The sequence below is a fragment of the Megascapheus bottae genome, chromosome 19 (genome assembly GCF_031878675.1).
Source record: "Megascapheus bottae isolate mThoBot1 chromosome 19, mThoBot2.hap1, whole genome shotgun sequence".
NCBI classification, from domain to species: domain Eukaryota; kingdom Metazoa; phylum Chordata; class Mammalia; order Rodentia; family Geomyidae; genus Megascapheus; species Megascapheus bottae.
The window spans coordinates 28,618,661-28,743,638 of record NC_143527.1 but is presented as its reverse complement, the minus strand read 5'-3'; the positions used below and the strand labels follow the sequence as shown (position 1 = coordinate 28,743,638).

The following is a 124,978-nucleotide window of genomic DNA, read 5'->3' as shown; positions in this document are numbered from 1 at the left end:
AGGGGACGACTTGTTGGACAGTGAAAATACAGGAGGCTCTGGTGTGATTTCTAATTTCTCTGACTTTCAGTCTGTGCAATCTGTGGCCATATTTGAACTGTAAATTTAATAAAAAACAATTATAATATCAAATAGAACTATTTGATTTTTCCTTTCTGGTATCCAATCAGAGCCTTCTTTCCTGTGAACATTGACTGCTTTTCCATGATCTTTGTGAGGAAGTTGTAGTCTGCGTGTTCACCTAATTCTCCTGGGGCCAGGGGTGTCTTTGAATTAAAGTAGCCTTACTACATTAATGAATATCCTCGAAGCGGTTGGCTAATTTCCTTCAGTGGTTGTTTTGTCTGATCTATACTGAAAGCACTTCATTGTTCTGACTCTGTTTTACCGAGAATCAAATTGGGTTGAACTTTTAATACATTTGGCGGTATCAGTGCCTTTTTCTTCAAACTGCTCAAGCATTTTAAGACTTTATAGGGAATATGCTAGAGTTTCTTGAGTTATTTGGTGGTGCTTCTTAGTTGTTACTATGTACAATACGATTTTCCTTATCCTTCGTTAGAATAAAGAAGCATTTACTGAGTGCTGAACTAAGGGCAAATTTATTGAGCGCAAGACTAGAATACAGGTAAAGAAAGAAATACACATGTATGTGTATAAATATCAGAACGGTCTCCTGGATGTCATTTTGGCAAAAGGGCAAGAAACTAACATTTATGCACAGTGATCAGGGTCAGGAAGTGAGTCCAAATGTTTCCTATTTTTCAGTTCATTTAATCCGCATAGTAACATTAAGGAGTAGGTGCTCTTGTTTTTTTTTTCCTTCCCATTATGGATGAGTCGATTGAAGCTGAGATCATTTGGCAGTTACCTAACTTCATGCAATGATAATGAAAGATGGGATATTTGCTGATTCCAAACTCCCGTTGCAAGAGACCACTCTTAAACTGGCACGTTTTAGATATGGAAGTGGGGTTCTCAGAGAGAAATACTAAGTAGATAAGTAAATAAATAAAAAAAGAATGAAAAGCAGATGAAGGAAGGAGAACAGGTTTTAAATGTAAATTCTTTATCTTTTTTGATACTTTTCTCACTATTCGTGCTATAACTGAAGTAATGATACACTATTATTTGTTCTATATTGAAAGGACATTGTGTCCTGGGAAACTGCCCTAAGGGTCAATGCATGAAATGAAGTTGGTCAGTAATTATTTGAAGAAAAGAAGCAAGCACATAGAAGATTTTTTTAAATGTATAAACAGAATTATTATGTGTAGACTCTGCTTATCACAACTTTCACATATAAACATGGTGCATATACTTTATATTTCAGTAAATGATTGTCCTCTTTTTGAATGAAGTTTGGATATGTTTTCCAGTTTATTTTTATGACTACCTATTTCACCTCATCATGAGGATGCATTTACTTCAGGGTTAAGCAGTATAAATACAGTTTTGTATTTATAAGATGACATTTGGCAATAGGAAAAGCTACATAACATATTAAAGCTGATACTTTCCTCCTATTAAAAGCTGATAATAATAATTATGTTAACTGGCACTTTAGACAGTGGAAAGCTCTTTTAGGGTACTGTGTTCAGTGTGGATGCCATCTTATCAATTCTTGAAGTAGCATTCATAGTTTAATGCAGCACTTTGAAATTTTTCTGACTTAGCTTAAGTGAAATATTGATTTCTTAGAATTTAATGTCAGGAATATCAAAGAACTATTTTCTGAAAGCATTATAAAGCCTTTGGAGTATTAACTGAAGTTAAATAGGTGGAATGGAGTTGTGCTTACTCAAATAAGATGTTTGATAAATGGCCAGAAGCTGTGATAATCCAAATTGTGTTTTGGGAAAGAATAAAGAATGAAAGGAAAAGGGGAGAACATTTCTCCTATTGTTAAGTAATCCTAGACAGATTTATATAAATGTAAGACTCGGCTGCTCTTTGATTAGTGACTAAGATCACTTGTTCAAAGTAATTTTTCTTGAACTATTACCTTACTTCACCAATTATTTTCTTATCCACCCAATTTTATTTTCATATTATTCTCCTTTTTCATTACTAGAGTTGTTCTCTGGGGATTCTCTGGGAACCTGGTTGGAACATTGATATTGCTGTCAAATAATGTATGGGAAATTCTGTTTTGCTTGCAATGCATTGCTCCTCTTGGGTCATCAAAATGCGCATTTTTCCTAGGGTAAATATTCATTATTTTAAAATAGAGGAATACATATAAAAACTATTAGTAGCTTTCCTGTGTGTTTACTAATATGTATATAATTTTGCAGTTTTAAAAACTAATAGCTGGAAAACTTAGTTTATCCTCTTTAAACATTGGTCTTGATCCTATCCATCTTGACCTTTATTTTAGTTTTCTTTCCTATATGAAAGAGTATTGCTTCTAACAAACCCAAGTATTTCTGCAGTTCCTGCTTCTAATTTATGCCTTTCATGAATCATATTTCTTTGAGATCAAAATTAAAACAAGAACTAGGTATATTATACTTCTTTTATACCTACTGTTTAATCTTCATACTAAATTTGGGAAAGGGAAGAATTCTTCAGTTCATACACCTTTGTGTTTATACTTTCTTTCTAAAGCATCTTGTTTTTATATGAGGTCTTATTTTGAAAGTAGTCTTTGATAAAAATGCTTTTATTGTATAATTCTATCTAAAATTGACAACATGTTCTACCATCTTCAATACCTATGGTGTTTGTATTTCACAAAACACTTTGTAGCTGAAATCTATATTTTATTTTGGAAAGGTGTTTTTACCAGATGAATTTGTATGTTAATGTTTGTAATCAAGGTGGAATATATCACTAAACAAAGTACCTTAAGAGCATAAGTAGACAAAGAGGAAATCAAAATTAAATTGACATGTGTCTTGTGATATGAATAATAGTGATAAATGTAGTTATTTTTAGACATTTCCTTTATCAGACATTTAAAGGTAAACTTTTTTCCTACAGCCAGCAAAATTCTGAGCTGAATTTTCTTGACATTCTGCTGATCAAAGAATTTAGATGAGCAGTGCCAGAGTCTTTCGCAGAGAAGCAGGAAGAGGAACCAGAAATGAAGTAGTAGACAAGGGAAATCCTTTCTTTTTCTTTCTGAACTATAGAAAGCCATTTCAAATGCAGTGCTCCAATTTTTTTTTATACAATACATAATGTGATAGTTGTGTTTTATGTTGAGGAAGATACAGATGGGAGAGAAAATTCAAATATAAAACTTCTATACCATTGGGAAAAATAGAAAAATATCCATAAAATTTAATCCATCTTTAGAGGGAAATGATTTTTTCATAGTTATAAAATAAAGCATGAAAGAAAAAATCATATTTGGCTTACATTATACCTGTATCTCAGGAAAAAAATTAAGTGGAAGAAAAAACATGAAGAAAATATTTTGAGTGAATGCTACAGGTAATCTATAAGGGAAAATTTAAAGTGAAATATAATGTCCAAGAGTGTCATGATCCAAGGACATAAATAGAGCCTTCCAAAGCAAATAAAAGACCTGTGTATAGATATGCATTCAATCTTAGTGATAGGCATGTAAAGCAAACAAAAGACTTGTGTATAGATATGCATTCTATTTTAGTGATAAGCATTTAAAGTTCTTTAGTTAGTTTAATATAGTTATCACTTAATATATTTGATTGCAACTGCAAATGATGCTTCCTATTCATAAGCTATGGAAGAGAATGTGTACCAACACTGCACAGAGAAAAGTCAGCATTTTTCACCAAAGGTCATTAAGCAACCAGTGTCTAGTGAGTTAGTAAACCCACCTCTGCAAATTTATCTTTAGAAAGTTTTGCTAAGTACAACAAAACAGCATTATAAGCTCTAACAGATCATAGGGCTGCATTTCAAGTATAATTGGAGGTGTAATTTAAATGGTCATTGGTGATTTTCATGATTTCTTCACATTAGTATCATGTCAAAAGGTATAAGAAAATGATATTGCTTTGCACTTACTATTCCAAGGAGATTTGTGTATTATGTATGGAGTTGTTCTTGAAAGTGGCTTTTTAGAAAATGCCCCCAAATTGGAATATATAGCCAGACTGCAGACCATAGGCATGAAACTAGTTGGTAGAATATTTTTTAACAATTCACTATTTATATTCATGATGGCTAAAGACTAAATTATTAAGTGCAGTATTATTGTGTAAAATTTAAGTGATTCATAAACTAAAATAGAAAAAAAAAGCCAGAAAAGCAGTCAAGGAAAAAATTTAGTGAATGCTCAAAATATTTGAAATGTTGATAGTTTGAATGATTTTTTTTCTCATTTTTACTTGGCAGATGTTTCATTTTCTTCTTAAATTATTTGTTCAAATAAAATTATATTGAAGGAAGGGTTTATGCTGATGAGATTTCCCAGATACTTCTTGTTTGTAGGTTATTTCCCCTGACAAATACAGAGATTTCATATTCTGCCTTCTACAATAATCCTGTGCTGACATGAGTGTATATTCAACCTTATGCTGTTGTAATGAAATCATGACAGGTTGTTTTTCCTTTTCTTGATCTCAGGCATACTTTCTTATGTATTTTTCTGAAGTTTGAAATATAATAAACTCAAGTGAGTAACTTGAGTTACTCTGACTACCTGACTAGTTGTCAACTTTTTGAATACCATTTATGTGTTGGTAGTACCCAAAGCTTATATCCAGCCCCCATATTGACTTCATGACGCATGTATGTATGCACCTGATGTTTGGATTAGTAAAGCCAGAACTAAATTTACCAAATGATTTCTAAACCTCTTCTGTCACTGCTCATCTTACTATGACTTCCATTTACTTCTAATCCTTAACTTTTTCCTCCTTATCTCACAAATCCAGTGAGTCACTATCTTAGTCCTACTGATTTCCTCCCTATGCCTACCTCTCTGCCTTTCTTTCCCGTTTCCTGTTCTTTCCATTCTTGACAGCTGAATCCCATTTGTCCACCCTCCATGTGCATCCTAGATGTTTCTCTGCTTCTCTGCCACCATTGTTCTACTGAAGCTCATGCCATTTTGCTCGAAGGCCAGTGTGATAAGGTCCTTATTGTTTTATCTTATTCTAGTTATGTTGCAGCTTAAATATGTTCTCATGCTGGCAGACAGAGAGGAGAACATTCTGGTTAAAAATTCTCTGGGAGTTTACCTTCTCATCCGTGAAGGGTAAACTGCTTGTAGTAGCAGTTAAAAAGTGGTATTAAATATCTATCATGACATGCTGTATCCCTTCCCATATTCACTGTTGCAGTAATAACAAGCAATTATGTTATTGCACGGGGCATTCTGTCCTATCTACTTCTGCCTTCTTCATGCTCTTTCCTCTACCTGGAATGACTTCTTCACTCATATACTTGATTGGTTTACTGAAAGTACAAATATATATATATATGCGTATAAATATTATTTTAATTTACACTCCATCATTAACTAGGTACTCTTATTAGAAGAACTCTATCAATGCTGTCGAAACACCTTTCAAACTAAAAACTTAACTTTCCCAGAGAGAGATACACACGTAATGAAAGTATATTCAAGTATATGCAAAGTGTAATTAATAAGTCCTGATTCAATATATCTGTTATACAAACTGTTCATAGTATTTTGTGACTATTAAAAACATCTGAAAGTTTACAGAAAATTAAGAACAAAAATTATTCTGAGGGGAAAAAAATCTCATGTTTAATACCAAGGCATATTACATAATAATGTAGTAAATTATCTCATTGATATTAAAAATAAAGCAATCAAACCACAGTGTTGAATTTATGCATCTATATAGGATGGCAGTACCAAATCTCTGAATGAGCAGCATGGCAGACCTTCCCTATATGTTGCCTCTGAAGCAGTGAGTGGGCCTACATGGAGCTGAGAGGAACTTGTATTTTTATTGGATGGACTTTTGTACTTTTTATGTACATAAATATTTAGGCACACACATAAAATAGTTAACCATTAACAAAAACTGAATCAGGACAAAATATGGAATTCAAATTGTGGGCCAAATAACAACAATCAGTTCTGTCTATTTTGAAAAATTTTGAAAATAGAGCAGAGGACCCATCCATCTACCAACAGAAACCAGCTGGAATTAACAGCTGTGGACATGTTGTCATAGTTGCTTCAGATTTATTTTAAATAAACTGTCAGAAGAGCTGAAGTTACTTTAATTTCTCTTTCTTTCTACTTAGAGACAAGCAGCATCTTAAATTGGCTGTTTATTATTTTAAATTAGTTTGGCATTTTGACTATGGCTAGGTAAAAGTTTATTGATACCCATATTTACCACCTATTAAACATAGAGGGTTTTTTTTTGTAGTTTTTCCTTTATGATGAATGTTTCTATGTAAGAGTGTGAGTTTTCTCTAGAATTTATATCCTAGAATTGCCAGATCATAAAGTGTATTTTTTTCCACTAGATATTGCTGAATGTCTTTCCTAATTTGTTATTCCAGTTTTATTTTCATAGGAGTATTTCTTCATTCCTATGTTTGGACATCTTCAGCCAATACTTGGAGTTGTCAGGCTTCAAATTTTATTTTACGCTACAAATTGTGAAATGTTAGCTTAACAGTAGGCCCTTGAACATTTTGCTGAGGCTTTCTGCACCCTGTGAAGGGAACAGGAACACACAAGTAGTGTGGAGTTAGGTTGGCCCAACTATAGGCTAATTCAGCAGCATAGATAATAACATCTGTAGTGGTACAGAGGGAGCCTATGGATTAGAGAGGCAGTTGGCAGTCTGCAGGACTAAAGTGTACTGAAGATATGGAAGTATATATAGTCAAAGTAACTCAACCTCAATGAACTTTAGAATTCTCATAACTACACTATTACTACCCTGAAAACCACATCCAGAAAGGCATTAGCAGACTAAAAACATACCTCTTGTAAATTCATTTCGCAGATGAAGAAATTGACATTAAGAAAAATGAAAGTCGAGGGCCTGGGAGTTTGGCCTAGTGGTACAGTGCTTGCCTACCACGCAGGAAGACCTGGGTTTGATTCCTTGATACCACATATGTAGAAAAAAGAAAAGAAAAAGAAAAATGAAAGTCGACTTACCAAAGTCTGTTAAATCTCTCTTATGCAGTCAGATAGATGTCAAAAGCAACATCAGCAGGCATTTTATTGGCTAACTTAACATAGACATCTTCATCTTCAGCATGACAGTAATATAATAAGAAATTCAAGGGATATCTTCATTTTTCTCTTGTTGGGTTCTGCTTTCCTCTTCTAAGCTTGCTCCCTCTGTCTTTGTGGATTCAGAGGTGTGCACTAGCTAATCTTTCCTTTTGTCTTCACAGATAATGCCCCTACTGAAAAATAGCTTATACAGTTTCTCTTTGTTTCTGTATTACTGTTGCAAACATACTCAAATTCCTGCCAGTTGGCCAATCACTATGATTAAAGGTAGTTTAATCTGTTCAGACTTTCTGATGGGGAAATCATGACCTTTTCAGGATTGTTGCAGTGGAATACCATTCACAAGGAGGGAGACTTGCTCCAAGAATGGCTATGGTACATGAAAATAGTAGGTGCACATTTCCTGGCATGAAGACTCTGCAAATAAAAATGTACCCATTAGTGTACAAGAATATTCGTGGTATCCATTGAAATGTGATGACATTCATTGTGCTTTATATATACACATCTATGCTGACAGCAGGAATTAATCATATTTTTTTCGTATGTTGGGATGGGTCATCAGGCCACATAAAATATAAATATATATATATATATATTTTTTTTTTTCCCTAAGGAGTTTCTAGACACAGTAAGGCAGGTAAAGGTAGAGGTGGAAACAGTTTTTGAAGACAAAATTAAGAGAGATGCATTGTGTTATAAGATTGTTCCAAAGGCAGGGAGATACCCATGGATTACAAATGGCTTGACCAGACTGATGATAGCAAAAGTCCCTCTTTCACAGTGATTTTTTTTTTTATAACAAAAACAATGCATGCTTAGAATTGGGATCAAGATTTCTGTGTGGCAGGACTTAGACAGACCAAAGCAGAAATAGAGACTATAGAGGCTCAGGGAGTTACTGAATTGGGTCAGACTGCAAAACAGTGGTAGAAAGAGCAGGGGCCCGTACTGTCAGCATGAGGAGTTTGTATTTCTTTTTGTTAGCCACAAATGTCACAAATTTATGAAATTATAAGTCCAGCCAGCCTCATAAACAGTGTCATTTGTGTTGTTTTCAAATAGGGATTTGTTTAGCACCAGGGTGTAGAACATGTGAGAGCAGGGAGATAATGAAGTGAGAAGAGCAGATAGGAACTACAGATTTGTTCTCTTGTGAGTGAGGCCAGGGTTTAATTAAGATGGAAAGTAAGCATATCACTGTCAGATGAACGTTGTGCAGCCTTTATGGGGGCAGAGTAATTTCAGCAGTCTGAAAAATGCTTGAGTCATGGGTAAAGAAGAAGATAGTACCTACCAATATGGAAGCAATCAAAAATCACAAGGGGGAGATCTGCATTGAGAGACATGATACTCTTCTTGTTTACTGCCCGGTATTGTAAAAATATAATTTAAAATATATACAGCATTGTCAATTATCTGTGACTACTGTTTATACATTTTCTTTGAGATTTTAAAGTTCATGACTATTTTTCAATTTTATAAGTTTAAACAAGAAAAACAAAAACTTTACATTGTGGCATTTTTTTACCCAAGACAAAATAGATAATCTTGCATACTTTGGATAATATGAGTCAATATTTCTGGGAATAATTGCTACTAGGTAACTTTTTCTTAGTGATCCTAGCCAGACTGAGAAATTGTGTTATTTCTTCATGCATGTTATTAGCCCATCATAATAGGAAAAATTGCTGAATAGGAAGATATATATGGTAGTTTTATTATTGTGGCTAGGAGACAGAGTTCAGAAGTAAGAAGGACTTCTTAGAGATTTTTAATACATATTGCTAGTGAATTTCATGGATTTGGAGTACAAGTATGTAGCATGTTTATTTTCCAAACTAATTTGACAATACTTTTGCACATCATTTAAGGCTAATATCCATATACAAGAGATTTGGATACTGGCAATTATTAACCTTTGCTGATAATATGGGACAAGATGAAGAGCCGAATAGGAATATAGTTGAAGTTTACATTTTAATAGACACTAAACTGTCATACTAAATAGATTTATAGCAATATTCTCTTCCTTGTCTGTTACATGCATTGTCTTCTTTGGGAAGCAGTTCTCTTTGGGATTTGCAAATGTGTCAAAATAGCAGAAAGTCTTGCAGAGTCACCAGTGGCTGTGGATTCGGTTTTGCTTCATTTGAAGATGATGACATGAAAAAGGCACACATGATCACATCTCACTCATTCCTTTGGAAGTAACTCAGGACAGCATTTAAATTCCAAATAATTTCCCTCCTGTTTTTTAACATGCCTCAAGGCTGTCTGCCCGTTGAATCCACTGTCCTCTCATATATATTCAGAAAATTCAGTTCAGCTCAGCATATTTTTCTATTATGTGCAAAGTACTGTCACTGTGCAAATTTATTTCATGATTAGCTTGACATATATAGTGCTTGAATAAATGTTTGCTCACTGAATGGATTGTTTTAATGATTTATTTCTACAGAGGCATCTCAATTATAAGTCTAAATTTTCTGCTATATTTTCTCTTTAATTCTTTCTTCTTTGGTTTTCACTGGTAATATTTCTTGAGGAAGATAACCAACAAAATCTTCTTTTGCAGCCTAGGTCATTATAATATTTCAAACCTGCCTTGGGGAAGTCATTGCCTCATGCAGTGTTGAGTGGCATAGAAGCCAACCATCTTACCATGTGGCAGCACCCATCATTTTTTGTGTATTGCCTTATAAGTGCTAAATATTATTTTAATATCTAAAGATGAGTAAATGGAGGAGGAAGCTCTTTGCAGAGACAGTGTAGGACACTGAAAAGAGGATGAGATTTGGAATCAGATTAGAGCTTAGATTTTAGCTCTGCCACTAATTTGTCAATGGACTTCAGTGACCTCCCTAGTGTCTAAATCTCAGTGACATCCTGAGAGTGAGGCTTAGATATTATGTTGACAGAAAGGAATAGATAACAATTGTGAAATCTCAGGCATGCATTATAGATGCTCTTAATAAATGCTAACTGTAGTAATATTTATTGTTGTATTTCCTATTATTTTCAATACTATCCACATGCAAAAGACTACAGGCCGTGTCTTCCAATTCTTTCCCACCATCCTTTCCTTTTTCCTTCCTTCCTTCCTCCCTTTTCTCCTTTCCTCTATTGCTAGTACTGGGGCCTTTTCAGGCTCAGAGCCTCATGATTTCTAGGCAAGTGTTCTGCCACTTGAGCAAATTGCTCTTTTTGATTTAATTACACTTGAGGTAGGATCTTGCTTTTTTTTTTTTTTTGCTTTGGCCAGCCCTAGACCTTTTCTATGTCACTGGGATTATAGCTATAGTCCACCACACTTAGCCTGCTTTTGAGATAATACCTTGCATCATAGTCATCTCCACCATCCAAGCAGTTGTGATTAATTACAGGGATGTGTGGCTGCACTGGGGTTTCACTTATTTTTAATAAGTTAATGAAAAGGAAATTCAAAGCTACAATGGTACTTCTACCAATTTTATAAACAAGACATGAGATGCAAATTTCTCCACCAACTTTATAAACAAGACATGAAATGCAGATTTATTTCTATTTGCCATTCTTCAGCCCTCTCGATGTTGCTTACTTTGAGTAGCAGCAGCAGTATTTATAAGAACAGCTCACACTTTGAACCTGTTTAGAATGCCCTGTATCCCTCTCAGTGGGTTTTTTTTTTTGGTATTTAACTCCTTTGGTTTTAAGAATAGTCCTTTGTCACAGAATGACTTTTATTTTTCAGATTTGGTATTTGAGGGAACTAAGGGCTAGAAGGTTTTAGTTGAATAGGATACAACCCCTAGATGGTCAGCCACAGTTGAACTCAGATTGACTAGCTCCAGAGGCCACATTCTTGCACAAGGTACATCTGTAGCAAGGACACAAAATGGCATGCCATAGTATGTGTAGTTGTAGGGGAACAAATGCTAATGCTAAGTTGTGCACATGATATGTATTCTACTGGATATCTGCAGCCCAAAGAGAACTACCTAACCTGCTGTTTTTGTAGAAAAACCTTGAAATACTATAGAGACAGTATATTTTGTTTATATTTATCTGGGGCTATTTTTTTAAAATAATCTCTTTATAGGTCTTACAGTTCTTACTTTAATAACAGTGCCTTCTAATAATATCTTGGAGCTTTTGCTTTCCAACACAAATGGTCAGTTCAGTGAACGTGTCTCTGGTAATGACATGCAGCTCTTCATACAGTGAACACCCATTGATGTTTGAATACCTGCTTATATTCTAAGACTATCCCCTTATAAAATCCACATCCATCGGAGACATGTGTATGTTATGAAATGTGAAAATAATCTCTGGATTTAAGAGTAAAATTGCACAATACACTATTTAATGATATGTTAGAACTTAACATGACTTCCTGATGCACAGAATACTAACACTGTGTTTTGAATGTTGCCATAGTGATAGTGGATATTGAAGACCAGGTAGCATTGACATAGCAATTTGTAAAATAGTTTCTTTTAAAATATGACCCTAAAATATCCTTTATTTAAGCCAATGATTTGTTCATACTTATCTTTGTAGCTTTTCTAAACTATGAGTATTGTTATTTCTTACAAATCCTTGATCCCTAAAGACTCTTATTTAGTAATCTTAGAGGAACTATCAGATTTGATACTTCTTCAAAAATAAACTTGATGGTTACTGTAGTTCACTTTTTGTGTGCACATTTTTGCCAGGATTATTTTGATATTACATAATTATGTACATACCTTACAGATAAATTATATTTATACTAAACTATATACAATATAAAACCTTTTAAAAAGGCTTCAGTTTTAGTCATGTTAGACAGTTTCTTACAAAGAATAATAACTCTTGAGAGTAGGAATAGTTTGTTATGCAACAATTTTAGGATGATTTTTAAATTTCTGGGCTTACTGCCATATCAGCAGGTGTACATTATGTTAACATGTGTGTTTTAACATGTGTATTCAGTATTTTAAAATACTTTCATTTATTATTATATAGAGTTATATGTACAAATCTTGAGGACAAATGATTGAATTTTCACAAACTGAGCTCAATGGTTCTATGTCACTAGTTAAAATATCAACACCTCAGGGATTATGTGGATAATTTACTTTAAAAATTGATCTGTTAAATTTTGTTGAGTTAACAGTAAGAATACTTAAAACAAGGTACTATTGTTTTCTGAAAGAAGTGAGTATGTAGTTGTTTATTATTAGTAGCACTTACCACAGAATTCGTCTAATAATGGTACTTCATAATTGCTTATTGAATTTGTTGAGGTTTTAGAATTCCCTTGGTTATTATTAACCTTTATATTTCTATATTTAAAAATGAGATTTAAGCATATTTACAAGTACTAGATTTCTTGTTAAGTTTTATTAAATGCTACAATAATATAATGAAATAGTTCAAGATTTAGTTTACTTAAATGTTTTCTTATACAGCATTATTGTTTTCCTATGTAAAATAATGAAAGCCTGTGTTTTGTCATGTCTGCTTTTGCAATCAGAATTCTCAGTATACTTCCTAGTTTTGAAGTTTTTATTTAAAGACAATAACTATCAATTCCCTGCACTAAGTGTTCACTATTAGTAAAATTTGGTGATTCCCATCACAAATTTAATGACAAAAAACAATGTTTTTTTTTTCTTTCTTTCTATTTCATATGGTAGTGAGCTATGCACAGTGTCTCTAGGGGTTCCTTGATGTCTAGACATTTTAAATTATGCCTGCTCCCCTGCCTACGAATTCCACTCCTGTTCTGCTTCAGGGGTTGTGTGAAATAGAAACAACTCAGAAGGGTTCCACAACCCTGCAATCTGGAGGGAAAATCAAATAAATAGAATAAACTGTATATCTACTTTGGCAGGTGTGTAAGAAATAGCAAAATTATAGGGGATGGAAGAAAAAATAATTGGTGGCAAATATTGTCCTGTTTATTTCTTGTTATATTTATAATATGGCAGTCCATGTACAGAGTGAACAAATTGACAGCATTGTAGAAGTATTGATGCAGAAAGTCAAAGTCACCTTGAGGCCTAGTACCCAATGACCGTCCCAACCTCCCCACAGGTGGCCCTTGTTAGGTGTTAGTGTAGTTCTTGTTCATTATTTTGTTTGTTGAAATGATAACATGCAGAATTGAAATTTTATGTTCGAAAACTAACTTTCTTTTCTTTCTTCCTTTCTGTTCGGTTTCCTTTTGTAAACTGGAATGTCATCGTTCCTCTGATTCATCTTATTAGAAAGTAAGTAACCCGTGAAATTTCAGAGATACTTCATTAAAATCTATCTTTTATTGCACCATACACACACACACACACACACACACACACACACACACACACACACACACACCACTTGCACACACATACACACACATTTCGTTATGGAAAATTTCACTTAGTTTGACTATACTGATTAGCTTTAGAATTAACTGCAGACAGTGGTTTGGTGAATGAACTAAAATTAACAAATGCTACATAATCGTAAGAATGTTTGAAATCATATTTCCTTCATCTTTTTCAGACCCACAGTTTATCTTTGTGGTTGCTGAATAAAGATAGAGTACACTGACTAATTCTACTTTTTCTGAATATAAAATAATAAAATTATGTGAATATAGCTTTCATTTATTCCTGTTTAGTAACATTCAATGAAGACCATTCTTTTTAAAAATGTAATGTTATACTGAAATGGTGGGATAAATGCTGAAGCAATTCAGCAGTGATACTAGAAATTGTTGGAAATGAACTATACAACTTGTGGGAGAAGAAAGAGAGGGGGAAAATCTGGCAGAAAATGATGGAGGGGGTAACACTGTTTGAAGAGAAATGTACTCATTACCTGACTTACGTAGCTGTAACACCCCTTACATCACCTTTATAATGAAATAAAAGAAAGAAAAATAAATAGTATGATCATGTGAAAGAAAAAAGGCATGATAGAATAAATAAAAGAGAAATTTTAATTATTTATTAAATATATACTTTTATGAGGAGGATTCAAGTTCTGTGTCAATTTATGAGTACAATGTACATTTTTAAGGGAAAGTATTCCATCTTCTTGATTTTATGTAATTGAAAAGAATGATATTAATAACTGAAATGATATGGATTTTGAAATATACTTTGTATTAAATGAACTGATTACCTTTTTTAAAAATGGTAAATTCTTTATAATGTATTTTTACTATTTTGAAGTAGAATGTTTTATTTATAATGAAATGAAATTAATGTACTTCAATCCAAGTGAGCTCATCAGTGAGTTATTTGAATTGTAAAATACTTTCTAATTCTTCTAAAATGCAAATAGATATTTTGTACAAAATTTACATTTGTTTTGGGAGATATTTGCAATCTTACCAGTCATTGAGATTTCTGAAGATTTATTGTAATAGTAATTACATATTTACAATTTTTCCATAGCAAATTTTCAGTTTATTGAGGTAATAAACAATGTAATTTAATAAGGTATTAATACTCAGTAGAGCTTACTATTTGTCTGCCTGGGTAGAGGGCACACAGGATGACAACAATCACAGCATTAGCTACTATTTAATAAACAATGTAACTTATAAAATTACCTTTATCTTGAAAGAAAAGGTAAATGATGGTTACATTTGTTCACTCTTTCTTAGTCATGTTTAAATCTGTATACTACTTACTGTTCTAAACATGAGTTCATGAGCTGTGTAAATGAATAATCAAGAGCAAAAAAAGTGTTATGAGGTTTCAAGTAAGGTAGGTTGTTTTTACCAAGTTACATTTAAAACAATCTACATTGTGTCATTTTTCTGTGTTGAGCAGTATATCTCCTTGCCAATTCTTTACAGAAAGTCCATATTGCTGACAGCTCCACTAAATTAAAACTCCCCAAAACTGGCATACTCATTCCCAGCTTCAAATTTTCTGTGCTTTAGTTTGCAGAGTATAATATAAAAAATATATCTTGCAGTGTACTGTTACAACATGTGTTGCATTATTTATCTAGATTTCAGTTGCAGACATTTCTGGAGAGATGAATATGTTTTATTTGTAAGTATGCCTTGGCTCATAAGCTCTAGTTAAGTAGGATCTTCAAGAGGAAAGGTTTTTCCATAGCACAAATCATTATTACTATGTGTACTTTGGTGTTACCATTACATTGTTTTATGGCCAGATTTATATTATGATTCTTGTTTCCTGACAAATCCAATGGATTTTTATTTATGTGTTGGCACAGAGAAGCTGCTTCCTAAAATAATGAAGAGTACTCATAATATTATAATACTTGTAAACCTTTATGAGCAGGATACATATATATGCTGACTTTTGCTTAAGTAGCTTCTGGCATCTCAGCAAATTTAGCTTTTCATTGTACTGGTGAGTTTTCATAGTGTTTAATAGCTTTGATAATCTTTCTTTTTTAGACAGTTCTTTAATTTATAGAAAGTTGGTTTTCATGAAGAAATTCACTGTTTGAAAGTCCAATATTTAAAGGCTCTTTTGTCCCAGAATATTTTTGGATTAAATACTCATAACTTCTAAGGGATTGTAGACTAGAGACAGAATTTCTAATCAGAATTAGTATGTATAAATATTGATATTAAGCTAAATGAATACAGAAAGATAATTAAATGGAAGCAATAATTGTAGGTTTATTTTACCGGTTAAAACATACACTCACAAAAGCTCAAGATTTTATTCCAGTAAATGAATATTAAACACTTCATGTACCTTTTAACAAGCATATAAATTTACCACAATAATATTTTCAGATAGGTACTTGGAAATATTAATCACTAGTTTAATATTAATCAAACAACATTAATTTCATATTTAAGACACTTTTACTTTGCAGCAAAAGATGACCAGCTAAGCAGAATTTTGAAGTTACTTCTTATTTTACGTATGTAAGGAAAAGCTGTCATTGCTGAAACTACATCACAGCTATGAATACAGAGTACATTCCTTATTTTGCCCTGTGAGAAATGCAGCTCTAAATGCTTATAATTTCAAATCAGTTCTTCCCTGGTTGTTATTATTCTTTTGTTGCTTTTCAACCTACAAGATGAAGCTGCCCTTGAACTTGATTTTTTTTTTTCCCTGATCATTCAAGTGCAGCCATCAAGTTGTCTGGAATATTTTAAAACCTGAGGCGTCACAGTGTTATTTTACATTTTATAGTGTTTATTTTAATCCCATATAAAAGTTTGGGATTTGACTTCTTTAAGGTGGAGTGTTCGTTGCTCTATGAATAAAAGTATAATTTCAGTTCAGGAAACTTTTGCCTGAAGGCTGTACAACAGATGCATCTGATTAACTTTGGCAAAACTGGACTGGCCCGTTATTGTAATGTAGATGTTTTTTTGAGGATTGGAGGACATTTTAAAAAGGCATGGGAGGTCTTTTTTTATTTTTTATTTTTTTTAAAGAAACTCAGAGAACAGTCTTCCTGAACTGTTGCATCTCACACATTTCATTTTTGCGCATTTTTATTTTCTAGTGGAACCTCTCCATTAGCCTGTTTGAATGCAATGCTTCACACAAACACCCGAATAGGGGATGGAACCTTCTTCAAGATCCCTGGCAAGTCAGGCCTCTACGCTCTCAAAGTAAGTCAGATTTCCTACGTATTATGGGCATTATTATGATGTGTCATGCATTTGTTCACACATCCAAGGAAGAATAAAGTTATATTTAATTGAAGAGTAGAAGAAGCCCTGTGCCTTTTAAAATATTTTCAGATGTCATAAAATGATTTCATATGAAACAGAAACAATGACGTTTTTCTTTAAGGACAAGCATATCTGTGGTTTCAGTCTGTAACATATGGTAATGGAAAATAGTTGTGGTTCCTTGAAGTTCTTGATTCTTCAAAATTTATGGGGAAGAGAACCATGGGTCATCAGTCAGGAATTTAAGATGATCATAGTCACTCATAACTCTTTGACATAATATCTGTCAGTAGGTATACAGTCTTCACACCTGTAGCTTTTTTGTAAAAATGAGAAACTTATTCTCTGTACCGAATATTCAATTTGATAACCATGTTCTCAAAGTTTACTAACAATGCATACTGGTCATATGATAAATAAAAATAGAGGAAATAAAATTAAACCATACAAATGACTGAGGCTTATTTAATTTTGTGTACTCCTTTTGTTGGAATTTTCATTTCCCTAAGATGGGAAATCCTGTATGATGTGTATACTTCCAAAGGACAAATACTATGGTCTATCAAGGACTATATAAACTGAAATAAATTTGCTGTTTTAGTTCTTAGAAATGAAATACAATTTATAGTTTTTATTAATGAGGGATCATATCTTAATTTTTTTTGAATTTTTTTAAATTTTTAATTCCCAAAGTTAAGTTATCTCTGGCAAAAAATTTAAGGCCTGCTTCAGCCTCAAGTTCTTGTTATGGTAGGTGTGTCAGTTGTTCAAAATGATTGTGGTTTTTAGTTATTTAATTACATCTAGTTTGTTATGCATGTTAATATTTGCAAATTTAAATATACTTTTTATATCAGGAAAGCATTGAAACTTGAAATCATATAACTATGGTGATACTTTATGATTCTAAAAATATTTTAAGTAGTTTCCTACTTAAAAATCTACATAGCATTCAAGAGCATGACATAATTTATAAATATTTTAAATGTTTTCTATTGATAATAAGTTTTTTTTACTGCTACTACATTAAAAAATAATACAGAAAGAAGAGTCATCATGCCCAACAGACGGGGCATTGGATATAGTTTGTGAGTCTGAATTGGAAGGCACAGAGATGGCGGAGGCCAGTGCCAATGGAGAGGAGAATGGAGGTAAGTTGAACTTCTGATAGAAACTTGATCTTTGTAAAAGTTACATTGAATCTCAATAGTTCACTAATTGAATTATCTACCATAGGGGCTCCTCCTCCTGTCCTCCTCATCCTCTCTCTTTTCACCCTCACCCCCTGATAAAACTTAAAATCAGTTTTGATTTAATAAGATTAGTTCTTATTGTTCTTTATGTTTTGATTTTTTTTCTTTCTAATGGTGCATATTTCTTTAAAATTACCTGGAATATTACAAATACCAGTATTTTTTCCTCCTGCAAACAGGGTTCTGAGATATATCCAGTGACTTCATTTTTATAGATGTACTGAGAATGGCTATGTTTTTAAAAAATATATTTTAATTATAATTAATAGAGGGTTTACAGTTATATTCGCCAGATAGAAGGAGCATTACTTCACATACATTGATACCCCTTCTTATAATTTATGTCCCCATTTCTCTTCCCCCACATGTTTTATTATGGATTCTGCCAATTCTTTTCTGCGATCACAAGTAGTTTTATAATTGTTTTGTCCCTTGGCTTTTCCTTTGTTGATTAAATTTTGTGTACTACTACTCATAGAAATGGGCCAAGTTAAGGTATTTTCTTGTTAAACATATTTGACAAATGAAGGACTTCTATGAAATTCTAAGGGAACATTTTTTTCACCTTTGAATCCCATCTCTGTTATGTCATTAAAAAACATCTCTTAATGCAATTATATTACAGTTCTGTGGGATTATGTGACTCTGTATTGCAGGGTTTTTCTTGTACTGGACCCACAAGTAGTCAGATCATGGTTTAGGAGAAAGACTGTGTAATTAATGTCTCTGCTATAAGAGACTAGACCTAGGCTTCATAGGAACCAGTAAATTCTTTATAAGCAAACAAATCTGAAAGGATCCTTGCAGAAATATCATATTTCAATGGCAATGCCAAGTCATTCATTTTGTTAATAACTATAGAGGAACCTTGCAATCTTTCTGCAGGAACACTCCTGCCTTTTAGATTGCTGTGCTTTCTGATTGGCCCCACAAGACCAGTGCTGCTTCATTCTTATCTGATCTGCAGCCAAGGTTATGAATTTAACATAGGAACTAGCCTTTTCTACTAAAATGGGGACAAGACTGCTTCATGTATTACATTTACCAAATTGTACTTGATGTGAAGTTAAAACTCCTAACTCTTTGAACCCAGCTCCCCATACTGAGGAAAGTGCATGCTTTGTACCTGGCATTTGAGACCCAAGAAAGGATAGGCACAATTGCTGGCATTCTAGAGGGGCTAGTGAATGAGGCATACTCTTTGAGGAACATGGAGAATCTTACTACCATTAATCCCAATGTTACACTGCATAATATGCTGTAAATAGATGTGTGCTTTAAATAGATCTATAGAAATAGATACCTATAGCTATCAGTAGACACTGAGCTTCTGCCATGTACCATATACTGTTCTTATGATTGCAATTCCAGAAGGAGAGAGCAAAAATAAAACTCTACTAAACAAGGTCTTTTGACAGATAGGCCATAAGGAAATTAAATCTTAACATTTGTGGTTTAATGAATAGAGACAAGTGATGCCAGGAAAAGTAAATGAAAAAGTAAAAGTAGAGGAAGGGATGTTTGCAAAAAGCTCTTGGTGGAGTGATGGAGAAAGGTTTAATAGAGCAACAATTCTAAAGGTCTTGAAACATTAGCATGAGTAGAATACTCCAGAACAGCAAGGGATTGGTGTGTTTAGGAGGACAAAGTAAGGAAAGGAGAGAAAGTTTAGCTAAAAAAACAAAAAAAAAATTAGGTTCAAGACTGGGTCTTGAATTTGGTACCTGTTGTGTTTGCTTACTGGCTAACATTCTACCAGCCAAACCACGATTCCAACCCCTAAAACTGTAGAATTTTTTGGGCGTTAAATTATTTTCCTCTTGGTTTTTACTTTAACTGAGATATTAATATGTTGTCAGGTTTTGAGCTAGGAATCTTATGGTTTCACGAGAGCAGAAAGAATTAGAAAAGTTTGTGAACAAGGACACAGTGAGGGAGGCCAGTTAGACAGTGATTGCTGTATCATTGAGTAGAGAGAAGTGAGGCTGTAAGAAGGAACAGTAGTGGGTGATGAAAAGTGTCTGGATTCTGGATAGATTTGTAGGTCGATGCAGTGAGAGATGCTGACAAACAAATAGCTGTGAGATAGAAGAGTTTAATTGTGAGCATAGTCTTTAGCCAAGATGAAGGATTTCCAAGAAAACTGGGTTGTGCAGGACAGTTGTTGATCAGGACCTCAGTTTTGGTTGCAAGTTATAGAGTTTGATTTCTACTGCCAGGTGGATGTGTTAAATAACTGCACTTTACTCTCAGAAATTCAAGGGAAACACTTTTCTAGGGAGATACACAGTTGAAAGTGGTCTTGTTATTGATGATATTTATAGACACGAAACTGAATGAGATCACCAAAGAACTAAGGTAAATTGCAAAGAGAGGCTCAAAGACTTAGCTCTAAAATTCAAGGGGCACTTGAATTTCAAGAGGCTAGAAGAGACTGCAGGAAATGGCAAATGAGACTGAGGATAAAGGGACATGAAAATATTTCTGTCCTGGAAACCAAGTGAAGAAAATGCTTCTTGAAAGTGATTGAGTCAACTCTTAGTGCTTTTGATAAGCCTAGTTAGGATGATGATTATGAAATTTCCATTGAATTTTGCCCTGTGCGATTTATGGATGAGGGTGGCAGTAGCTGCTTTTGAGGAATTTATTAGGCTACAAGCCTGAGTGGAAAGGGCTCAAAAGACTAGAGACCAAATGTGCTTTTGAGAAAAAGAGACATGAGATGGGAAAATGGCTACAAGATATTAGATATAGGTTGTGTCTTTAAAACAGGAAATAACTGTTAGAATAATCGCACACTTCTTAAAAAACCAAAGCTGGTTGAGAAAGAAAAAGATATAATGTGGGAAGAATGTTTTAATGTCGTATGCTTCAAAAGAGCAGATGAAGAGGTATGGAGACAGATGCTGGATTTATTTTATTAGATATGGAAGTAAGTGAATACCTGTGAAAGAGGCTGATAAAAATGTGCTCATCATTGGTTCATACTTGTCTGTGCAATGGGAGATTAGGCTGATCAGTTTAGGGTAAGGTTTGGGGAAGTTTTTGGTAGATTTAAGTAGAAGATACTAAATATTTTTTTACAGGAGTTTGAAAGCACGAAGGGAACTCTCAATGCTTTTAGTCTGAAATTTAATATGCAACAGTTTTTTTAAATTTTTCTCCAGTTACATTCAGATACTGAACTAATAGAATAAAAACAGATTTGAGTATAATTCATCAACTCTAGTTGTGATTGATAAAGGAAGAGGAATTGAATGCATATGGAAAAGCGTGTGTGTGTGTGTGTGTGTGTGTGTGTGTGTGTGTGTGTGTGTGTGTGTGTGTGTGTGTGTGTGTGTGTGTGTGTATTGACTGAAAATGCACCTGAGAAGGAGGCTCTGATGTTGGAGGCAACACAGAAACAAAAAGATTACTTGGTTTGCCATTTTAGAGTGCAAAAGAGTCCATGGATATGTAAGTGGATGGCATTAGAGTTTTGGATATGAGAAAGTTGGTATATTAATATGAAGTGTGTGACAGAGACAAGTCAAAAGAAGGGAGTAGGTTTAAAGCTATCAAGAATAATTAAACAGTGAACTCTTTATAGAATTTAATTGTGTGGATGACAGGACCAATAAGCAATCAAAGTTTAATCTCTATCTAGTGCCATGACTTGTGGTGGGTCTCCCTGGAGTTTTCCTTCCTTTGCTTCTGATGAACTGTGTTATACAAACTGATGGTAAGCCTAGCATGTGATAGTAGAGGTTCGTCTGCATAGATATTGAGACAGACAATTATAATGGAAATAATACTAAGTGTGACATTGAAGATCTAAAGGTTTCAAATGATGAAGAAGAATGAGCCAGTAGTTGACAGTTCAGCAAAAGGGGGCTTCACTGGTATAGTATACTCTGATGACATGTGAGGCAGTGCTGGAAGCAGCTAATGAGCAGGGAGATAGAAGATGAATGAAAAGGGAAAAAAATATGGGTCACCCATATTTCTGGGCCCAGATATTCAAGACATGTGGAAAAGAAAGGCTACAAGCTGAGAGTGTTCTGGGGGAACTGGTTTGTATAGAAAAGATCCAGAATTTACATGCAGGGAGTTTTCAGAGAAAATATAAGGCTTCAGGAGATTTTGCTAATGACTAACCCAAAATTCCAGAGGAGACAGAGAGGATTTTAATAATTGGGCAGGAGTAGGAACTAGGGTGAGAGCACTCAGCCAATAATTAAACCAAATCAGAAATAAGTACACTCCCCTAATTTGACACGTGAATAGGTACATACAGAAAAACTCATGGCCACACATATCCTGTGAATGTGACCCAAATTATATTTCCTGGCCTCTTCTTTGAAGTTGTATTAGAGAAATTGCTTTGGGGAAATCACTGACAGGGTAGTAAATAGCTTATTTCCTTGAGTATTCCTTGACGTTCCCACCTTTGTATCTTATTGCAAACCACAATTGCATCTTTCAGGATAAGCATATTTCCTATCTGCATGCTTTTGAGTACAGCCCATTAATCTAGCCTCAGGATACACTTTCAAACACAGATAGTGAAAAATCTACCTAGTACTAATAACATTCAGCTCTTATAAGCTGTTTACATGTACATCCTTTAATCTTTTCCAATATTTCTGTTATTTTATTACAAGTGGAAAAACAATCTGAGAAAGATGAAAGGTCTTATCCAAGTTGCAGGTACAGGTGTGTGTGTGTGTGTGTGTGTGTGTGTGTGTGTGTGTGTGTGTCAGTCAGTGTCAGAGAGAGAGAGAGAGAGAGGGAGAGGGAGAGGGAGAGGGAGAGGGAGAGAGAGCGAGCGCCAAAGCCTGCTTAGGTCCATAGGGAACAGTTATCAGCTAGTGGTCCCAGATACAATTTGTGTTTAATCAATCTAAATTTATTCTGATTCTGAATGTTGTATTTTGACAAAAAGAACCCCCAGCTTAACCAAAATAAAGGTTTATAATAGAACGGATAGAGCATGACTGCCTACAAATTAGTAATAAATTCTAGGAAATTCAACTGCTTTACGTGATCTCCTTGTATATTTTCTTTTATTCAGAAGTGAGAATCAACCCATTTCCTATACTTCTTACTGCTGTACAAATACATTTAGGAATTTTTTAATATCTCTTCAGAAATAGAAGATATGATTTACATGTGGATATAGATGTGAGGAAACAGTAGGAGAGAGGGAGAAGGAATAGGAGAAGATGATTCAAGTCTGTCTTTTTATCTGTTCTCTAGTTTTCATCTCTTAATCTTTGTGATAAAAAGGGGATTCTGGGGGTACTCTTAGTAAAATGCCTTGATACAGTGAAAGAATAACTTCTATTACCATAGAGTTATTTCCAATCAAGATCAAATTTGCTGCACCATTAATGAAATGCGTAGAGAAGTAGCAGAGAATAAAAGTTTTTGCCAAAACAGGAAAGAGAAATTTTAATGACTTAATTATTAATATTGGAGTCCTTAAGTAGAGTTAATACAATGGCAGTGTTTTATTGCTTTAAAAAAATAAAAAACAAAACAGGTAGCCAGGGCACCAGTTGGCTGTGGAAATGTCTTTTGACAATGAAAGACTTCTTGTCAGGATACTTCTTAAAAGTTTTGTTGAAAAAAATTTGTGATGTGGTACATTATTGATTGTAGGATTTATGAGACTGAACCATGGTTATGTGTATTCCTTGACTCTGAGCAATCTCTTCAGTTAATAAGCATTGGACATATGGACTTGAGCAAGTTAACTGTTCAAATTTTATAAGCTAAGCTCTGGAGATCAAAGAGTGATTTAGGTGAATCACTTGATATATCTGTGTTGACAACCCATGACCAGTTATGACTGTAGTATAGATCTATGTCAGCCAAAGAAAATATTATGAATTTTATGGTCTATTTTAGTTCAGAGATTTATGGATGTGTTTGTGTCTGAGTTGTTTTCTGAGCATAATACATTGGTATATACTCAGTTTCCTCACACATATTAAATCAACTCACCATCCATTTCTACTTTTGCAATACCTATTCCTATTTTATATGCAGTGATACCATCAGCAGACAATATTCAGCCTCTACTTACAAATTGTTATTAAAAAAGTGCTTCCCCTTTTGTGGCTGTAGTACATTTCATGTTCAAAATAAACAGTAACCATGACATTTATTTTTTATATAAATAAGGAAACTGGAGAATGTACAATTTTTATCCACAAAGATCAAAAAGGTCTGCTTGCTATTAACCCGAATGGCTTTTAGGGAGGAAGCAGCGCTCAAACAAAGGAATTAGTGTTGTAAAAGGTTCCACTTAGGGAAAAAAATACGAGGAGAGGAGAAGAGAGGAAGGGAGAGGAGAGACAGAGACAGAAACAGAGACAGAGAGAGCAGGGAGTGGGAGGGGGATATCTTATGTTTTACATCTTGGATCCCAGGGGAAATAATGACTCCAACATTTCTAGAATTTTATATGGTTCCTTTCCATTATTCTTTATGTCCAGTTATGTAAGTGGGTTTCTGATTGTGTAATTCTTGGCAGAGTTGTGTTAACTTAATGAAACATTATTCAGCTCAGTCTTTGTTTTCATTGGCTCAGAGGCTGGTCCTGAGAGGTCTTTTATCAAATGTGAAAAATGTTTTAAGGTGACTTGAGGTGTGTGGATAAGATCTCTGTTGAGAATCAATTCTGCACAGATGAAGCGCTTCCTGGAGGAAGTGAGGTATGCTCTGACAAGGCTCAGGTCTCCTAGGGGATTAGTCAAATAAGAACTCACAGAGTGCTTTCACATATGAGGAAAGGAAAGGAAAGGGAGAGTGACCTCCTAATTGTGAAGGGATTGTGCTGAATAACTAGCTGTGGCCTATCTGTGTGGTATCTCCTCCTGGTCCTGTTTTATTGCTTACCTGCACATGCTCCCTAGTATTTCTGAATGATACTGTGTGTCTGCCTCTGTATTTGGTGCTGTGGGAGCAATACAGAGTTGTTATCCAACTTTAGCGCATTTCTAAAGGGTGTATAGATAGCAGTATTTTCAGTTTCTACCTGGAAAACTTTCCTAAATGCCATGAAGGCATAGGGAAGAAATCTTCCATTTCTATACCAGGTTTTATCATTTTTCTTGGGTTAAGCCTTTTTTGTCTGTTATACAAAGTCCGTGATTTTCAGCCACCATCTTTGTTTGCTTGTGGAAATACCCATTCTACATTGGTGGCCTAAGGAAACTTGAGTATGTAACAAGTTGAGTTGTTTTAGCTACACATGGAACAAAGTGCGGAGGCAGAATAAACTTCAGAGAAATGACCAGTGGCAGGATGTAAAACTTCCTCTGCCCACTCCTCGTTCTCCCTTCTTTCATCCTGCCCACAGACTTTGTGATTCACAAAAAGTACAGGAGATTTCAAAAGTTTGTGCAGCCATGGGTTATTTTCTCTCTCTCATGCTAGTGTTTTCTTACAGCAGTTAGTTCAATTAGACATTATTTACATAACAGATGTCCAGAGGGATAGAAATCTCAGTTTCCTTGTATTTATTCCTGTTTTTTTTTAATAGCCTCTGCAATGAAGAATTTTTCCCCTGTGTTGAAATGTTTTGTGCTTTTAATTAATGTAATCCTCCCCGCCCCCAGTCCCCAGCACAAAGAACAGCTGGTCACTCTCTAGCTGCCACCCCTTTTAACTTTTCCAAATCACCTACTCCAACTCTTTCAAACATTAGCCATACATACTGTTTTCCATTTCTTTTATCCATTAGAGGCCTCTTTTACTTACATTTTTTTTTCCTCTTGACCTGTGAACTTCGTTCTTGTATAAATGGATTGTAGTCAGTTTTAACAGTCCAGAGTCAAGAGGAAAAGACAATTTTCCTTTTAAGTGCAGATAAAGTGACCCATTTAAGTATACTTTCCCATCTTGCTTTGTGTTACAGGAGAAATATTTCACAATGTAGAGATAAAGATGGAAAAGAGTATGATCTCATAATAAAAACAAACTGCCTCTTGAATAAAAGCAAATTAAAGGGATTTTCCTCAATTACTCATCTTCACTAGCCAATGTTCTAGTTGATTTATATCAAATCTTTGATTTGTATATAGGAACAAATCACTCAAGCTCTTAAAAAGAAGCACTTTTTCATTGAGGCCAAATGATCCCTTTTCTGTGCTTACAATGACCATATATAACCATTTCTCAGATGCTATGGAGACTGTACATACCTTGTCTGTAATTCACTGCACTTGATTATCACTGTTAAAACATGAAACAAAATTAGTAATGATGCCTAACAGTGAAGCACTTACCTTGACCTATGCTAGCCTCTTGCTTATATGCTTTCTGTCTACTTTTTCCTAGTTCCCATTTTCTAAATCAATTTATTTTCCTGCAGCTGCTTCAAGGAACTTACATAGCATGAAATATCATAGGTGTTGTGCCAGTATAAAAGAGCCCCTAGTATTTTATATCCCTCATAAATAGTATATGGTGTTATTACTTTCCATTGTTTTCAGAGAGAAAAATCTTTATTAGTTTTATGATAGGTGGAATACAGCATATGTAGATAAAAACTGGAACTTATGTGATGTACTTTGTTTATAAATATATTTGTTTGGGGTTTGACTTTCCTCTTTTTCACTGTACATAGGTATTATGATATTAGGGCTAGATATTACCATAATTAAATAGACTCAGCTGGTAAGCTGAATGTTTGTGGAAGTACTTCACTGCAGTTCCATCTCCCCTGTGTAAAACATTCTTCCTCATGGAGTTCAGTGTTTGATGTCATGCCCATGAATGTGTTTGTGAGTTATTTGTGCAAGTAAAGGTTGTTACACTGAGAGGTACCTCAGAGTCCCCCAGAATCATTAAGGCATCCACTAAGATTACATCTTACAAGAGCATGTTTTCCCTGGTACAGATTAATGATAGAGTTAGCTTTCTATGCCCCATTTATTTGCCTCCCCCACCCCTGCCAAGAAATGCTCTCCTTAATACAGGGCTTCTAGAGCATCCATAGTTAGAATATTCAGACTCTTTACCTTTTGGAAGTTTCTTAGGGATGTATCCATTATTTTATTACTAGTATTAGCTCTAAGGCTAGTTTTTCTTGGCATTTCTTTCTTTCAGATTAATTTTTTCCTATAGCGCAAGAAAAATTGTTTAAGCCCAAGTGCCTATACCTATCTTAAAACAGGATTTTTTTTTAAAGAGAAGACTTCTCTGCATAGACTGAATCCAAAAAAGGATTAAGGAATTATCTTTCTCTGAAAGAAATGGAGTCCTGGAAAATTTAATTGGGGTCAAATGCTTTTCCTGTTCTTATAAAGTCAATTTTTATCATTTTTGGCATGCATTTTATTGCTGTATCTAGCTAGAATATCTGATGTATACAATTTTAAATGTAAGTACTATATGAAATCACATTATAATCTAAACAGTACTTTAGAGTATTTGCCATTAGTAGATACTTTCGAATAATCAGCTTTTTGATCTCTCAAAACAAATTGTAACCATCTGTACAGTTCTTAAAGATAATAAAAAGGAACAAATTATAGTTATCACTACTGTGTTTTATATGGAAAGTTTACCTTAGATAAAATTAATGCTCTACATCATTGTACTTTGAAAATACAGTTTTTAGAACCTATGGTTTCAAAGTTACATCTTGGTTCTTTCATTCCTGAATTTTTTTTTTTCTTATGGTCCTTGACTTGAAGGAAAGTACTCTGCCTGGCCTAGTGGTAGAGTGCTTGCCTAGCATGAATGAAGCCCTGGGTTTAATTACTCAGTATCATATACACAGAAAAAGCCTTAAGTGGCACTGTGGCTTAAGTGGTAGAGCACTAGCTTGGAGAAAGTCTATGGACAGTACTCAGGCACTGAATTCAAGTCCCAGGACTGGCAAAAAAAAAGTTCATTCTGCAAATGTTCTGCAAGTGAATTAATAATAAATGAATAAAGCTTTAAATTCCAGCTCTCCTTTTAGATGTTGTTGAATTCTAACTAGGGGTTCTAGTGTTATCCTATCGTGTAAATGTTTATATACATGTGTATATGTGTGTATATGTATATACACATATTTTGTATATTATGAATATATAGTTATATATGTGTTATATTTGTAAATGTTTGTTTTTTTTTTGCCAGTCCTGGGCTTGAGCTCAGGGCCTGAGCACTGTCCTTGGACTTTCTCAAGGCTAGAGCTCTACCACTTGAGCCTCAGCACCACTTCTGGCTTTTTTCTATGTATGTGGTACCGAGGAATCGAACCCGGGTCTTCATGCATACTAGGCAAGCACTTTAACCACTAGGCCAAACTCCCGGCCCTGTAAATGTTTTATATATAAATGATTATGCATGTTATACATGTCCCCAATGTTTATACATGTTATATATAAATTTGTATATAAATATATTTAATATTGGGAATAACAACATATACTAAATATTGCAATACATAAAACTATATAAAATATTTCTAGTAGCCTATTTTATTATTGTATTATTTAACTAGTTATACCAAGTTGTTCAGAGTTGCCATTCAAACAATCAGTTCATGAATACAATTTGTCTTGATTAATGTCATACCTTTCACCATGCTCACTCATTCCTTCCAATCCATCCCTTCCCTTACTTTCTTATTGTTCGTGGGACTTGAACTCTGAGCCTGGGCACTATCCTTGAGCTCTTCAGCTCAAGGCTACCACCCTATCCCTGAAGCCACAGCCCCACTTCCTGTTTTCTAGTCATTAAATGAAGATAAGATCTTAGGGTTTTTAGTGCCTGGACTGGCTTTGAACCACGAGCCTCAGATCTCAGCCTCCTGAGTAGCTAGAATTACATGTGTCAGCCACTGCACCTGGCTAATCTCTTGGTTTTGTAGGAAATATCTTGAAGGTTTAATGCATTTTGTCACCCGTGCTACTATTTTGTTTATTCAATTATTTTTATTCATCAAAACTTTACTAAGTGTAATTTATCTCAGCATCATTGCTGTAGAAAGCCATTAGGTCTTGAGAGTACCTAGCTTCATTGTTGAAAAACTTGAATTGTGGGGCAACAAAAAAGAAATGGTAATGGTCAAAGGATGGGCCCACATTGCCTTTAGTAGATGATTGAACACCAGAGTTGTCAAGTAATATGAGAAGTCCTGGCAACTTACCACTGATAAGATAGCTACGTGAGACCTATAGCAAACTACAGTGCACAGTGCCTTGGTCTCAGGACTTTTGGGGTATCCATATTCTGGTATGTGCCATACTTCTCTTCCCACAGAGTTCCTGCATCATAATTTCCAATTTTGGCTTTCAAATTTATTTATGTTTCCCTTTGCAAAACCACAAACTGTGACTTTCCTCTTAAAATAATGGAGAAGGACAGCAGACGGAAATATAGCCATAAATAGTAGCAAGTCATGCAACTTCGCAACAACTTACAGAGAAAGCTCCAAGACAGGCTTTCTATCGTTTCCCAGAAGGACATCGCCCCATTTGTAAGGAAATGGAAAGACTTAGAAAAAAATCATATTAAGTGAAGTAAGCCAGACTCAAAGGAGTATAGGCTCACTGGCTTCTCTCATTTGTCATAATCAGTAGAAATCTTGGGCTTTCCTAGCAGAGATTTACAATAGAACTTTAGAGTAAGTTTTAAAAGTTTTTCAGAAAGGTTTCTATTTTCAATATCTCTGAATGGACTCTTTGCATATATTCCTATCAAAACCCCCCATACTTTACTGTCTACCCTTTCTCTGAATTCTTGTTAAAACTAGAATTTTCAATTTACCTTCAACAATAGATGCTTTCAATAAATGTAAAGAAAATCAGTTTTCAGGCTTTAGTTTGTATTTGGTGGATTATCCACAGTAAGTCCATCTTTGCACAGAGGTAAATGCTTGAGTTGTGAGTCAATGGTTGCTGTATTGCAGAGGATATCATGAATTCATCCAGAAAGTTCCAAGGAAGCAGGGATAGAGGAAATAGTGAAACTTTTGGGGAAGCTGTTTAAGGGTGATCTGCCAAGAGGAGTTGGTAGAAGGATGTAGAAGAAAGCTTGGAGGAGTGATACTCAGAGCCAGTGGGTGGACACAGAAGTTTGATGTGTCTTCTTTGGTTGAATCCCAGGTAGGCTGGCAAGATGTAGGTCTAGAAAGACAGTCTGATCAAAATAAAGTTCTGATTTCTTTATTTGTTGTGTCTTGAGTAAAAGGTCAAAGTTAGAACTGGGGGGATCTCTTATATCTGTCAGTGAAGTAATCAGTAAATAAGGAAAAATACAGCAGATGCACCTTCACTCTGGTACTCAGCTTAATAAATTTGAGTGCTAATGGACATTCTCTAGTTCAATCTGAATGGTAAATGAAAAAGAGGAGGCAAGGTAATGTCGAAGACTCCAAGGAGACAATCAAATTGATGATTTTGCTGGAACACAAAATTTTGGTTACTTAGGATCTTCTGCCAGCCTTTGCTTCAGTCCTCAACATAAGACTTTTTTAGGGAAGGATTTGGGAGATTGAGAAGCAGGTCTAAAACTGGAAGGTTAGCTTTTGGCTGGTACATTTTGTTTTTTGTTTCTTGTTTTTTGAGTTTTGGGTTTTTTTTATAGGCAAGTAAAACTTCGACAGAAATCTTACTTCTGTACCTTTCTAAAGATGTTGAGTTATAGTGGTTCTAGGGAAAACCTGTCCTCTAATTTCCTCATCTTATCTTTGTTCACTTACAGAGAAGACAGCTTCGTTGTGGGGATTGAAGTATTACAGTTGCTGTACTCAGTTCTGTGATCTTTCCAATGCACAAGTGAAAAAAAAATAGCTTTTATTCTGTCCTAAGTGCCAAAAAAGATATCCATTTCTAAGCTGCATGTCAGGGTTTGGTATTTATTGGATAAAGTATCTGTCCTAATTCTTCACTATTCTGGCTACCGTTGTAATTTTGCTGATGAAGGATATCCACTGATCCTTCCTTTAACATTCATTTTTCTTTGGCTTGTATTTCAGAGGCGAGATTCAGTCCTCTAGATAAGTATCTAGGCACCTGTTTAAAATATGTACTTAATTGCTTAGTGATCATGTCTATTATTAAGAAACTTGAAAGTGGGGCATTGTGGTTTACCCCTGTAATCCAGCCTATTCAGTAGACTGAGATCTGAGGATTATAGTTCAAAGCCAGCTGGAGCAGAAAAGTCCATGGGACTCTTATCTTCAGTAAACTACTCAGAAAAAGCTAGAATTGGCACCATGGCATTGAGTACAAAGAGACTCAGGGAGAGACCTGATTTCAAACCCCAGGACTGGCAATAAATAAATAAATAGATAAAGTTGAAATAGTATGTTAAAAAAGAGATCTTGTTGCTTTTCAGAAAATGAATCTGCTGAGTCAGCACAAACTAATGATTGAGATGAATGAGTATTTATTTTTTGACTCAGTCATTCTCATGTCATATATTTGGCAAAAAAATGAATAAATCAGATCCTGGTGACTCATGCCTGTATTCCCAGCTACTCAGGAGACTGAAATCTGAGTACTACAATTCCAAGTCAGTCCCTGCAGGAAAGTCTATGGGACTCTTATCTCCAATTAACTACCAGAAAACCAGAAGTGGTGCTGTGACTCAAAGTGGTAGAACACTAGCCTTGAGCAAAATTGCTCAGGACAGCACCCATGCCCAAGGTCAAGCCCTATGACTAGGAAAATTTTAAAAGAACAAATTCATACAAACATGCGTACACACATATATGTGTATATATATCTGTATGTGCATGTCTGTATGTGTACAATTTTAAACCATCTGTTTTGTTTTCCTTAAATATAGATTTTATTTTAAGAAATAGCATTTTATTTTAGAATACATTTCACTTTTCTTCATAATAGTTACATATAATATTTGTTTATAATAATTATACATACATTAAAGTTTTTTAGGAGCAAATTAAAATGGAAAATTAGTTTGGGGTAAGGAAGAAAGGTTTCCTTTGAGATTCAGCTTCATAGTATCCCATATAGTTATCTTGGTCTTTTTGGCCTGCCTTCCTTCTGAATTTCTAAGTTATAAACTGAACAGGATCTTTTTAAGAAACAACACATATAAACGTTTGTGAATCACTCCGAACACAGAGCAGTGATCACTTAAACAATGTGTGTCAATGCTAAAATAGATCTCCTTAGTATATCAGATGACCTCCTGGGTCAGAGAGAAATGACACAAATTGGTGAGCAAGAAGGCTGTTGTCCTCAGAAAACACAGCTGATGATGCAGTGCTTCTGATCTTAGTCAAAAAATAAAAGGACACAGAGTCTTAATTATGAACCATCAAAATTGGTTGGTATTCGATACTGCTAGATTAAAGTTTTCCTTTGACACTTATGAATAAAAGAATTTCCTAACCAATTTGGTAGTTTATCTGAACTTAGTTGTTCTGCAGTTTCCTATTTTCCTTCACATTCTTAATGCTCATTGGTGGTCCTTTTTTCAAACCAGTTTTTCCATTTTCTGGATTTGAAATGCTACATGAATGAAAGTAGAAACTGCTTGTGAATGCACACTTAACGTTTGGCTAGACTTAAATCATATCCATTTCAATCTGTTCATTTCGGATTGTGTATCCTGTCTGCCACCTTTCTGTCACCTCCCTGGCTAGTCACACTTTATAGACACTTCAAAGCATTGAAAAGGCCATCTGCATGATTGGTACACGAAATAGATTTGGCTTTTCTTGCTAAGTAAGCTTTTGGTGAAGTGTTATCCCAGTAAGTAGTGAACATTTCAAGGAGATGCTGAGAAACCACAGTTTATATAGCAGTGTTATAAAATGTTTCTTCACCAAAGTATTTAGATATTCCAATGAAAATTGCCATATAATTTCAAGTAGAAAAATCTAAGCCATTTTTAAATTCAAGGATGAATCACTAAATGTGCAAATCCTTCTAACCATTGTATGTTTCTAGTCCTGTCACTCACCTACTTGCCTTAATTTTTTTCATGTCAAGGGATGAATAACTTGTCCACTTGACTATACTAATTTTCTATTTCAGTACCTCTAATGCCATGAAACTATATTATACTTCTTCAGACATGGAATTTTCTACATCAGATCTTGATTTTTGAGGCCAAATATTTTAGGTGGAAAATTGTGGGTTCCAGAATTACACTTGGCTGCAGTTGGATCCCATTTCTGCTGTTTCATTGCCTGTGTGACCACTAGTGACTGATTTTAAGCTCTAGTTTCGTCTATTCTGCCCAGTGTGAAGACAGTACCTTTTTGTCTTGTAAGAAAGCTTCAAGAAAATAATTAGTACACTTATATAAAACAGCTAGATGAATAGTTAGCAGTTATTTTGTACTCGTACTTGGCTAGGGGTAAGGGTAGCGAAATTGAAAACTATAGTAATTTTAAAAAATTGCTTTGTAAATTGCTTTAAAAATCTGTTCAGAATTCCCCTGAGTTACTGTTAGTTGGATATTTTTCCAGACTTGGCTTTTACCTTAGTATCCATAAGAAGTCACATTTTAAACTCATATAATATCTTTGCCAGTTATTTTTTTCCCTCTGACTTCATCTTGCCTCTTGCCTTTGACATATGCTTCCTTTCTGACACTAATCTCAGTGTTTTCTCACTTAGAATTTTCAGATAACTCCCTCTCCCCTAGTACACAGCAAGAAGGTTCCTCCTTGATGTTTCTGTTCAGATAGCTGCCATCTTTAACATAGGACAGAAGGAAGAGCTGCATTGCTAACATGGATTTTGTAGGGCAGAAAAATATCTGAAAATTCCTGTCAACAAGATATCTGTATTTCTAAAAGGTGTCTGATAGTAATTATCTTCTGTGAGATGGGTCAAAGGAATCCCTGCCTGTACTACAAATAGTTTCATAACAATCTTCAGAGGTTTCTTGAATTTAACAGTCCTGAATTGACAAATATCTTAGATGTCATTGTAACTTCTGTTCACTACATGTCATCCTATGAAAAGAGGAACAGCTAAGTAGCTCATAGAAAGGGAGGCTTTCAAATAGAAGAATCCTAATGTCAGTAAATTTGTTTTTTTTAAAGCTTATTCCATCATTAAGTGGTTTATTTAGAATATTATGCATCACCAAGTCTTTGTATTCATATTGTGGTTACTAATCCAAACTCTTGAGGCAGATATTGTGATAGGTTTTATTTTTATACAACAGCTTTATGACAAGAAATGCTCATCTGTTAGCAAGAAAGGAAACACAGAGGTCTATTGAGGCTAAATGGCAGTGTAGCCACACAGTTATTAAATGATTCCTTCTTCTAATCTAGACACTCATCTTTGTACTATGCAATTTTGCTTTATTTTAAGTATCCATTTTCAACTGGAGAAAAGCTCCAAGTGAGTTAATTACAGTGGATGTAAAAAAAAAGGAATTCAAATTAGTAATATCATTATCTTTCTGTGTTTCTAGTTTGTACGAAGCAGGTAACTGATGAAGCGTCCTCTACTAGAGATTCTAGCCTTACCAACCCAGCTGTGCAAAGCAAGTTAGTGTCTTCCTTTCAGCAGCACACCAAAAAGGCTCTAAAGCAGGTAAGAGAAACGCTGTTCAGTCTTTATCCTTTAGCCCTACCTACATTCATTTTCCTTGGTTCTACAAACCAAGGAAAATGAATGAGAACCTAGCAACCAGAAAAGGATACAGGTAGCTCCAGTTCAGCTATTTATGTACTAGTTAATATAATTTTAACCTATCATAAAATGTATAAGAGGTCTGACTGAGAAGTTTATCATTTTTTATCTTGTGGGTGATGCAGTTATGATTTCACATTACTGAAATATATTGTTATACCTAGGGAAAATGGTAAGTATAGCTTACTTTTATCTAGAATATCCACCACTGGGTTTGCTCAGTATACAGTGAAGTTATATAATAACATACTGTTGTAAAATGTGCTGAGACAGTAGTGAAAAGTGATGGTTATAAGATTGGGATTTGGTCTGGCATGGTGAGGTTTGAATAATTGTTATTCTATGAATCTAAGCAAACTAGGCTTCCTTTGCAACTCTCAAATCCTTCTCTGAGGGAACTATGAGAAATTTTAAGACCTTGCATGGTGACTGATGTAAGAACTGACTGATGAAATACATTGGAAGTATAGGGTAGCCTGAGTCTGGACCATAACAGTTACTCAGAGTGTACTAACTACTTCTAACACAGCAGCAAAATATGTAAAGTAAAGGAAAAGATGTTGGTGGTGTTATTACGAGGTTGATTTATCTGTTTTATTCTTTCTTTTCTTTCCCCCTTTTTTAAACCTAAAAATAGTGTTAGTAACTGCAAGACACTCAGCCTTTATCCTGAATTTCTGGTGTGCTCATGTTTATGTCCATTCCTTTTATAGTTTTTATTCTCCTGTTCCAAACTCTCCCCACTAATCTATTGACTCTTTCATAGATATATCATTCTCATGTAAGATGAAATACATCATTTTCTAACTCGGAAAAGAGAGACCATGTTTTCTAAATGAAAATTAATATTTTCTTTTAAAAGCATCTTAATATTCCTATCACTCTTCTCGACTCAGAGCCTTTCCATTTACCTTCTCATCTATTACAAACAAGAAAATGTCAGAAAGAAGCTGAATGATTATATTAGCTTTCTGTTCTATATTAATTACTGAAATTGTAGCATTTCAACTCATTGGTCTTACAGTTAAGGTAATAAAATTGTTTCATCTTGCATAGGTCAAATAATCTTCAGGGAGCTTCCAATTTATTTATTTTTATTATTTCAATGTATAGAGGGGTTACAGTTATATTTGCCAGATAGAGGGTGCATTACTTCGCATACATTGATATCCCTTATGTTTTTTCCCCATTTCCCTCTCCCCACTACCTCTATGTTTCCCCTCCTATTTAAAATAAACAAGTAAAAATCTATATAATATACCAGGTAACAAAGTGGGAGCTTCCAAATTATATCATGACTTTTATGAAACATTTTTGATGCTGGAGAACAGAACTACAATCAATATTGAGATAGCTTTTTAATTGGTGAAATAAAGGCTGGAGGTAGGGAAGCCTGGGAAGAGGTTCATTCAGGCAGCAAATAGGATGCAGTTATAAAATACCAACTGGAACCAAACAAAGGATACAAAACTTGGCACTTACATCAGTGGCATTTAAGAAGCAGAATGGGATCATAAATAAAATGCATTCTTCTAAAGTACAATGATTTGGAAAATGTGCCAGCTGTGAAACCTGTATGAGTGTGAAATAAAAGATTCAAGTCTCTCTATTGTTGTCTTTATGTTTTCCTATTTTGGTTTTGATTTTAGGTCATCTGAACCTTTTCTTTTTAAGAGTTACTAAATTGTTCCACACTTCCACAGCTCACTAGGGATATTTTGTTTTGTGGTCGAACACATATTTATTATATGTGCTATTCTTCCGCTTATGATTTCAATCTGGTTTTAAGACTCTTGTCTCCTAATTCAAGTGTCCAGAAAGATTTTGTTTATTGATTTCTTCAAACTTCTGTTTTACTACAAAATAGCAAATAAGTCACCAAGAAAACATATGTAGATAGACTAAAGTTTGATTAACCAAACTCATGTTAACCAATATTAAACAAATCTCATCTTGGAAATCTACTGAGAAATGATAAGCTATCCTTGCAGAATTTTGCCCAGATTTCCTGTAATTGCTGAATGTCTTAAGACAGCGTTTCAAGAATTGGCTGAATTTACAACCTTTAAATTGTAGCAACCTCAGCAAATTACAGCCTTCTTTCTTGAAAGACTATAACAAGGTAGAAATTTTTGTTATTATATATGTGTATATATATATATATTTCTACATCTGTTTTCCAAGTTTGTAAGTATGTGTTTGTGTCTATCTATGGAAGTTACAGTCATGTAAACCAAGGGTAAACTGAATGAACTTAATAATTATGTAAGCTGATGTGTACAATATGCATTCATTTTTATGTGCATTTAATCTTCCTACTCCTATCCCAGTTTTTCAAATGCAGAAACTAAGGCTCAAATACACTAGCTAACTTGTTCACAATTACTCAACATATAAATGGTGGAGATGACTTTTAAAGCTGAGCTCATGGTTTCTGATTTTACCTTCTAGTCTAATACTGCCTCTCTGAATATGCATCAGTACTACATATCAGTTATTGACATTGGTTGTGCAAATTTACATACCTAACATTTTCTATGACATGAGGAAAACAGTCTAACACAGTAATTAAGAACGCCATTTCCAAATGCATAAGCACATATTAATGGCTCACATCCAAATATGATTAGCCACTTTTGTTTTATTCAAGCATATAGGAATTTGGTAGGGCTGTAATACTTCAACTATACACAGTGGCCCAAACAAATACTTAGAAGTAGGTAAAACACAAATTCCCAACAACCTTTCATGATCACAAGTACTGTGAAAATAATGAGGTAAAACAAACCCCTTTGCAAAAAGTGCCAGATGTAATTTTCCAGAAAGCAGCTCCTCATTGATCAACCCCATACAAAGCATGCTGCTATAATAAGTAGGTTCAGTTGATTTCCCAGCACTGCGGATTGCATCTAACTATAGATTGGACTGTGGAAGCTTGAATGCTCTTTAGCAGTTGACATGAAATATGCCCATTGCTTTCGGTGCTAGCTCATGTGCCTAGTATGCACAAGATCCTGGGTTCCTTCTTCAGCAACAAAAAATAACCCGCAACCTGAAGAGCATTTTTATTCTGCTCAAATACTTCAGTCCCTTTTATTCTTTAATCATCAAAACATTGTCCGCCATATATTAAGCATAATTGCATGAATAGTGTATTGTTTATTTCCGTTGATTTCTTTTTACTGTGGATAAATATGTTCTGAGGTCTCTCTCTGGAAAACACAAAGTTCCTGATTATTGCCTTATTTCTTCCCTTTTCCTTCCCTTCTTTCTGGGTTGGTGTTTCATATCCTGAAAAAGTGTGAAATGATTACATTTGGAATTTAAAGAAGGATAATTAAGAAAAATTATACCCCAGAAGTGTTAAAGCATCCAAAGAAAATTAAGGATTGCAGAACAATGAGTTCTTTTCTTTTCTTTTTTTCTTTTCTTCTCTTTTCTTTTTGACAAATAACCAGGTAGTGGACATAATCTTTCTGTGTTGTCTCTACTGGTTTATTTGACTTTCATTATTAATTTACAATGATAGGATTTATTTATAAAGTTGCAAATGCTTTTCTCTCTTGACATTGCAAAGCAGATTTTATTCTTGGTGCTTCACTTTATGTGGTTGGCCAGTACTGTGAAATTCCAAAGGTTATGGTGCATGATACTGCATGATAGTGTCTTCTGTACATGGGCATTCATATTTAGCAAACTAGCAACAATACTGTTTGTTGATGTCTCACACAGCCAGCAATTTCCTATGTGTGTATTTCTAGTGATTTAAGTTTTAGCCTTCCCAGCAGGTGATGTTTTCAGAATTCTACTGAAGGGATTATTTATTACATAGTGCATCCTTTAATGCCAGAGTTGGTGTTGTTTCTCTATTAAAATGATCATTTGTTGTTTCAAGCTCCTAGCTCACACCAAGGTTTCTGATTTTCCAGTTTTGTTTTATTTTGGTCTGTATCAGGGCAGACATGGGCACCATTCCACATTTTTAACAATTATCTGACAAGTTTTCAGTCTAAAAAAAATGTGTATCTAGAGGTTTTTCCTGTTCTTTTTTTTAAGCAGGAAATATTGTACTTTATCTCCCAGTAGGAGCATGTTCACTCAGCATCTTTTGATTTCTTCCTTTTCACTTAAAGCCAGAATAAAATTGATGTGAGAGTGATAGGATCTTTCCTTTGCCTCAAGTGATTTAGCTCTAATGTTTATTTCCATTAAAAAAAAAGTCCGTTTACTTTTAGGTTTAAAGCCTATAAATTTCTTTCACATTGAATAGAAACCAGACCCATGAACTTAGTATGTCTTAAACATCATGGATGGGGACCAGGAGTTTGTCCTAGGTGTAGAGTGCTTGCCTAGCATACACAAAGACCCAGGTTCGATTCCTCAGTACCACATGCATATAAAAAGCAGGAAAGTGATGCTGTGGCTCAAGTGGTAGAGTTGTAGCCTTGAGAAAACCCAAGGATGGGGCTTATACCCTGAGTTCAAGCCCAGAACTGGAAAAAATACCTTGTATTAAGCATCATGGATGTTGACATTTTAAGTTTGAGCAAGATATTACACATACATCTAGTTTATAGGTGCATCTCTTCATAACTGACTGCTATATGCTTTTTTTAAGGTTCTGCTTCTCTCTGGATATAAAAATGACAGTATTTAAAGTTGCTCAATATCATTAGTGGCCATTATCATTCAACTAAGGCTGAAATTGTACATGAATACTGGGGGGTCTTAATTGCTCTCATATTCCAAAATATACCTCAAATGCAAAAGTAACAGTTTATATCACAAAAGTGACTATTTTTTATAGGCTAATCAGTAAAGACAACCACTAGCTTGCTGTGGAATAGAAAAAGCTGCCCCCTCACCCAAGGCAATCCCAACAAAACTATAATTTTTTAAAAAATATCCTTATATAGGGCTTACCCTCCTCTATCATTGAAAATAGCTCCCATAGTATTATTTTATCTATTACACAGTCTTACTTAATTTTTTTCATGGGGCTTGTATGTATGGCCTGGTCACTATCCCTGAACACTTTTGCTTAAGGCTAGTGCTCTGCTACTTGGAACCACAATACCACTCTGGTTTTCTGGTGATTAATGGAGATAAGCATCTTATTGACTTTCCTGCCAAGGCTGGCTTTGAACCATGATATGATCCTCAGATCTCAGCTCCCTGAATAGCTAGGATTATGGGTGTAAGCCACCAGATCCCAGCCAAACTTACATTTTTTAGGCTATAAGATATTCATCTATTGACAAGTATAAGTTAGACAGAAGGTGACTTTGATTTATAGCATAATAGAATTTTCTTCTTTTTCTTGGAATTTTAGCAAAAGCTGAGAGCTGAAATAATGTGATACACGTATTCCCTGTTCTGAAGAGAGGTGCTAGACAGAGCCCTGAAGGACTTACTGAGGGGAGGCCAGATGGTCCACTGATCATCCCCTAGTAGCTATTTAAAAACTCATGCAAATTCATTATACACACTACACAGTCATAGTACAATGTATGCTGTGTTTTGAAGTATTAGGAAGCCTAGAGAATTCTGTAGCCTAATCATAATAAAGCAGAAGAGAGAAAACAGCAAGCAATACTGTGTACATTGACTTGTACTGTGCATTGAGTAGGTACTAAACACTTAGCCAGGCATGGCCCATACGAGTTTTCCCAGGAAGATCTGGAAGTTTTTCGATGCAGAAGAAGGTGGAAGTATGGAATCTATGCTTAGGGGCATCCTTGAGAGTGAGAATAGAATATGGTTTCAAATAATTTATAGGAAGGCCTCAGTTCCTTATTTCTTAGTATCATTTGACCACCATCAGGGGAAGGATTTTGCCATCTGTAAACTTCCTAGTCTTTCTATGTGGCTATGTAGTTTCCACTCTATTTCCAGAATCCCTAAACATCCTTCCTGATTTACAAGTTCTGATACAAATTCTGTCACTGAGCTAAGACCAAACAATGTTCTCATTGCTGGCAGTGTCAGGTTGCCTTTGTCACCTGCAGCCCCTTTGGGACTTCCCGTTTTCTAGATCCTCTGCCTGAGTTTCTCTTCATTAAAATATGCAGTAATTACATAATTAACCATTTTCTTTTTACTGCTATGGATTTTCAGTACAAAGGAGTTTGGCATCAAAAATGGTATATTTGTTATGGTGTGGATAGAATGTATGAATACTTATTAAGTATTTACTTTGTGGTATATCTGTTTCATATATATATTTTTTTATTTTTCACATCTTGCCCACCCCATTGTCTCTGATTAACAAGGACATTTGCCTAGATGACTTAACCAGCACTGCACAGTTGATTCAATCTTCTGCTCACTCAACAGCCTTCTTACCATTGCCCATGCAGCTTCTAAAGAGTTCTGCCTTGGCCCTGCTTCCTCCAGAGTGTCTTAGAGGAGAAGGATTTTTAAAACTCATTTTGGTGGCAGACTTCTTTCTTTGGGTGGTGAGAAATGACAGTTAATTGATACTAAACATTGCTGCCCACTGGCTGAAATTCCCCCAGAGATATGTGCACTTGTTCTGATACATTATTTAAGGTATAGCCATTTGTTCAGATGCATTATGTAAGACAAGAAAACTCATCTAAAAATTAAGACTGGAACCTGGCATGTTTGGTAACACATACCTTCAATCCCAACACTCAGGAAGATTGGAGAATTTAAGCCCCATAAGTTAAAGAACAGCTTCAGGTGCCAATGCCTGGCTTCAGTCTGGTGTATTTCTCCATTACTCAATGAATCAGTCACTACTTCAATCTAGATTTGCTATTTCTCTTAAGTACTAGATGCCCTTCCAATTCAGAATATGTATTTCTTCTCGCTTTATTCTTACTCTACAGCCCTCAGACACCCCGGCACAAAAGGCCTTTCGTGGTTCATTTTTATTTTTAGAAGATTATGAAAAGACTTTCAGTGAAACCTTAGATGGTTGATATGCTCATCAATAGAGAAACAGAGTCATATGACTGTTTGGCTTATATAAGCCAAATCCAAAACAGCTAAGCTTCTTTCCTGGTTCACTACCAGAGCCCAGGAGCCTCGCTGACATGAACATTGTCCAGGTGCTCTTGTTTATAGTGTCACCAAGTACTTTGTACAGAAAGCCTTGCTGTCCTGAGCCTCTCCATGGAGAATGCTTGGTTGGTTTTTCTCCTCCCATCAATGTTCTGACCTTCATGGAGTATATTCTAGTATCCAGTGTCAAGTGAATTCTGCTTCCTGGAAGGCAAACTAAACTCTTCAAGACGCTCAGTCTGAAGTGACTGGATCCAGATGAGGAAATTGAGATCAAACCCTAGCACACTGAGTTTGCCTGAAATTTATTCTTTTACTGATATTATTAATGTCAGACTAAACAGGTACTTCCCAATTTTTCTTACACATGGACTTAGTCCCCAAAGAGAATTAATATGCTTATTTTTTATTTTTTTACATTTTTTTCATATATTTTTATTGTAATTAATAGAAGGGTTACATTATATTTGCCAGATAGAAGGTACATTAATTCACATACATTGATACCCTTTCTCATGTCTTGGTCCCCATTTCCCTCCCCTCCTCGCCCAACCTTTATCTTGTTTTCCCCCTTCCCTATCCAATTTCAAATAACCAAATACAAATATATCTAATATGTCAGATAAAAAAGTGAGATACTGTAACAATATGAGATAACCAAGGGACAGCAAAAGAGATGAGAGATAACATAGTACATTAAGGACAACAATCACTCATTATATGGCTTTTGTTTCTATATCCTAGAGGTCCTTTCATTTAGCGTGATACTATATGGCCTTATGTATCTAGGTTTTGCTCTATTGCAAATCTCTGCTAGGAGAGCCCAAGGTTTCTACTGATTATGACAAATGAGGGAAACCATTGAGCCTATGTAATATGCTTATTTTTTTAAGGAAAATAGAGTTTTAAAATACAGTTATTTCTCTTATGTTGCTGAGTGTTTAATTTTAGCCACTTGCAAGCACACAGTGATTGCAAATAATAATATTATTGAAATAATAAAATATTAAAATGATATTTATGAAAATGAACTCCAAAAATTGGAAACAATGGGTTTTTTTGTTACTTTGTTTTATTTTTTCCTCTTTTTTTTCTGTAGCATTTGTCTTGTATGTAAGTTTATCTGTTTTTTTAGGAAACAAGGGGGAAATGCAGGAATGATAAGACAAAGAGTGACACTATGTTGAAAATGAACTATATACCTGGTGAGGGAACACTGTTTAACTCTTCACTGTTCAAAAAAGAAATGTACTCATTACCTGGCTTATGTACTGCAACCCCTCTGCACATGAGTTTTCCAATAACAATAAAAATATATACTGTATAGAGAACTGTTGCTTGGATTTTCTGAGTAGAAATGCCTATTTATAAAAATTATTTCTGTTGGTATTTTCCTTCTGAGTGCTAACTTTGTAACAGTAGCGTTTTCTCTACTCTAGAAATCTAGTACAACATTTTGTTGCTTTAATTTACCCATCATTGGTTACCACTAAGACTGCCAAAAGGAAAATCTTTGACTTTTGATTCTAGGCCACTGGTTATAGCATATTTTTTCTTAACCAGCATTTGTAAAATAAATATTTATGAAATAAATCCTTGAAGTTCACATGTGTACACACTCTTAAAAAACTGACTGCAATAGGCATAGCTTTTATTCTCTCATGAAGTTTTACACAGTGAACAAAGAAGGCCTTAATAGTAATTTAAAGCCCTGTGTTGTTTCATTCTGTTGTATTATTGGATTGTTAGATTAAAGTCTTCAAAGGGCTCTGCCTTCTTACCCAAGACTAGAGAGATTTATGCAAGCACACGCACATTTATGTGCAATTATGTCTATGCCTTGAGGAAAGAATAAATGTCTTAAATATTTTATAGCACATATGCTCTCATTAAATTTATTATTGACAAAAGGCTAAAGGTGGGAAAAATAGATCATGTTAATCTTTGTATCTTTGGTCCCCTCCTAGTATTTTCAGGTACTTTATAAAATGCTATAAAGTAATAATCAAAGGAAAGATGTCGTGTTATCATGAGAAGACATCACTTATGATAAGTAGTTCCAACCCTTTCATTTCTCATCTGGCTTTAATTCTCATCTTAATTTCCTTTTCTCATTTAAGTAGTGTTTTTTTTAATATTTCACTTCTGTAATTATTTGATTGGTAAATCTTATGATCAACAAGTTGAACATTTAGGTAGTACCTTGTGCAAAAAATATAGTATTGTTTGTGAGAGCAAGGGAATGTATATCCCATATAATATAAAAGACATGTTGACAACTCTTAGTCAGAGGACATTAATCAAGTAACTGAAATGTTGTAAAATTGGTAGGAATTACACAGAAACCAGGAATTAAAAGGTTTTTGGCTGTCTGAGGCCAGCCTTTTAACCTCTTAAGGGACTTTTAGCATTTCTGTGACTGTGAATTTAGTGGTTCTTCTGTTGTTTGTAGTGCTTAAGACATTTCCTTTTTATTATAGGTAATTTTCTGCATTAAGCAATCAGCTAGATAAACCCATATTTCAAAACTTTTAAATATCTTTTTATTACATTATCATTACCACAGTCGGTTCATTTATTTAATGCAAAACACTCCCATTTAGAGAGATTTATATATTTTTTCTTTTTTAAAAAATTCTTGGATTTGCTCAAACTGTCATGTTCGTGTTCTGAAGGTTAATGCCCAAAGTCAAGCAGACAGAAGCCAAGTGCTGCCAGGTTTCCAAGATTAGGACTGATTCCCTTCACAGAAATAAATGATTCCTGCCATGTTCAGTGATTTTGTGCAGCGCTCCCCACGGCTGAGCGAATGCATCAATACAGTAGTTCTTACATGCTGTACATACTGATGACACTTGGTGTTAACTGATTGACGGAGCTGCGCACAGGAGACGGTGCACCTGCAAGAGAAGTGCAGACACATGTATTTTCATTCTGGTTTCGAAACATTTCTTTTACATTTCTTTTCCCGGGGTGGGGGGTGTGTTCATACTTTCAGATTCCGTGGAATCTCAAGCCACACCGCTAAGGTAGAATAAACCAGGAAGTGATGCATTGCTGTCAGAATTTTACTGCAAATGGTCTCAGACTTACGCCCTTTTGCCAAAGCACGATTTAATGCTTTGGAAAAGGGAGAGAAAAAAAAGTGGTATGAGGGTGAATCCTGACAAATTAAGAGCTCTGTAAAATTTAAGTTCATTTAAGAGGTTTTAGGTAATGATGGGCCAATGAATCATTTAATACAATGATGAGAAATTATTGTGGCTACATTTTTATATTATATTTTATTATCATTTTCCTAGGCTTTGAGGCAGCAGCAGAAAAGAAGAAATGGAGTCTCAATGATGGTAAACAAGACTGTCCCTCGTGTTGTTCTGACCCCATTAAAGGTGTCTGATGAGCAGTCAGATTCACCATCAGGTAAAGAGTAAAAATTTTGTATGCTTACCCAGTTTCTTTCCAGAGGAGCCTTCTTCCTGGAGAGAAATGTTGTATTTTTTTTCTTTTTCCTGAAATTGAATAATACTTCCACTTGAGTTCTGCTCTGATTTTTTAAAAATGTCTTCTACTCTTTCAGTGACTCAAAAAAAAAATAGAATGTTTTACAGTGTGTGTGTTTTTTAATATAAAAGACAACAGCTTGCTCATCATCAAATGACTTCATTTGCTACTGTCAGGAGGTGTGAGAACATGTATGGTGATGCTGGGTGGATTTAGTTGTTGCTGCTTTAAGTTTGGTTTGAATGTTCAACTCTGAACATTAGACTACATGCTGTTGTGTAAGTCCATCAAAGAGAGCCCTTCCACAAGTGCAAATGTGTTTGTCAGTCCTGTGCTGCAAGATCCTGAATCCTTTATTAGTTTGTGTGTTCTAGCAACATTCTTCTCACCTTAGTGCAGCCCTGACCTTTTCTTGTAATTCATCTCCTGTCACATTATCAGCTAGGTACCATCCTATTTACTGTAGATTAATGCTTGCATTTTCTGTCCCCTTCTTCAACATAAAGTTATTTATAAAGGTCTAATCTCTCTCTTTCTTCACAACCCTCTTCCTTCATCTTTATGTTTCTGACTAGCAACATCTCTGAATGTCATTGAATTGTTCAAGCTTATTCATGATTTTTTTAAACAAAAGATCTGACTATTTTTTTTAAAGCTATCACATTGCTGAATGTGTTTTTGACTCTGCTACTAGACCATCTGTTCTTGCTTTTTGTCCTGTTTGATTGATTTATTGGGCTGTTCGCTTTATATCCAGTAGGGGAATCAGATTGTAGCCAAAGGTAGTATATTAACTGTTAGAGGAAAAAAGATTATATCTACAGTTCTTAAAACAATTTTAGATTTTTCTTTTCAAGGACAGTGAGAAGAAGATAATGGCATAATAACTATTTCCTTTTTTTAAGGATCTGAATCTAAAAATGGTGAAGCAGACAGTTCAGATAAAGAAATGAAACATGGGCAAAAATCTCCCACTGGAAGACAAACAAGTCAGCACTTAAAACGATTAAAAAAGTCTGGTTTAGGTAAGTGTTCAGAAGGCCCTAAGAATTCACATTTTAGAGAGATATTGGGTTTTTCTTCCCTTTTTTAAAAAAAGGGAAATGTTTGCATAATTTTTTTTAGTCGTTGAACAAAGAAATGAAAATATCTATCCATTTATCTCACCCCAAAAGGATGCTGATTAAGTGAAACCTTGTAGAGAAAATTGAGTCGATTTAAGGTAAAGTAGAAGGTAAAGATAACAGACTTCAAATGAAATATGTACTCAAATTATGACCTGCCTGTTTATGATTCTCTTTAGTGTTAAGTGTTTTGTCTGTTCAACTCCGCTCCATTTCTTCGCAGTATATTCTATGGGGAAGGTACAGGGAGGCTGTGAGCATCCCTCTTATGATAGTTTCCTCACTGGGGTCTGCTGAAATGAGGTTGCCCTGCCTTGATTTTTATCTGTGCTGCTTGAGATATTTATTAGTACCTGCCTAAAAAAAAGGTGGGAACCTGCTGGGACACATGGGAGGCACAATCCATGGGCCTTGCCAACAGATCCAAGTCTTCTAAATATTTCCTTCCTGTTAATTTCAATAGACACATATTTGAGAATATGTGAATTAAAAAGACAAAATGCTTCGTAGGCCATACATTATAAATTGGCAACGTTTTTGCCTTATTGAATAAGTTAGACGTAGTGGCTTCATTTCTTCTGTCTTTTAGTTTTTACACCTATGAACCAGAGTAATGATAATGAGCAGATCTAGTATAGTATTTTGTAAGGTGATCAGTAAAACTAAGAATTTATTGATATGCACTAGGTTACTGATTCTGCTGCATAGGTTCTAATCAGTTTTTATTTCTGGAGTTCATTTTGTTATAAAATTGGAATTACATTTTAATGGATTTATTACTTTTTTGGTAAAATGTTATCAGTTGCTTATTATACGCCCACTGTGTTGCTAAATTTCAGAAAGAAAATTTCAACTAGCCTTCAAATGTGATTAGTGAAAGGATTCAGGGAAAAATAGAAGTTACTTTTTACTCAAATTCTTTAATATATATATATATATCAATTACCTATTTTACATGAATTCTAGACTAGGCAGCTTTATAAGTTGTCTAACTCGAAGTGTATCTCTAGCGTTATATGTAGCCATCTGTGCATGAGTATTGATTTGTACTTCCTAGTCTTCGGGGTGTAATAACTCTCAAAGCAGAAAGCTACAATGGGAGAATGACACGTAAATAATTTACTGAATGTCTATGTGTATGCTTGTGTGTGCTTACACTTGTGATTCTAGAACAATGCTGTGTTGCAAATCACTTTGTGATTTGCAGGTTAATGACCCTTAGTCATCAGCAGTGTGTTATGTCTGGTGAGGTAATGTTTGCTTAGTTGTCAGTACTCTGGAAGCTGAGGTAGGAGGATCATTTAGTTCCAGGCAATGTAGACTATCAAGTAAGATTAAGGTCACTGTGGGCTAGATAAAGAGACACTACCTCAAAAACAAAGAATCAGAAAGCTCTGTCTGCTACCCACCTCAGCACTATACAGTGAGCAAAGCCTTGCCCACTTCCTCACCCTGCTAGCTTGAGAATTAGCTATTAGGAACATTTAGTGTTATCAGATTCCTGTAGTGATAATCTACATCTTTTTCTTGTTTTATATAATGAAAGATACCTGAACAATGTAAAGGCTGATTTTATGATTCTACCCTTAGGAAACCCTGCATGCCTAGTGCTGCCAGAGTATTTTGGCTGACTGCTTTGTGTTAAAGTCATGTTGCTTCTTTAATGGAGAGAATGGTAGTCACTTTTCGTATTTAATATAGGCATTTTGACATGTTATGTCACTCAATTCTTTCTTTAGTTTTATATAACATAGGTTTTCATTTAGCCAAGCGTGTTTGCACATGCTTATAATCCTAGATCTCTAGGGGCTGAGGCAGGACAATTGAGAGTTTGAGACCAGGCTTAACTATGTAGCCAGACACTGTCTTTAAAAGAATATCTTTTATTTTATAGCAAAAGAACCAGAGGGCCAGAAAGAATAAAGGATTGCTAATAAGTGATACAGCTTAGAAACAAATCATGTCATATCAAATTCCATAGCCTGGATCATTCATATTTAATAGACTGTAAAAGCCAACTCTTCTAAACTATATTCCACGCTGAGGGCCAGCCTGGCCTTATATGACATGATGGTCACCTGCCATGTGTGCTAAAGTGTAAGTTCACTAGTGGCACAGGGAAGGAGAGCTAGCAGCTGAAAAATCTTCCTTTCCTAAGCAAGCAGTCAGAAGGAGGGAAATGGTGGGATTCAAAACAAGTCAATTAAGGTAGAAACCTGTCAAGAATAAAATACCAATGATTATTGGGAAGAAACTTAACTTTCTAACCTAGCCAACAGCAGAATGAGATGGCTTATTTTGTGCAAATGAAGTCAGCAGTACTTATTAAGGTTCCAATATATGCTCAGCAGTATAAATGAAAAATGCAAACAAACACAAAATGAAAGGATCTGAAATGTAATCATCCTCAAACAACTCTTTTAGACCATGACAACCCATCTATGCAGTGACCCTTTTTTTTCCATTCTATTGGAGTCAAGGTAGTTAGTGCTCTAAAAGGCACGTTTATGTACAATGTGTTTTTCTTCCTTGCCGCCTTTTAAGTTGTTAACTGCTAGTGAACAGTGACCTGTCTGTCTTTTGACTCTTCACTGCACGCATTAATTATATGCCTCTTGTCTATTGTTTTCTAAGTAATTGTTGAATGAATGAATGATTGTAAGTCAGACTGGGTAAACAACTTTCTGTAGTTTCAGATACTTATCTCTTTGGATTAAAATGACCCTGTGGTTTAGAGAAAGCCATCCTAAATGGAGCTGTGTAGCTCCAGTGCTAATACAAAGAAATATCCATACATCCCAGCCTCAGCCATCCAGGTGGGAGAATTTTCTCTCCCCCCTTCTCTTTCTCCCACCTGAGTCTCATGATGAGTTTACAAAGTTTTGTGCCTTCCCTTGGTAGGATAGCCTCTGAAACTGTTTTGAACTTAAACAGATGCCATGGTCTGTTCTAGTTTAGACTGATAATTTGGAAGCAGTGTATACATAAAATTACTTTAGAGTGCACATCTAAATTTGCATTCTCATGAGATTTCTCTGGTAGAATGAAAATAACTTCTAATTACAACCCCCCTCCCTCACCACTGCCTCCTCTTGATCTCTAGCAATTACTTAATTTGTCGAATTGCAGGATAGTCATCTTATTCTAGGTGTAAGTTGCACTTGAATCTTGGAACTTAAGACAACCAGGCCTGTGTGTTTTTCTGAGAGTTCTATAGTGAAAGACTCACCATATTACTCTGCTGCCCATTCACATACCCACCTTGTCTACAGACGATTTGGAGCACACAATCAAATAATAGGGATAAAAAGAAAAAAAATAAGATTAAGCAGTGATCCTTAGTCTTCCTTAGCCATTCTAGTACTGATAGTAATCTTGACATTCTTCTGAGAAGTAAATATTCGACTCAGAAGAACCCACTATGGTTGATGCAGCCATTCCATTCCTTTGCTGTTGACCAAAATTAGTTATGAAAAATATATGAACATCTCCGGATTCGTTTTCTGATTAAGTATGGATAACAAAAATGTGAGTGAATGCAGCTGAAAAACATAATGTTTCTAACCTAAGCGAAGTCTTTCTCTGATGGTGTTACAGTTAAACAACCAACGAAAAGACAATTCTGAACTAGTCCCTTATCCTGTTTCTACACCAAGCAGGGAAGAGAGCACGAACTGGATATGTGTAAAAAGCCCAGTGCTAATGAGTGTCTCTTATTATCACTGGCCTTGACAATTAGTATAACACTAATTGTTAGATTACTAAATAACTAGGCAGCGAAGGCCTCATCAGGTACTCTGAACAGTAAGTGTGTTGTCTGTCAGTGGAGCTGGGAATATGTGTTTTTCCTGCCTCAGTAGTGATTTTGTGGTATCTTTCTGTTTTAGCAGTGGACCAAACTCATTCAAAAAAAAAAAAAAACTCCCCTGTGGGGTTCTTTGAGACAACCCTCAATTATCTCATTGTCCTTGCACTTACAATGTGCATTTGTGATGAACTCTCTTTAAAAGTTCTTTGATCTTTTTTCTCTTTTTAAATTACCAAACTTTAGTTTGGAAGGTGCCTTTTGGTTTACAATCAAATGAAGAAACAGAATTTCCTTGTATCTTCTTTTTTCCATTTAAGGCCAATTTTCTCTACTAGTAACATCCTGAACCACAGTTATACACTGTTATTACAACTGGAGAACTTACACCCACACAGTGTTACCACACAGATGGTTGACTTAAGATTCACTCTTGGAGTTGTTTATTTACTGGGTTCTCACAAGTATAGAATCACATGTATCTAACACTGGACTCTCAAACAGAACTATTTCCCTGTCATCAATACCCTCTGCTTATTCATTCCTTTCTTTCTTGTTTTATGTTTTTAATATTTCACATTTTTTCTCATAAACTTTCAAGTCCCTTGAGTTCAAGGTCATTCATCTAAACCAGCTTTTAAATAGACTTTTATACCCAATCACACAGTAGGAGTTGAAAAAAAAATGCTTGCTAAACAAATCTAGGCTCCAATGGTTGTCTCAGAGGGAGTTTTAATAATGTCCTCATTGAGCCCAACTTCTGGGATTCATTCCAACTTTTTTCTTTTAGTTTAATCTTTTCGTAGTAAAGAATTACAACTTTGCTCATTTTAAAAATTGTTCCAGACTTTAAATAAATCCAGGCAGAAAAGTAAAAATGAAATTTGAATAACCTACATCCTCTCATCCAAAATAATTATCTCAGTGTTTTATAAATATTTCTTAATATACATCTATCTCAGAGAGTATCTTATACCATCATGCTATTTTAATACTATCATGCTATTTTAATACTAAACTTAATTAATTTTAGACTAAATAAGAACCAAAAGTAAAACCTAAGTTGTTAAACATTACCTCAAGATCTATTCATATCTCTCCAATAATATTAAAAATAAGAAAAGATGAAATAGAACACTCAATATATTTTTAGCTATTCGTTCAGTTCTGGGAAGTATATTGTAAATGATAAGGAAATAATCAACTTTGCAGTCTCATGTATCTCCATGTTTCATATCTTAGTTTTTAAACATTAATATTAATAATATTTATATTGCTTATTTAGCCATAATGTTTTAAGTTATTTAACCATTGCCTGTGAGCTCCGTTTCATTATTACTTCTTTTCATTTTCTCTGAGACAATACAGGACTCTGGTTTTGAAGTCTGTGTTTGAACTGATACCCTTGTCTGCTTGGTCTGACTGACCTGTTCACTTCTTTCCCTGTGTGTCTGGATCTCTTTACATATTTCATGCATAATTTCTGAGCTGGCTTCCTTCAGGAGCTGGCAGTCTTGAAGCCAACAGACTACCCTGGATGAAGTGTTCCATAATCCAGAATCCAGAACTTCCTCTGTCCAAATCAATAAAGAATTAGCCTGACCTTTGTTGAATACATTTCCCTCAGTTTAAATCATGAAATGGGTTTTCTTGTAGACCACTGGCTCTTACTATGTCAGTTTGGCAGTTGTTGCTTCTCCTGGCTCCTTGCCCTACCTAAACTAAGCTACCAGAGATCCTCTAGGTTAAGTGTCTGGGAATTAGACTCTAAAATGACTACATCTTTTTCCTTCTCTGGGTACTGTGGGGAAATAAGAAGTACTAGCTTTAATGAGATAAAACAATCATACATAATTGGATTATTCTTAAGCCAATTAAGAGTACTTGTGTAAGGATAATTAAAATGGAATTAAACATTCTCTGTAGCAACAAATTTAGTTCATCTGCTCTTTGTTCCGAAATTATAAAACACATTTTTGCCTAGGTGGACATGTTAGAAATATATCGTCATTTGGCTTTATCATGGGCTTCTCTAATGCTTCTATTTCTTTTTTCCTGTGATTATTCTTAACGATTTGTTTTGCTATACTAAATAGTAACAGCTTAAGACTTGATTTTTTCGTAAAGCACATATTTTCAATAATTTCAGTATATTGGTACAAGTATTTCTGTAGGGTTGACATTGCATCTCTTGCTTCCTCATTCTTCCCCTATCAAGGGAAGTGCACATTTTGTGTGTGTGTGTTTATATGTATTTATGAAGTACTTCTATGTACAGAAAAATACTGATTGAATAAATTAACTCAGGTTGATTTATCTTTGTGCTTATAAATGAAATTATATAAATGAAATGAACAATACATTTTCTAATACTTTCCTTACAAGGCATAAGAGTTATTTGCTTCCTTCTTAATAACTGCTCTGGAATGTGTATAAAATCAAATATTGGGAGACTTCCAGGTTAAAGATAAAGAAAGGCCTTCGATAACATTAAGTTCATCATTAGAACTACTTATAACTTAAACTTTGTTTGTAGTAGAAAGAATTACCCACTGATTCATTTCTGTGTGTGTGTGTGTGTGTGTGTGTGTGTTCTTTTGTGTGTTTGTTTCTCTTTTGTTTTTGTTTGTCAGTCATGGGGCTTGAATTTAGGGTCTGGGCAGTGTTCCTGAGCTATTTTGCTCAAAGCCAGCACTCAACCACTTTGAGTCACAGCAGTGCTTCTGGTTTTTTGATGATTAATTGGAGATAGGACTTTCATGAACTGTCCTGCCTCAGGATGCTTTTAAACGAGATCTTCACATCTTAGCCTTCTGAGTAGCTAGGATTACAGGTATGAGCTACCAGCAACTGGCTGATTTCTTTTATAAAAGTTTGCACAAATTTGCTTTGTCTGGGTTGCAGTCTCCCAAATAAATAGCAGTAAAGCAAAAGCCATGGACAACTGTCCGATGTTCTCAAATTTTAAGTTAAATTTGGAAAATTACAAACTTTTCAAATTCAGAGATATTGGTAAAAGGCAATAATCCATTTTCTTTATAATCTTGTTGTAGATGACAAGAGTGTAAATATTTAAAATTGATTATACATTTGTTTACTATTTACTCCATCTCTTACAAAGATTGTCTACTTTTTACTTTAATTTTTCAAAATAAAATTGAACTCTATAAGTTCAGTTTTCGAAAATCAGTCTTTTATCATTAATAAACTTAATTCTTTTCTTTTGGATATATATATATAATTCTTATAATTTCCCTCTCTTTCTTCGATTTATGCTTTGACTAGTTGATTAACTTCACAACCTGAAGAGTTAACACTTGAATTACATTTTTTTAAAAAAAATCACTGTTTCCATTCTCACCTGTACAATAGCACATTAAAAGCTGGTTGAATAATGCTAGTTTGGTCACAATTTTTTACCATTCCCAACTTACGAAGTAATTGCAAGTGTGATTTTTTTCTGATGGTGATTTTTTTCTTTTCATGGTGATCATTTGATAGGCAGGTGGTCTACAGCTGAGTACCACCTTCGGCCCTTTTCTTCACATGGTACCCTAGGCACACACCTGGCATGTCCGCCTATGTGCAGCATCTGTCATAGGTAGAGTAAAAGGTATGCATCACCCCATACTGTTGTCTGTTCTGAAGGACTCTCATGAAATTTTCAGCCCAGCCTGGATTTGAACCAAGATCCTATCCATCTCAGCCACCCACCACTCACCCCCCTCTACTAGTGCGGGCAAATGAGTCACCAGCAACCAGCTCACAAGTATGATTGTGAATTTCTAAATATATTGTAGATGTGTGAGGAATTGAAGAATTACTATCTCTGTGTTACGATACCGAATTTTTCTCTTGTCAAGAGAGGTGAATTCTTCAATATTTGTGTAGACACACTAGTCACTTCTGAAATTTTCCTTGGTATTCCTCAGGTGCTAACCAATATAAATTGTTTCTGTCTCATGTCACAGAACAGTTCACTGTATTAAATTCAGTTGAATGAAGAATGATTACTTCCAGGCACTGACAGCTGACACTTGTAAACCCAGTTGCACAAGATACTGAGATACTGAGTATTGCCCTTCAAAGGAAGCCTAGGCAGAAAAGTATACTAGACTCCAAAATAACCAACAAAGCAGGGCTGGAGGCATGGCTCAGGTGGTAGAGTGCCCGTCAGTCAATCAAGCTGAGTAAGCAGGGGTCCCTGAGTTCAAATCACCTCACTGCAAAACAATGAGCTCTTCAAGTCTTGTATCCCTAGGACAATCCTAAAATCTCATCAGTTAGTTTTTAGTAATGCATGTTAAGGCTTTCACCTAGCATTATGATGCCAGTTTCTTTTTGTGGTTTTCTCTATTTTATACTTTGAGATTGTACTGTTTACATGATGCAGGTTGTACTCTCAGTGATTGTTTCTCATACATATATGGAATGCTCATTATTATAAAAAGATCTCATTGTTATATTTTCACATGTTTATAATGTATTCTGCTTAAGCTTACACTTTCTTTCCTTTATTTTGTCTTAGTATCTCATAATTGCTTTCTGTTGTTTCTAGTCCCTGGTTAATGTTTCTTAGTTTCCTTTTATTTCCATGTATTTTTAAGTATATCTCTTGAAAGCACCATGTATATATACTAATTCTATTATAAAACTCTATCTGCATTGTGATTATGTTCGGCTTTATTTTATTTTTTTTCTTTTATTTATGTCATTTGTATAACTGGATTTTCCTTCAGTCCATTTATCTGGATATTATAATTTCTTTTCTATTTTTCCAAGGTTAACTATAGAATCTTAACAAAGTAGGAAGAATACTAATGCATTTTAAATATCAGAATTATATATTTGTCTCATTTTAATAAAATTTTTCTACTTTGTGATTGTTAAGTATTTTGTTTTCACTTTAACTTCTCATTATTTTTACAGTTAAGGTTTGTTTAGACTGACTCATGTCTATTCATCTTTTAGGTTTTCTTAACTCTGTAACTCTAATTCCCTCTCTGAGGCGACTTTTCCATTAGTTAGAGAAGATCTGCTAGTATTTATTTTAGCAGGATTCTCAGTTATAGACTTTCATTTTGGGATACTGAAATGATTTTAGATGCTTATATCATTGACATTGTGAGAGACACAGTTCTCGATCAAATTGTAAATTTATATTCATTGATTTTCTCTTGGCTCTTGATGGAACATTCTACTGTAACATCTTGGTTGAAAAGGTTTCTATCCTTAATGGAATTTCTGAAGATATTTTGTGCAAAAATTCTAGGATATTCTTTTGATTTTTGATGTTTAGATACTACTGAATCAGAGTAGAGGAATGGGCTTTTCTCTTCCTTAAGATTTAGTGTAGTCTATTATTTGAGAACACATAAGAAGGATCAAAGAGTAAAGGGGTAGGATGCTGGCAAGAATTTGTTGATATACCACAGAGTTGAGAAAAGTAGAATTCTGTGTATGCCACAGAATTCAGAAAAGCAGGGAAAGTAGTAGCTGAAGTAGGGTGACGATATTGAAGAGCTGTCACAAATTAAGATGCACACTGTTAAATCGCTAAAAATTCAGTACATAACCTAATAATTAGAAAAGTGAGGGAAGGGTGAGTTGGGAGGGGTGGGTGAGAATGTTCAAAGGGATAAAATTGATCAAAATAAACTGTATTCATAAGCTGCCCATTGAATGGCTACTCCTTTGTACAACCAATCGAAGATAATAACATTCATATTTTTAAATGTCAGCCATTAAATATTCAAGTATTGCCTCTCTTCCATCTTTCTCAAACTCCTGTAGACATTCAGACTTTCATTTCAGCCCCTGCATTCCTATACTATTCTTTATTTGATATTGTATTCTAGATATTTTATCAACTATTTGTCATAATTATATCATAATTTCTCCCATTCTTGTTTCTCTTCACTGCTTTTTTAAGTTAAAACAGAAACTTTCATTTCTAGCTATCCTATCTGGTACTGTTTAAATTTAACAATTCTTTTCTCATAATGCTCTGTTGTTGCTGTTGTTGTTTCCTTCAATTTTTCTTTTAAGTTTAGGTACTTAAAAAAAAGTTCACAGGCCAGGAGTGTGGCCTAGCATGCGTGAAGCCATGGGTTTAATTCTTTGGTACCATATACACAGAAAAAGTCAGAAGTGATGCTGTGGCTCAAGTGGTAGAGTGCTAGCCTTGAGAAAGCCCAAGAACTGTGCCCAGGCCAGGAGTCCAAGCCCCATGACTGGCAAAAAAACAAACAAAAAAAACCCCAATGTTCGACAGATGTTATCTGTATAGGACTGGGATTTTGCTATACATATATATAATGTCTTTGTTCTATTCAATTTCTTTCACAATTCCTTGATTATGCATTGTCTGTGAAAAAGCTAGACAGTATAAATAACTGGTCACACCTGAGGTCTACCAAAACCATCTTTAGCAATAAATAGGCAATGGAATAGACATAGCTTATAGGCCATGATTTTCTAACCTCTGATTTGCAACACTGTCAAGCAGTTCTCTTGAGTCAAGTAACAGAGAGTAGTCACCCTTTGCTTGTATGTATCAGCAGTCTTTGATGCTGGGTTCTTTTCTTTCTTTCTTTCTTTCTTTTTAATTTGGACCTGTGAACTCTACAAGTGACTTTCTATTGAGTATCAGCATGCTTTGAATTCTAGAAATATCTTGAAAGCATATGTGTATTTGATTCAAAAATACTCTGAATAGAAAACATCTGAATGACTTGGTATTTAGTGATATCATGAAAATGGGAAAAATTGAACTTCTGTTGGTAGCAGCATGACTATTAAAATTAAACACCACTGTGCTGGGAATGGAGCTGAGTGTTAAGGAACATGCCTGGCCTGTGAGGCCTTTAAGGCCTTCGATCCTAGCTCTAGAAAAGGTAAAAATGAACATAACATAAAATCAACAGGACCTTGTGGTCATAAAATCTAAAATTTCATGTAAGGTGTAGTTATTACTACTTATAGTTCTGAAGTGTTTTTTTGTTTTGTTTTGTTTTTGCCAGTCCTGGGCTTGAGGTCAGGGCCTGAGCATTGTCCTTGGACTTTCTCAAGGCTAGAGTTCTACCACTTGAGCCTCAGCACCACTTCTGGCTTTTTTCTATGTGTATGGTACCAAGGAATTGAACCTGGTTCTTTGTGCATTCTAGGCAAGCACTCTACCAATAGGCCAAACTCCTGGCCCTGAAGTGTTTTTGTTTTTTTTAAACTCCTAGTCAAGTAAGAATTCATAATTAATATGATTCCTTATTGAAACCTGTGGCTAGTTTAAATTAAAAAATTAGAAGATAACTAATGTCTAATAACTAAGACCAGATACAATCCTCACTAAAGGACACCTCATGGGTTTCTTTTCTGAAAATCAAAGGGAGAGAATTACATATTATTGAATGTGTGTGTTCAATATAAACATATACAAGTGTGTGCATGTACTTTTGCCTCCATCTATAGTAAATTCGTACCTCTTGCTTGTTCATCACAGGACACTTGAAATGGACCAAAGCTGAGGACATTGACATAGAAACCCCAGGATCTATTCTTGTCAACACTAACCTGAGGGCATTAATAAATAAACACACATTTGCTTCCTTACCTCAGCATTTTCAGCAATACCTCCTGCTTTTGCTTCCTGAAGTGGATAGGCAGGTAAGTAGAAGCTTTAGACATTTGGTGTCAGTTACTAGTTATGCTGTATCAGGTCTGTTATTGAAGACAACCAATATCTAAATGGACTATTTTGTAATAGAGTAATTTACATAACTTACATATCTCTAAATAGTTATTGACATCATTAGTATGTTTAGCTTGCCAACATAGAACCAATTTAAAATTTCAATGAAAGCTACCTCAAAATTTAAAATAGGGTACAGGATGGTAGAATTGAAAAATATAAACCTTTCTGCTTTGGGAATGGAAAACAAAGACATCATACAGTCTACTATCAAATAAATCTTTGAAGTAGCTGCTCCCTCGCCCAGAGGGACGATATAAATTCAGTAATAAAAACGCAAAGTTTCTAGGAAATTATGTAAATGTTTTTATTCTCAAATCTTTCCAAAGGCATTTAAAATTTATGTTGGCATTTCCTTTCTGAGCATCTATCATCACAAATATGATTGTCTATAAATAATCACCTTTTATCTTTTCTCTTAGAATAACTGGAAATGCTTTAAGTATGTTTTTGAAAAGCTTCTAAAATAAGGAACTGTAAATATAGACCCATAATAGCAGGCATCAATCATCTTCTAAAACTGTTTCCTTAGGAAAGAAAGAGGGACAAAAACATCAGACAAATTTCATTAATTAAAAATGTATGTTCTGTGATGTCTAAGAATCAGTCTCTTATTATCCTTCTATCAGCAAACTTTAACATTGTGTATTGTTTCCAGTTGATGAAATTAATATGTTAGACTTTGGAACTTATGGCTTGAAATAATAGAAACAACTAGGTACATTGAAACAGTCAAGTCTGAATCAATATTTATATAGTACTTTAAGTTTTCTTACCTTCTTAATTCTGTTTTCTACAAACTTACCAGTCTCCTGTCATACATATTTCATATTACCAGTAGTAGTCTGTTATTCCCATGTAGGGCTTTGAGTAGTGATTATTGGACACATTTTTTAAGTTTATTTTGACTTCAAATATGTTTTTATTTAGAAATTTTATTCAGTAAAAGTTTTGACAAAAATTATGTGAATATGACATGTTTTAGATACTCTAGGATAATACAATGACAGGAATTGCATAGCAAATCCTTATGGAATGAAGTTATCTAGAATTTAGTTGGATACTTATAGATTTGTTAAATAATTAAAAATAGGGAATAAAAACAGGTCAGCCCAGAGGGAAAAAACATAAAAAAATTTTACTTTTATTTCATGCAAAGGGAATGTTAGAGACAAATATAACCTTCTTAAGTTAAGCTTGAGATACAGGTTATATTTCAATAACATGGAAAAGTAGCAGGATATGAAAACTGATTTAGTGGAAGTTTGGGTTTCAGGCACAATAGTGCCATCAATTCTGTTGGAAATAGATTTTCAAAGATTCATTGGGTGTGAAGTCTAAGACAGAACAGTATTCTTTCTTGTCTGCAACACAGAGCCCTAAGGGCTTTTCAACAGAGCTATAATATAGCAAGACTGATGCTTTTCAAGGAAAGTTTTTGGAAAGGAAAGGTTAAAGACTGGAAACAAGAAAGTGAAAAGAATACTTAGTGAGCTTATTCCCACAGGAGAGAGAAGAGGACTTTGGGATTGCAATGAAATGAAAGAAGGGGTTGAGGGAGACAAAATTGCAGGCGTCATTGTAAACATTACTTTTCTTTCTCCTTATTTTTTCTCCTCCAGTGGTAGTAATTTTACAATATGTCATATAACCTTTGAATCAAGAGATAGAAAAATGTAATGGTTACCTAACAATAAGCTTGTTTGATTAGAGTTCAGCTGTTAAGAAAATATTTGGAACAGACTTGAATTATTAGCTTCAACAGTCTGTTCTCCCACTTGAACATATGTGCAATTTATCTTTATAATTCTGTATCTAATTTGTGTATCAGTAAGTTTTGGGACATAAAAACCACTCCAATATTTTTGGCATTAAAAAGATGATAAATTTGCCTCAGCTTAAGCAGAGACATTATCTCAGGAGACCAGATTCTAAGCCGAATATTATATTCACACAGTTTTTCTAGCCACTGTGAGGAACATAAATCAATAAAGCACAATACCCATCCTCAAACACTTAATCCCTTGGGAAATTATTTATTTATTCAAGAAATATTTACAAGGCATGTATTAAGTGCTATTTGCTTTGCTAACTACCAAGAATGAAAGGATGAATTTTGGAGTAAGAACTTCACTGTGAAGTATAATTTACTTTGCCTACTACTGGGAAAGTTTAATAACTGGTTAGGTCTACACCAAATCACGTATGTGACAGATTCACATAGATGTCAAAATGGAAGTATAAGTAAAGTAATAAGAAAGTATAGAAAATAAAGAACTGTAACCTGAATTTAGTATTAGGGCAGGTTTTCTAAAGCAGAGGTTGTTTGAGTTGAACCTGGAAAGAAAGAGGTCAAGACATTTACAAAGACCGCTTATGTAGAGTGACTGATAATATCCTGCAGAAGAGTGCTTGGATATTATTAGTCTACATTGCTGGCAGGCTAAGCTTTTCTACCTTTTCCTAAAACCAGGAGACACCAGCAAAGATTTTTCAAATGGAGAGTGGCATGTACAATAATTTATACAAACTGTATATTGTCTGAAGATAGGAGGGGGAAATTCAACCCAAGAATAAAGAAAAAAATTTTTATTTTCTTTGAGAAGCCAGTAACCAGTAACCCTGTGAATGATGGATGGGACAGGTAGGAAGATAACCACAGGGGGAAAGTGGTTGAGAGACAATTGCAGTAGTTGAGATAAGAGATAATGGTCTGACCTTGGGCCTTGGCCTTGGAAATGAAAAAAAAAGAATGAATTCCAGGCATATTTTCAACTCAGACTGAGTAGTAATAAATGATAGATTGCTTATGGGATGTGATTGTTAAATGTGGAGAAGGCAAGTGGAGATTATATCTAGGGTAATTTGGAAGGACAAAGAGGATCTGTGGGTCTGGGCATTTTGAGCATTTGAAAGGGAGAAACTTGGAGATCATTCTTTCTTCCTTTTCTCCCTGTACCTAAGCCACCCTGGGAACTTTTCCCTGCTTCCAAGCCAGAAAGGGATGGATTACTTAATGCAACAAATGCTGCTGTATCAATCTGGCTTATAAATATCTGAATTGCAATGAACATTAAAACAGGGCAAGCTGGATTTCCCATTTATCTTGCCTGTGCTAACTCCTATTAAGTTAGCCTTTATAGTTATTTCACTTACCTATCACTGTGTATTTTTTATTCTACCATTTTTAAGAAGCAGTTTATTTTTAATTCTTCTTTTCTTAAAAAATAACATTATTTATCTATGCATTTTACAAATATGTATTTTACAAATAACTGAAAATCCAGCTGAAACCAACAAATGTTAAGGGAACTTACTGGTTCAGGTGAGTAGAAGAAAGAAGTAAAGAAAGAATTTGGTTATTAATCCTAAGATTTACTTTTACTATCGGTCTTGCAAAATTACAAATAATCTTAATGAAATAAACAAATGTTTTCCCCTTGATAATACTTTACTAATCCTGGGTTTTTGTCTAACAATCCGGTTCTTGCTTCTTGGTTTACGTGCATGGGAAAAACATTTCTGTGCCGATATTTTGAACATAAGGTCTAAATCCACAGGAATGATAGTACAGAGACAGCACGACTATCTCTTAAAGTAATTACTACTACCAAAGAGTGGAATATGCAGATAAACAAACTACTGGAACCTCAAAGCTCAGGGTGTACATTACTCTTGGGGAAAAAGAGCATGTTTTACATTAACATTCAAAGCTACTTCAAAAACACTGATTTCTAAGGAATTTTATTAGAGCATACATAATGTGAGATGGTGATTTTCTTCTTGTTGGGTAATGAACTTTGAGTGTGTGAATGAAGTCTGTTTTAACCTGGTGAGTGAAAATGTTTCCACTGTGTGCGATGTCTGGAAAATGATGCTCAGATTTTAAGAATGAAAAAAATAAACGATGAGGTTAGTAGTAACTTTAGTTGGATTACAGTGTCAGCTATGAGATGTCTCCTGGAGAGACATATTAAGATTAAGAATATAGATAAAAATGAATATGTTAAGGATCCAGATGAATATGTTAAGGATCCAAGGAATATGTAGAAAAATATAAAATTCATGAGGGATAATGTGGAAATATCAAGGCAGTGGTAGAGGTCATTATAGATTTTGTAGGCTTGCTTCTCCACACATCATCCTCCATTTTCCCTGTGCATCAGAAGCAAATCTGTGGCCTGCGACCCCTGTGTTGTATTCCCCTGCCTCTGCCTCCTCCTCCTCCACTTTTTTTTTTAATTTTTGAAATAGTGTGCCATTGAGAAGAATGCAAATACATGATAGAGTGCTCTTGTCAGATGGCGTGCATATTTTTCCTTTCCATACTTATATGGTTCACTTGACCATTAGGCCACAGTGCATACCAGCCTCTTCTAGTGTACACTTGTTCCTTCCCTACTTACAAAGAAATACTGTAGCGTGAAGATGCTGCTTTTAACCATATAAATATCCTCTTTTGGCCTTAAACTTTCTGTTATATTATTTACATCTGTATGGCTTCTTGTTTCCTATTTTTAATAGGATATTACGTGTTCATTATTCCACATTGGATCAGAGGGAACCCATGAGAGCTGGCCTCTGGGTCCCCTCAACAGGTTCGCATCATTCTTTGCACACTTCCTTCTTTTAAATCAGATCATGGTGTTCTCATTTCATTTTATGACTTCTTGGCACTGGCCTAAGAAAGGAATCTTTTCTCCAGGATGCCACAGTTCCCTTTCATGTGTGATGGAATGCAGATATCTAAACTTCATAAAAGGTGCTCTTTGCTATTGGCATGCTGCTGATTTTGGATTTAGGACAGATTTTGGAGTTTGTGTGTGCGTGTGTACTATGTGTATGTGCATATGAGAATGTCCTTCTTCACTCTTGTCTTAGAGACATAAATCATGCAGAAAAGTGTGAGCCTAATTTGTAATCATTGAGCAATTGATTTCTGTATGCAATTTTACATTTTATAAACTCTAAGTTTACACCATGCCTTCAATTCTGATTGAATACTTTATGGTTCATTCTAGTGTTGTCTTTTCATCGGTGTCTTTCACTTCATTGACAGAAAGGAACTGTTTTATATTATTATTAATATTTCTGAATATTTGGTGAACTCCTTTCTTTCAGCCAGTGATCCATCTTGCCCACCATTCTTCTCCAGTGGAAATGGTCTCATTTCACGCAGTTTTTAACTCTTTTTCTTTTTTGGTGATACTGGAGTTTGAACTCAGAGCCTTTGCACTTACTTAGGCATTCAATCACTTAGCCATATTCCTAGCCCTTTTTCATTATTGCTATTTTTGGAGGCATTAGGGTTTGCTGTTTGCTTTTTGTTTACTTGTATTATCCTTGCACCATCATCCTATTAACATAATCTCCTGAGTGACTGGGATTCCAGTTGTGAGATAGTTTCTGACCAGGCTCTGAGTCTTGATCTGACCCAACTGGCCTCACTGAAACATCTTTTCACCGTTGGTATCAGGCTACTCTACATGTAGTGACTTCCTCATCTATCTAGTAACATGAAACTTTTCTCCGGGCTTCAACCCCCGCACCCCAACCAGAGACATCTACTTCATACCATATGTGTGTATATATATATGTATATTATAGTATATACTACATATAGACACACTTATATCACACATATATACATGCATGCATACACATACATACATACAGAGGCCTACATCAAGTTTGAGGTTTAATTATTCAAAAGAGGAGAGTAAGGGTCTCCGCTCTCTGACTGGATTCAGCAATGTGAGAATAGACAGAGTAAGAAGAAATAGATGGAGCTCCGTGCCTTTCCTGGGTAGGCAACACAGCAATGATCATTGATAGAACTACTGTGAGAGATACTCTCCATTCAACCCTGTACTGAGTTTTGGAAACTTTCTCCTCTAGACTTGATGCCAAACTTATCTTCTGGTGTTAGCTCTAGTTTACTACAGTGTCTTCTGTGATTTGGGGACATCTTGATCATGCCATGAAAATATTTAATCTCAAATGATTCTAATTTGAATGTCCTATATATGTGGGCTAGGAATCCTGACACATTTTGAGAGAGAGAGAGAGAGAGAGAGAGAGAGAGAGAGAGAGAGAGAGAGAGAGAGAGAGAGAGAGAGAGAGAGAGAGAGAGAGTGTGAGATTGTGTGTGTGTATTTGTATGTTGCTGTGGAATAACCCCCAAGACTTACACATACTAAGAAATACTCTACTACTGAGCCACATTCCCAATAGCTGAACGACCTTTTAAGAAAATTAGATAATATGGATATAAGCAAATTCTAGTTTGGAGTAGAAATAAGGTACATAATTCACTCGGTGTTATTATTCAGTTAGTGTTTAGTTAACATTTATTATGTGTCAAATTCCGCTTAGCACTGATCTTCCAGACATATTAGATCACAGTTTCTGACCTGAGAGAGATAGCAGAGCCTCCCGTTGCAGATATATCATGATAGTAATGTATGCCTAGTATAGGAATATAAATAAGGTAACTATATTCTGTCCTGAAAGTTTTAAAAGAAGCAGTGTCCTTTGGGCTCAGTTTGGAATTTCAATAGGCAAGAAAGCATGAGTGTATTCGAAATAAAGGAAAGAACAGGTATTAGTAATGTTGATTGCTCAGAATGCTAGGCTTCTAAATACATTATCACTGATCCTTAAAATGATGCTTCAAAGTGTAACTAATCCTGTTTTCTTTGTATGGCCACTGAAGATCAATGACAAATAAAACATATTAATCAAAAAATCAAATGCTACTTTGTCTAGCGCTTAAACACTTGTTTGTTTGCCATGTGATAGATCTTATCCTGAATACACAAAAGTGTAAAGTGAGGCCAGCAACACCTAATTGGAGGTAGCTGTTATTTAAAGGAAACGGGGTTAGAGAGATGAAGGCAGCATTTCAAAAAGGCCCCCAAATGTCAGATGGAGATTTTTACATTGTCACAGAAAATGTTTATATTTATACCTTAGAAATAGATCCTCGGGGGAGGTGGAGGGATACATAGAGTAGAGAAGTAAGGTCCTCTCATCACATATCTTGCGATGTTTTGATGTTTTTCACAATATCTTAGCTTTTGTGGTGTGTGTGTGTGTGTGTGTGTGTGTGTGTGTGTGTTTGTGTCTGTCCATGTGTGTCCATTTCTCCCTCCTCCCACTGCTCTCCTACCAGTAGCAGGGATTGAACTCAGGGTCTCATGTTCACTTAGTTTGCTTGTGAAGCTGGTACTCTACCCATTGAGCTACATCTCTAGTCTAGTTATTTTGGAAATAGAGTCTCAGACAGTAATGCCCAGACTAGCTTTGGACTGCAGTAGTATGGATCTATCCTCCTTAGTAGCTGGGATTACAGGCACATAGCACCAGCTTCTGGCTTGTATTTGTTCTTTAATTTTTATGTGTGCTGACAGCTCTGTGGTCATAACTTTGATAGAATATCTAGAAAGACCAGCTCTTCATCCAACCTCTGTGTTATTTCTTTGCTTCCTCATCCTTTGGTACCTTCTCTTATTTCACTTTTCTATTTCATTTTCAGCACTTATAGCTAATCTGCGATATGTATTTGTTTATTGGTTTTCATTTGAATAAACACTCATAACAGTGACTCTGCTTCTTCTTGATGTGACTGGCACACAGTAAATGCATAGTGGATACTGAAATAATGAGTGCATAAACTATGTATGAGTGAATGAATGAATGAAGGAATGACTGTAGGCTGGGAAATCATTTAGAAGGTAGTTTAAGTAGAGAGACTTTGGCCAAAGAGAACGAGAAAGGCATTGTAACAGTGATATTGTGACAAACACTATAGCTCAAATAGTCAAGCAACAAAACTTTTATTCTTTTACAGTTCCACAAGCTGAAAATCCAAGATCAAGAAGCTAGCCTGGTCAAATTTTCCCCAGGCTTGCCTCTTTTTCAGGCGGACAGGTGACAGCCTTCTTAATGCTTTCCCTAATTAATGTCTTCAAAGAGAGGCCACGCTTGGTCCCCTGTCAACCTCCCAATACACCAGTCAGCCCTCTTACACTAGGACCCTGCTATTTTAACTTAAGTTATTCTTCATTAATTCTTTATACACTTTATCTCAGTGGTCACTTTGTGACTAGGGCATTAACTTGTGAACACAAGTCCATATTAAACATTTTGGAAATAAGAAATACCAAATGTATGTTAGACATCAGTTATTACACATTTTCCAGTAGGAATAACTCTGGTATGTTTTTTTTGTAGCTTAGAATATAGTTAAACATAACTCAGCCTAAACAGAAAGATAGTAAGTAGATGGAACAAATGAAATAGAGTAGACAGATGATTTATGAACCCAGATTTTAGAACTTTAAAAAAAGAAGGTATTTAAGGGAAAAAAATGTGTATATGGAGACTGATTCCTAAAATTGAAGGCAGCTGAGAAGGAGCAAGGAGGTAATTCCATAAATATGAGGAATCTGCTTTACAGTTTGAATGGAGTTGTAATGGTGTGTTTGTTCTATACAAGAGGTTGGTGTCTCAGCAGGATAAAAGAGCTGGGAAAGGAACATAGGCTCTGTGGTTTCCCTCATTTGTCATAATCAGTAGAAACCTTGGGCTCTCCTCGCAGAGATTTACAATAGAACAAAACCTAGATACATAAGGCCATATAGAATAATGCTAAGTGATGCTAAATGAAAGGACCTCTGGGATATAGAAACAAAAGCTATATGAGTGATGGTTGTCCTTAATGTACTATGTTATCTCTCATCTCTTTTGTTGTTCCTTGGTTATCTCATATTTTTACAGTATTTCACCTGGTTATCTGATATGCGTATTTGGTTATTTGAAGTTGGATAGCGAAGGGGGAAAAAGAAAATGAGGGGTGAGTGTGGGGGAGGGAAATGGAGATCATGAGAAAGGGTATCAGTGTACGTTCTATTTGGTGAATATAATGTAACCCTTCTATTAATTACAATAAAAATATATGAAAGAAAAGAGCTGGGAAAGGCAGTGTGAGTGGTTTTCATAGGGTATCACTCCCAGGAAGTAGCGGTGGTTGAGCAAGCACTAAGGGTCTAATTGAGGTTAGATAGTCATGGTTTCAACAGGTTTTGTTGTGTGCTCTTCATCCCCGGAATGCTAAACATTTGCCCATTTAATTTGGGCACAAATGTAACCTAAGTTCGATGTTGTGGGGGTCCTCCGTTTGCAAAAGCTGTCATTGAAAGAGTTGGCAAGTTTTGGGAGAAAGAGTTGGGCAGATCTTACAGAACTTGTGAGATGATGATTGGAAGATTTGTGAATGAGATATAGGAAGGAAAGTAAGGTTGGAGAAGCTTGACCAAGTAAGATTTGGGGAAAATGAAATGTGAGCTTGAAGAAAGAAAAATATATTGTTGATTGAAGTGTTGAGGTCTCAGAATCATATATTTGGTATATTTAAGGCCCATACAGAATGAAAAATTCTCCTCGGCTATAGTATGTTGATTCAGAGAGAAAAATACAAAGAAACAGTGAGTCAGAGACAGTCACAAGGTAGAATGACCCTGATCTTTCATTCAGTCTTTGAATACTGTCTTAATAAATTCAGTGCCAGCGGTGCCTTTGTTCAGTTTTCTGCAAGAAGCACTAGGAAAATTTCTGGAACTGCCTATGATTATGCATCATACATCCTCCATTCTTTAAGAATTTGTACTTTATAAACTGGGGCTACATAAAACAATCATGTGACCTTTTAAAAATATATGACAGTTGGTGGAATAAATGTCCACTGAAGTGGAATCATATTTAAGTTTTTATTACACTTTCAATTTGAACTTCACTGATGAAGAGGTGGCTGTCATTCTTGTCATTGGTATCATTTTTTTAAGTGATGTTCTTCACTATATCTATGTGGTGAGATCATTGCTGCATATAAATACAAGACCACCTTCCAACGACATGTAAATAAATTATACTAATATGGTTTTAAGTCGCAGTGGTAATTGAAGCATCTCAGTCTATTTCTTAGTAATCTCACAATTTTCTTTTACATTCATATCTGTGGGTGTGTTCATACTGGTTACAGACTAGGTACTGAAGGATATATACAGAGCAGGCTCTTTAAATGCCTATCTGCCTTTGTGTTGCACAGGTTCTGCACTCACTGGCAATAATGCACATAATTTTAACTGTGAAGAATGCCATTAAACTAAAATGGAACATTTACACAGTCCTTTTTATAGAGAATTTCGGATGAGGAAAATAAATGTGTGTGTCAGACATTCTCAGCACCTGAGAAAGTGATTTATTGATTTCTGATGGCTCTGTTGGCATCAGTGTATATATTTAAAGAAGCCTTTATAAATGCAAATGGGAAAGGGCTTTCCATCTTTTTTCCTGCTTGGAAATAGCTCATACATTTTCAATAACTCAGGCTCCTCTCCGAGATTGCTTTACGTACTGTATGTATTGATTTAAAAATTATACCGTTATTTTATTCTACAAATAATGTATGTAATGAAATGTCAATTTACCTAAAAGATTGCAAAATTTAAATGTATTAGGGATATGAAAAATATTAGTACCTTAAGTCTTTAGGTAAAAGTAAGTGCGTACTTGAAATGTAATTATTTTAATGGAACTGACACCTTGGCTCCTTCTCTGCTTCTGAAAGCATATCTTAAAGTACTTAGGAAATTCGTTACTCCTTTGCCTGAGTTACTTTCTAGTGATAGTAAATCATATGTAACCAAAGATTCTTGCAGACCATGCCTAGATATTTTCATTTTTACCGTCTTTGGGCTGTAAGAGGAAGTAGAGATATAGATATGTGTACTTAATTTAACAATATAGAAACCATTTATAGAGAAAATATTTCTTCTGTATATTGTTCATTTCTTCTCTAACTGGTGGTTAACATAGAGTACTATTTATTGGTGCCTGGCTTCAACATACATTTAATAATACATAGTTTCAGTTGGTTTACAGATACTTGTATTGTTGGCAGTCCAACAAAGAGAGCATATTTTAGTCCCATGTTTACAGTGACTAACAGAGTAGCAAAAACTCCTTCAGTGTGCAAAACACCCCTTCATATGAATTGAACCTTTGCTACTTCTTTCATATAGGATATATGTAGCAACCTCATAGCCTAGAAGAGTATTTTTGGCTATGTACTATTCAAGTGGTAGACTCACATTAGGAAGTATCATTTTATTTATTTATTTATTTTACTTATCTTTAGTTGTACAGAGGAGTTTCCATTTAACAAAGCAGTTTATGAATGCAATTGATCTTGATTAACATCACCCCTTTCAACATTATCACCCAGCCTTCTCCTTCCCACCCTTTCCTTCATCTTACTCTTCTTAGTTTAGTAGGTTATATGTTGGCTTTTTAACTGCATGTTTCCTCCTCTTCTTTACATTTGTCTACCACTCTCTTCTTCACCCTACTCCACTCTTTCCTGTTTTTTTTTTTTAATTTTGCTGGATTTTTGACTTTGCCTTTCTCAGGAATTAAATGATTTGAACACTCCCATTTTAAGAAGATTTTTCATGCTCATGTCATCCAAGACCAGTACAAGCAGGTATCAGTCAGTTACTCCCATATCAGAGTTGAAGGTACAAGGAAGAAAACGGACTTTTTGTATGAAACTACATTAGAATGCATCTACCAAAATTATGTTTATCTGAAAAATACTTTGATTCTATTTGTAAAATTTGTATAAAGACTGAGTAAGAGAATGAAGACCCAGTGATAAGCAGGAAGTCAACACACAATAATTCTTGATCAACTGTGAAGTTGGCAGGATAACTATGCATACTTAATTCCTCTTATTGATTTTAATTTTTCATTGAAGTAACACTGAATTTGCCCTGTAGTATATTCCTTTATGAGATTTGGAAACTTGAAAAAGATTAATTCAAGAGATGATTAATGAGTAAGACTGTGAGAATGAGGATGCTTTTTGTTCTTTTACTGGAAGTGACTCTAGATTTTTCCCAGTTCTAAACCAGTGCTGAGAGGTCAAAGAAAAGGGTAGAACAATCATGAGGAGCAGATATCCATACTACTACTGCTTCCTGGGAAAGTATACCATCACTTAATCTCTGCAAGAATCGAATCACACTGCAGGAAATCTTTCCAGTGATGCTTGCTTTGGAATTTCCTTGTGTTCTACATCCCAAGGCTATTTTATTCTTTGAGTTGAAGATAAACCTAACCTTATTCATGTATTATTAACTCTATAGTTAAGATGTTCTTTGTTAAAGAAGCAATCCTTAGGATTTCCAAATGCCCAGCCTCTGTTGGGTATCAACCCAATAAATAACCCTTTGTCCTGATCCTTTATCTGAGACTATATTATTCACATAAATTCCAAAAGACTCCTTAACCAAAACCATTTCAGTACCTATTTCTCATCCAAAAACCTACTGGCCTCATGTTCTTAAGACTGAAATGACAGAAGTCAATAACTACACATAGAAAATACTTGGCAGTTCATAAAGGAAACATAGTGTGACATTTCAGAGAATAAAGACTCTCTATGTGTTCTAACCTAGGATGGAAATAGTCTATTCATAAACTGAAGATGATTCAAGAGAATCCATTCATTTTACAAGTATCCATTGAAAGTTTTATGTTGGTCTATTTGACATTCTAGACCTAGTGGACAGTATGTTTATGAGGCCATCAGAAGTACTTCTCTCATTGATCTAACAGTCTATCATGAGAATTGGTGTGGCAATTAGTGAATATGCATGAAGTTTTCTGGGAATATAGATTTAGAAAAGTTACCAGAGTATCTGAACTGCAGTAAATGAGCTCGAGACAGCATGCAGTATTTTTAAGCAGTTTTTTGTTTTTTGTTTTTGTTTTAGAATCTTAGAATCTTATCACTCATAGGCAGAAGTTGTAGAATGCCCTCTACAATGAGCCCTGTTTTTTTTGTTGTTGTTTTGTTATTGTTGTTTGTTTTGTCTTGTTTTCTTCCTGGCTTAGGGAAATGAACCCTACTTTGGCTCTTGTATAGACATGAGGCATTGCCAGGGGAGTTTAGCCTAGTAGTAGAGTGCTTCCCTAGCATGCATGAAGACCCAGGTTCAATTCCTCAGTACCACATACATAGAAAAAAATCTGGAAGTGGTGCTGAGGCTCAAGTGGTAGATCTCTAGCCTTGAGAAACCCCAAGGACTTTCTCAAATGCCTAGGCCCTGAGCTTAAGCCCAGGACTGGTGTGGGGGGGGGGAAACTAGATACAAGGCACTGTTGTAAATCCTATCTGGCCTCTTGTTCTATTTGCAATAAATGTGCCAGTCAACAATCACTAAGGAACTCAGAATTTTCTATGATGCAGTCTTCTCTGCTTCTCTTTCTAAAACCCTCCTCATTTCTTATGATTGACCCTGAGCTTCAGTATTTAGTCAACCCAATAGATGGACAGTGATGCTAATTATTGAGATAGGCAATAGTGGGACGAGAGCATGTGTTAAGGGATTGAATGGGTGCCCATTCACAATTCATGCATTGGGACGTGAACTCTGAAGTGATCGTATTAGGAGAAAGAGCCTCTTTTGCAATAATGAAGTCATGAGGACCCCTGCTCTTATAAATGGGATCAATGTCCTTATTAAAGAGCCCTTCCATCATTCTGTCATGTGAGGCTTTCAACAAGTGAGATACAGCCATCTTTAAAGAAGAGAGCAGCACTTACCTTGCATCGCATACCTGAAAGCAAATCGATAGAAGCCAAACAAAATAAATGCAAGTCTTCAAAAATGCTGTACTCGCTTTTAGATATTTAGTGCATATTTTCAGTTCCTTCATGTAGCATTTATGTATAGTATCTTTTTGCAGCAGCAGCATGGTGGGGCTCTCATGACCTCATCACTCAATGAAGGGTCTACCCCTGAATATCACCGTAACAATTAAATTTTAACATGAATTTTCTCATTCAAATGATTGAAAATTCAGCTCTCCCCTTCCACTCCTCTTGCTGTCCCATGCCTCTCCCGCTAAGGCTCAAACCCAGGGCCCTAGGCTGGGACTCGTCACAAAAGTATACTGAAATTTTTACTTAATTTATTTTACATTTTAGTCTTGGATTTCTAGTTGGTACTCATTTATCTCACCATCTCATTTTTGAAAGAGGTATTGTCATTTTTACCATCTTAAATTTAGGCATTTTTGTTGGTTATTTGAAGATATGAAACTAAAATGGCTGCTTCAGAGAATTTTTCTGTTAAACCTCACATTGGGACCTCTCAGACAGTTTCCTTGACTGATTGTTTTTCTTTCGTCTGGGTAATTCTTTCCTATTTCACTCCACTGCCCTCTTTACCTTCTTACTCTCATCTTCCACTTCTTCCCTTCTTTTAGAAACTTGGCATTTTATATTACTTCTTGTAACATCTCTGTATACTTTATCATATCTTTGTGTGGTCTTTGCTGCATTCTTACTACTTTGTCTAGAGATTTGGATGGTCTGAATGCCACTGATTTCCCCACGGTGTGAAGCCTCTGTGTTGCTGCTCCAAACTCATGGGCCAATCTATGGGTTCAGCCACCCTTGAGTGTACTTTGTCCCTTCTAGTCTCTGTTAAACCAATATAAATGCCTATATGAAAAGTAGTAATGAATTAAAATGTTTGTTCCTCAAAATGAGTATTTCTTTTCATTGCACATTATTTACCATAATCGTAGGAGTTTGTTTATATTGGCTTTGGAAAGTGGGACAATTAATTTATATTAAGTTTTGTATAAATTTATATTGGGTTTTCAAATGGCCACAATATAATTATATTTGCCCTTCATAAACATTTCAGTCCTGCTATTAAGCATTCTATTTCCTTGGCAAGCAAGGGGGATAAAATTACTGGGTTGAAAGAACTGTGCTCAAGATTTTTACAATCTTCTTTGGTATTATATCATGCCCTTAGGTTCCATTAATTGCTGCCTGATAACTTTATTACTTTCAACAGTGCCGTGGTTCACAAACTGATTGCATTAAATTAGGGCTCCTTTGGAGTATGATTTTGAGGCCATTTTGGAGGTGTTTCAGATCCCAGGAGGGCTCCATTTGGTTAAATCTTTCCCGGTTCTCTCTAGTAATTCTATACACTTATAGTTTAGCTCTTTTCTCTCATGGAACTACTAGTCTTCTCTTAATTCCCTGGCAGCAGAGCTTCCATCAGCATACAGAGCACCCCTAGGCTCTAACTTCTCTGTTTTAGATAATTTTCTGATGGACTTTCTATCTGGCCCAGGACAGGAGTCAGGAGTAAAACTCCTGGAAGCAGAGTGTGTTAGCCCTTGGCAGAGTGTTAGCCTCAGCTTGCCTTGGCTTTAATGGATGCTCCATCCAATGAGTAAGGCCCTAGATTTTGTTGTTATTGCTGTTGTTATTATTAGTTACTTACTGCCTGTGAGGTGGAGTCACCACCATAGATCTCTTGACTGATTGATCTGGCCAGGAATTTGTCTTCTGTCTCCAGCTGGGTGGGGAGACAGGGCGGGGTGGGGGAGGAGAAATACTGCTGACACGTAGTATTGATCAAGTCACTGGGTCACTTGAACAGAGTAGGCCTGAGATGGAGCTCCCTTCCGCACAGGAGCATGTTGTTTAGGGAGTGTGGTCAGAGACAGAGAGGGAGAGAAAGAGGGAGAGGGAGAGAGAGGGAGAGAGAGGGAGAGAGAGAGAGAGAGATACTTTTGGGTTTACCAAAACCAGCAGATTCTATGAAAAAGCATTTTTTTCATTTGTTTTCTTCCAATAGGACACAGTCTAGATGGTTATTAATCAACATAATTTTCATTAACATGATTGTTACATTGAAAAGGCTCCCAGAGCTCCTCATATTATCAGTTTAACAATGCATTGCTGCTGCCTTTGAATTTTAGTGTTGCTTGCTTTTAGGATAACGAAGTATTCGTTTCTAGCTTTTTTTTTTCCCTAAAATATCTGAAAGCCATTTGTGTTCAATAAAAAAGGTTCTCAAAAGTAATGTATTAATAATATGTAGATATTTCCACATCTGTGAAATGTGATCAGTATTCAATAAGCATTCCGAATATTTTAAGAATGAAAACACCTAAGGAAACTGCCGTTCATGCAGTTTCTCTATCATCTTAGATTATATTTGACACCCATTCTAAAAAGTTCAATTTTTCTCAGCAGCCTTTAAAGAAAGGATTGTGAGGTAAAGAATAGATTAATTGCATTTTGCTACTCACAACTATTTGTTTTTGGTTCTAAGTGTCCTATGGTCTCTACTGGGCAGTGGAGTGAAATTAACACTTAGATACAATATTTGTCCTCAGAGATTCTACAATCCACAAGGATAGTTAGATATGCAATCTTAGGAAGTGGCACGATAAATTACAGAACAGTCATGGGCAGTTGAGAAGGAGGCAGGTCAGAAATGGTAATGATTCCCAGAACATATTTTTTTCACAGAGTAATTTTGCATCAAGCTTTTACAGATTTTTAAAACATTGATTTAGATTTTTAACACCAGCATTTTTGCTGTTTAAATCGGATATGGTGTACATTAGAGGCATTATTAAATAAAGATAAGTAAAAGAAAGAGAGGATGCCTTGATGGAAGGTGGAAGAAACACTTCAAGTTGTTCCATTTCCTACACTTTCTTTTAATCACCTCTTGGGACAGTTTCCAGTACGTTACTTGTTGTATTCTGTGTTCTCATTTAAATTCTTCTAATGTTTCATGCATTTAAATGTGGCATCAAAAGGAAAGAGAATAAAACAGGAAAAAAATCTATCAAATAGATGGCTAAATTATTACTGATAATAAGACATTATTTGATATTTTTAATAATTTTCATTGGCATTATTATATTAACATTTCTGTATTTCAGAATATAATTGATAAGGAATATTTTGTTAATGAATTAGGGAGACTTGATTACATGATAAGGAGTCTTGATTATGAGATAATTTTTAAATAGGCCTGTAAAACTTATAAATTTCTGATAAAATAAATTTATGGCAACAATGAAGCTAGCCTTTGTTGTGTTTTTAATTTCAGATATGTGTAAAGTTACTTGGGGAAAGAAACTATTGAAATATCATTCTACCAGATTTAGATAAACCCATTAGGGAAACTTAAGTATCTGTTTCTAATATTTTATGTCATTTAAAATAATTTTATACCCAATATGTGATCTTTTTTTAGATTTTGAAAATATGGTCAATTAAATATTTTAATCTTTTATATAAAATATGTCATTTTTAGCCACAAAATCAACTATGAATGCTAGATATTTTTTGACACATGCAAAACTGTAAGGAAATGGAGAAAGATGTGAGACAACATTACTACATAAAATATAATACTATATTATATTGCGGAAGCCACCAAACTGATATTCTGTTTAGCAAAACGTATTGTAATAAAAAGGTTAACCCTAACCCTCACTCATCTGCAATGGAATTTCATCTTTGTCATTATGAAGCACACACACAGTCACCTCTGTTTATAGATGCTATTTTTCTGATGTTGATTCTTTTGTCTATCCTTACACCAGAACCATATTTTCATTATTACTGAGAATGTTTTATCTAGAAGTTGCAACCAGACACCTCTGCTCTGTTTCCCTAACTATTTATATTTTCCCTAGACACTTACGTTTTCATAGACATTTTAGAATGGTATCAGCTTGGTTCATGTCAAGGTTTTAGTAGGTGTGATCTAAAAGCTGCCTCACGGTCAATGATGAAGACATGGAATTTTCACCCTGCAGTATCTCATCTCATTAGCACCTTAACAGTCAGCTAGAAAACTGTAAGAAGTAAAAGTTCAACTTAAGAAATGTGATCATAGAATGTCTCAACTGGGAAGAGTAGCTCATAATTAGCTTTTATTAAATTTGTGCATTCTCTTTTCCATGATCATAGTTCATGTTGAGAATGCTGTAAGCTACTATTTTTAGGAACATAAATAGATCTTTCATCTTTGTCTCCCTAAAATGTCTATGGGCATATTTGAAAATAGGATTGATGAAAATAAAAATTATCTTGAATTTTTGTTCTTGATTTGCTTGTGTTTTATATTTTTTTAGATTTAGTTGTCTTGGCAAAGGTTTAACAGATTTCACTTTCACTTATATTTCTTTCAAAAGTATAAAATGTATGTACATTGTCTTTCTTTTTAAATTTATAGCTGAAATATGTGAATTTTCACTTTACCTAAGCCTATTAAATTTTTATTTCTTTACTAGCTATTTTTACTATGTTTTATTCATTTCATGGATCTGGGAAAAATTATTTAACAAAACTTTCATTTTATAAAATGTTTCAGTTTTCATGACTTAATTTGCACAAAATACAGCTAAGTCTTATATTATTGTTGTACTTTGTCCCTGTAAGTTTATTGGTAAAATTTTATTTTTATAACTTATTATTCCATTAGATTTGCCATTAGTTGTCTCTGTTTTAGCCCAATTAAACAACTATGTCATCTTAGAATGAATGTAGATATAAAACATTTTTCTCAAATTGATTTCTAAAGTGCATATTATTTTGTAACCACATGTTTAGATTTGCTTTATTTTCATAATTTCTCTGTTCCTTTCAGGGACATATTATATTTTATTTCTAATATCCATGCTATTTATATTTGCTTTCTCTGTTTTCCTTTATATGCAAATTTAATGAATTCTCTCTCATTTTAATTTTTAATTTGATTTGATTTTGTGCCATGTGCCAAAAACCTGCTTTCAAAAAATACATGATCTTCATCCAAAAGTTGGTTTGAATTTCCTTTCCAGTTTGTTTTATAATATTCATATTTACTACATTTTATTCCTGTTTTTTTGAGATAAATATAATATTGGATAAGCAGAGTTCCCAAATGACAAGTTGTTCACTTGTCAGTAGATGGTTATTATTTAATTAAATGGAAATATTTTTCAGTTATTATGATAATGAATTGTGTCACTGGTAACTGATTTTTAAACAGCTTGGATTTTAAAAGCTATTCCTTCCCTTTATCATTGGAATAAAATTAGATGGCTGACTTGATTGTTCGCACCGTAGATCATATGTGTCCTGTGGGTAGGAACATATGGTGCGATTAGATCACTCCAGTCATTCAGCTGGGAAAGGAGTTTGCGCATGCTTTGTCAACGAGGGCTCATTGTTACACCAGTGGCTCCAGTGAATTTCTTTCAGGCTCACACCATTACAGTTTGGAGCCAGACTCCTATAAATAGACAGCAATACAAAGCTTCTGTGAAAAAGCTTAAAATTGTACACATTTCCCCACAAGAAAAAAAAAGTGACAATACAATAAATAAATATGTGATCATTACTTTCATACACTTCCATCTCATGTGAAATCGATTAATTCCACACAACTCCTCTAATTTCTTGTTTATAAACAATAGATTATTCTTTAGGTATTTATTTTCATAGTGTCAAATCATAATGTGTGGTTTTGTCTCTGTTTCTCACATCCTATAATTATTGTCAGAAATGTTAGCTTTGGAGATTCATTTTTATGAGTGTCAGAAAGAGGGTATTGTGTTTAATGATTTCTTTCATGTAAAGGAGAATTATATTCGAGTCTGAGAGTAAGTGATCGTTGCCCCTGGTATTTACAGCGGCATACTCAAATAAGCCTTGACATTCATTAAGATTACTTGCCAGCAGGCTTGTGAATAGAGATGAGATATGAAGGAATTGAGGTTACTGGGGAAGGCGCCAATCATTTAATGGTGTTCATGCCTTAGAATATTCTTCTGTTTCACCTGAATATTATAATCCTAGCTGGCAAGGCAAACCTGGTTTCCAATAACTGCTAAAAAAAAATGTCTTTTTTTTTAGGCTAATTTTTCCTAACAGATGTTTTAACTACCTTTTTATTGTTGTTGTTTTTGTTGTTGTTGTTATGTAATAGTATTATTATACACATATAATCTTAAAATACATAATATTGAATTTAATATTTTTGTCTGAGAAATGATGAAAAATGATTAATAATTATACCAGTGTGTTCTCAGACATAAGTTCTCAGGCATAAGCTGTCATGAATGACAGCAGGAAGCCCCACCATACATCATGTAATTGTGATTGCCAGCTTGATACACATATAGCAGACTGTTGATAGAAATGTCACAGATGCTATTAACTTCAATGACATAGTTACCCATGAACAACTTTGGTAACTATGTCCAACATAACTATATAGTATTTTTCCCAAAATACAGGTTAGGTATATTCTTAAGAAAAAAAATTAGATGTGCATAAAAATCTTTGCAAACTCTGGTGTTGAATTGTAATTCCTGGTCATCATGGCAGAGATTTTATGTGCATGCATATCCTCTGAGTCATTTGTAAATCACATGAAGTGTGAGTGCATCATGTGATTAACATATCAGAAAAGGACTTAGTAGAGACACACGTCTACTGTTATCTCTTTGATCTTTAACTAATTTTTTTAAAAAGGCCACTTATACATTTGGTTTGGCATCTTTAGCCTTCTGTGTCCCCTCAAGCCATCAATATGACTAATGTTTCAATGTGCTCAATGGCAATACCTAAAGGAAACTTATAGGTTTTATGCTTTAATATTATTGTTGTTATTATTATTATTATTATTATTATTATTATAGTGTCTTCACATTTGACTAGTATTTGGACATCTATTTTAAAGTGGACCTTTGGGGATATAAGGAAACTAAGCAGTTAATGAAGAGGATGGGGCTAGAATATGGTTAGTAGATTGAATGAGGGGCGAGCAAATATCACATATCTTATTCAGGGACTCCAGAGAGAAAAGATAACAAAGCTATACACACAGAAATGTCATCTTATTTTATATAATTGTCCAGGACCCTTTTTATAAGGACCATTTCTTATTCTGTTCTTTAATAATAAGTTGAGATCATTAATTGAAGTTTATAAGGATGTGTCAATTTGGGGCTAGAATGTTAAGATATGTTCCTAATACTCTAGAGCTCTGCCCTGCTATAGTTCAGGTAATGGAAGGCAGTGTTTCATACAGTGAACATATCATTCCTACCAAATATTCTATGGAGACCAATGTTCTGAGCTTTCAGGCATTTTGGAAATAGCTGTTTTTAAGAGCTTTACAATGAAGAATAGAATTAAATGCTGTGTAAACAATATTTCTCAAACTAAATATTCTTAAACTTCTTTAGGAATATCATGGATTGCTTCATAGAGTATACTGGGGGAATTGAGAAAGTAAAAGAACAGAGGTTTGACATGTTGTTGGTGTGCTGATTGTCATATAGATATTTGAAAAAGCAGATGGAGCTGGGAGTTTGACCTAATGAGAAAGTGCTTGCCTAGCACACACAAAGACCAGGGTTTGATTCCACTTACATAGAAAAACCTGGAAGTGTTGCTGTACCTCAAGTAGTAGAACTATAGATATGAGAAAGCCCAAGGACAGTGCTCAAGCCCCAAAATTGGCAAAAAAAAAAAAACAGATGACATTCTCTATTACTAATAATTGAGTGATTTCTTTCCTTAAAAATGATAAAATAATATTCTTTGTGATGAAAGCATAGAATTCCATTGTGTATATATACCACATTTTCTTAATTCATTTGTCCATTGAGGGGTTGGTTCTATATCTTAGCTAAGATCAACAGTGCTGCAGTGTACATAGTTGTACTGGTAGCTTTAGTGTGGCCTTGTTTGTGATCTATTAGATAAATGCCCAGGAGTAGAATTGCTGGATCATAGGGAAGCTCTATGTTTAATTTTTTGAAGACCCTCCATACTCATTTCCAAAGTGGTTGATCAAGCTTGCATTCCCACCAACAGTATGATAACTTTCCCACAAACATCTGTTATTGCTAGTTTTCTAACTGAAGTGAATTATATTTAAGCAAAGTAAGCTACACTCAAAGATATGTATGATGGATGGTTTTCCTCATTTGTTGTAACTAGAATCTACCTTTATCTACACGTGAACGTACTGGATGGTAAAAGGTAACAAAATACTCTTGGATATGATAAATCAGAGGATTGTAGACATTCATACAGTGAAACCAGAGGAGGATATTCTTAGCACAGGATCACAAAAGCTCAGTAGTTATCTGCATGTGATTATATAAAATGATGTTTAGCAAAATGAACTCTGAGAAATGGAAACAAGAATTTTTTTCCACGCTATTTTTGAAGCTGTTTTTTTTTCTCCTTTGTTGTTTTTGTATTCTGAACCTTTTGACTTACAGGTAAGTTTATCTGTTTAAGGGAGAATAAGAAGTAGTGGAACAAAGCATGAACAAATGCTGCAGGGATATTCACTAGACAGTATGTTGAAAATGAACTATACAACTTGTAGGGAAGGGGCAGGTGGGAAAACCTGGGAGAAAGAAGTGATCATATTGGAAAAGAAATTTACTGCTCTTTTCCTGACTTACCTCATTACCTGACATGTTCATCATTTTATTATAAAAAATTAAGTTAATTTTGTGATATGAATATTTATCCTTATAGCAGACTTTAAAATAGAACTGTTGGCTTGTTATTAGTTTGCAGCTCAACTTTTTTCCCTCCTTATGCCTTTTGGCTTCTGTTGCAAATGAAATTTCATTTTCTATTGAACTGTATACTGTCTTTAGGGTGTAAAGTGTTTATAGATGATACATAGTACTTTCTGGTTGTGATAGTGTGGCCTTGCTCAGATTTGCGAGGAGAATTGTTGGCAAAGGGGAGACTTTATGTAACACTGTAGGAATTGACAGTGTTAAGTGTTGAACAGGTTTATGCATGTTCTTTTGTTATAAAACTCTTAAAACAACATTGTTCTCCTGACATCTCTTTTGATATTTAGATAGTCTCTCTTACCCCTATATATAGAAAAGGTGATTAACTAGTTAATGTAAGTTATGACCTCTCTAGGAAAGCTTTGTCTCTGGCACTGATCCCTAGGCTTATCAGCTATAGGCCAGAGTGGTAGTGCTTATTTACTCAAGGCTAAGAAACTGATTTTTCATAACATGACAGTAGTGGTCATGCAACCAGCCAGCACCAACTCCACAAAACTCCAGATTCTCCACTTATGATATGAAACTCTACAATAGTCTGCACCTTTTAACTGTTGCTTTCTTAGGTAGCATGCTATGTTCAAATTCTAAGACCTACTTGAAAATTCTGAGATTGGAAAGGTCACAAACTAAACAGTAAATGATGTTTACTGTTATAAAATCTTTAAATGCTACCCTTCATGTGTTATTTCTTAGGTTCATTAGATTCATTAAACTCATTCCAATGAGTTTACATTAAGTATGCTTTGCTTTTATTTTTACTTTTTCTTTGTGACTAATGAGACAAATGGAATCCAAAAGCTATTAAGAAACTGGATCATCTTCAGCTGTGAAAACATAAGATTTGGTTTAGTAGACCAATTGTCTAACTTTAAATCTGCTTTCTACTGTAACATGCTGAGTTACTTAATTGTAGAGAATAAAGGAGAATGTCTTAAATATTTTAAAATCTGTTTTTTTTTCTTCCTCAGAGGATGTTAAAAGAACAAGGGTGTACACAAAGTTTAAATGGTTCCACATTTAATAGAAGGAATGATACTTTCCATTTTCTGGATTGCCTATAGCTAATTGATGTAATTTGAATAGATATTTTGTCCACGCATTGGTATGTTGTGTTAGAATAATGTAACTCTGGTTTTTCTAACCCATAAGCAAAAGCTAAAATCCTAAATTTTCTATTTTCCATTGTTATATAGAAGGCAGTGACTGAAAGTAGCTCTTATTCTCTGTAGTCCCTTATGAAATCACTTGTTTATATACCCTAGACAAAGTGATCTCTAGGGTACCCTTATCAAACCTGAATAGAGTTGCACAGATATATCAGCATAGTAACACTACTAACCTTTAACAATATTAGACCATTCAACAATGTATATTAAGCTTCTGTACTATCATAGTATACTGATCCTAAACCTCTCCACCCTGAGAGGTTATAATCCCTTTCTGATCCTGTGACCACACAGCCTAAAGATTTGCATTGTTTCCAAAGACACAGGCACATATATATTCAAACACATCAGATTGTCAGGAGATAGTATTGTGTTTCAACTGCTAATGGAAGAAGAAGCAATCAAATGAATGTTCACTTCCCTCCTATTTGTTTTCTATGGTTTAAGCTGCCACAAATGTAGCAGCTTAAAGTAACACATATTTAGTATTTCGATGGTTGTGGAGTTAGGTTCATTCCCATGAGTGAGGAGTCTCAACTTAGCTGAGCTGATTACCTTTTCCAGGCTCTTTAGTGACAGAAATGAAGATGGTAGAATTGCAGCATGGTCTTCCAGGTTCGCTGAAGCTGCTGGTAGGATTCAGTTCCTCATAGAAGAGAGCTGAACCCTTTTACTCTCGAAGAGCACATCTATTCTCAGATAGTTTGCAATTTGATTCTTGGATCGCATTTTCAGTAATAATATAATCAAAAGAGGACAGCCTATCAGCGTTCCATTTTCACTGGCTAGCAGCCAATCACAGATTCTTCTCAAGATCATTTGGTGTGTATTATATAAGCTTTTGATTCATTGAGGTCATCCTAGAATGGGCCTGTCACACCTCTTGCCAAATAGGTTTATTTTGTTTAGTTTCTTGAGACAGGGACTCACTACATAGGCCAGGCTATCCTTGAAAGCAATGGTTCTGTTGTAGCCTTTCCACCAAAAAGTTGTTACTATTATTGTTATATATAAACTTCTTCAGAACTTTCTTTAAGTGAGTATCATGTAGTGCATGCTACTATGTTCTCTCAATTCTCACTAAAACTGGGTGAATAAATAATTTGTAATGCTTACTTTACAAACGTTGACACGGAATCACAGAAGGATGAACCTTTGCCACTTAAGACTGTCCCAGTAAAAAGAATTACAGAGACAAGAGGGCCAGTGGCCCTCAGTGGCCTCAGAGGACCTCTGAGACTCCTTTCTGTATGTATGGGCACTCAGAATGTTCCCTTATATTTTTTATGTTAAAAATGTTTTTGTAAAGGGATGAACAGAGGAGTTACAGTTATATAAATAATGAGTACATTTCTTTGCAAACATATTCTCCTCTTCCTCTTTTTCTCTTAATTTCCGTCTTTTCTGATTTCCTACCCCACAAGTTGTAAGGTTCATTTCCAAAGTAGTATCTAGTGGGTATCATTGTTATATCAGTTCACCTTTTGTCCCACATTTCTGGGGTTCCTCATCCTTTAACCAAATCAGATAGATAAAACAAAGGGTACAGACATCCAACAGTGTCAACAGGGAATAAACCAAAGGGAGGAAAAAGAAAAAGGGAAATAACTGCAAATAGTATACTTTAAAAAAAAAGCCTCCTTTTTCCATCTCTTGGAGTTCATGTCAATAAGCATTGTTTTATATGGTCATATGTACATAGGTGATCTGCAAAGAATATTGTACACATTTTCTAGTTATTACAAATGAGGGAAACCATTCACCCTGTATTTCTTACTTTATTAATAGAAAACCCACAGATTGTGAAAAGATCTCTAGAACCTATGTACCAGACAAGGACATCATATTAAAATATATTTAGAACTCAAAAAATAACCATCCTCTAAAAAACAAATCCTCAGACAAACAGCATCCTCCTTAATGAGTGGGATAAAAACTTAAAGATTTCTCTGAGGACAAAATAAGAATGGCTAATAGACACGTGAAGAAATGGACAACATCTCTGGCCATAAAAGAAATGCAAATCAAAATAGTGATATTCTATCCAATCTCAGTTAGAATGGCCATAATCAAGAAAACTAATAATAACAGATGCTGGCAAGGGTATGGCCAAAAGGGAACACTACTTCATTGTTGGTGTGTGTATAAACTTGTTAAACCACTCTGGAAAGCAGTATGGAGATTCCTCAAAAGACTAAATATAGAGCTCCACTATGTCCCAGCAATTCCACTCTTGGACATTTACCCAAATGATCACAAATAAGGCCACACTAAAGCTGCCAGCACAACCATGTTCATTGCAGCACTATTTGCCATAAGTAAGATATGGAATCAACCCAGATGCACCTCAGTAGATAAATAAATCAAGAAAATGTGGTATATATGCTCAATGGAATTCTATGTTTCCATCAGAGAGAGTGACATTGCCCAATTTGTAAGGAAATATATTTTTTCTATATGAACTTCGACATAACTAACTATTGTAACTTTGTAGAACACAGTTATATCTTCTGCAATTATTGTTTTGTACCTAGCACATAAACCTTTGAACACAATAAAGAATCCCTGCATTAATTAGAGGAAACCACTTAAAATAATGTTATCATTTCTAAGAGGTCAAACTCTGCTTTACTGTTTACTTACCACAATATCTGAATGTTTATGGCTTATCTCCAGCATTTATATTTTGACATCTTAATGTCCATAGTGATGACATTAGAGAATGGAACCTGAGGGGAGTAGTTAAATGACAGACTAAATACCCATAGAAAATATCCCAAGAACTAACAAGCTCCTTCTACTATGTGAAGATGTCCCTGTGAGAAGGGTCCTTTAGGGAACAAAGAAATGGGCCTTTTGTGATACAAAGAATCTACTTTCACCTTGACCTTGGACTTTCTAGCATTGGAAACAGAAAAGTTTTTGTTGTAGCTACCCAGACAGACAAAACAAAAAAACACCTACCTTCAGGCTTAATGTAAGCAATAAATTGCTATTATTTTTGTTGGTTAGTTTTTACTAAAGTCTGAGGAGATTGGAACTATTGCTCAGCTGAGAAGGGGCAGAAATAAGTGCTCTAGAGACAGATATTTAAAAGGCTACTAAAGAGGAAGTAGATACACACCACACTGAAATTTGATGATATCCATTCCTTCTGTGGGCATTACTCATGTGATTATTGCAGACATTTCGTCCTTTCTCTCTCACTCTTGCATGAGGCTCTTGTGGCAGAAGCTGTCCATTACATTGCTCCTGGCACCTAGTAAAAAAGCTTACCAAATGTTTGTTAAAGACATGAGTGACTAATAGACAGTGACTTAAACACAGCTGTTCCATGGATTATGAATGGAAACAGTGACTCATTGAATCCCACTACATGATAACATAACCTTATTTTATCTACACAAGAACATGAGCTTGGAATTTCACTAAATAAAACATTACTCTTCCATTTCATAGCTGAACATTGAAAGCCTGTTTTTGTTCTCCCCACCCATACATGGAACACAGATAAAAATGCAACTAGAAGAGATAATTCCTTTTAAGACATTTAAAAAATATATGTACAGTTTAATATTTGCTTAACTTTTCATAATACCTTATTTCTGTTTTGATATCAGATTGCTTCAGGGTGTGGCCAAGTATTGTCTACAAATTTGTCATAAAGAAGATACACTATGAACATCAAAACATAGTTTTCTAGTGTCAGATTAAAGCTTGATTTTGCCAAAGGCTTTATTTGCACCTTCAGACATATTTAATTCATCTATTTTACTGATTTTTCCACAGGCTACATTTCTTTTGAGCAGGCTGCTGAGGCATTGCAGAAATTATCACATTTTGAATAGTAATCCTCTTTTTGAAATTGGAAAGCACAATGATTCTTACAAAAAATGACAGACTGTTAAAGTATAGAATAATGTCATTGGAAAATAATTATTGCTTCTAATAATGTTGTAGGCAAGCATCACTGAACTCCTGTGTAACTACCCTAGTTTCAACCCACTAATTGAACCCTCATAAGAATCAGTATTGAGGTTCTTCTTTTTCATTTGTTTCTGTCTTTCTTCACATACTTCAAACATGATTTTCTCAATTATATGTACTGAAATTCAGAACGTAGAATTATGAGAGAAACATTTTCCCTATTTGTTAGTAAAACCCCTTTGCCTATTAATTGGTGGCTGAGTAAATGCTTGCCACTATGTTTTACTCTATTGTATTATATCCCCAAAATCTGATTAATTATCATCTCTGTCCATCTGAGGTTTTACAGGTCATCTGATCAAAGGAATGAGCATTTCATTTTATTCCATTCCAAAGATTATAATATTAGCCAGGTTTGGATTGCTTATAAATTGTATTTTCAGACCCTTTTGAAGGTTGTACACCATTAGGAAGAGTATATACTGTAAAAAGTGAATATAGATATATATTAACATATATAAACAAACATATGTGTGTTTTAATGTATGGTTGTACATACAATGTATGTGTGTCTACACACCTTCATGCTATGTATACACACATATGGATGTGGTTATATGTATGTATATGTATGCATTTGTAGATGTTATATACTTGTGTCTGTTATTTTTTATGACTAGCAGATAACCATTTCCCATGAGACCAGTCACTTATGCCATCTTAGAATCTTCTTAATTTCCAAAACCCTTTATAAAACTTCCTGTGTTCCTAAATCTCATTTAATATTGAAATGTTGTCTACTTCGGCCCACTTCTCTGCCTGAAGACCTTCATTGTAATTAAGAATTACAGCTCGTATCATCGTAAGGAAGGCAGGACTTCCATCTCCTAGTCCATCCAGGCTGAACATTTATGCCTTGTGATTTCTTTCTCATGCTCAACCGTGATCACAAAAGCAGCATGTAGTAAGAAGAAAGGAAATCAGCTCAGCTCAGAAGAAGAAAGGCTTTTATTATGAAAATCAGCTTTAAAACTCTGTCATAACAATTATGACACAAAAAGCCTTCTACTTTTCCATCTAAATGTTGAGTTTTTCATAATATTTGCTTTCTGAAATTTCCCTTTTGTTCATGTTAGTACAATTCTGTGAATATTTATTTCAAACTAGATGGAAGGATGAATGCCACATAATGTTAGTTTTACTTTATTTTTTTGATGACTGAAAGCCTTGATTACATCTTTATAATGAAAATTCCTAATTATTTTCAAGTTTCTTTGCACATATTGATTAAATGAGGAATAGCAAAGACATTTCTTACAGTGGAATGCTGACTTGAGATAATTCAGGCTTATAGGTTAAAGAGTTTTTGTTTTTGTTTCACTACTTCATTTACTTAGTGTGAATGCTAAATTCTTACATTGTGAAAATTATTCTGTATCCAGATTGCAAAACTTCCAGTTGATTCATTAAAGGGACTTTTTAATATATAATATACAAATTTAGTGTGCTAGGTTTATTTCATTTAACTGCTTCTGTCCTCTCTCTCTCAAATCTTAATGCATCATTTCCTAAACTACCTTCTTGGAAATCATTTTTTGGGAGGCATTACTAATTTCTCTATGAGAGGATTACAAGCTAAAAAATTGCAATGTACTATACAGTCCTGTTTTAAACATTTTAAAAGAAAGTCTAGCATACTAGAGTATGCTTATGGGAAAATATGAAGACTGTTCAATAGACATCAGTTATATTTATTGCTAAAATGAATAAATTTCATGTACATGAAATTACCTATTAAAACTGCCTGTTAAAGTACCTGTTTAGCCAAGCTCAGTTTGGGGAATATTGTTTTACTATAATTTGGAAAATAGTTCTCAAAAAGTATTAGCAAAGTAGTTTTTAGCATATTGTTAACTGTCTCCTTTAGTGATGCTCTTTCTCTCAGTTGCCTTTCTTCATTAAAAAAATATTTTTGGACTCTTCTGAAATCTAATAATTTTCTCTTATGGATGAAATGGATAGATATATAGTCTCTTGAAACATCTCAAATCATCAGAATCCGGTTAAAAATGAAACTGCTCTTTATAGAGAACAAGCACTCTAGCTTTAGTTCTTGACTGTGGTGTGAACTAGGCTTAGAGACTCAGTGATAACTGCTGATAGTTCATGTACTTCATTCTTGGATACGGAATTAATCTGTTGGTACAATCTCTCTCTCTAGTTTGCCTTTGCTCTAAAGAATTATTACTATTTTTAATTGAAAATAGCAGATAGCATGCTATATTGTCCAGTGTTGATTTCATAATTCTATATGGTTTTATTGGCACTGAATTAGATTTTTTTATGGTATGGAAGATGGAACCTAGGTCTTGTGTATGCTGAATAAACACTGTGCCATTCAAGATATTCTTCCAAGCGTGCAACATAATTTCTTATCATTCCTCTAGTCAATTATGCCCCCAGAGCTTTTTTAGCCTCCTTAAGAGAAAAGACAAATTATTGGTATATAGAAGGGCCAACAGATGCTGTACCCCATCAAATCAATCCCGAGGTCCTCTCCAACTGTCAGACACCTCCCATCTCTGTCAGAGAGCTGTGACATCATTCACATTCATAATTTGTTCAGGTGTCTATCTGAGTGTTTTCCTTCTTTATGAAATCAGTTATCAGGGTATCCTGACTAAAGCAATCTAAACTAGCATAGGAATCTTTTCATAAGTCTTCAGCTTTACTTTTTAGAACTCTCCAGTCCATTTTGTAAGACCAGTACATCTCTCATATTCCTCTGTCATCCACCAAACTGCATGCAAAATAAGAAAGTGATAAAGAACATAATTCAGGTTTAAACGTATATTTGATTAAAGACAAATATAAGCTTGCTTCAAATTAACAGTCAAACCTAATTTCAACAGAATTTGTTTGATACTCTGAATTCTACCTGACATACATCACCTAAAATGTATGTGATACAATCAATATCAAAGAAAATGCTTCAACCTTTGTGAAAGGATTTCTACAATGGAAAGTTTCCTTTACTGGTGTTTTTTTCTTCTGCAAATATCATTTCATCAGTATTTATTCCCCTTGCTGAAATGAAAAGGAAGAATAAGTTACCAATAGTTCTGTTAGACACTTCATTTTGAGAGAGGTAATTTTTGTTTTTAAAATGAATGTTTCTATCTCAGCTAATGAAAACTATAAGAATTTATAGCTCAGCAATAAATAAATAGACCTTCCAGAAATGTTTATTGTTCTAGTTCATTAAAATGTTATATCTTTTAGACAGTATTTCTTAAGGGCCATAAAATTAATAGTGTATTTTAAAAGTTTTATTGGCATACATTTCCTAAGTCTAATTTAGCCCTGGTGTTTAATTGTGCTGTCTCACATAGACTGGGAATCTGGCAGTTCATATTGTTTTTCTGTTTTTAAAAGAGAAGCATTTCCTCTAGGACCAGCTTCCATATTCTTGAATGTGTTTGAGTCACCCTGCCTTCAAATTCCATGTGTTGAAATTTTGAGAATTTGCCAGAGCTCATCTGGATCTGCTGTGATTTTATGCCTTAAAATTATTGCTGAAATTTCAGTGAATAATTAATTAAGTTTCTTGCCTTGCAGGATACATGAAACTAAAATACTGTATATTAGCTACCAGAGTTAAATTTATTTTTTTACATAAAATAAGAACGATGCAATAAACTTTCACATGATGCTAAACATGGCTGTATTTGTAGAAGACAGGCTTTGTACGTGTAAAATAATAGACACTTTTCTCATAATAAAGATCCATAGCTTGCAATTTCGTATTGCTCAGAGACCCTGCTTTCTGCCCAATAGTACATTAAGCTACCTGTGCCAGAAACATTCCTCATCTTATTTAATCTTTCTTAGTGCATAGCAGTGTTTTTTTCACTCTACAACTCTTGAACTACTGTGACACATATCCCAAAGCTGTATTCATAGAAAATTCAGACTTTTTGGAGCCAACTATTTTTCCTACATTCGAAATTTGTTTGCTAGACTTCCTTAATAACATTGATACTTGTGCTCTAGAGCAGCCTTAAAAAAAAAAAAGCTCCCAGAATCATTCTAAGTAGGTTTAATGTCCCCTAAACATCATATTCTCAGTCCTAAATCCTTGACTGATCTTGTCTCCTACATTTCTTTTTTTTAACATCCTTTCTGAAATATTCCATGATCTTGTGTTTTTCTTTCCTTCTCCTTTCTGCCCTTTACACAGCACTTGAAGTCTTTTCATGTACACACCTTTGTAGACTTTTCTGACATTTCAACCTTTTCAGTAGTTGCCTGTTACCTATATCAGCTCATCATGATCCTGCCCTCACCCCAGCCCCAGTGGCTGACATTGAACAAGCAGGAAGAGTTGGACACAGGTTGAAAGGGGAAGCTATTAACTTGAGTCTTCGTTTTCACCTGGTGTGCTGTGCTCGAATACACTTAGGTAGAAGTTGTAGCCCAAACTGTTTAGCTCACTTATCTTACTAGGTTCTACTTGTCACCTTCCCTTCTAAAGTGGAGCCCGCAGGGCTGTAATGTTTGGTTATATCACATTCCCAGCCTCCCATCTCATGAGCAGTAAGATACCCCAGATTTTCCATCCTTTGCATAATTCTAGAACACTATTCCTTAGAATTTGGTTTATGCATTGAACTAACCAATGTTATTTGCTTAGGTATCCCAAATGTCAAGAATGTCTGGCTCTGGGAACTATGGATTAAAAGCCTTTGCTACTTGGCCTGGTAGCACAGCCCACACCACACCACTGCCATTGTGTGTGAGCCCATGTTTTTCTTGTGCTTCCATACCATCAGTGTTACTTCACCAGGGATGAAAACAACAAAGCGATGTCACAGTGACTCCCCAGAATTCTTAGCATCCTCTGGTCTACCCCACTCTACAGCAGCAATCCCATTTCTCAGAATGGGCAAAGCTGATGAGTCCATTTGTCTTGGGCTTATAATCCCTTAGAATTTAGTTTTGGAAACAGGATACACAGTTTTTAATTGGGACCCTGAGACTTAGAGTGCAAAGGCTCCTTTTAATCCTAATGTTCCAGAATTATGACACATTAAAGCCCTTCGGGACTCGGGTGAAAAGGTTGACAAAGAATAGAAGCATCTGATGTGTGTAGAATTTATTCACCACATAACGACAGGAGCCTTTTCTTTGTTGCCAACATTTTTGTGACTTCTAGGCACATCAGCTCATATGAGTGGCCTAGAAGGTATCGACAGAATAAAAAATGAAAACGGAGTAATCAATGCATAAATGAAACATAGCTTGAAATCATCTAATGCACTATTTTGTTAGTATGGCTATCGGTGGTCTTCCTATTAATATCATGTCGGCAATCTACATAGCTCATATTTGTCCATGACTTCTTTCATTGGTCATAATCTAGTTCAGAATGTATCAGATACATTAGATGATATAAAGTGGAGACTTTAAGTCAACATTTTCTTTTGTGACTCCCCCCCTCCCACTCTTTCTCTGTCCGGTCCTAGGGCATGAGAATTGTCCCTGAGCTTCTTTTGCTTAAAGCTAGTACTCTACCACTTGGATCACAGCGCCACTTCAGCTTATTCTGTGTATGTGGTACTGAGGAATTGAAGCCAGGGCTTCCTGCACGCTAGGCAAGCACTCTACCTGAATTCATCGCATTAAATCTTGAAAGTGACTGAAGCATGGGGATAAGAAATCTAAATGTTTTGTTAGGTAGCAGTAATATCTGAAGTAAGCAGAAATCTTTAAAAGGTACTGAGGGCCACAGCTGTTATGCCTATCAATAATACACTACAATACCCTCAAAGATACCACATTCGAAATGGTTATGATACTTTGCTTCTGCAATAAATCCCAGGCCATCTAACAGTATATGCTTCAAACTCCAACTCTTCTCTTCAAGTCTTGTCAGTCACTTGACCTTATTCTATTCCCACCAATTAGGTCAAATTCTTCCTAACCCCTCCTTTCTACGCCCATACTTCACACAGTTTTTACATTTTGTGCTTCTGACCTCCCACTTAACAAATGGTTGGTATTACATTTATTTTTATCTGTTATTGTCATTCCATAACTACCTATGAAGCCAGCCGAGGATAGTACTCAAATTTTTCCTGTGCCTTCTCTCAGTAAAAATAATGCATATAGAATATATCCTAGGAAATTCACCTTTTTCTTTCTTCTCTTCCTCCTCCCTTCCTTATACTCCCCATACCCAAACTCACTCAGATTTGCTACCTTTCTGCATACTTTTGCTTTGAGCTATTCCTGATGGAATCTTGTTTTTGTCGGCTTATTTCCTAGATGGGAAGTGATGGAATTTTACGCCTCAGCAATTCAGCTCTAAATAATGAATTCTTTGCATATGCAGCACAGGGGTGGAAGCAGCGACTGGCAGAAGGTAAATTTCAGTTTTCTGTTATAATGAGATCTGTTGGAGTATGCCTATGTACTGAGATTTGTACCTTTCTTTGACTTCCATGTCTTTTTCCCCCCTGAAATCCATTTAATTTAGTTAACAAATGACATCCTATTCCAAACACATTCATTAATTCCTCTGTTATACTAGGAACATTTTGCTTTTTGAGGGGGTCGGTTGTAGGGGTTGAACTCTGGGCCTAGGTGCTGTTCCTGAGCTCTTCAGCTCAAGGCTAGCTCTCCACAACAGCACCACTTCCTGTTTTCTGGTGGTTAATTGGAGATAAGTGTTTCATAAACTTTCATGCCTGGGTTGGCTTTGAACCTTGATTCTCAGATCTGAGCCTCCTGAGTAACTAGGATTACAGGCGTGAGAAACTAGTGCCCAAGCTAGGAAAATATTTATTTAGTGTCAGTGGTGGGGCTTGAACTCAGGGCCTAGGTGCTGACCCTGAGCTCTTTCACTCAAAGCTAGTTCTCTACCACCTTGAGCCACAGCACCACTGCCAGTTTTGTGGTGGTTAATTGGAGATTAAAGTCTCACAGACTTTCCTGCCAAGGTGACTTTGGACCATGATTGTCAAACCTTAGCCTCCTGACTAGCTACAAATGGGTACCACTGGAACATCTTATATGGAATATCTTGACATAATATAATTCAAAAAATTTTGATATAGTATGATTTTTTCTAAAGTATAATTTTAGTTATATTTTGCATTGTTTAGGTGTTCTGGAGTCTACGGGTACTTCGTTTAATTCTTTTTAACTTGCACCTCAACATCTATTTCCTTAAAATGTCAAGCTTTTCGTAAGACTAAAAAGGATCCAATGCTACCTCATTTTCATTGCTTATCCATTCAGTTTTTGCACTAGTGTACTAAGAGAAATAATCTTTGTAGAGAATGTTAATGTTTCTATTTTTAAAAATTTCTGTTGTTCTCACTACCTGACATATGTAACTGTAATCCCTCTATACATCACCCTGACAATAAAATACAATTTTTAATAAGTTTCTTTTGTAAAAGTCCAGTTTCTTCTTAGTTCTTTCATGTCATGTTTGTTCTCCATCTCATTTGTGTTTTACCTTATCTTATATGAAGCATCTACAATGTTTCTTCATGATACATCTTAAGTTGCTCTAGGGTCTGTATTTTTAATAGCCCTTTCTCTGATTCCTTCTGGAGCTTTTAATCATCCATTTGATGACATATTGATATCTTTAGTACTTCATAAAACATAATATATTTTACAATCAGCCATGTTAATAACCTTGGTTCTATTTCCCCTATAAGAACTCCCAAATCTGAGTCTTTTGATCTCTAGTATTCTATTTCTAAAGACTTACTGGATTTCAGCTAATAAAATTGCCACTAAAATACTTCACATTAGGTTTACTATTTTCCATTTCATATCTGTTGTTCTTTCTGTTCTTTCTTGGTACACTGTCATGACCATCCTTACAGTTCACCAGCTTAAAATCTTAATGGTACCTATAACCCTCTTTCTTTATCTCATCATGAATTTTTAATTCAATCTGACCCATCTTCTACATTCCCACAGCCCCTGACCCAGTTGTAACCTTCATCCCTTGTCTTCACTGTTCAACAGTCTTCTAGCTGGAATCTTGAAAGCTTCTCTCCATATTGTCAGTTCTATCTTTCCAAACTATTTATTTAGTAGCCTTTTTCCTCCTCCACTTGAATGTCACCAGGCCTTCTTTCTATCTCTTGCAGAGAGATAGAAACATGCACTAAGTAATTGGTCTTACCCTTCCTTTCCAATTTCATGTCATTCTGTGCTCTGTTCATTATTGGGCTTTCAAAAGAATATAAACATACTCATATCCCTGTGTCTTGTAATTAAATCATGTTTCAAAAGCTGATATATGACTCAATGCTTGTAGGTAAATCTCATTAATTGACTTGGACAGAATTAAGTGCTTTTCCTTATATATGCTTGTTACATGTATTATTTTTCTGGCCTATCTATAGACATTATTTCATAGTCACATATGTGACTTCTACTCTTACCAGACAGATATTTTTTCACAACAGTGGATATACACACTTTCATCACAAGTCCTAACATGTAATGCATTTGCTAAATGCTTTGGAGTTCATCTAACATGAAATGACTCTTTGAGTGATGTTCATAAAAAGAGGAGCATTAGAAATATTATCATTAGTCATCCCTTTTAACTTATCAACATCTATAAAAGTCTACTCAAATGAATTACATGTTTTCTTTATTAATTGGCAAAAGATGTAAGCACTTTCATTCAATTCATTTACCATTTTCTTTCCAGGGGAGTTTACCCCAGAAATGCAATTACGAATAAGGCAAGAAATTGAGAAGGAAAAGAAAACAGAACCTTGGAAAGAAAAATTCTTTGAAAGGTTTTATGGGGAAAAGTAAGTATGAAAGCATTTTTTTCCTCCTTTCTCCTAGAAGGAAATGAAAATGTAATTCCCTGCTTCACATGGCACACTCATATGCTGTAAAACTTAATAAACCTGTGATAAAAGGCAATAGTCCCTCAGCGTAAGAAATTGTGGGTAAAATTATAGTGGCATATCAGCACTTAAATTTTTAAAAATGCATTTTAAAACGCTTATAACTTGTTCATGAAAATTCATTTTAGACTGAAAATAGCACATGAAATCCTACAGAAGTCAAATTTGGCATTCATAAGTAATTTTTTCTGCAAAATTCCCCTAGTTTTTTTAGCGAAGTATGTTCATTAATGAATCTTGTAAAGAGAAGTAGTTTTATCATATATTTAATTCTCACATTCCCTCCAAAAATATTGATTGTCCGTAACCAATTTATTATTTGTTTAGCTCCTGTGTTGGGAAAATCCTGGGGCATTTTATCTCACTTTACTGGTGTTCGGTTTCAAGTGCAGCCTGGTTTTCATTTATATTGTATATGTGTATGTATTGTTTCTTTGTTTAAGTACCAACCACATGTAGTATGGTAGTAGCTAAACTAACTTGACAGCCATTTCTTCCCAGACTCTTCTTTACTAGAGTTACATTATGCTTGGTGTCTCAGAAAATCTCATCTCTAGAAAAGGAGTTGTTTCAGAGCTGCTGAAGTAACTCCAGGTCCTCCATAGTTGAGGAATTTGGCTTTAGCTCCTCCCCTTTTTCTGGCTCAGGCTTCAACAGTGTTGTTTTGTGTGAAAGGTAGAGAAGTGGAGGCTGGTATCAAAAGTTGGTGCTTTGGAGCTGATTTTTACAAAAATTTTTACTGCCATGGAGAAACACTATGCCAGCACTCACATTCAAATCTCCTCAAGGAAAGTGATATCACATTGAAGGGAATATATATATATATATACACTCAGAATGATTTCTCCTCCATAGCACTACTCTTGGGTGTGCTTGGTCAGGACTCCTAGACAGACACATACATATATTCAGGTAAAATGGAATAGAGGTTGTTAGTATATTCACGAACGCTGGTCAGCATCCTTTCTGGAAATGGTAAAGCTACGTAGGAAATCTCTGAACCCACTGAGCTATACTTATTGGGAATCTATAGGTGATGAACCTAGGAACCTACAGTGTAGGTCATTTTTCCAGCCAAATCTGAAAGGAAGACAGACTGAAGACTGCTACATAGCCCTCATTCTTTCTTTGTAAAAGCCAGTATCAGGAGCAGTGTTTTCGATGAGGGTAGAAACGTAACTGCGTTACTTACTTGCAGAGCATTTGTCTTTAATTTCTTATGAAATGATGGGCCCATTCTTTTATGAATTCAGCACTGTTTGTGTCAGCCAAAATTTTATATACTAGGAATAAAGTCATCCTGTGAGCTCCAGAGGGCTCTGCCCTCAGAAGGGGGCGCTCTATGAAATTTGTATCATATGTAGATTTTCCTCATTCAGTAAATAATCATTGTGAATACTTAGGCTCTGATATGTTTCTCAGATCTTCACAATGCCATTTCATTGATTCCCCCATACAATCCACACGCTACCATTGCTATTTATTTTATTTTTTTAATGATTAGAAAAGTGAGGAAAGGAGAAACAGAAACGTTACAAAGCAAGGCTCAACAAGTGGCCCCAAATCTTAATGCTACAAATAATTCTCAGAAAAATTCATGGATATGCACATTTCTCCAAAGGATACTGTCCTAGGAGGTAAAATCTGTACTACCAAGAGTAACATGGCTCCCATCAACAAGCTCTGAATGCAAAGATATATTCTTCAAGCTTTTTCATTCTGTATTTCATTAGTAGTTTTCCTCCACAATGTCACTGGATTTGTATTTGCTTTTTCTTGTCTTTGAGTACATCTTGGACAGGTACTTTGTGGAAAGTTCGTTGCCTGCCCCTATTTAAGGTGTCAGGCCCACCGTGAATCTCCTTTCCTATAAAAGAATAATGGCATGAGCACATTACATACAGTGTCATTTTACACAAACAAGCACACACACACTATGTGTATATATATATATATATATAAATATATACATATATACACCTGATTTGAGGTGATCACATCGCTTTATCTGTAATGTAGTCATTCTTCCTCTCTAAATATAGGATCAAAAAGAAGCCATTCATGAAAGCATCACTTTCTATCATCTTCTTAGAACCTTCAGAATTTTACTGAAGACGATAAACAGCCAACAAGCATGGCTTATTTTATTTTCTTTTTTGTTTTAAGGCATTTGCCTTCAGTAAAAGGTTAAAGTGGGCTTAACTGAAGTATTTTCTTATGTCAGTACTATGGTAGCTGTATTTCTTGCTTTGAAAATGTTTAATATTTGTCAATGCATGTGTCCTAATTTGACTTCATGTAGAACAGCACACTCCCCTGCCATCTGATGCTGATATTGCAACTCAGTGCGGCGAAAAAAAAGTGATTTACAGTACACTCGGTTAAAATTCTGTTTAGCTTTGCCTGGCAACATAACACTGGGCTAGATTATGTCTTGATTTTTCTCTACTGCCTTGCATGGCATATTTTTACAGAAAAATCAATATAACTAAATTTAAGAGTCTTGTTTAACAAAAATTTAAGCGTGTAGAACAATTTAGATGACCTCAAATGTCTTATTCTTCTTTACTAGGATTTTATATTGTGTTCAGTTTGACACCTACATGCTAAAATAAGATGATGAACTAAGCTCAAGAGGATAAATAATGATGTACCTTTTGCTCATACACAGAATCTAAACCTCAAACATAATATGTCCCAATTGTTGGAAGGGAATTTTGAAGATAGGGTGGGTGAATATTGTAAAGTTCATCTCATACATATGTCAGATCATCACAATGGAAGCCACTAAATACTGTTCATGCGGAGGGAAGGGTCAAAGAAAGATGATGGGGAAAGATTACAAATTTGGTAAATTTGACAAAGTACATTTTATGCGGGCTGGGAGTTTGGCCTGGTGGTAGAGTGTTTGCCTAGCATGCATGAAGACCCGGGTTTGATTCCTTGGTACCACATACATAGAAAAAGAGCCGGAAGTGGTGTTGAGGCTCAAGTGATAGAGCTCTAGCTTTGAGAAAGTCCAAGGACAGTGCTGAGGCCCTGAGCTCAAGCTTAGGACTGGCCAAAAAAAATATTTCCTGAAAAATACATTTTATGCATTTCGCAAGTATCACAATGAAAACCGTCTGTACAGTTAATTTACACCTATAAAATAAGGTGGATAAGAAATATTACTTAGACTGTCTTATGAGAACCAACCTTTAGAAGTCTTTTCAGTTTCAACATTGGCTATTTTTCCCTCATCTTTTATTGATTTATATTTTACTCTGTTGCACCCCTTAAAGTTGACATAATTTTCTGTTGACGAGCATTTTTCTACTTTCTGACTTAAAACAAGTTAAATCTTATACATTCTATTGTCTTTCTGACCATATTTTCTAATATTTTATTACTTGTAACTTTTGTATACCTTTTATTCACACTTGGTGTGATTCAGATCTCCTCTGCCTTTCTTAGTTGCAACTATAAAACCAGTAGAGAAACTACATCTCTACTACAAACTACCAACTATTTTTCATTAATTAAGCATGCTATTTAGTGATAGGAAGATTAATTAGATAGCTTTGCTTATTATTGAATACTGTATTTGTGAGAGATTACAGTTGTGCCTTTCTTTTCTGGTTGAACAATAATTTGACACATTTAATTTCTCTTCAGATTGGGCATATCGAGAGAGGAATCTGTGAAGCTGACCTCTGGATCAACCGGTGATGGAGGTGAAGGGAGTTCCACATGCGAAACTATTGGCCTTTCAGAGTCTTCTGCACTGAACCCTATGGAAGAACAACCATCCAAAAGCATGGAAAGCCCAGCATCCTCAGAGCCTGAATTCTGTGCTACAATTTGTCCTATGGTAGAGGTTCCAGCTAAAGATATGGCAGAATTAGAACCAGAAGATATTTTGATCCCTGAGGAATCTGTAATTCAGGAGGAAATTGCAGAAGAGGTAGAGACTAGCATCTGTGAATGTCAAGAAGAAAATCATAAGACAATAACTGAGTTTTCTGAAGAATCTGCAAGTCCAACCACATCTTATGAGGAGCCTCAAATAGCAATTTCTGAAGACAACTTGGAGTCCTGTGTAATAATGAATGATGTTTTAGAAACCTTGCCTCACATTGAAGTTAAGATTGAGGAGAAATCCGAATGCCCCCAGGAAGAAATGTCAGTTGTTATTGATCAGCTGGAAGTCTGTGATTCTCTGGTTCCTTCCACTTCATCTGTGACTCATGTTGGTGATGCAGAACAGAAAGAAGCAGAAACTATACTAGAGACCAATACTCTAAAAATAAAACAGGGGTCATCTTCTCTAGAAAACCAGTTTCCAGTTGAAGGAGTTGCTGTAGATATGGAACTACAGAGCGACCCTGATGAGCAGCTTTCTGAAAAGGCTTGTATCTCTGAAACTTCGTTCTCTTCAGAGAGCCCAGCGGGAGCATGTACTAGCCTTCCATCTCCAGGTTGCGAAACCCAATCCATGTCTGAAGAATCTTGTACGCCAGCCTCTCTAGAAACTACATTTTGCTCTGAGGTGTCCAGCACTGAGAATATAGACAAATATAATCAGAGAAATCCCAGTGATGAAAGGCTTCATGCATCTTTAATGTCAGAAATATCTCCAGTATCCACTTCACCTGAAATATCAGAAGCATCTCTGATGTCCAACTTACCATTAACATCCGAAGCTTCCCCAGTATCTAACCTACCTTTAACCTCAGACACGTCACCGATGTCTGATTTGCCTTTGATATCAGAAACTTCTTCAGTGTCTTCCATGCTTCTCAACTCTGAGACTACATTTGTATCCAGTTTGCCAATTCCTACAGAGATTTCTCCAGTTTCTAATTCTTCCATGAGTGAAAGAATGGTGCATCAACAGAGAAAGTCACCTTCCATATCTGAGGAAGCACTTTCCCCACAGAAAGATGAAACTTCTGCCCCTGTCAGCTCTCCAGGAGAGAGCCTCATCTCCCAGCAGAGGCCTGTATCCAACACTCCTGAACCCATTGGAATAGCTTCTTCCATTATTCCTGATGCATTTCCACCTGACGAACTGCACAGTAAAGTCCCAGGTCAGCAGCCTTGTAAATCTCATGTTGAAATTGAGAAGCCTTACCCTCCTTCAGTCCCAGAACTTCCACCTACAGAAATGATGAAAGTTAAAAATCACAGTGTCCTGCAAAGAACAGAAAAGAAAGGAATATCCTCACTACTGGAATTATCTGTCTTTCCTGAAGAAACAGAGACTAAAGGAAATGAGCTTCCATCAATCAAGTTACAGGATAAACAGTATGCCCCATCTGTTGATAAGGCTGCATTTGCAGAAGGCTCAAGAAATAAAATCCACAAGCAAGGAAGCACACAGAATCGGTTGGAGATCGCCCATACTTCTAAGTCATTGGAACCCTCCAAGTCCCCACCTGATGGGGCAAGAAATGAAAGCAGAGAATCAGAGATATCAAAGAGGAAAACTGCAGAGCAGCATAGCTTTGGAATCTGTAAGGAAAAGAGAGCCAGGATAGAAGATGATCAGTCAGCTCGGAACCTACCAAACAGCAGCCCAGCTGAGAAAGAACCACCTCCAAGAGAGGAGCCCAGGGTTCCGCCTCTCAAGGTACAGTATTATTATTATTGTAGTAGGAGTAATTGCAATAGTAATAATGAAACAATGCAACTTCATGGATAGCCTTTTCCTATTTAGAAAATTATTTTCCAAGAATAATACTTTTTTTCTTCCAAGCTTACATATCTATCATTTTACAATTGTTTCCTCCTACTACCCAATCTACTTACATATATTTAGACATCAGTATTTAAAGGAGAAAAAAAAACTGGGGAGAGAGAATAGGCCTGAAGAAACCTACAAACTACCAAAAAGTTGCAAGATTCTAAGTGGCGGAATTGTGACCTACATCAATTTGGAAAACTGTGATAAAAACAGTTCAGAGATCTGTAATAGTGCAGTAGGATTATAAAAAGTAGACAAAACTCAGAAGCCAACTCTAGGAAATAAAGGTGAATATAAATATATATAAAATATGTTATCTATTATATACATCATATATATAATGTATGTAATATATTAAACTTTGGTCATTTTCTCAAAAGTTAGTAGATACCATCTTCAATGAGTAGAGAAACTGGCCTGTGGTAGACTCTCATTAAATATTTACTAAATAAATGAGTCAAAATCACCTTATGAAATCAAAGGGAAGGTGCTATAGATAAATATATACATATATACATATATGTACATACCTTGGTTTTTAATTTCCAAGATACCAATGTGATCTTTAAATCCACAAAATTATAGATCCCTATGGTCAAACATTTTTCAGAAAACAAGCCTCAAATAAATCTAACCTGCTTAACTAAACTAAAAGTTAAGGTTAAACAGAGAAATTTTAATTATTTTTTCTACTCTGTAATTCACATATATATATACATATAAATATTTTAAGCTTCTAAAAAATAGCTTTAACTTTTATATGTATGCCATAGATGATACATTATCTCTACAAGGTTGACTTTTAAGAGTATCAATATTAGGGGTGGGGGTGGGGGGGAGGGAAATGGGGACCAAGACATGTGAAAGGGTATCAATGTATGTGAATTAATGCACCTCCTATCTGGCAAATATAATATAACCCTTCTATTAATTACAATAAAAATATATAAAAAAGAGTATCAATATTAAACTCATTTTCACAGTGATAAAAACCTTTCATAAATAGACTGTATACATATTAGAGAGACAGACACTAAGTAGACATTAGATGTTTATGTTTAATTTTAATGTGTTTAATGTTCTTAGACAAAGGCAAATTTTTAAAGAAAAAATGGAATCTTCTTGCCAAATGCACATCCTCTTAGCTATAGATTTGGAGGTTAAGCTTCAGATACTGTTGGAAAATAAGAAAGGAGGTCACTCAGAATGATAAACTCATGTGTCTGGCTCCTGAAGCATAATTCTAGATTGAAATGAATCCTATAGTATGTGTCAAGTGGTAATAGTCTAAGTATGCCTCATGAATTTTCTGACATTGTAAATCTCTTTCCTAGCATATGTAGGTGACCAGTATAAATTATTATGTGTACAAATTTCAAGGCTAGTGCAATATCACTATCAAATGAAACTTCCCAACACATATTTATTTTGAAAGGCAAAAAACTCAGACTTACCTTTGCTTTTCTGAAAATATGATAATATAACGCCTTGGAAAACTGCACTTTCACAAATATAATCTTACTCTATCTTTAGAATAGCTGTATGAAGAAAGCAGACCAGAAATAACTCATTTCTCCTTACAACTAAGTTACAAACTTGTATAGTGTGTTCCTTATACATATACAAGCAGACATATTCATTGGTATGAAAAATGAGACAACTATGCATACAAGAGAATGCATAGAGTTGACTCCTAGAGTTCCTGGAAACTGAGGCATGCAGGAACTTGCATAGGATCACACAGCATGTTTTTTCAAACTCAGAATGAGAATTCTAGTCTTATATTCCTTTGGCCAAGGCTTTTATAATTTAGGTCAAATTAAGACAGATAAATTCAAATAGAGTTTGTGTGTATGTGTGTGTGTGTGTGTGTGTGTATCCATTTACTCAAGAAGGATACTTAAATATGTTTGGATAACCTCATTTTAAGAAGCATGGGTTTTATTCTCATTTTTGTGACATTTTCACAGACATATTACTTCCAGGCCAAATCAAATTAGCAATTGTTGTTTCAATAGATTCAAAAGTTAACTTCACATTCAAGCTATATCTGTTGTTAACTTTAAATGACCTTTGAGAGATTGAGGCATAGTTCATTCCTATTTACAAGAGAACACAGCATCTTTTACTGTCTTTTCATATCCTCCCCCTCACTGGCCACATTTATGGAAACACTTAATCTTTCCCTTCTTACATTCTTTTCAGATTCAGCTTTCCAAAATCGGACCACCTTTTATTATCAAGAGCCAACCAGTCTCCAAAACAGAGTCTCGCGCATCCACTAGCACATCAGTCAGTGGAGGACGGAGCACAGGAGCCAGAACTCTGGCCGATATCAAAGCCAGGGCACAACAAGCTCGGGCGCAGCGTGAGGCTGCTGCGGCTGCTGCAGTAGCAGCTGCAGCCAGCATTGTCTCTGGAGCCCTGGGAAGCCCAGGAGAAGGCAGCAAGGCTAGAACCCTGGCCCACATCAAAGAGCAGACCAAGGCTAAGCTCTTTGCAAAGCATCAGGCTCGAGCCCATCTCTTCCAGGCCTCTAAAGAGACCCGATTGCCTCCCCTCAGCTCCAAGGAAGGACCCATGAATTTGGAAGTCACTTCTAACCCTGAAACAAAAATGGAAGGTTCCACGGGCGTCATTATTGTCAATCCAAACTGTAGGTCTCCCAGCAACAAGTCGACACACCTTCGGGAGATCCCCACTGTGTTACAGCAGCCTCTTAACCCAACTCCACTGCCAGAAACTGCCGCTGACTTACCTGTGCATAGTTCTGAGGAAAACATCCCCGTGTCACATTTATCTGAGAAAATTGTTTCATCTACCTCTTCTGAAAATAGTAGTGTGCCCATACTTTTTAATAAAAATTCTGTCCCTGTGTCTGTCTGCAGCACTGCTCTGTCAGGAACCATTAAAGAACATCCGTTTGTGAGTCCTGTTGACAAATCCTCTGTCTTAATGTCTGTTGACAGTGCAAACACGACCATTTCTGCTTGTAATATAAACATGTTAAAAACAATGCAGGGAACGGACACTTCATGCATAGCCATTATACCAAAATGTATTGACGGCACTCCCACTGCAGCCACTACAGAAGGTGCCGGTCTGCCAAGCTCCATGGATGATAAACCCATGCTCTTAGCAGGCAGCAGTCCTAAACTTAGTCCTAACTTAGTCTCCAGTCACTATACCTCTGTGCCAAACCATCTCTCCACTAGTGCTGTCCTGATTCCCCAGACAGGAATTAACAACAGATTCCCTTCTGAGAAGTTAGCCATGCCTGGGAGTGAAGAACATGCTACCATATCCCCGGGGACCAGTGTGAGAACCCCCCTCAGTTGCAGTGAGTCTCTGGCGGTCACCGACCCTCTGATTGCACATCCATCTGTTGCAATGTTTACTGGAAACATGCTAACTATAAACTCTTACGATAGTCCTCCCAAGTTAAGTCCTGAGAGCATGGACAAAAATTCAGGACCTCAGAACAGGGCAGACAACTCCTCTGGAAAACCTCAGCAGCCACCAGGGAGCTTTGCACCAGCAGCCATAAACAGATCCATACCTTGCAAGGTGATCGTTGACCACAGCACCACACTGACCTCCAGTTTGTCTCTGACTGTCTCCATTGAAAGTGCAGAGGCCAGCTTGGACCTGCAGAGCAGGTCAGTGAGGACAGAAGTATCCATACAACCCATGACGTGTCCTCAAGTGTCTGTTATCAGCAGGCCCGAGCAGGTAGCAAATGAAAGTGTTGATCACACTTCTGCTTTCATTGGTGCTTCCACGGCCAAACAAGACTGTAAAACCCTGCAGGGTCCCTGCCCCAGTCTCCGAGAATTGCCCCTTGTTGTTCCAGAGAAATTGAATAATGTGATGACTCCTACTCACAGCTTTGCTGAGCAGGCACGGAACCCTACCACTTTCAAAAGTGAAGCAGACACAACCTGTAGCAGTCAGTATAACCAAGGAAACCGGATATGCTGGAATGAGGATGCCATGCGGGGCCCAGGACATCCTCTGGTTGGTCTTTCCAGTGCCAGTAAACAAAAAGAATACCCAGAACAGAGCTGTCCAAAGGCAATCAAAACTGAGCATGTGAGCTACCCACACATGTCAGAACTTCACTCCAGGAATCTCATAACTAGTGTCAGTCTTCCTGTGAAATCCGAACCTCATGAAATGGAAAAGGGTTTCAGAATGGACACAGAAGACTTCCCTGGCCCTGAGCCGCCTCTTCCGGCTGCAGAGGCAGCCTCTAGTGGACCACAAACTCAGGCCCTGAAGGCTTCCACCTCAAGTCCCATGGAAGAGGTGATTTCCATGACTACAGATACCCTGAAAAGAGTTCCGAGTGCAGGAAGCTCAAGCTGCCGCCTGTCATCTGTGGAAGCCAACAACCCACTGGTAACACAGTTACTGCAGGGCAACCTGCCTTTGGAAAAAGTGTTGCCACAGCCCAGACTGGGAGCCAAGCTTGAAATCAACAGACTTCCATTGCCCCTCCAAACTACCTCAGTGGGTAAAACAGCACCAGAGAGGAATGTCATTGAAGTGCCATCAAACTCTCCTAATCCAGAGGGTAAGGGCTACTTGACAGGGACTCTTGCACCACACCAAATGAGAAAGCGAGAAAACCATCCCAAAAAGAGAGTGGCCAGAACTGTGGTGGAGCACACTCAAGTTAAATGTGAGCCAGGGAAATTATTGGTGGACAATGATGTGAAAGGGGTGCCCTGTGTCATCAACCCCAACACCACTCCGCTTGGACACAGCCAGCCATTTAAACAAGAATGGATCAACAAGCACTCCGTGCAGAGCAGAATTGTCCACAGCCCGGAGGTCAAACAGCAAAAGCGGCTGCTCCCTGCATGTAGCTTCCAGCAGAATCTATTTCATGTTGACAAAAATGGCAGCTTCCACCCCGATGCCGGGGCCTCACACAGGCAACAGTTTTACCAAATGCCCACGGCTGCCAGGGGCCCGGTTCCCACTACAGCTCTGTTACAGTCTTCTTCTAAAACTCCAGTGGGCTGTAATGCATTTGCCTTCAATAGGCATCTTGAACAAAAGGGACTGGGAGAAGTTGGTCTTTCTCCGGCATCTCACCAGCTAAGGCTAGCCAATATGTTATCACCCAATATGGCCACAAAAGAAAGTGAGGATGTGGGAGGGGCTGCACATGCCATGCCTAACAAAGCCCTAGTGCATCCTCCATTGCCACCACCCCCGCCCCCCCCACCTCCACCGCCACCACCCTTGGCCTTGCCCCCACCTCCTCCACCTCCACCTCCACTACCTCCACCTCTCCCTAATGCTGAAGGCCCATCCGATCAAAAGCAAACGCCAGTTACCATGGAAACCACTAAGAGACTTAATTGGCCACAGTCCACGGGCATATGTAGCAATATAAAATCGGAACCACTTTCTTTTGAGGAAGGTTTAAGCAGCAGCTGTGAACTGGGCATGAAACAAGTTTCCTATGACCAGAATGAAATGAAAGAACAGTTAAAAGCATTTGCGCTAAAAAATGCAGATTTCTCTTCCTATTTGCTTTCTGAGCCACAGAAGCCTTTCACCCAATTAGCTGCTCAGAAAATGCAGGTGCCACAGCAACAGCAGCTCTGTGGCAATTATCCAACAATACACTTTGGGAGCACCAGCTTCAAAAGGGCAGCGTCTGCAATTGAAAAGTCCATCGGGATTTTGGGAAGTGGTTCCAGTCCTGGCACAGCCCTGCCTGGTCAAAATGCTCAGATGCCTGTTCAGAACTTTGCAGACAGCAGCAACGCAGATGAGTTGGAACTGAAATGTTCTTGCCGGCTCAAAGCCATGATCGTGTGCAAAGGCTGTGGGGCCTTTTGCCATGACGACTGCATAGGTCCTTCAAAACTCTGTGTAGCTTGCCTGGTTGTACGGTAAGAACCGAGTGAAAGGTGCAGTATCCCTTTTCAACCTGGAAAAGCCAAACAGCATCAACAACAGCAAATTGAAACAATGCATTGGCTTGTATGCTAATTTATTTTTTACTTTGGAACAGATTATCTTTTCTTCTCTAGGCTGTTACGTTCGTTCTTGCATTTCTCAGAAAGGGAGGAAACACACCACCAGAATGGCTCAAAAAGCACCATGTCTCTTGACATGTTTAGTTACCATTCCAAGCTTTGGGAAGTTTTTGTATATGGATATACAGGTCACTGTCCCATTTCTTTCTTGCCTTTTTCTTGCCCAGATGTAACAAGAAAAAGGACATTCTTAAACTGTCTAATCACCAGAACTACAAGTGTAGAAAGAGAACGATAACAATGACTGATGGTGGTCACACATTTTTTTTCTATAAATTTACCATTACGACAAGTGTTTTTACAGTGACACTTCTGGACCTGCCATTACCCACAATGATTAAGTCCTATTTGGAATGGGGAATCTGATTTAAGTGTGTGATTCCTTGTATTTACTCATATCATAAATGGTACATTAAAGGAGGTTATGCCATCAATGAAACCAACTGTCCCTTTTCTCTTTCATCCCTTCTTGATACACTTTCTCAGAGACCAGCAGAATATATGACACTACCTTGGATTTTATACACAGATAGTAGTGAAATGTATCCTACATCTGAAATTGTATCATGGGCCTCATGGGACCAGTACTCTGGTTCTAGCCTTGACAGCAGATAGTATAAGATTCCTTGGTCAAAGAAGAACCATAAATCCATGGGATTTTGGAGCTTCATGGGTGGCTTTGAAGAGCAAATATGAAAAACAAATGCCCTGAAAGTAAAAGCAAGAAAAATGCAACATATATGTATAAATGGGTTGAGAATGTAAATACAAGCAATTCAGTGCAATTCAATTGCCACATATAAAATTAAAGATTATTAATGACATCAGTGTATCCTGTCCAGGATGGCTATCGCTTTTCACTACTGTCCCTGATGGCAAAAGGAACTGCAGAAGGCTGAGGCATGACAATTTTCTGAACCACATTCACCCCCAACCCCGATACTCAATCTGCATAATAACCTTTTAAAATTAGATGTACTATTGCATAATTTATTTCTCATATCTAGGGGTGGGGGACTGGAACCATTTTTGGAAAAGGAATACTGCATCTTAAAATGGCCTTCAACGTTTATCCAGTAAAGTCCAAATTGTTGAGTATTTGAGCATCATTCCATATGCTTTGGCCACCCTCGTGCTGGAGAACAGCTACAGTTCAGAATTCGCAGTTCCCAAAAGTAAATTCAAAAGCACACACATACTACACATGCACACATGCATGCACATACATACACACACACATACACACACATGCCCGCGTGTGCGTGCGCACTGCAAAGATGAAAACAAGCAAAATCTCACCCATTTAACTTCAGATTACAGAGCACAAAACATGGAGTACCACTAACCCACTGACTGATCATGGCCAGAGAACTTTATCCCAGGTAAGATTGGCAGATGTTTTTACATGGGATTACTTTAGTCCATGTAAATTTTTTGACATTCCCTGAAGGGATGTCTTTAAACATTAATAAGAATGAGCCTAATTTACTTTCCTAAAACCACTTGGGTTTTTTTTTATCTTGGTGTATGTTTTTTTCTCTCCTATTTATTGTTGTAATATTGCCAAATTTTCTTTAATCAGCAGAGATGCTATTTTTATTTACGAATTGCAGATCGTGAAGATACTAGGTCTTAAGAAAGCAAAGCAAAGTCCTGTGGCCATGACTTGGTGCTTGAGTTCTCAAATCAGCAAAATTAAGAAAGGTAGCAATGTATTTAACCAGCTCTTCCCAAGGAGAAGCGTAAGTGCCCATGGACTCTTGGTTAACACGCATCGCATTGTATATGGATGGTGTTTTATGTTTTGTTTTTTTAAATCTGTGACGTCTTTATGATCTACTTGGCTCTAATTTCATCTTAAGTTTCAAAGATTATGCTCTTATCTTCACAACACTGTAGACACTTGCATGCCAACTTCTTCCAGATTCAATCGCTGCTTTCCCAGTGTCAGGTATTGTCTACACCAGCAGATTGAAAAATACCACATCAGTAACTGACACATGGTAGAAGAAACTCCAGTCTACAAGCTATTAAAGCACTCTGTGAATGAGGTACAGTTGAGGCTGCTGTGATACTGAGCTCACTGACATTTCCATTCCTGTTGAATACTGCCTGCAAAAATGCTTACTGGAAATAAAGAAGTGTCCTTCCGTATGTTTGGATTTTTTTCACATGCTAAATTGGAGAATCAACTGTTGATAGTGCATAATTTCTATCTTCCAAGTCCAAAGAACATGATTTTTCTGTTCCCTTGCTCTTTTCTGTGCCCTTTCGAAATCTGAGCATCCACATTTCATTATCTCCCCAACCATAAAAAAATACATTTTTGCTAACAAAGAATAAAAGACATTCAGAAGTAAATTGGGGATCAGGTATTTTATAGGTGTTCATTCAATACATATAAATATATCAATGCCAGTATATTTGAATTAGATGAGTAGTTTCTTAGTTTCTTGATTTCTACATGTGTCTGCCTATGTGAAAATAGACTGTGTTATTTAGTACATGATTATTGTGGTGTAGTGTGCAAATTTCAGTTGTGTGTATTATCTTGATGAATGGACACTCCTATACCCTGCCTGGGTCAGGATTAGAACTTCCACATATAAACATTTTTTTTAATCACAAAGGATGTATTTCCCTAAATAGCACTTTTGGAGCAGGGAAAAGAAGGATACTGCATATCCCTACTCCCCCTCCTACATGATAATATGCATATGCCTGCCTGAGGTGTATAAAGACATTAAAATAATGAATGGGCATGTTAATAAGAGCATTCTGGTGCAAATTCATTTTCATTTTGGAAATGTTTTTTTCTACCCCAAAGTGAGAATAACAGAAATGGTGGGGAACACAGCAATATATATATATATACATATATATGTATGTATGTATATATATATATACACACACACAAACTAAGGTCTACTTTGAAGAAGAAACTTGAAAACAAACCTATAAGTTTGAGTCTGGTTGCTATAAAGACTTTGAGGTGGTGTGTGTTTCTGGGTTGAGCTGTAGAAATCAGAGTTGACTTCTGAAACTGGGAAGTTCTTAGTTCAAAGTAAATATACAGAAACAAGCTGATTCCAATGGTGCTTTATAGTGAAGTTAAAATCTAAAAGTTGCTGGAGCCCCATTTCTTTTATGAATACTTGCATAATTTCAATAGAGGACTATGCTGTGGCCTCTCTCTGCCCACCTTCTCAATAGTATGGATGAAGCCCTAGAGTTTTCTTTATTATTATTACTTCCATTTTAATTTTTTTAACGCTAATGCTCAGTGCCTGGCCTTGCATCCATTGTGGCTGTGGTGGTGAGGTTCAGCATCCTGCTAACTGCCTGGAGGGACTGACTGCCTCTGAACATGCAGCGTTCAGATTAGCTGTCCATCAGTGTTGCTCAAGGATAATGTGAAGAGTCCTACAACAAGAATTCATCAGCCCATCAGGGGCCTAGTTAGCCAAAATGTCACTGATGATAAAAACCCAGTTGTGTTCAGTCCTCATGCTTTGTCACATTGAAGCATGCAGAAAGCCTTTTTTTTTAAAAAAATTATAATTTAAAGGAGCTGCTTTTTATTTTATAGCACATACTATTTTGGTTTGTATTCTATTTGATAGATGCAGGATACTTTAGACTCTAGAGAAAATTCTGTCATTCTTGTATTATTCCTGAGTGTTTCAAAGAAAGTGCTTTACCTGGTCACCATCATTTTCTTGTACGACTCTGTTTTTACCCTGTTGGTTGCAAACCTATTCTCATTTGTATTTTTGTCATATTTTTGTAAATGTGTATTTGTGTGCATTTATTTTTTTTTCTTTTTGGTCAGTATTCTGAATGTTTACATTTGTTTGACATTAGCCATGTAATGCCTTTTTAAAAAAAGGCAAGATGACTCCTACAGAGTAACAGCAAAATGTGAAATCAACCCCAATATAACATGCATGACAAACATAGATTGAGGGGAAGGGCGCTAAACATACATAGATATTTTATATCACCATACAAAAAGTGAAACCCTCCTTCAGTCCTCTACCAAAGAATATATATTATTCCCACAGGAAAAAAAAACTCAGAAAGGTGTGTAAAATCCTCAAAAGGAGGAGCATTTGATTCAATAAGACTGAGACGATTTAATACTGTTATGCTTGCTTTGATACCTGACTAAATGTGACTGCGTGCAACAAGCATTTAAAAACTTTTTAGACAGTGTTTTGTTTAGAATTCAGGGATCATGTATTCTTTAATGGTGCTGTTTGTTTGTTTTTATTTCTTCTTTTCTACAAAGAAAAAAGTATTGCCTACAAAAGTGACTGCTCACAATATCATAATTTAAATGAAATGAAATGTTTTGTCTCCATGTTTCTGTTTATCTCTTTCTCTAATTAACAATTTGGGCTTCAATATAAAAATATTCTGGAGAAAATAAAGAAATTAAACATGAAGTAATTGTCATTTTTATTTTATAATGAATTGTGTCTTAGATATATAATAAACACATTGAATATTTTATTAAAGAAAAGTAAAGGCAAATACCATGTATTGTTACATTAGCTATGTCAATATTTGTTGTCAACATGGTAAAAACTAAAGCTGAAACCTCATTAATATTAAGACAACCTGCTGTATTGGCTTTATTTTTCCAACCTATATTTAGGCCCCTTGTTTTCTTTTTTTTTTAATTTTATTGTCGGGACAATGTATAGAGGGGTTACGGTTTCATTTGTCATGTAGTAGGTGCATTACATCTCACATATTGATACCCCTTCTCTTGTGTTTGTCTCCATTTTCCTGCCCCCACCTCCTCCCAGTCATCTTGTTTCCCTCCTTCCCTATTTCAAGTAAACAAATAAACATATATACAATATGCCAGGTAACAAAGTCAGGTACAGTAACAACATGAGATTAACCATAAGGGCAAAAAAGAGAAGAGAAATAACATAGTACCTTAAGAACAACAGTCACACAAGTTAAAACTCTTATTTATATCCACACATTATAATGGTATCACTTTTTTTTTTAAAACCAGTCCTGGGCTTGAACTCAGGGCCTAAGCACTGTCCTTGGACTTTCTGAAAGCTAGAGCTCTACTACTTGAGCCTCAGCACCATTTCCAGCTTTCTTTTATATATGTTGTACCAAGGAATCGAACTCGGGTCTTTGTGCATGCTAGGAAAGCACTCTACCACTAGGCCAAACTCCTGGCCCCAGCCCTCACTTTCTTTTGCTGCTTGCTCTATGGAAAGTTAATGCAAAAGACCAGTGTCTATTCATCAATATCTTTAAAGGAATTTACTTATTTGTGTCATTTATCTGAAAATGCCCACTCCCTACCTCAAATGAAAAGTTTATCATTTCCCAAAGCCTAGAATATCAATTTAGTTCTCATACTTGTGTGTGTATAAGAATATCCTGTACAATTTGTTAAAACACAAACTACTCATCAACTGTTATTGGTTTTCTTTGGCCTGTGAGGTTTCCAAAGTCTTTCAATTATAAAAGTGGGACAATGGCAGACAAACAGGAAACAATGAATAATCACTCGAAGAGATCTATTTGTAGTTTTTCTGAGACACATCTATTAGGCCCCTTGTTTTCAGAAAAATCTTAATTTTCCCTCCCTCCCTCCCTCCCTCCCTCCCTCTCTCTCTCTCTCTCTCTCTCTCTCTCTCTCTCTTTCTTTCTTTCTTTCATCTTGTGTCCTTGCAGCTCTTTTGTTCAAGGCTAGCTGTCTATCATTTTGAGCCACAGCTCGACTTCCAGTTTTGAGGTTATAGCTGGAGATGAGTCTCATAGGGACTTTTCTGCCCAGGCTTCGAACCAAAGTCCCGAGGCTGAGCTCTCATAATCCTGAATAGGTTACAAGTGTGTGCTATCACCACCCCTGTAAGATCTTAATTCTTTACATAGTAAATTAAATATTATACCTTAAGTTATTTGAATGAAAACCATGAGCCATTAGAACAACATTGTCTTGCTTATATTTCATACAGGTTAAAACGTAAGCGTAAGTTTTTGAGTAAGAAGAAGCAGAAAACATTAAATGTAATTGCCTGTTAAATCCCACAGTTCAACTTTTTTTCAGGTACATGGAAAATGTTGTCTTTAGCCACCAGATGGCGAGAGAGGATGTTTACATTTAAAAGAAGCTGGAAGTAGGGGGTGGGGAGAGAAAAAGAAAAAAAGATGGTTAGAAAGTAAAGTCTATCTCATTCAGGGAAGTCAAAGAAAACTCTATTTCTAGTATTCTTTAAAACATTGCCCCAACAATCATGACATTTCCATTCATGTGCTTTTTTGTTATTCATCTGTTAAAAAGATAAGTTCTTTATTTTATTTAGTGTTACAGATTCTTTTAACATTATTTAGTTCAAAATCTGTTAGGTAAAGTAAAATAGTTATCATGACTTAAGCTGGTATTTTCTGAAAGTTACCTGAATGCTTTATTTTATTTATCATAAATTGGGTACAATTATGTAGTCCCTATATAAGCATTTCAGTAGTTTAATACACTAATATGGTGTATTTTGAATAAGTCATAGGATCTGAACTATGTGTTTTGTTCATCATAGCTCTTACATAAGAACAAATGATTGACATGGTAATTCTTCACTTTACCCATTTTTCTTTGTAAACAAGGGGAGTTATGGCATTTAGAAATAATAGGAGAAAAGATGCAGCAACTTTATTTCAGGAGAGTGACTTCTTTCCACATAAACCAACTGACCAGAAATCATAGAGAGTGTTTCCAGATCCATTAAAGTAATTGGATTCTGCGGCTGTAAGTCACTGAGACTTAAATTTTCAATTGCAAAAGCAGATATGGTTATCTACATTGACCAACAATAAAATGTTTTACAGTACCAAATGTTATAGCTAATCCAAAAGTGTAAATTTAACAATAAAGTCCTCCAGAAGTTTTTGTCAATGCAATTAAATTACCACACACCCACTATTTAGAGAAAGATGGCCTGATTTGTAAAAACAAAGACTGAATATTCTGTTTTATTCAAAACAGTAAATTCTAAGTTATGTATTTATATTAAACAATAATTTTTGTGACACCTGATAGTAAATAAAGCTGACACTGAATATAATTAACAATCCTTTAAGGTATCCCTCAGCTTTAACACATGGTAGACAAATCAAGAGATTTTTCTCATTAGAAGACATGGTAAAGATATCTGGATATCAGTCTGTTAGTGATCACTTTTTTTAGTTTTGTTTTGTAGGATTTTTACCTAGCACACTATTCACATTTATGGAGAAGTTTGTTTTCAAAGCACTCTCTTCAGATAAAAAAAACAGAAAAGAAAAGAAAAAATTACCATTTGTAATCACACATTTATTTTAAAGGCTGTAACTTAAAGGTAGTTCAAAGTGAACCTGTGCCAGATATTGCTTCTTAGTCAACTAATACTGATGCCAAAGGACTGACTCAAAATATACCACATGGCTAAAACCAGTATTTGTATCCAGCCAAGAAAACTCCAGTGGCCTTTTTTTTCTTTTTTCAAATAACTAACAAAAAGCTGGGATAGATGCACGGCCCAAGTGATAGAGCACCAGGTGAGCAAGCAAAACTAACCAAGTAAAAGGCTATGATTTTGGATCCCATGACTACCAAAAGACATTTATACCAAATTCTGAGTACCTCCAGAGGGAATCTTGCATTTCATGAAAATTAGTGCAAACAGATTTCAGGATGTGTATTGACAGAATAGGTTTCACCTGTATCCCTATTTTTCCAAACAATCCTTGCCCATTAACTGATTTCTAATCTCATGCAGGTGATGGTGTGTCTGTACAGAGAAGTTTGATCCCTAACATGTGGAGCTTATTTTCTAAGTCAGTGATGTGCCTCAGATCTGAGAGAATGGTTCAATGTTCCATTCTATCTCAGAGAATGACTCATTGACTTTCCCACAAAACAAAACCATTTTAATTACCTCCTACTCATGAATATTTCTCTTGACATCATCTGACAATCTAATCTTTTGAATATTTTAATAAGTGGTGGTGGAGGGAGCTCAGAAACAGACCCCCAGGCCCCAAGTTCAAGCCTAAGACACCAAAAAGTGTTTTATGAAACTAAGACATTTATATGATTACATTTAGTGAGAATTTTATTTTCTTATCTCCAACAGGAAGTATTTTAAGTTCCTTTCTACTTTGGAAAATGTGCTATCTCACTTTGCTGTCAGGTGAGTTTACTTTTCCTCCCTAAGACTTGTAGGCATATTCTAATGATTAAAGCGCTTTCATTGCCAAAATCCACCCACTCGTCAAGGAAGGAATATACATATATTTTGATCACCAACATTATCCTGTGTGTTGTATTAGAGATAATATGTTGTAATATAGCGTTTCAATGAAGGTCTGATTTTGTACATTAAAAATGAAGTTATTCTTTAGAATTTTATACACCAGTTCTCTACCATGAGACTTCCTCAGATGATAGGAATTTTCTGAGAATATTATTCCACTGTATCAAGGACATCTTATTTCCCAGAAGAGCTTGGGTGGATGAAGGACGATAATGGAGGGATGGAACTTGTAAAAACAGAAATCTCTTTTGAAGTTAGAATTTCCAGACTAGCCAGGGAGCAGTAGCTCATGCCTGTAATCCTAGCTACTCAGAAGGCTCAGATCTGAGGATCACGATTCAAGGGTAGTCCGGTCACTAAAGAATGGGAGACTATGCCAGGCGCGGTAGCTCATACCTATAATCCTCGCTACTCAGGAGGCTGAGAGCTGAGGATCAAGGTTCAAAGCCAGAATGGAAATAAAAGGTCCAGAGACTCTTTATCTCTAACCTCTAGAAAATGGGAAGTGGGGGCTGTGGCTCAGGGATTGGAGAATAGCATTGAGCTGAAGAGCTCAGGGACAAAGCCCAGGCCCAGGGGTAGGACAATCGCCTTGAGCTGCAGTGCTCAAGAACAGCACCCAAGGACAGAGTTCAAGCCCCATGACCCACAAAAATAAATAAATGGAAGGAAGGAAGGAAGGAGGGAGGGAAGGAAGGAGGGAGGGAGAGAGGGAAGGAAGGAAGGAAGGAAGGAAGGAAGGAAGGAAGGAAGGAAGGAAGGAAGGAAGGAAGGAAGGAAGGAAGGAAGGAGAGAAAAGAAAGAGAAAGAAAGAAAAAGAAAGGAAGGAAGGAAGGAAGGAAGGAAGGAAGGAAGGAAGGAAGGAAGGAAGGAAGGAAGGAAGGAAGAGAAACAGACTCATCTCCAATTAAATGGGAAGTGGGGCTGTGGCTCAAGGGGTAGGGGAGTACCCTTGAGTTGAAGATCTCAGGGACAGCATTCAGGCCCAGAGTACAAGCCCCACGCCCCAAACAAACAAACTAATGATAATAATAATAATTTCCTGATTTTCCATGTTCAGGTGAAAAAATAGTAATGTAGTATAATAAACTATGAAAAGTGTCCTACTGGGAAAATCATACTTTTTAACTTAAAATTGTGAAATAAACTAGAAAATCTCACATCTGGAAAAATAGTTTGTCATAAAATTTGGCTCATGTGGAGAACACAAATATTCTCCACCAATCCTCACTTACCAGAGAAGGTAAACCAGTGTCTGCTCACTTCATTCCATGTTCTCTGTGGTAGTGAGAGGTGGTAATGTACATTATTTACATTCTTTTGTTGCTAGACTCCAAGAAAATGCACACTGTTTTCTAGCTGAGTTAAAGATTATTTTTTGTCTATAATTTCCTACTCAAATTAACAACAAGATGCTTAAACAGTAAAGCTTAGTAAAACTAAATAAATTTTGCACATGAAAAGACTTCTGGCCAAGACTTAGCAAATAAAGGGATTTTGTTTTAATTTTAATTTTTATGGTTTTCTTTTTTGCTGCTCCTGGGGCTTGAACTCAGGGCCTAAGCACTGAGCTTCTTCTGCTCAAGACTAGTGCTCTACCACCTGAACCACAACACCACTTCTAGTTTTTTCTGCATAGTTTATTCAAGATAAGAGTCTCTCAGATTTTCCCGCCTCAGCTAGCTTCAAACTATGTTCCTCAGGTCTCAGCCTCCTGAGTAATTGGAATTATAGGTGTGAGCCAAAGGTACCTTGCTAAAGAAAAGTTTTAATTGAGTATCAGTTGACTATATGATAAATGAAAACATGGACTTTGCAATTTGAAATTCATATGAACAGTTGTTTATTAAGGTATTGTCTCAGGATATTTCTGCTTACCTCATGCCTATGAGGATGTATATTTAAAATGCTCTTCCACTCACAGATTTAACCTGTCTAAGGATGTGCAGTTCATTTGTATAAATCTTGCCAAGAAAGAATGATAACTTTAGTAATGGGAAATCTGATTTGCTGGCCCATCATACAGCAAATAGATTTATGCAAACTTGCTTCAGTTAGTCTTTTCAACAGAAGCAAATATCCCCCTTGACCATGCAAAATGTAGATTCTATTTTGACCATGCCCTAGGATATATTTTATAGGCTTAGAGAGCCATCATCATTCATTTCTGGTGACCTCTATATGTTGTTGGACTGAAAGTAAGTGCAAAGCAAGTTTGTTTTCTCATCTACTTTGGTCATTCTAAGCGCTCCCATCCAAAGAACAGAAGATAGAACAGTGCATTAGCATACACAACAAAGGTTTTTTTATTCGATCTCTTCCCTGCCAGACTACCAAAATTGTCATGGGATGGCAATGAACAGACATCCTGGGTTTCTATTCTAATGAAAGGAGAAGAGAAGAGCAAAACTCAGAGTGTAGGCAAGACCTTTGAAAGTACATAGTGCTACAAAGGAAAACAAAGCATATTGTAAGGACGCAGGTAATATCACTGAGCATAGAAGTTGAGAATGCATGTAAGGATTTTAGGGGAGACCTTTCTGCGTAGGGGTCATCAATTTAACAATGTCCCTAACCTATTCATACATTGAAACTCTCTATATAAATAGGATATATTTGGAAAGAGAGTATGAGGATATAAGTCAATCTAAATAAGTCATGGAATATGACTTTAATTCAATAGAATTGGTATTCTTACAAGACGAGGAAGAAACCTTTCTGTCTCTCTCTCTCTCTCTCTCTCTGTTTCTGTCTCTCTCTCTCTCTCTTTCACACACACACACACACACACACACACACACACACACACCTCCTCCCTGCAGGCAGGCAGTCTAAGTGAGGTCCCTGTGGAAAGCTGGCCATGTTTGCAAGCCAGGAAAAGAGATGTCACCAGATGCCAACCTTGAATCCTGATCCTTGAACCTTAACTTCCAGCCTCTAGAAATGTGAGGAAGTACATTTCAAGTGTTAAGTCTATTCAGTTTTTATTGATCAAACCAAGGGTATTGTGCTACTTAGTAACCCCTGATTAGAGAATTAAAGAAGTTGTGAAGATGGAGAATGAGGTAAAATGGACCGCTAATGGAGATGCATATTGGACAGAGGTCAAAGCAAAGGTCATGGATAGATATTCACGATAGAAAATTCACAATAGATACTTCACATGAAATTATCTTCAATTTTCATAATCACTCTATAGAGTAAGGAGTATCTTACACACAGAAAAATAGTAAATTACCAAGTCCTTCCATTTCACAAGGGTCTTGCATGTCTGATACGGCCAGCTAATTACAAAGTCCTAACTTGAAAATTAACATTAACTTTCTCTTAGCCATACCTTTATACTTCTCATAAAAATGTGTATTGTCAGCAAGTAACATGATGAACATGCCCATATACCATTTTATCTAGTCTTTCTAGATCTAAAGCTGAATCTGATAGATAAGGTGGTATTTCCCCATTTTCAGATAAGAATAATAAGAATAAAGCCTGCTAATGGGACTGGTATCTCATAGGCCATACTTTTTGTGCTGTAATCCACGTAGTTTTTGGTAAATGCATCACGACTGTGTTTTAGCTGATTCAGGGGTAGCCTCTTGCTGTAGCCACTTCTAGCTAAGAGTGGCTGTAAATTTTAAGAAAACTGTCAGCAAAATGTATTTCTGTTGGTGGAATATTTGATTATGTTTTCTTTTTTCATATATTTTTATTATAATTAATAGAAGGGTTACATTATACTCACCAGATAGAAGGCTCATTACTTCAAATACATTGCTATCCTTTCTCATGTCATGGTCCCCATTTCCCTCCCTCCACCTGCCCGCTGCTCATGTTGTTTTACCCCCTTCCCTATCCAATTTCAAATAACCCACCATGTGTATATACAATATATCAGATAACAAGGTGAAATACTGTAATAATATGAGATAACCAAGGGACAGCAAAAGAGTTGAGAGATAACATAGTACATTAAGGACAACAATCGCTCATTATATGGCTTTTGTTTCTATATCCTGGAGGTCCTTTCATTTAACATCATCATACTATCGGGCCTTATGTATCTAAGTTTTGTTCTATTGTAAATCTCTACTAGGAGAGCCCAAGGTTTCTACTGATTATGAAAAATGAGGGAAACCATTGAGCCTATGTTCCTTTGAGTCTGGCTTACTGCACTTAATATGATTTTTTCTATGTCTTTCATTTCCTTACAAATGGGGCAATGTCATTCTTTCTGACTGCAGCATAGAATTCCATTGTGTATAAATACCACATCTTGTTGATCCACTCATCAACTGAGTGACATCTGGGTTTGTTCCATGTCTTTGCTATGGTAAATAGTCCTGCAATAAACATCATTGTGCTAGTGGATTTAGTATGTCCTTGACCTCGAGGTAAAAGCAGATATACTGAAAACTTTACAAGAATGAATAGGAGATACAATAGGTCTCCTTGGCACAGGTCAAAACTTTCTTAATAAGGACCAAGAAACAAAACAAATCAGAGTAAGTCTGGAAAAGTGGGACTGCATTAAACTGCAGAGCTTCTGTATAGCAAAGGACATAGCTACCAAATTAACTAGAAAGCCTACAGAGTGGGAGAAGATCTTCACTAGCTATACAATGGACAAAGGCCTCATATCTAAAATATAACATATCAAAAAATTGAATCACTCCAAAACTAATCTCCAAAGAAACAACTATCCCATTAAAAGATGGGCCAAAGACTTAAAGAGAGTCTTCTCTGAAGAAGAAATAAAAATGGCCTATAGACACATGAAGAATGCTTGACATCTCTGGCCAAAAAAGAAAGGCAAATCAAAACAACTCTGAGATTCCACCTCACTCCAGTTACAATGGTCAGGATCAGGAAAACTAATAACAGATGCTGAAGGGGATGTGGCCAGGAGGGAGAACCTTTAACCATCCAATTTCTTATTGAACATGGAAGGAAACTTCACCTGCCTTTGTTTTGCGACCTTTCTGCAGTGAGCTTTGCAAAGTACTGGAATTGGATGACTGCAGGTCATAGGACCAGGAAGGCTTATTTGTCTTTGAATTTGATGCTCACAGACAATTTACTCTGGCTTAATTGACATAATTCATTTGAACATCTGACATCTTTGTAAAGATGAGATAGTGGTAACTTGGCAAGATTGTTGGAAGGGTTGTAATGCATATAAACTTTAGAAAAATGTTTGGTGTGTATTAGGCTCAAAATAAATGGCGTCTACTATTGATAGAGGCATTCTTTTTCTTTAGTGTTTCCAAACCCTGCATTTAAAAATCAGACATGAAATCTCAATAAAAGCCAGTATTTCACTGACATCACTATAATCTTGGAATATATCATCATTTCTATTCAATAAAGGAATAAATAGAGAAATGAAATGCAAATTCCATTTCCTAAGTTTGTGAATTTCCTAATTAATTTTATCCTTCTGATCCCTTGACTGTATATATATTGCAGACTGCCAGTAATTCTGAAACTTTGATGTGTATTGAAATAACTCACCCAGCTTACTAAAATTTAGAAATCTGGGCTTTGACCCAGATTAAGCAGGTTCCAAGCAAAAAGTTATGATTAAAAAGCTACAAATGTATCATTCCAGAGTTCTTTCTGTTTATAAACTTTATATCTTACTAATTAATATCGGATAGCTGAAAGTTGTCAGTTATCCCACACTTGCTTTAAATAAATATTTGCAAAATATCTAATATTTAATCTAAGGTGATTGCTTATATAAATTGATATAGCTACATCACGTAATTACTAAAAAGTATTTTGAAAGAATACTTAATTTCAAAGTAATAAAATTTGTGTTTTATTAAGTTAAAAATTAGCTCTAAAGTTATAAAAAAAATGACCCCACCACTACTGAAATGAACTTTACTTTGCAAAACAAAAACAAACAAAAAAAACCAAGTAAGTATCTGAAACAGAAAGGAATTATTAAAGTTTAAAGCTAGGTTTGGAACTTTGGAGAATTATTTTCTTAGTTCTTTCCTGAATTCTTCAACTTTTCCTACTTTAATATGTTTGATTTGTGGCACATTTCTTTTTTTTTTTTTACCAGTCCTGGGCTTGAGCTCAGGGCCTGAGCACTGTCCTTGGACTTTCTCAAGACTAGAGCTCTACCACTTGAGCCTCAGCACCACTTCCGGCTTTTTTCTATGTATGTGGTACGGAGGAATCGAACCCGGGTCTTCATGCATGCTAGGCAAGCACTTTAACCACTAGACCAAACTCCCAGCCCCGATTTGTGGCACATTTCTAAGGCCAACTTTTATTAATTAAGCAAACAATCTGAGTTAATCTATAAAGTCACCTGAGTAAAATTAAAGTTTTATATTACAGAATATCACATGGTAAATTTTTTACTTTATGTGCATATTTTTCTTATATAGACTAGTTTACATCAAAGAGTTAAATCAGATAAATATTATTTATTAAAGGACATTTTTCAATAAGTTCTGCTTTAGTATGCTGAAAACCAGGGAGAGTAAAAGCAAGAAATTTCATGCACTGTATTTATCAAATTTCTGCTGCCACCCAGTGGCTGCTCAACCTATCTTACACATACTGTTCAAGTAGCTAGTTGACTAGTAACATTGTCCATGAAGAACATGCTTGAAGAGAAAAGTCAGCTTGCCCTGGAGTGGCAGTAATTCTGTAGGTCCAGTGCTAACTAACCAACGTCATAGCAATTCACCGAAAAGTCTTCCAATAGAATTATAGTTCTAGGGTCTTTGAGGTCTGAATAAGCAAACTAGCAATACACTATTCATTTCATAAATCCCGTAAGCTTTTCTTGTTATACTAGATTTCTTCCTGAGCAAATATCCTCAGGTACTTTTGCAAATGACAGCAAAATAAGTAACAATTGCCTACTTATGTAGTGAGGTCTATTCACCTTTAGCTCTCAGAAAAAGAGAGAAAAATAGATGAGAGTGGAGCCAAATTCCTCATGGACATCTTTCAGCATCAAAAAGAAACTGAGTTGTCAAGGGCACAGCTAGGCAAAAAAGAGCTGGAAAATCTGCTCTAATTCCAAGAATATAATTTAAAGCATGAAAAAATTAAATCTGAATATAATTCCAGTGCAAAATAGTTAAAACACATTAAAATATATATTAAGACAAATTGTAGTTTTGGTGAAAATATTTTCTAGCTATTCATTTGGCAAGAGCTAAATATCCAAAATATATAAAGAATGCAAAAGTTACATTCAAAAAGAACAAGAGATAAATGGCCAAATAAATTGACCATCGGGTATTTACAATTTTACTGTTAGAAAAATTTAATTGCCTTAAATTTATTTGGCAATGTACCTGATATGTGCACCTTTCCTCTCCTTCCATGTCCCATCGATCATTAATGATTTTATCATTGCTACACTTTCTTTTTGTTTATGTGGTTGCTTTTTATGGTTTGATTCCTGTACTTTTGAGGTAGTATTTGTCTAGGTAGTCCATGTTGGCTTCAAATTCATAATCTTTGTGCCTTGGACTCTTCTGTGCTGAAATTACAAGCATGTACCAGATCCTTTTTGTCTTTTTGGAAGCCATGCAACATGAAATCTTTTGAGTATATTGATCAAGTAGATAAGATGTGTTCATCTATCATTAAAGTAATACTTCATTATTACTTAAGTAATAGTGAAATTACTACAGGTAGTTTACCCATTCATCTATTGAATGGTGCCTTGGTTGGTTCAAGTTTTGATAGTTATGATTAAAGCTACCAAGTACTGTGTACCTGAATGTTAAAATTAATGGAATAGCCAGATGTTGGTGGTTAACACCTGTAATCCTAGCTATTTAGGAGGTCCAAACCTGAGGATTACAATTCAAAACCAGCCTGAGTAAGAAAAGCTGACTAAACTACAAATAAAGCTGGAAGTGGAGCTGTGGTTCAAGAGAGCTGTGGATCAAGTGGAAAAGAAGTTCAGACAGTGCCTAGGCCTTGAGTTCAAAATGCAAGACATTCTCTCTCTCTTTCACAGACACACACACACACACACACACACACACACACACACACACACACAATAATGGAATAAATACTTGCACAATTATTGGATTGTATAGGTTTTTTTTAAATTAAGGACTTCCACACTGTGTTCCCGAATGGTTATTCATTCCATAATGCATTCCTACAAGCATTGAGATTTTTTTTGCTTTGTCTCTGTACCATTTGATTTTTAAAATTTTGTGACAGTAAACTACTGCAATACATGTATTATGATACCTTATTGTTGTTTTAATATTTAATGCTCTAATAAAAGTTGATCTTGAGCAGATTATCTTAGGCTTATTTACCATCTAAAATTGTATTCCGCTCCTTGTTCATTAAAAATGATTACATTTTTATAGTAATATTTTTTAACTTTGAATTAATTTTAATGAAAGAAATGAAGTCTGGTCTAGTTTATTTTTTTTCTACATGAGCATTGAAGTACTGTTTGTTGCAATGATTGTTCCTAATTTATTTACTTTTCCTTCTTGGTCAAAGGGCATTTGATTTTTATTGTGTGATCTATTTCTAGATGCTCTCTGCATGTTCCATTGATCAATAGGTCTCTTCTTTTGCCAATACCGTGCTGCTTTGGTAATTACAATTTTACAGAAACTCTGGCAGTCCCATCCTATGATACTTTCCTTCCCCCGTGGTGTTGTATTAGCCTTCCTGTTCTTCTGCAACTCCATATGAAATGATTAGTTTCCAAATAATTCATTTGTCAATAAAAATGTATCACACTGTGACTCTTGATATTGGGCTTGTGTTAACTCTATAAATCAAATGAGTATTAACAAATACTAAGAGTTCCAGTCCACAAACAGACTATATCTGTACTAATCTATATTTTATTTTGACCAATAATTTGTCATTTTCTATGCATATTTATAATACATGTTACATTTATACCTAAGTATTTGATTTTTGTTTTCTACTGTTAATGATATTTGTTTTCTTAACTGTAAGTTAGAATTGTTCATTGTTTGTATATTGGAAGTCAATAGTCTTTGGATGTATGTTACTATTAGTAGATTAATTGTAATTTTTTATCAAGTTGTAGAATTCCCTGTCTATTCTCAGCTTGTTGAGAAATTTCATGTCATTTTGTCAAATGCTTTTTCCATATCATAAAAGTTGTAAATCAAAGTTGCAACAAGTAAATCAGAAGAGCCTCTTTGCTTTCAATGTTGGTCTCAACATCTGCCTCCCTCTGTAACTTTAGCTCCAAGGGCAGGGAGAGGGAGATCATAACTAGCTCAAGACTCTACCAGCCTCTGTACTGTATCTCCTTTTTCTTAGGACTCACTTAGGGCAAAGAAACTTCAACTCTCTCATTGCTCACTCATTTTTCATGCCCTCACTTGATATTTTGGCCTCTTTGTCCTCCCTCCCCCGAGTGGATCATTAGTCTTCTGTTTTTTCAGAGACTACAATGGCAGAAAGAATGGGTAGAAACATGATTAAGTGGAATGAATACACACATTGATTTGATATTCTCCATTGATTTTCATTCTTAAAGCTAAAAAGTAGGTGCATCATGCAGTTTGGAACTTTCTCAAAAAACTAAAAATTGACCTTCCCTATGACCCAGCCATACACTCCTGGACATCTACCCTGAGTATCATAACCAAGGCTATGATAAGGACACGTGCAGAGCCATGTTCATCTCTGTAATATTCCCACAAGTCAAGTGATAAAAACAACCCAGATGCCCTACTGCAGATTAATGGATACAAAAACTAATGGTATTCGTTGGGAAGTGGATAAAACTAGAGCAAATCATGTTGAGTGAGATAAGTCAAGACCAAAGGAAAAAAAGGCACATGGTCTCCTTGATATGTGGATATTAGATCCAAGCAGTACAAGAACGATGACTCAGTATTAGGGTACCCAAGGTCATTGACACAATCTTGGAAATATAAATATAACTACATAGACATCAGAATCTATGATGGGATATATACTCTAAGTATATATATATATAATGTTATGTTATATCTATGTTGTTATATAGATTGATATGTATCTGTAACATACAAACTCTCAGCTAACTTTTAACTTTGTTCTTAAATTTACATGCCAGTGATTACATATAGAGATCTCATTCTTGAATACTTATTTGTTAAAATTGACATTTGAAATATGATGTAAAACATCAATTAATAAAATCTAAAAAAATAGGTGCATCAATATGTATCTTAAGAAGTTTTAAGGTTAGGATAATGCATTTGAATATGCTCTTGAGAAGTGAAAATTATAACCATAATAGGCAGTTGAATTTTTGGAGAAAGATGTGAGCCACAGATAAATGCTGTGGTATCATTAGCTTAAAGATGATATTTCAAACTATAGGATGTGTTCCAATATAGTGTGTCAAGAGACAGTATCAAT

General features: G+C 35.5%; 1 protein-coding gene across 1 annotated transcript; it reads left to right on the top strand.

The window, feature by feature from the left end:
- The first annotated feature begins 16,651 nt into the window (after positions 1 to 16,651).
- Positions 16,652 to 107,644, top strand: Asxl3 (ASXL transcriptional regulator 3). Its single transcript, XM_090353275.1, has 10 exons — positions 16,652 to 16,760; positions 17,866 to 17,974; positions 34,475 to 34,596; positions 45,027 to 45,144; positions 46,131 to 46,250; positions 57,653 to 57,816; positions 91,828 to 91,924; positions 94,247 to 94,352; positions 98,112 to 100,068; positions 102,388 to 107,644. Exons 1-10 carry the CDS (start codon positions 16,683 to 16,685, stop codon positions 106,096 to 106,098), a joined length of 6,582 nt encoding a protein of 2,193 aa, XP_090209401.1. The 5' UTR covers positions 16,652 to 16,682; the 3' UTR covers positions 106,099 to 107,644.
- The last annotated feature ends 17,334 nt before the right edge of the window (positions 107,645 to 124,978 follow it).

Excerpts from the sequence above, each read along its gene's own strand:
- Asxl3 (XM_090353275.1), top strand. The coding sequence starts at position 16,683 with ATGCTTCACACAAACACCCGAATAGGGGATGGAACCTTCTTCAAGATC. Across the intron at positions 45,145-46,130 it reads GCAGTCAGATTCACCATCAG|GATCTGAATCTAAAAATGGT; the intron begins GTAAAGAGTAAA and ends CCTTTTTTTAAG. Across the intron at positions 57,817-91,827 it reads TTCCTGAAGTGGATAGGCAG|ATGGGAAGTGATGGAATTTT; the intron begins GTAAGTAGAAGC and ends CTTATTTCCTAG.